The following is a 144,179-nucleotide window of genomic DNA, read 5'->3' as shown; positions in this document are numbered from 1 at the left end:
GGGAAGGTGATACATGAGCTCCTTATGTTGGAGACCTATATATTTCAAAGCCGCTTCTGGAAATTGCTAAACAGTCTGAAATCCTCTTGGATGTAATTAACATTCTCTGCTAAACTAAGGGATATCTGAAACCACTCTCTGTTGATAGTGCTACATTCACTGACACTGAATCTTTTCAGCTGATGCATCTCAGACCGAGAAATGTTGTTTTTCTATTTCGCACTGCCCTGTTATGAGACAAAACACAAGGTAAAGCTGTTTTAAGTAGCTCCATTTAGAAGCTCTAGTCAACCACACCATGTGAACCCGACAGTTAATTAAAGGCTCATTTCCATATTTCAGTCCCTTTTGAACTTGAAGTAAAGACTCATATTTCTTTCCCAAACCAAAGGGACTACTGGATCGCTGCAGGGCTGTGTGTGCCAAATACAGGCTGTTGCCAGCGACTGACTTCCTTTTGAAAGCCACAGTGTGAGCAGCTGCAGAAGTGAGTCACAGGGGGAAAAATGCAGTGGATAGTTAGAATGCCACTGATAGTTCTGCATAATTAAATATAGAATACCATAAAAAACCACACCATTAACTTAACATCCTGTTCTTACACTGTATCTGTAGAAAATCAATGATAAGCATCTTTAAAAACACTGATGACTATAAATGTACACGACTACCGAGTGCAACGTAGCAAGTCAGATTTAATAGTTAGCAGAAAAGTCATTAGAGTCAAAGACATGAACAGGTTATCGTGTACTTGTGTAAAAATGTACTGAAAGAAATCTACTTTGCTGGCTGCTGCTTTTATCGTGGTATCGAAGATAAATATATTTTTTTTTTTACATGACAACGACAGTGTAGTGGTGACGCATCAGTTTAGACCAGACTTCCTTCTTTAACTACTTTTGGCCTAAATTTGCCTAAATTTGGCCTAAAGTGCTCATCACAAAACAAAATATAGCCGAGGCTGATGGAAACGTCACTAGTTTTCCAGTTGTTCACAAGTATTTGGTCAAAAACCAAACCTGCATGCCCCAACATTACACTGCTCCAAATGTATCCACCACTCTTATGTGTGTTTGCACATGGATGAGTAAGAAAGTTGTATTTAAAGCCTAAGGACAATAAAGCTTCTTCTTTTTCTTCTAAACTAGAACTCTGATCTGATGGTGTCACTAGATAAGGAGTGAAAGTATCACCCAAGTTGTAATCTCTATGAACATATATCAGCACATGATTGGGCAGAATCTGTAGGCGAGGAACTAGATGCTGGCACTGGATTTTGTTTTTAACTGAGCAGGATTTGGTTGCGTGCAGGTAAACATTTAAAGTGAAGAGCAGAAGAGTTAAAACGTACGGTCATACCCTGTCAGTGTGTTCATAAAAGTAAATACTTTAAACAAATCTGCTCTGATGGTTTAAAACTCCTGTAAACTGTCTATTTGTAGATGTTGCCTCTCAAATCCAACAACATTCTTGCATCTCAAGTTTCTCATTGGACTAAAAACAACGATCTGTGTACACAACAGCGCGTCTTAACTGGGTATTTGTTTCCTGGACACCTGATGGATGCACCTGAACGCATCAAAGATTGGCTGCTAACCCCTCAGAGGCTATGTCATCAATCCCAGACTGACAAAACTACTGCAATTCATACAAATGTGTCAACCATACAGATGCATTACAGGCAGATTCATGAAATGTCTGCCCAGGCTTACAGGTACTGCCCACTATGTGTAAGATATTTCACTGTTTTAGCACGTTGTTAAACTGCTGGTAGTATTTACACTCTGAGAGCAAACCATCCAACATCAGTTTTTTCCAACAAATCCTGGGGAAGAGCTACACCATCAATCTACTGTCATGAGAAGTCGAGACTCGAGAAGATTTGACCTTGTCAAGTCCTTAACAGCTGAACGGCAGAAAGATATAAGCTTGTATTTCCACTTTTTCTAACACATTCAGAAAAACAGAAATCCTGCAGCGCAGTGATTTAAATTCCTAACCGTTCCATAAGTGGAATAAATCTTTGCGCCGCTAACATACAGTTTTCATTCATTTCCTCCACCTATTTTCCAGTAGATTAGTGGTTACAGTATACAGGTCTTTAATCCAATAAGCAGGATGAATGGGTTAACAGTTTGTGCTGATGGAACCATGAGAGAAGGCCAGCCACATTCCCCTCAAGCTCCAGTTAAGGCCCATGTTTATTTGTTCACTCCTACTCTAGCTCACATTGAGTCATTGGGCACCCAGCGTGCTGTAAGTCTTCTTGCCTTAGATGGCCAGATCCCAGGAGAGATGTAGGAATGTGGTCTAGACACAACACATGAACAGTGAGCTGTAGACTCTCTCAGCCCTGCTCCCTAGTCTTCTCCTGTTATTTCTTTCAATGGTGCATTTTACACCAACATGGTGAATAGCATTCCAGGAGTGTAATGGCTGTAAAGTTTTAATATTAATGGGGTGGACTCTGCAGACTGAGTTGTAAGAAATACACTCATCTTTTGCAGATATGTTAAATTACTAAGTGGCTTAGTCACTGCTTATCTTAAATTTGTGATCTACTATCAGTGACAGGGTTTTACCGTTTTCCAGCTATATTAAGAAATGACAAAACAATCTTAAGGCAATGCATCAGTCACAGAAAGCATGTGGACCTGCAGGACAAGGTACAGCAAAGGAGTCAGTATGGGAAAATAGCCCGACAATCCTTTAATTGAAATGCAACATTAAGCCTGCCAAGGCGTCTTAAGTTTGGACCTGGCTGCTACTTGTCAAACTGAGTGTACTCTACGCTGGGGCTGCTTCTAATTGAGTTTATGTTCAAGTTCACTGGAGCGTCTGCTCATTTCAGCTTGTGTTATTATGAGACAGTGCCCCGAAAGATTCACTTCATCCTCCAGAGGAATAGAAAGTAGTTTGCTTAGAGCAAATTGGACAAAGCCGGAGGAATATTAGCTTTAGACAAACAGCTTTGCCCATTTCAAACGGATTTCTGTTTAGTCTAATAGTCTACTGACTTTAATTTACAAGAAAGTGCTCCCATTGACTGATGTTGTTGTCATATCCTTAAGCAGATTATCTGCAACCAGACACTGTGAAGCATACATCACCAGTCAAGGTTTGGACACACCTTCTCATTCAGCTCAATGGGAAGGTGTGTCCAAACTTTTGACTGGTAGTGTAAGTGCACACCAAAACTGTACTGCTTCCTGTGATAAATGTAACTGAGATGGTGCACCCAATATCTGCATCAGCTCTCCTCACAAAAAGCTACCTGGGTATACATACGCTTGGAAATTTGCTATTTCTGTTATCAAACTGCCATTGCTATTGTGTTGCATGAGTGATGATCAGACAGCAAGTTTGTCTGGTATGAGGTCTTCAATGCATGCATGCATTATTTTCTGTCAATACCAAAAACAAATGTTAAATATTGCTTCTATGGACTTTCATTTCAACTATGAAAGTCGTGAGTAAAAGTGAGCATGACCCATTGAGCCACAATAGCCAGATTAAAGGGGAAGTACACCAGGATGAAATAAGGTAGGGCTTATTTGGCCATTTTCGATTAACAGTTTGTCACTTCTCAATTCCAAAATTTGCAAAAACGTCCAAAGAATCACTTTCTAACTATGTTACAGGCTCTGATGTTGGATACCTTCAGGGCTTCAATGATGAGGTCCCGGGCCTCCAGCTCTCCTTCCAGGATGCTGAAAAGCATCAGCAAATCTGTCTTGGTCAAACTGTCCATGTTCAGTTTGGACTGTGAAGGCAAAAGACAGAAAGAGACAACTTATTCATGTTATCAGACTTACACACTTAGTAGTTAATAATTTACTAACCTGTATTGTCATTTAATTTACCAGATAGTGCTACAACTACAACTAATAATCATTGCTTCTTCTTTTCTCTAAACTACGCAACGATTTCTCAGTTGTTGCATTTCATCTTGAAACAAATCCCCATGTTTTCCGATTTCACCCAAATCAGACACACGTCTCTGGTCTAGTCCACTGATATATGAGCTTCCTGTGTATATGTGGGTATTATCTTGGGGTGGTGTAATCTTGCTAAGCACTGAAGTATTAAAGGGAACCAGACTGGTTAGTTTTGGAATAATTCAGAGGTACAACGAGTATCTCTTTAAAGACATGATGAATATTTGCCAAATGAAGTGTGAGGACAACATTTTGCCTTTGAGTTCCTCGCTAACATGGAGATGGCACATGCTGACATGTCTACAGACCGTATACCAAAAAGGACACTGTTCATCTTCCAGCATCTTAACTGCTCCAGCTGCATTAAAGCTGTCTGATTGATAATGCGCATGTAACTTTAGAATTTAAAATATAATACCACTTTGTTTTGTTTTCCCCGCTGCGTGCTCTGTTCATAATGGGCGACAGTTACTCGTTTCGTGTTGGAAATGTGATGTGGTTTCTTTGTAGTGTCTCTGCGCTCTAATCTCACAGCTGTGTGGGTCCTCCTGACAAGCCCTGCGGTGTCCACAGCTCAAACATCCAACCACACTGAACATATGCGGGCCTCTCTTTGAAATGTGATCAAAGCTGTTGATGTTATTACATTAAGCATCCTTTTCAGAGGATTGTCGTGTGGGACATGTAGAGGAGATGAATGCAACGCTGACTTACTACTTTATGATCTAAGAAAAAAAAAAGCTCTGCCATGACTACAATGCAATCCACACCTGAACAAGCAATCATTCAACAGGCTCTGCTCTGAGCACTCTGCGGTCACCGCAACTTTCCACATCGTGAAGTCATCAGGAGAGGGTGGGCTGATCTCTTTAAGCAGCATAATGAGGGACGGGAGCCCCTGGACCTTTAACATCTGAGCAAGGAAGCTACAATATTGACTATTCATCTTCAGTAGCATGAGTAACAAGAAGCCTGAAAACACATGGTGCTGTGACAAATGTGCATTTACGCGACACTTCTGTGGAGCAGTAAGCAGAAGTAAGAAGAGGAATGAGCTGTAACCCTGGTGAACTACGCCAGCAGCCTACAGCAGCGTCTTCTCACAAAGAGGGCACAGAATTTTAGCTGTGCCTCCAGCAGCACTCATGGTCTGTGGCTTAACCACAAGGGTAAGATGCTAATTAAACTACAGCATATACACCTCCCTTGGTTTTGGTTTACAGGCTTGCTCGCTAATTTCACAGGCCACCATAATCACTGTGAGAAGAGTGCGCGCGCTGCGTTATGAGAAATGTCTGGACCAGCGGCAGTGTGTCGTCGTGCTTGTTTAGATCCTCATCATTTTGAACTGATTCCACCTAATCCCCCGAGTTACAGTCGGCGATCATGGGGCTACGCGAGCAAAGAGTTATAGCATGAGAAAAACAAATATTCCCACACGTTCTCCTGGCTTCACTTCCGAGAGCCCTGCGTTCGTAATCCTTTTATCCGTGTTTGTTTTAAGCCTGGTCGGCCATGTGCCTCGTCTGCGACACAGAAAACTTCTTAAAAACACAGAGCAGCTCTTTAACGCAAAAACGTTTGCGTCGCTTCGGAGCAAAGAGGCACTCAGTTTGTGAGGAGCCCTGTCTGTGTACTGTGTAAGGGTAAAAAATAAAAACACTCCTTCGCCCTAATCCTACCAAAGTCCATTAAGAATGCCCCCTGTTTTAGCTTCCTGAGGATAATATCTTGAGCTTAGTATATCTAAGATCAAGATGAATCTCAGCGAGGGTCATACTGAGAATATTCATAACAATATTGAATACAGTGAATTGTTATGCAGTGAATTAAGTCACCGCATTGTATGTAAACTAGTACTTTAGTACTAGTCCTTTGGCTGATATACATACATCGTTTGGAATGTGTGCTCTTTTTAAATAGTGGTTGTACCTTTTATTTAAAGCTACAATGTGTAACTATTCATTTTCTGGCAGTAATTACACTAACTGTCAACACATGGCATATCCCGAAGAGTCTTCAGTGTTTTCCAACAAGTAAAAAGCCACACCTGTGTGTGCCGTGTGTTTGTCCTCACCAGTGATCGCCGTAATCCTTCCTCTGAATTTGTTTCTCACAAGGACCATCTCAACATTTTTTTTAAATATTTCTTTGTAACTCCCGCTCACCATACTTTGATATGCTGTAGGCTACTTTTTTGAACCCTTCATGAGGGGCAAGAAGAAACCTTGAAAGGTTAATGGAAGCGAGCAATGTAGTGTTGTAATGACTGATGGAAATTTTAAGGTGACGCGATTGAGGCAGAGAACAACAGAGCGACTGACATGACAAAGAGTTCCCCAAATGTTTACTGCAAGGACACACTGTCCACAACTTTGGCTCCTACCACCAAATCGGCCATGCTCGTAGTAGGCTGGGGTGAACCCAAACAGGGCGACAGCTTTGCCGATGATAGTTTCTTTAAAGAAAGAAAAGCTACCTAAATCCGTACACAAGCAATAATTATTATTTTTCTGATCTTCTTATTTCACTTTATTATTTTCACATACAGAGGATTTCGCTATTTAATTTACACCAATTTACCAGTGCACATTAGCTTGGTCAGGGCTTACATTTAATCACAGATCGAGACAATTGTTTTACTTCAATCTGTGTTATTTGGACAGCTCTAAAGTCATTTCAAAACAAGGAATTAAGACAGCACAGTAGTTTTCTGTAACTCACTAAACCCAAAAGTGTCACTTTCTTTTTCAAAAACAACAAAAACAGTTACCAAAAAAAGAAAATAAAGAGGATAAAAATACAATATGAGAAGTGGGTCAGGTGATGGGAAGCCAGTCTGAGAGGTCTGCTGAACTTCCTCGCTGTGTGAGGCAGGGTGGCTTGACCAGATGCAGCATGTCTGGATACTAAATTGGATTTGTGAGCCAACCTAATTTCTGCACAGGCCACTTGCATGCTTTTCCACTCGGCTTCCAACTTGTGACTTCTGCAGCCCAGTCCTAAAGCGACCTCAATAAAGTAGTTTGGTGGTGCAAACTGTTCTGTTTTTGGGTTAATTAACGGTTTCCTAACACATGGATCCGCTGCATGTGAAAACAAGGAGCTCTATCACGACGTCAACTGAGTGAAGTAGTTGACTGAAAGTAGTTTGAGAAGGCTAAAATGTTTAGTCTTTTGCGCGAACTCAACGCATCTTAAGGTATTTGGCCAAACGGTTCGGCCTGTAGCCTTGACTACTTTAGCTACATCTCTTTTTTTCTTAGTTTAACACTAAACAACACGGCAAAACACTGTGAATTATCCTACCCGGCTTCACGGCGACAACACGAAAGCGTTGTCAGTGGCTCTTTCTTACCTTCATGAGGCCGTCGGAGCGCTTTGAAAACTCCAGCATGAACTTTTTCTCCTGTCACAAGATTTGTTTCACTTGATTTGCGTCCTCTCTGATCCCGACGCGTCGGAACGGTGGACGGCCGAGTGAACTGCCGCAAGCGACAGCAGAGCCAGCCAATAGGAGGCAAGGGTCCCAGAGCGCTGACCAATCAGCGACGGGTTTATGGGGAAATGGGCCGGGCCAATGGCGGCCCGCCTCCTGGATTTTGCCTGGATTTCTTTGTTTAGTATTTCTTGGGGTTCCTCCTGCCTCTTCTTTAAGAGTCTCTTAAAGGCACGCAAGCTATTCTATTGACTATACGTTTTGAGGTTGTATTGATTAAAAAACATCCTTAAAAAATATATAAATTTCTCTGGAAGAAAAGAAGCACGTTCTCTTACTTAACACAATGTCCTGCATTCACTATTACACCGAAAAGCTTTAGAGCTGCAGAATACTACGAATTTTGATCTGTTTTGCGTCGTCATTTTATGTTTCATGACTATGCACTTTATATTATTGTATTATTAATGTAGCATTAAAGTTTAAGCAGGATTTTGGTGTTGCTTGTTTACTGGTTAAATCTAACTGCTTGACATACCATTGGGTTCGATTTGATCCAGATTTTAGTCAGAAATTGTTGTTAAAAGTGTATAATGAGGTATCAACGTAACATAATAATATTACTGTTACAAATAAGGGCAGCAGCAGTAGCAGGAGCCATATAGTGCAAAAAGTAGACAGACCAAAACACAGTGCATAGCGAGTTCAAAGTTATTGAACGGCAATATTAAAGTTATTGCACAAGGTTTATTTCCCAGCAGCCCTTGTAAGGTGTGTGTTAGGTAGATGTGTGGTGGGGACTGTAGCTCTGGGGAAGAAGCTGTTCCTCAGTCTGTTAATTCGTGTTCTGATGGTCGTGTATCTGTTCCCTGATGACACCGCAGGGGAACCCAAATGTGGACTGGATGGATTGGGTCGTTACTGAGTTAAAATATTATTCACATTTATTTAACAAGTCATTATGCCAGCTTTTTTTTTTTTTTTTTTTTTTAATCCTGCCAAAACATCTTTATTGATTGTTGGATTACAGTGTAGTTATAGTTGACCTCCATCTGATGGCAACAGTCTCCGAGGCGGCAGAGCTGCAGTGAGTCTGTGTGATCTTTGGAGCAGGCGGCAGAAGTGTCCCTGGGTTCCTGAGGTCACCTGGGAAATCAAAAGGTTTCCAGAGTGTGGGTGAACTAATATAACAGCCAGCAAATTGAAAGCTCTCGAATAAGAAGCAATTTGCGCTATTACACTAGCGCACCCTCCATTTTTCTGTGAGATGTCTCCCATCTCCTGTATCCCATTAAGCTGGACTCATGAACAAAGCTGACTGTATGGAGGTCAAACGTGGCGGCCAAATTTTAAAGGTGGGATGCAGCTGCGTTGTTGTTTTTTTGTAACTGATGTCAGCTGAGAGGTGCAGAGCTTCAGATGTGACAAAAATAAATAAATAAAAAAACAGTTCATTGTGCTGCTGACCTGAAAATGAATTGTTGTGTCATCTGAAAGCTGGATCCCTTCCTGCAATACACAACAGCTGCCAGTAGAGTGCAATGCTCACACAACACAGATATCACCCAATATACAAGTGGGAAATAGTGAAAAAAGAGAGGCTTTTAACTATAACTGTGGAAGTGTATAGATGACAAACACTTTTACTATTACTGGTTTCATGTTTCATAAAGGTCATTCTGATGCATTCCTGCTCCCGATCAGCCACATACTCAGGACTGTGATTAGCACTGCAGTCTAATGCTGGAAGAGAACAAAACACATATATACTCCAGTAAAGCAGTTTGACTTGAAGTTTTAGGACGTGTCTAAAAGCTCCAAAATGGCACCACAGACACACAAACGAGCTTGCCGTCTATGACTATGCAGCATCTTTGTGCTATGTGATAATTGGCGTCCCTTTTTTTTTTTCCCTCACTCTACTGTCTTGAGGATATATAGAGAGCAATGTAAGAGAATTGTCGCTCCTGATAGGCCGCTGGTGCTGGGAGTCTCTCCAGCCCTAATAGAGAGTCTCTATTTCAGGCTCTTCAATTAAGCTGCTCTGCTCAGCCTGCTGAGTGGCTGCAGTGGAGAATCTGTGTCCTAAGACCCGTTGTCCCGTGTCCTCGTCGCTCTTTTGCAAACAACCGAACGTGCAAAGTTTTGTGTAGGTAAGTTTGGTTTTTGGTGAGATGATGGACCATTTATTTATTAACATTTATTGATATCAAGCCATGAGTTTACCAAGACATTATTATTTGGTGGATGTATGTATGCAATGCTTTTTGTATAGTTCATGTTTCTGCTAAAAAAAATAAATAAATAAATAAAAAACCAACTGGCTACAAGTCAGTTCCAGTGAAAGGCTGTGATTAAGCTACAAATTGCTGCTCAGTCGTCACCTAACCCCAACCCATCTTAACCAACTATCATTTCGCTGCCCTCAGTTTTTTTTTCAGAGCTCCAACTAAGCTGTGAGGCGTCAACCCAATCACATGTGTTCCTGCTCTCTCACCCCCCTAAAAGTTTCCATTTCTTATGTCTGAAAAATGGAAGACACTCCTGTCTTCTTCTGCGTTAACCATTTCCCAGTGCCATTTACTGTTCAGCCATTACCTTGGAAAAAAAAAGAATGCAGTTTGACAGAAGCTACACACAACGTCCACAAACATTTGAACACTTGAACAGTGGCGTGGCCATTTTGTAACTGTGTCCCTCACAGTGTGAAATAGCGTAAGTCATCCAAAGCGAAAAAAGGTACCAAACCATTAATCTAAAAGACGTTTTTAAAAAGCAGCTGTAGAGGTTTCTTGATTTCCATTTTTTTTTCAACTGAGTTTCAACTACTATTACTTACGTAGAAATTGTACATTTACCTTTTTTAAAGCAACAATTTCAGTCCTGAATGTTCATTTGTAACACAGTATTTTCAATTCACCCACTCTAAGTAAACAGTCCTTTTTCTGTTTTGTTTATTTTTCATAGTTTATATCTACAGCTAAAAAAAAAAAAATATATATCTCACAAAATACTTCTTGCTTAACCCCTCCAGCTTATTTTCAAAAAGAAGACCCCTGAGTAAAAAATTTAGTTGCATCAGCACAAAGGGTTTTTGCTCTTTTGTACTTTTTCACACCAGTCCACTCCCACAGCGCCTTTCTTGTCTTGTCTGACATAATTGCTAACTCAGGTGTTTTTGTCAAGTCCAGAGCTCATCCTTTCAAAGGTGTCCTGGCTTTCAGTGAGTTTCCGAATGCAAGTCCTAATAGAACATTGACATTTGAGTCAGCCGTGAAGGAACATCGTGGAAAAAAAGTACACTTTAACTTTCACAATAGCTGCTGGACTCATAAGGAATATTTTGACTTAAGGTTATTGCTGCCTCAGCTGTGATAGCTCCAGATTCATTCCAGGTATCATCGTAAAAAAAAGAAAAAAAAAACATTTAAAAAGTTCCCTGCAAAACTGCAATTTAACGCCCAACATCTGAGGCCGCAGTCTGAATCTCTCTTACTCCTCCAGTATTATTCCCTACTTAAGTGAAAGCGTTCTGGTATTCAAAATGAATATTTCATCTCCTTTTCACACCTGGCACTCTATCATAGATGCCAGACATAACGTGGAGATGACACACCGTGGTGGCATCCGATCATAGGAGGGATGGAAAAGGCGGGGTTGTAAATATAGCATGAGAGTCTTGGCGGGAGCCAGCGACAATCTAGGACCTAATCTGAGGCAGTTATCAGCATCTGTTGCCTGGCACCCAGTTCTGTGGGGGCTTTAGTTATTCATCTATTGCTCCATATCTGTCCTTTTTCTTTTTTTTTCTTTTTTTGCCTCTGATTCCCCATACAGAGGATGTCTTCAAGAGTGTGGGAGGCTTTAGCCTCTCAATACCCCCCCGAGTGAGTAGTCGGGGATACAGACATCTCCTCTTTGCTCAGCTCACCTGATTGCATGAAGAGGTTAAGGTTTGGAAATTGATTTGTTTTGCCAGCGGCCATGGTAAATGTAAATTGCCAGAGTGCCTGACCTTGAAGCGGTGCTGATTAATCATTTGCATAACTCCAGAGTGTCTTCAAGCAGTAGACTCCTGTCACTGTTAGCATTTTTTTTTCTTTTCTTTTTTTTTTTGCAATCATGTGGCAGCATCTCAGTGTGAAATTTAATATCTGAAAACTGCTTTCTTATTTATGTATTCACAGAACGGCGACACGTCATCCAGCGCAGGCCCCCATCGGCATGCCTCGACAGGGAACAGAAACCTGACACTTTAAGCGCATCAGTTTATATTAATAACACTTTGCAAAGAGTTGCTGTGTAGTCGGTTCCCCCAACACTGAATCCAGAAGCGCTGATCCCAGATGAGCGTTTCTTTGTGGACATAGTTCATGAAGTTGTTGACTAGTGTGCACTCATCAAAGGTCGCCTGCTGCACCAGTCGCTTGCCACTTGTGCTATTTCAGCCTATGAACTTGACTAAACTTAAGTGGGCGTAGGTTAGTTGTCAAAGCACAGTCTAGCTGCTATATAAGTGATGTTTTATACAGTCAATTACCTTTATGATCCAATACAAAGTAAAATACAGGCTGGTACCGGCGATACTGATCGCGAGATCGAGTACTTTGTGTCTAATGTGTCCGGTAAACCTAAAAGAAAGTAGTGTATTTCAAATCATAGGTCCATAAACAATACAAGACATCAGAGTAATTTAATAGAGTAATGTTGAGGTAGCGACTTCATTTACTATATAGCCGAGCTAATAAAACAAAAGAAAAACCAAATAGAGGACACTGTCATATAAAATATGTGAAAATGCTGTTTCATACACTAAAAATATAAATAAGTAAAATAATAGGACCATTAAAATAAATTAGTCTTTAACTATTAACAACTTCTGTAAAATGAAAACTTACATCTTGATTCTGACCCTGTGCTCTCCTCTTCTGTCCTCCTCATCATAAATGCCTCGTATTGCGTGTTGTGGTTTAACCTGAGGCGTCTCACAAGGTTTGTTCTGCTGCCAAAACTCTATAGTTTAGTTACTTTCAACTGTGTTCCTACATTACCTTGAATAACCAAAGTACAGAAAGTATCACTATGCTGATTTGAGAATCAATTTTAGAGCATAAAGACCTGTTATCGGAAGTATCAATATTTCAGAATCGATCTGCGCCTCACTAGTAGCTATCATACTATTTGTAGGGCAGAACTGAAATGCTGAATCATTTACAGGAAATTTCTTCATCCAGAACCTCAGCATGGGGCAATAACAGACCTCTTGTGTAGGCTGGTGGTGTGTTTGGATAGATGGATGGATGGATGGATGGATGGATGGATGGATGGATGGATGGGTGTGCTGGTGTGTATAGCTAAGCTGCTTACCTACAATGATATAAAGATTAACTAACCTATGAAGTCTACCCAGCGAACAACGTGTTCCCTATTAGCTCAGTCGTTCAAGTTTGTGTACACTCCATGAAAATGTGTGTTGTGTGGGCAGGATAAACTGAAACCGACACAACGGATCTAATTTATAGCTGAGACAACAAGGAGTCTCTGAGCTTAGACAAACTATAGCCCACTTGGGTACGAGGTGACAGCAGTAGAGCCCACCACAAATCACAGGCTTACAAGAGAAGAGAAACAAATGGCGACTTGGCATGTTAGATGGGATTTATCAGCGGCTCGCAAGGTTTGAACCAACTTTTTGACAAAGGTCTTTTAAGTTCACAGAAGAAAACCCACCTCATCAATTTGGATGTCCACTGCAGTCTTTGTTATCAAGGCTTGTGAGTTATAAACCGAGAGTATGTTGATCAGCACGGGGTTTGTTTTATGACCCTGTCTGAGCTGAATACACCTCGGCTCATTTTCTTGAAGGTTGCGCTCAGTTTGAGACTGTGAGGCGACTGTGGGGCCGAAAAAAAAAGAAAAAAAAAAAGAAGTTTGATTTAATATGTCACTATAACGAGAAATGATTGCCACGTTAACCTCAAATACTCCTCAGTCCAAGTAGCTCTGAAGCCTTGAAATGTGACTTATTGTGTCCTTTATGATATATAAAAAGAAATTTAAAGGGCCTTTGCTTCCCCTCAAGAAAACTCAGTGCTTCACTTCAGGGCATGATCCAATGTCTCTCACTCAAAGGTCTGATCTTACAGGCAGCGAAGGAAGAATAGTTTATTCTCTGCAGGTGACAACATAATGGTCAATAGTAAGACCGCACTTGCCAACAACTGCTGAAACTGTCAAAGGCTTTACTATGAAAGGGAAATGTGTCAGTCTGTAGATATCATGTGTGTCCTGATCCCAAAAGACTCCTGAAAGTTGGTCTAAAAAATGTAATTTGAATAAATAATGGCACAATATAAAACACACATCTCCGTCGTAAGAGGCGGCCTGTTTATCCAGGCAACCGTCCAGGCTAAAAGCACAAGATAGCAAAATTATGAATGGTAATTTAATCACATAATGGCTCCTACACTCTCCAGAAGTCTAATTCCTCGTGTCTGCTCCTCTGTAACAAGTATGCAGCGTGAATTTTAATGACGGGTATCGAGGACAGTTGTTTTATTCCATTTTAGACGACTCTGTTCGCGAATGATGGGAAATGATCTTCAACACGTTCAGTGGAATAACTCAAAGGAGAGCACGTATATATACACATCTAATATGAACACTTTTATAGAAGTGAATTACTACTTAGTGGGGGAAAAAAATCAATGCTATGAGACAGAATAAAGGCTCTTTATTCCCTCTTCTCCTATACTTCTCTTTCAGTATTTACAGATGGAGGTAGAGAGTATTCATGATGACAGTTGATAAGAATTAGTTATATGTATATATGCTGTATTATCTCGATGAGGTGCTGTAAAGACCTTTGAAATAACTGATGTGACTTTTTAAAGGCACCGCTGTTTGTTGATTTAAAGCTTAATAAGAATTCAGTCCATCTCCTGGGCTCATAACTCCCTAGCTGTGTGCATGGAAATCAAAACGAACTTTGACATTTATATAAACTTGGTGCCTGGCAAAAACTTTATTCACGGACAAACCTGGAACACCCTGAATCGTGACAATAATAAAAAATAATATCAATAATAATCATTAACTGGGCGAGTGCTAAGACCAGTTCTCCTCAATTGCCGCTGCTGTTCCTGTCAATCTTCCAATTCTTCCACAGCAGGTATGTACTTTACAACAAAGAAGAACATTAATTCCATTCCATTAAATTCTTGGTAATTATTTAAACAAGGGATATTTATAAGAGAACATTTGACGTACAAAAGGGCTTTCACACACAGCGCAGTGTAAGATTATGAGTTTTTTTTAACACCAGGGCCTGCTCCCTGACCTGGCAAGGAACGTTCTGTCACATTCTCACAACTCTTTGCTTCAACCGCTGCTGTCCATCAAACAGTTCAGACCAAGAGAGCTTCAGGACAAGAACAAACAGAAATCAACAACACAAGCAAGGGCTGGACTACCAGCACTCTAACACATATGGTGGCATTCGATCCTACTACAGCCTTTACACTGTTCATCATGTTGCCACCACTACTCTACTCATTCACGTATTTATTAGGACTTGCTTATTCTACTTTTATTTTAACGAATCGAACAATGTAGTTCATACAGAGGCATTTAATTATTTACATTTCTTATGAGCTGAACAGGAATAACACAAGGGAATTTCTTCATGTTATGCACATGATATGATGGGATGGCGCACGAATAACATGTCATTTAAAGCAATTTGTTTGCATTTTACAGATCTACACATATCCCACTTGAGTTGACTACATGAGTGAACTACGCTCATGTGTCTGCATCATTCTGCAGAACAAATTCTCGTCGGCAGGGTCAGCTGTGTCGAGTTTGTGCTTGAACCGAGCGGCTCATGTTGAAACTAATGAATGGATTCAAGCACTTACTTTTGCTGAAGTCACTACAACGCACTAAAGAGGGACGACGCCTGAGCCAGAACGAGGGTGAAATTTCACCGCTTCTCTTGTCCGGCCACTGACAGAGATGGGCGAGAAAATGCATTTCAGACCAATCGCAGCGGTTGCAGCGGCATTCGTGGAGACGCACATTTGGCTACGCCACAGGGTTTGGAGCTACAGCATATACTTACATCTAGCTTCACTCCGACATTGTTAGACGATATCTGGCTGAAATTGGTCAGAAACCTTCACTTTGGCTCGGGCATCTTAATGTTCTGTTAAACATATATAATAAAACTGTCTGGAGAGACAAATGTACACTACAACTGGACCTGTTGGCAGAGGCAAACAACCATGAGGTGATAATTCTAGTTGTTAATCCGTCACTTTAGATGAGATGTTCTTTTTAATGTGTAGAGTCATCACTCAGGTCAGCATGAAATACATATAGTGGGCTTTTCTGCGTTCACTCCCAGATTTTGGCAGTAATCAATAGCCAAAGGATATGTTGCTTGTTTGTTTATTTATTTTTTTTTTATTTTGAGCAGGTGAAAGTATCCCTCAGGACAAAGCATTGCGGGGTGTTATTCAGCTGGCGCGGCTCTGAAAGCCAGCCACTTTTTACTTTCATGTTGAAACGGTGGCGCTATTGATTCAGCGCACAAACGGTGAGGGTTTTCAAAGCATCTCTCTGCTCCCCTCTGTATCAAAGATCTGTTTGAGGGGACTTTGCGGGTGTATTCCTTCAAGAAAACCAAAATCTGAACAGATACTCCAAGAAATCAATGAATGTGAAACATGTTTCTTTTTTTTTTCTTTTTTTTTTGGTCTGTAAATGGCTAAAAGATGAGCAGCAGGTAGCAAACACGGTTGGAATTAAATTTTCACAAAGACAATGCCAGCGTGTCCAAAAGCAATGTGTATGTTACCTCTGTATCAATTTCATGACCAGATAGTCTGAACTCATCAAAGTCTGCGTGCTAAACACAATCAAGCTGGTCTGTGGCTGGACTCGAGTAAACACAGCTTGACTTTTCAGGTGAGTAAAGCAATTCTCCCTCTGATGTGAAATGGCAGGCTGTGACTGCTCATATAGTGCGGTGTTTACCTCCAGCTTTGTCATTATCGCTCACCAGACAGATTGGCTCAAAGGCACAATCAGACCAGCTGAAGTAGATTGTTTGTTTTTACCAGCTTTGGGTATTTTTGTGCGGTGCCCTCTAACAGTCTTGGAAAGGGGCCACAGTTTGACTGTTCGCTACATCAAGGATCCTAAAAATGATCTCCATAGTCTGCCATTCTCATCAGTAAACAAAGAGCTCAGTGGAAACACTCAGAGGCCAAATTGCAGAATTTGGAAGACTCTTGACGAATGGGAAGAAAACATTTTTTGTTTTTTTTTGTTAGCCAATTTGAAATAAATTCTAGCGTCACGGAGACGGACGGGTATCACAAGGCTCTGAAGAAATCAGTTTTAAACAGAAATGCCAAATGGGTGAAGGTATTTAGATAAGGTTCTTCCCCACTCGTATCACACACACACACACACCATGCCGGGGAGGAAATTGGACACAGCCAGAAATGAATTCTGCTGCCCAAAAATTTTAAGTATTCAGTCATACTTCACTCTAATCTAATTGAGTTGGAAATTAAAGCTCCAGAATAAGGTTAGTGACAGTGCTTTTATAAATGAGGTATAATAATAGCCGAAGAAAATTGGATATAATGTCATCAAGTCAGTTTTAGGATTATGAAGTTGAAGAAGGTGAAATACCCCTCGACACAGTAACGTAAAGTGTACGTGTAATTCTTTTTGTTTGTAGATGCCGGCTGCAAACTACAGTATCAAAGCTGTGTTTGAGGCTCATGAGCGTATACATTCATCCTCAAATGTGAACGAAAGCCTTCAAAGCATCATTATGCGTATGCCATTAAAGCTGCGAAGGAACAAAGCCTGATAATGTGTCGAACAAATGAGTCTGTAAATGGCGGTGAGTGCTCACGCTGTTTTCTGAATAGAGAATAACGTGTGAAAATGACACTCTGGGTAACAGATTCAAGTGGTTTTTGGGTTTGACTTTTGAAGCCCATTAGGTTGGGAACATGCGTGTATAGCTTTCAGGCTAAAGTTAGCTCAGTATCACTGAAAATATCATCTAAATGTCAACATCATACCTTGCATCTCTTTGTAAGTGTATGGCCACTGACCCGGAACCGATTGGCTGCACTGTTTACACGCCGCTACTAGCGCATCCAGTTTCTTTGATTTCGGTGTTCTTTCATTCTTACGTCTCTACTGTGTACATCTCACGAACTTTGCTATTTCAGCCCTCGGCATCCCACCCCTTCTGATGTGAAACCTCTATTAAAAACGAGAAAGTAAACACTGCTGGTGTGTTTTTTGCTATAACAATTCAGATTTTATATCTCATTTGTTTCTGTCTATACATCACCTTAAGCGGAATAGGAAATACAGGTTAGAATGACAAACGCATACATTTTTAGTGTAAAATAATCTGTGAGAAACACTGTTTAATTCATAAATCATTCGTTTAATCTATAAAAGGTCAAATAACCCGAAAAACACTTTGTGAAAGCTTTCCCATTACTCAACGTAACATGCAAATAACGAGTAAATGATTGAAAGAAAACAACAACAACATGAAACTTTTCATCAGACGGAGAACCTGGCATTTAGCCACAGTAGCTCTAGGGGTGGCGTTGTTGGATCAAGACTTAAATATCTCAACGACTGATGATGCAGCATGGCATTCATGAGATTCGGAGATCCTCTGATATCACATTTCATGCAGACGTTCATTGTTCCCGGAAGATCCATGCTAACAGAATTTTGTGTTCCCCTCACTTTCGCTGTAGTTGCACCTTGAAACTACCAGGGGTTTTAAGTGACATGTTTAAAACGAATGGATTGCTCTAACATTCGACACATTTCTCACAGGATCAGCCGTCATGCACTGTGTGACTGGTTCTCATCTCCCCTAACTATTATTGTATCAAACTTTCCCACTATATCAGCTCATGTCTTAATGAAGCTGACAGGAGTTCGGTTCATTAATTTTTTTTTTCTTCATTTTCATGTAGAAAGTCAAAGTGAATGAAATTGACTGTGATCAATGAAGTTCCTTTCCCTTGAGTGGTAAACAAATGTGAACATCTATTTAGACCAGTAGGACATAAATTTTGAACGAGGAACTTGTCAACACACAAATTACCACATTAGACAACATTAGATCTCTTCTTCTTTGTACCTACTGAAGGAGTTATTCATGCAGAGGTAGACCTTGGAGATCATATTTTACCTGACAATGTTTCCTTTATCTCTGTTGAATGTCTGGGTGACAACCACATCCTCCGACCTCACTGAGAGGAGCAAGGGTGCAATTTGAAATGTGTGCTGAAGTTACCGATAATGATTCCACACCCCATAAAGGGTTAATATACTTTCTTCAATTGTTGCGCAGCCTGCCTCCCTCCTAGGACAATCTAGTGTCTGCTGCATGTGCTCAATGCTTTGATGTCTCTGAACGAGCAAACAAATACATAAAGCTAAAGAAAAAAAGAAGGAATAGTTGCACATAATGATGCAAATAATTACATTGTAACTAGGTCAGTACGAGAGAGAGAGAAAGACAGTTGGGCTTTTACATCTATCAAAACAAATATGTGTGCTGGGTTTGATTCATTCGGCACAGCGTACATGCAAGTGTAAATAATGTTTAGAGATTAAAACATGTTTGACTCCCATGTGAGTTCCAGGATAAGGTGTGCAGAATGAAGTTTGTGTCATTTGAACCCACCGAGGCTCAGGGTTTTGTCAGCCAGGACTTCTATAATTGAACATATTCATTACTCTGTGTAATTTATTACTTTGTCACAAATCAGCCTTGGAGTCCTTGAACCATTAACTGTGCCCATTAGACTTTTAATTAAAACACTGAACTACAATGTTGCAGTTTTTCTGAAGGGCAGCGAAACGCTTCCCCTCTTCAATTTTGGAGTTGAGGAGTACAGGGTGCTACCGCATTTGATACGGCATCTTCACACATTTACGCCTTCATTTTTCCATCTGCACATTTAACGTTATCTTTTAAGTGATGGAACGGATTCATTTACGTGACATTACAGCTCAGTCAGCCAGGATGAAATTCAATGTAGCAGATTAAGTAGGTACCCCCTACCGACTATACATGTTCTATATTAAACTCAGCCTAGTGCCATTTATAAATCACTATTATCATTTTGCAGTATTAAGTTATAATACACAGGATCACACAGGCTTTTTTATTATTATTATTTCAAAATGTGCAACAGTAGGGTGGCCAACTGCCATAAACATAAACATACCTGATATAAATGTAGAAGAGTGCTTCTAGATTTCACCTGGGGACTGAATAGTATCTCGGCCAATTGCGGGGAACCTGACAGATTCAACGTATATTGTGGCTCAATATGGGAGGTTTAGATTGACAGATCTATGCTCAGTGTGAAACAGTGCGCTGTTGAAGCAGCTGCTGTATCGCTGAATGAGTGATGCGCTGACTGAAAGATAACGTCATTTATTGGGATGAGCAAGTACAGCATTATCTGTATCTATTAACCATATGAATTATCCGTATCTGTACTCGGAGTGGGCGGGGCCTAAACCAGAAATGGGTGGGATTTAACCCGGAGGTTGATCGGGTTTTGTGTGTGGGCGGGGCTTTAACCGGTATATTATTTTAAGCATGCAATGGAAGGGGGGTAATTTCACCACTGCTACCTTTATTTTTTAATGAAATGCAACAAGAAAGTGTCAGACATTCTGAGTGAAGTCAAAAAAACACAAAAAAGAATAAGAAAAGAATTTCCGACAGGCAGAGACACAACGCGAGTCGCATTAATCTGTACCACGTCCTAACGAACCCACGTTTACCAGAACTCAACTGGTTGATAAGTAAGTACAAACCGGAGTGAAAACAAACCTAAAGCTGAAGAAACTCTGAACGTTAATGGAAAAGACCGCGAACCTGAGAGACAAAGAGCTGTTGTGTGTCAGATTGAGCAGAGTGGGACACAGTAACACATGCGTAGGGGGCTGCGCGGCGCCTATCACAGAACGCAGACACAGTCAGATAACCAATGAGAATTTTCATTCAATCCGAGCACAGATATTGACTCGTATTACTCGCATAATACTCGTATTATAGTCATTTATCACTTCATTTAAATATGTTGGATTTATGTTAATGTGTATTTAAACAAATTTGCACTGGGAAATAAAAAAAATATCTGACCAACTAAAGATTTTGCGACCCCCCTGCAGCACGGTCGTGGACCCCCTGTTGAAGACCCATGATTTAGAGTATATCTCTGTTACTCTGTGGTCCGAGGGACAAATGACCTCCTCAATCTGTCCGTGGAGCAGGACAGAGACAACAGCCTGTCACTGAATGACGGAGGATGTGTAGAGGATCGACATTGTTCATGATGGACCAGAGTTTGTTCAAGATCCTTGCCTCTGCCTCTGCCTCTGCCTCTGTCCCTACCATAGAGTCCACCTTCTGTATCAGTTTGTCCAGCTGTGAGGTGTCCTTCTTCTTAATGCTGCCTCCCCACAACACCACAGTGTACAAGACAACGTTAGTCTGATAGAACATGTCCAGCAGCTTCTGGCAGATATTAAATCCTTAGCCTCCCGAAGAAATAGAGACGGCTCTGACCTTTTTTTGTATATGGAGTTAGCTGACCAATGCAGTTTGTGATCCGGCTACTAGACCCGGGTACTTATAGGTCTGAACCACCTCTGAACAAACTGCTACGAACTAACTTTCATTTACATTAGAGTGCAGTTACATCACCCGTTCTAATGTATAAATGCTTTAATTTCCCATCACTTTAACACACCTGTGTTTTCTGGTTCCATAGTGTACATTTCAACTAATGCTTTTTGATTTGAATGTGCTTGGTGCGTTCGCTCTCGCATCCTCTTGTGAATTTCATATAGGATTTAGTGTGGTGTTTATTTGTTCTGCTGCTCAAAGCTTGAGAGGTTCCCTGAGTCAAAATCATTTCTCTCTAAGTGGTGGGCTTTCACGGGCAGCTGCTACACAACATCCATCCTGGTGATGCTGGTCAACGCTGCAGCCTGTTTTCTGTCTGATTTTGTTCATGTCCCCCGCAACCCTACAACAGCGTCGGATGAGCGGGACTCACATGTGTGTGTTTTATGTTTTGGATAATGAAGGCTGGGCTTGGATCTTTCAGAAGTGAATCATAAGATGAGCACTCGAACACAATCAATGCCACTGGCTTTCATGTGAACTCGTTTATCCACACCCACACCGTCTCTCAGGCTGCCGTCGGACTGATGGTCTGACTCGCTTTCTCTCGTCAGAATGCATAATCTGGATGTTTCATACTCATGTTCAGGACTCAACCACCTTTCTGAAATCTCTGTCCTTCTTTTTTTCTATTTTCTAGTTCGTCTCAGCTTTACTGCCGGTCCAGCTGTTCATGCTCCGTAATTGTTCCAGTGACACCTGTGGCCCATATCCACCTCATTACCTTTACTTCCTTTCCTTGCCTGCACTGTTCCATTTTCTTTATCAAGCTACACTTTTTTTTTTTTTCTTTCCAGGTACCTGTGAAAAATGGAGGCTGTACATGTCTGTCTTCATTCCCCATTGAAGCACCACTTTATCTGTTTTGTAGCGTAGTGTCATAGCTTGCTTTCGTAATGAATGCGCGACAGATAATGGATGCAGACAGATTCTTAACGAATAAAGGAGCACATCAAACCCTCAATATTTACATCATTCCTCCTTATGATGAATATTCAGCAGGCTGGGGCTCAGCTGAGATTGCATTAAAATCCTTTGCAATCATCACGGGTCGTATAGTGAGGGATGTTTTATATATGAGTTATGCAGTGTGGGCTGATGCAGAGTAAATAATGGAAAACAGAGGGTGTTTTTGTTTTGTTTTTATCTTGGCCTGATAGAGATTTGCCTCAATGTGTTAAGAGTTAGTTTAGAGCACGTAAACAGCAGTTGAAGTTAAAAGCAGCATCGCTGCTATGAGGAGTGAAGGTTCAGGGCTTTAGTTAATTGTTAAATAGAATGAATAAATCAGCGAAAGAAATATTTACACAATAGCTGCCAAAGTAAAATAAAGTAAGATATTGAATTTTCTTTTTGTATTTTTACAGCCAAGAGTGAATTATTAATATCTTTTAGTTTGTATCTTATTGTTCTTTCAGCCTTTGGATCCTGTGTGTTGAGGGGAGGGGCCTCTGTGGATCATCCTACAGATACTTAATCAGTTTGGGATTGAATTTGGATGTGGAATGTTTTTGTTGTTGTTGTTGTTGTTGTTGTTTTTAGTTGTTCCTAAACCGTTTGTGTGTGTGTGTGTGTGTGTGTGTGTGTGTGTGTGTGTGTGTGTGTGTGTCTATGTCATGCTGCATCCTGCTGAGGTGGCTGATGTAGGACGTCATTGTTATGGGGTGGGGGTGTCTGGTCTGGTCTAGACAGGTTGTACATGTCTATGTAACATCCACATGAATGCAAAGTCCAAAGTTCTCTCAGCAGAACATTGAATGGTCACAAGATAAAAGCAACAGATAGAAGTTGTGAGCTGCACAAGCAAAACAAGGACCTAAGGGCACCTTCACAGTCTGGTCAAATCTGTGACACATTTTCACATACTGTGATTTCATTCAATGTGAAGGTAAAAAAAAAAAAAGTTGCTTCAAACATTTGGTTTGTTTCTGATTAATACAGGAAATGATCCAACCCTTCAGTGCAAACTTGACCAAGACGGGATCAATAACCATTCACATAAGATTCATTTAGACTGTGCACGTGGAGCAAAGAGGATGGCACATGAGGGTTGTACATTAAATCAGTACAAGTAGTTAATTCAAGGTACATTCTCATTCACTGCCACTTCAGCACATGAACCATTTTTTTTTTCGCTTTCCAAACCTTGCAGATATTTTCCCAGTAGACTGAATGTTGCAAACCAAGTGTAGAGAAAAAGAAATGTGTGTTCATGTGGGACAGTAATGGAGGGATAATCCTGAATCGCATTTTGTCACATAATAATGATGAAAAAAACTAAGACTGTAACTGTCATTTGAAATTCAAAAGCTTCACTCGAAATGAGGGCGAGGTCTGACGACGGCGGCAGATGAAGGCCGTGTCAGATACTTTAGAGGAGCCGGTGTGCGCGAAGGGCACATTAATTCGAAACATTTCATTGTCGTTCACAGGTGGCACAGCGAGTTGAAAAACTCCTTAAATTCACAGCTCCTTTTGCTTTGATCGATGGAAATTGGAAGATAAGCATTTACAGGGCTTACTAGCTTACAAATTACATGTTGCCAGTCACGGTTGCTTATTTGAATACATGCACAACGGTGACTGATTACACCCGCACTTGGCAAAGGACTACAAAGAGGAAATTTAACCACTGATGTTTAAACTTTATGCGCCGTTGCTTTTTACGGGCGGAAATTGGAGCAGAGTAAGTCTCAGCAATAAAATGTTCTCCACACAATATATTATGACATCATTGTTGGGTTTAAGCCACTTGTGCATACGTTCCCCTCTCCGGATAGTATATTGTTCTGTCTTCACTTTTCTTCTCTTTTTCTCTTCAGATATCCCTCTTTTTTTTTTTTTTTTTGAATATTTGAAAGCCTGCTGTCACCATCTCATGCAAAATACTGTGAAAAATTGCAAGTAAATGTTCTTCGCTAAAGTTCAACTGCCACCCCAGAGGTTTGAGCATGTCATAGAAAGGAGCGAGAGTGGGAAAAATGATCCACAGCGCAGACGGTGGTATATAGGCATTTGGCAGATTGAGGTGATATGTTTTGAATTACTCTGCGGTAGACGGTGATGTCAGCGTCAGACATTCAAGCTTTATTGTTTGATCTTGGGTTGTCTTTTGTCTTTTTCTTTCAAATCTGTGTAAATTAGGGAAATTAGGGATGTAACCACGACCTAATTCTGCTTTAATGGTATATTGCCAGTGTGAGTCTGTGAACTGGGTGACAGAGTTGTTCTGCTACAGATTTTAAGGAAGAGAATAGACATAAAAATATTTGAATTTTTCATCTCCGCTGTGTAAAACACAAGATGAAACAAAAGTAATTAATATTTTACTCGATGTGCCAGAACTAAGTCTGAATATCTGAATTTACTGGAGTCCATCAATAGCCTATCTGTCTTAACACTGAAGCCACACAGCCTCCCCCCCCCCCTCTTCCCCCAGCTCTCCCCCTTTAACGGCTGCACACAAGGCCATCCATTCAAAGGCCGGCCTCATCCAGCCACAGAGTCCCCTGAGGTGTCTATGTACAGGCCACGCTGCCTGGGATTGAAGTATGAGATGGAAGGAAGCAGTGGGGCTCGTTGCTTCTTCCTCACTGATGACGAGGCTCTATAGGGCTCCCTTTGACACCCACTCTCAGCTTTGCTCGTGGTTTGATGATGAAGGCTTATTTGAGAGGGGGGGAAAAAAAGATGGTGGATGGAGTTTTTAGTATTGGTTCACACTAAAGCTTTTGTATAAAAGAACAAAGTGAAAACAAAATGCTGTGGGATGACTAAAACTTTGGCGATGGCTGGCCTGGAAGTCATCTCATATCACTTGTGTTAAATAATCTATAATGAGAGACGTCCTGCTGTTCACTCAGTATACACTGCACACACTTCTAATTCAGTGAACTTGTACCCTGAACAATCTTGTCTAGGAGTGTGCTAAAACTAGAGCTTAGTTTTTAGTGCATGTTTTAAATAAAATCAATACCCCATGACTTGAATGACAATGGTGAGGGATTTCGGGGCCAGAAATTGAATATGGTATTCATGATTTGTTGTGTGTTTATTAGCTTCCACAGACAAATCGAACACTGGCTCCTGGCAGCGTCTTTTCATGACTGTGGGCTAAAGTGGCGGCCACTGTACGTATTCCTTCACAATGAGAAAAGGAGGAGTGAGGGAGGAGTATTCCTATGGTGGCCTTGAAAGCTGAATGCCTGAAAGATTAACACACAAACAGACAAACACACTATAAATATAGATAACTGAACCAAACGCACATAAAACCAAACCAAATACAACGTTTTTGGGGGTTGTAAAATTTGAAAACACGGATAACGGTGATTGCTTATACCTGCACTTTCGTATGCCGACTGCACAGTGGAAATTTTGATTCAAATACTGTGCTTAGATATAAATGCAATACATTCATAAATTTCATAAATTGAAATGGAAGCAATTCACTTCTCATTCAGTGAATGTCAAAATCCCTTTGGTGGATGTTTTAAATGACGACTGTGCGGGAGTTAGGGGAATTAATAAACAAATTGAATAGACAGATGGATAGATGAATAGATAGATGGATAGATAGACAGATAGCTGGATTCAAAATAGATAGAGAGATTAAAAAAAGTCCAGTGTCATCTGTGACATACAGATGAGGAGTTGAACAGGCAGATGGCTTGAGGCAGGAAAAATATTTCCTGTAGCGTTTTTTGAGGCAACGGAGTTGTCTGAGTCTGTGTCTATTGTGCGGTGGAGAGTGTGGACAGGGTCAGGGTTATCCATGATTGAACAGTTTGTTTAGTGTCCTCCTCTCCACCGCCGCTTCTAAAGTTTTCTGTCTGCACCCAGTGACGGAGCCAGCCTGTTGGCCTGCAGCGCCAGCTGTGTGGATATGGTATTCATATTTTCCACAAAATAGTCAAATGCCAACCGAAAAACTGAACAACTTTGTGAACTTTGTGTGTTAGACGAGTATCCAATTGTCTTCGTCTTTTCTTACAAGTTCCCTGCACTTGTAACCCTAACCCTAATCCTTTCCCGTTTTCTGAATTTTGTATCAACTTGGTGCTGAGTATTACTGGTATTCTACTAACGTCCCTAAAGCGGCAGGTGAGCAACCTCACTTAGCTTAACCTCAAAATGTTAAGGCAGCTACTGCTGGTGGATCATGTAACATTTCAGCCATGTAAGTTGATTAAAGTTGAGTTCTTCGCCATGTTTCACCTTTCAGACAGAAGCCTCAGCTCAGGACTCTTAATCTGACACACCAGAGGGTTCGTCTGGTAAGTCGTCAATGGAAACAGTTTTGAAAAGAAAAAAAAAAACACCATCTGTGAACCATCTGTGTATCACCGTCTATCACACGACAACTTCAACCAGTAAATAAACTGTGTAACAGCAACACAGTTGCAACAAGACCAGGCTCTGAAAAAACATCAAACCGCGGATTTTGCACAACACAGAAACGCTCAGGTAAAACATTTGCACATGGACAAACAGGACACGACAGACTTGAGCAGCTTTTTAAGCCCGTCCGGGTACCTCATGATTCTTGCCAGACTCCACCTGTCTTGCAGGGTAAGAGTGACAGATTCTGTGTGAATTCCCAAAAACGTGTTTTGTAGCCTACCTGAGAAATACAGAACATATTGAACACAGTGGGGAGATGGGGGTAAACGGGTGGAACCACAGCCCCTTGATCACACTGGAAGTTCAGTCCTGCCACATTTAAATGTGGGACCACATTTACAGGTTCGCACCCCCCCATGTCCCTGACTATAGCGCCTTTCGAAACCAAACTACCTCCAAGTAGCAGCCCACTGCTGTGAGTGTACACACTGCTGTGTGAACAAAATGAAGGGATTGAACGCAGGAAAATAATTTCCGATGAATAATGTATTTTTATTTTTATCATTAATATCCTTTCTATACATTCATTGGTTTGAAAAGGGAAGTTATTCTTCAACTCATACTCGGTGTCAGTGCTTTACTGTGAGTTCATACAGTCAAGACAAGACCAGTTTTCCCGTATTGTATTATCTCAATTTAGCATTTTCTTCTTTAGCAACCAGACCAGCACCACGATATTAGATTTAGCCGAAGTGACAGCTGATTGTCAGAAACGATGGTAAAGGGAGGCAGAGGGGAGGAGGGCTGATGACACGGAGCTGGCACAGTGAGCGAGACGCACATTGTACTTGGTGCTGGAATAAAAAAAGGAAGCGCGCAGCTCCTCTCCGTCACATTTCACTTTCCAAACACTGACGGGAAAACAAAGGAGGCAGGATGTAGAATCTGTCAAACGGCCTGCAGCGGACCGTTTCTTTCCAGCTCTGTTGTTCCTTATTGGGGTTAATTGTGCCGCTCCACTCGCGTTTTGGTGCTCGGCTCTGTGCGGGGAGTCTGTCGATCGACCCGAGGAGGAGAGGTGCTGCTCGACTCGCTGCCTCATCTCGCTGGATGGATCTGAGCTCTCCTTCCCTGTTGTAACTGAGGAATCGGTCTTCGTAGAAACTCCCCTGTTTCTGTTAGGAAGAGTTGGGATTTTATTCCCTCCTCCATCTCTTCTTCGGTGAGTAGGTCTGCGCCCGCGCCGCCACTTTAACTCAATTTCTGACATTGAAAATGTTGAGATGGGGTTTGAAATGAGCGCGTTGGGTCGGAAGAAAACCACTGGCTCTTACAGAAGTTGGAATTTGTCTGCTGCGTGTGTAGAAAAGTGCTTTCAGTGTACTAAACGTGCAGCCTACTTCAGTCACGTTTTAACGTAACAGGCATGGACCTAAGCCATTGACTTCCGATGGCAAATTGACCAAGTGATATACGTTATTTTAAACACATTATCACATGTAACTACAAATGAAAATAAAGAGAATCTTTAAAACAATTCCCTTGTATATAAATGTGACACCTGGTAACTCTGCGTTTTATTCAACAGGTTTTTTTTTAATGTCTGTCAGTGTTGATGGAGATAGAGTGGGTTGTGCATAAATGCTGATGAGTTTGTTAGATTAAATGATTAATTACATTGTAATAATGCACATCATCCAACTGTTCATAGCACACGTGGGTTTGGACAAAATGTTCAGAAATGCCGCCCAGCAAATTGATTTTGGGCGTTCAGTCCGCTGCAGCCTCTAGATTTCAGTACAAATCAGCGACTTCAAATTTCACACAAACTTGTCATCGGCACTCTTGTCAAGGCTGATCAGCTCGTGTGCCTTTGTCAGGTTTTCGCCCTGAAATTGGGTGACATTTTTGGCAGATTCTTTTGGATATTAAACAGACGCTGCAAAGAGTGACAGGGAATTTAATAGAGAGCAAAACTGATTTGTGGCTTAAAATATAATAAGTTTCACGCTGCTTTGTCTCCAGTACAGAAGAATAATGAGAAACATTGATGATTTGAAACTAAAGTGATCTAAAGTGCAGTTGTTAATATTCAGCTTTATGTCTCCCCCCCCCCCTTTTTTTTTTTATTGATGCGTGTCCTTTAGATGCCAGTTCATTTTGAGGACAGTCGAGTCTGAGGTGAGGAAGACTTTTTCCCAGGATCTGCTTCACAATGGCGACAGGAGTGGCAGCTTGGCTCCCTTTTGCCAGGGCTGCAGCCATTGGCTGGATGCCTGTGGCCAACTGCCCCATGCCTGTTGCACCAAGAGACAACAGCAAGAGACAAGATGAACTTATCATCCTCAATGTGAGCGGCCGACGTTTTCAGACCTGGAGAACCACTCTGGACCGATACCCAGATACACTGCTTGGCAGCTCTGAGAAAGATTTCTTTTACAATGAGGAAACCAAGGAGTACTTCTTTGATCGGGACCCTGATGCCTTCAGGAGCATCCTCAACTTCTACCGGACAGGGAAGCTCCACTACCCCCGTCATGAGTGCATCTCAGCCTACGATGAAGAGCTGACGTTCTTTGGCATCATCCCCGAGATCATTGGTGACTGCTGCTACGAAGAGTACAAGGACAGAAAGAGGGAGAACTTGGAGCGGCTGCAGGATGACCAGGAGGAGAACAAGGACCAGAAGATGCCCAACATGAATTTCAGAGAGACCATGTGGCGAGCCTTCGAGAACCCCCACACCTCCACCATGGCCCTGGTCTTCTACTACGTCACTGGTTTCTTTATCGCCATCTCAGTCATCACTAACGTGGTGGAGACGGTGCCCTGTGGTTCCACCGCCAACCAGAAAGACATGCCGTGTGGCGAGCGCTACACGGTGGCGTTTTTCTGCATGGACACCGCCTGCGTCATGATATTCACGGTGGAGTATCTGATGCGCTTGTTCGCTGCACCGAGTCGCTACCGTTTCATGCGCTCCGTGATGAGCATCATCGACGTTGTGGCCATCTTGCCGTACTACATCGGCCTGGTGATGACCAACAATGAGGACGTGAGCGGCGCCTTCGTGACACTGCGCGTGTTTCGAGTGTTTCGCATCTTCAAGTTCTCCCGGCACTCGCAGGGCCTGCGGATCCTGGGTTATACACTCAAGAGTTGCGCTTCAGAGCTGGGCTTCCTCCTCTTCTCGCTCACTATGGCCATCATCATCTTTGCCACGGTCATGTTCTACGCAGAGAAGGGCTCCAGCTCCAGCAAGTTCACCAGCATCCCAGCTTCCTTCTGGTACACTATTGTCACCATGACGACGCTGGGGTGAGTAATAGACATTTTACAGATTGTAAAGTTTGTATGCGCTACATCTGTATTTGTATCTGTTGAAGAACAAAAACAATAGTTTATAAGTTCAATAAACACACTCCTGTGGATTCCTTTAATATACTGAATAATTTATGAAAACAACTTAGAATTGCAAATGAGCATTAAGACAGCCTGCCCCCACACTTCAGTACGCTACAGCTTATTTGGGGCTGCCAGTGTGAGTAATGGCGGGGAGTGTAGCATTTATCTATCAGCACGAACACTCTCTGTATTTTGCTTGACTCACTTAGCGCTGGTCAAATGAGGAGACATTGGGTGAATACATACAGTACAATACATGGGAGTTCTGAATGGATGCTCGTAGTTTTGTGTGCTCCAAGGATTTTACTGAAGCTGAGCTGGGAGTTTTCCTCTTTTTTTTCTGTGTTGTCTTTTTCATTTCAACTCATTCCTTGACACAAGATACATGGTAATGTATGTAAATAATGTTGACATTGGAAGCAAAGAGTGAAGATTGGTCAACCAGTTCACCATTATCCAATTAACTAAAAGAAATGAAATCAGAGATTCAGTTTTCACTGAAGAAAAAAAAAAAAAAAAAAATCTGTTTCTGAAAGATTTCCTTTCTGCTAATTGGGGCCACACAGAGAGCACCACGTTTATGGCCGAGGCATTCAGAGTAAAAACTGCTTTGTGAGGAAATAATTTAACTGCATTATAAAGTGAGATGTCTCCTCTGTATGCCTGGAGGCAAGGTGTCCCGTGAGACTTTCTCTGTCACCTTTATTATGATTCCGCTCCGCTCTTAATCTTTCCTCCGAGCTTGCTGAGATTTGGTGCCATGAATGGCAAGGTGAACTTGAAAGTGTTGCCAAAGTTAGGCTGAGTGGAGGGCTCCACTAAGGAGGAATTGAAGAATAATTATGAGTTCCTAAAAACCACTACTTCGCTCAGGCGCTCTCTGTAGAGAAAGCTGTGAATGAAATGGTTTGAAAACACGTGTGACACAAAAATAATTGTGCGATTCAGTGAAACAAATGACTATCAAAACAGGAAGGAAAATATCTCATCTACGACTCTCATCGTTTCAAGCTGGAAACAACAGACAAATCCCGTTTGTATTAAAAACACCTTTGCCCGGTGTAATTCTCCATCAGTCTCTGTAATGGCTGTAGCTTTCCATTCATTTCCAACATGATTTAAATTCAAGGAAGGGAGGTCAAAATGTGTAGTTCTCCTCTTGTAAAGTGCACATGAGAGTCCTCTAGTCATGAAATGAGTCCAAATTAATTAAATCATCTAATTAAATTAAATATTCTAAACATTATCAACGGATCTCACAGTTGAATTTACATTCAGCTGCATGCTGGACAGACAATAGCTTAAATATCATCACTTTTTCGTGATGGTATGCAGTTTGTTTTTGTTTGATCGAAACACAAAAAGATTTTCAATTTCTAATTCCATAAAAGAATTTGAAGCCTACCTGTGAATATTTGTTGATTTTCAGTGATAAAAGGTCCTAGATGATTCATCAATACGTTAGTGTATTAAGATGCATGTGGGAAAAAAACTAATTATTCCGCGTAAGTGCATGTAAATATGTTACTCCGACTAAAATATAACTTCTTATTTAATTAAGACACCCAGATAATGTGATTGAAAATGGATTCTCTCTGGCATGTATACGCTTAATCAGACTTTAACTAGACAACGCATATGTGCATGCTCCATGATTGCTGTGCTGGCGTATGATCCCAGAACAATAACATCCAAGAAAGCCGGTCGTACTAGAACCACCTGAGGAGGAGCACGCATCTTATCTGCACCATAAGTAGCGCGCACATTACATACAAGATTAAAAAAGCTTTACTATTATCCATCTGGTTGTTGTTTGCCAGTCTGCTGCATGAATGACTCTTGTTTATTATATGATGTATTCGGTCATCTGAGAAGGGGGCTGTATTAACCTGCTTAAAAGACACATATCGCCACCTAGTGTGGAGGAGGAGGACATGTTCCCATCAGTTATTCGATTTTCTCTGTTGCATGTAAACTGGGACAAGGAAGGAATACATTCTGTCATTCAGAAAGCATAGCTCAATTTAGCAGTATAAAGAGATTAAATACTATTCCGATTTTTCTGTTACCATTTTATCCACCCAACTCAAAGAATTTAAACTAAAGTAATTAACTTTGGAATATAATTGCTCGATTTGTCTTCTTGTCTTTGAATTACGTTTATGCACAGGATGAGGTCTTGTTTTCCTCATAACTTGTTCTGATTGCTTTGGGTCTGAATGGGCAGGTGGAGATACTACCACAGTACTAAGTTGTAAGGGATGTAACAGTGCAGTTAATTATTCTGAACCGTCCAGTATGCAGCTTTCAGTGCATGACATTTTCACACTTTTTCAATTTGCCCACTGGGCAAAACAAGTGTTTCTACCTACTAAGCCTAGAGTACTCTGACAGCGCACCAGTTGCTGTTGATCAGTGATAACCTTGATACTTTGGCAGACAGTGTGCCAGTTGTATTAGACATGTGTTAAGTGAGTTTTAATTTTAATCAAGCAGCAACTGCCAATACTGGAAGAGTAAAGCCAGTGAATGAGTGTCAAAAACTGCAGTTGCTTAAATGGCTTGAGGCTGGCTGAGCAAGTCCCAAAGACTTAAGTGTTAACATGCAAAAACTGGTACAAAATCCTTTTGGACCCTTTAACTAACTTATACATCCATCATAAATACACAGAAGTTGACTTTATATGCAGTTCACCTGCTCTGCATAATTAGGGCGTGGTCATTTCAGGTGGGTGACACAGGTGTGAAGTGTCCACACAGATTGCTCACTGTCTCCTAGACTTCAGCTTACTCACTCAACTCTCCTCAGACTCTCACACGGACGGTAAATAAAGGTAGATGACAGAACAGCTCCTCAAAAGTGAAGCCAAAACAAGTAGAGCTCCCCCTGTTGTCTGGCTGCAGTGTCGGTCATAAGCTCCACCTCCTCCATGGTAGTCCAAAGTACATGTCAAATAATTTTATTTCAAGGATAGTTTCTCCCATTTTAGGTAGTAAAATGCTGATGCATACTCAATTGCCAATTCAATGTCAATTCTTCTGATTAAACATATGGTTTTAGTTAGTTATTTGAATCTATAGAAATGTGACCTCATGATGACTACTAGCTGCCATGTTAGCCGGCCCATGAAGCGGTCCTGTAGGACTGTGAGAGCAAGAACAAAATGAATGAGAAAGTGCAGTGTATAATCCAATGTTTCTTTGTAAATGATGGAGGTAGAGCAGAGAGCAATATTAATCAGGCTAAATGCAAGTGAGTCTGGCAGAAGTGTGGGTGGGTCATCGATAACAGGGAAATAATGCTCCTCGGCATGGCTCCACTTTCGGACCATACATTGTAAACTCTGGCTCTGAACATGCAAGATGCCACTGCCCGTATCCTCGGGAAAGTAGAGTCAGTTTGGCCAATGCAAGAGAGTGGGGACATATTTATGTACAGTCTATGCTCACACTCCACGCCTTTGCCTATATTTGCATTAGATGGGAGTTAGGAGGAGTCAGGCACTGCTGACAAAGCCGACACCAAGTATCAAATTGTGGACGATTTGTCTGTCTTTAGATACAGTCAGTGATTAAAACTGGCCTTCCTGCATGGCCAGGATGTAAAACATTTAATAAAATAACCTAAAGAACTGTGGTCTTTCTGTTTGTGACAGGCCTTAAAATCTATTCTTATGAAAAACTGTGAACCTTTTAATTATGGGAACTTTAGAAAAAAACATAATTACAAATAAAATATAATTTAAGATATTTCTTTACAGATACACCTCTTCAAACAGAAACACAGGCTGAAATTATTTATAACATTCATCATCTACAGTGATCTGCTCAGATCAGCTGCTTTACCTCATTTTACTTCACTCCTAACAAGATGCTTGAAAATGTTGCCTCGCACGTCATTTTTCCAACCAAGCATGTTCAGCTGTTAAAGGGTGACTTATGGGTGCAGACATAAAACGTTCTGTCATCTGTCATTTAAGGTGACATTGCCATATTTATTTTAGCATTTTGATTGCTTTCATTCCTCAGATTATGGTCAGTGCATTAGAGACTGGCTCAAATAAGAAAATGGAAACCCAATAAAAAAGGCAAGTAAGGATGTCAGGACCAGAATAGCTCTATTTATTTCGTGTGCTGCATAAGCACTCAACAGTGTGCATTTACCTTCGAACTGAGTTTGTGTACGTGTGTACCTACGTGTGTGTTATCCTTTGTATCATTTATACAAAAGGATAGAAATGCCAAGGTGAAATCATTATGTAGATGGTAAGCCTGAGCAATGTGTGTGAGCGTGGAACTATTATGTCCAACACACAAAAGAAGGCAACAATGAGAGCCTCTGACAATAGTAGTCCTCATCTCTAACCAAGGACAGCCATTTGCAATCTGGAAAACTATTAATTGATGTGTGTACAAAGTGCACACGATCACTTTGTGAGTTCTGATATGTGAGATGTTTTCTCTTTGGGTAACAGCGCTTCAGGTTTATTAGAATTAATATAATGCCAGATAGTGCTTTAGATCTTTCTGCAACAGGTCACAGTGCAGAATCATTTTACAACAGATGTTTTTCTGAATTACATCGTCATGTTTAGAGTTGGTTTTTGGAAGACAAATTTGTCCGTTTTCTCATAAATGAGGATAGAGATGTAAAATCCAAAGGAAAGCTTGATTTTGTATGATATTGTAAAAGCAATTTAAATTCACACATTTTTTTTTTATTATTTTTATTTTTTTTTTTTTTACTATTATTCCCTGATCTATTCATGGCCTCCATAAATCTAAATTGGATATGCATGTCATTCTACAGTTTGCATCACACTCAGCTGTAACCTCCTTTGACAAAAACAATCAAAACAGATGGATTTTCCCGTAACGTGCGGTTCAGTCCAATCATCAGTACACACAAATACAACGCAAACTAGCGGTTGCTAACGAAATTGTTCGATTGCTTTTGCTGCTGCAGTATGTGCCCCGACGCTCCCTCCGGCTTCTTAAGTGAGCAGTAAAAAGGGCCGATGTATGTGTAATTACAACTGCAAGCGAACAGGCAGCAGCCTTTCGCGAGGCTCAGCGTTTCACTCCTGCCTGTCGCATGTCGATCTGTTCACCTGCTGAAGGAACATATGCTGAGGTGATGAGGTCGCCAGTAACCCGTCTGTCAAAGCGCATAAAAAGCCACATGGGAAACATTTAATCTTATGCTGTGATGGTTATGTTTTTGTTTTTAATTCTCTCTCATTGAGCTCTTGTGTTTGGATTCTTAACGTGATAGCTCTTAATTAAAAACGCACTCTGCACCAGTTTAACTCAACAGTTTTGTGTGTATGTGTGTGTGTGTGGGAAAGTGTTTGTGTGTTTGTAATCAGCGCAGATTAAAATGACATTCTTCGAACATTCACCGTGCTCATTTCCAAATCAGTTTCCTATTTCATCAGAAGGTATGTTGGCGCTAATGAGGTGTCGTAATGACTCTTCGACCCAGCATTTGGTAAGAAACACCCATTCAGATACATCCTGATACGTCCTGTTTAAAATTCTCACCTCAGTTGTGGATGATACCAAACCTTGGCACTAGCCGAAAGTGGTTCTCTATGAAGCTTGCAAAGGATGCATTAACAAAGTAGCACCATCCCACCCAAAAAATAAATATGGATTTTACATCTCAAGGCTGAACTCTCTGGAGCCCACACTTTTCTTTTGTTAGACACAACTTGCCTTGTAAGTTCTTTCAAACTCCCCATTCAGCCCTTTCAGACATTGACCATTTGATTTAATTCGCAATAACATAACGTGGTTACTCCTTTAAAGTCCAATGAAATCTAATTAACCGTGTCCCCATTAAAATGTTGTGAAATCCCCACAAAAATACACAAGCCAACTAATAGCTAGTGACATTGTCGTCTCTGGGGTAATACGTCGGATGTGAAAATAATGAACGTAGTTTACAGTTTGCAGTTAAAGAAAACCACTAAAGTTTTAGCGGCGACACTCGAGCCTGCCACTCTTTGTTAGATGAATTTGAGTTATAACCTCAAAAGATGAACATGAGCTATAACCCATGCACGCATTTACATGCTGATTCATCTGCGCACGCACGCACACACAGTTATTGCCTTTGATCTTGTCTCGGTTCTGTGACCTGCCTCCTTGCGTCCTCTCTGTGTCTGCGTGAGTCCAGACAGCTCAGCGCAGCAGTTCTGGGTAATGGGTTGGAGCTGAGGGAGATGAGGAGGAGGGGGGGGGAGGACTGACTGGCTGTATAATCAGCCGCTCTCACTGTCCAGGAACAGGGGTGTTAAATCAACCTCAGGTGGCTGATAAAAGGATCTGGATTGAATCTCAGCGAGGTCCGCTCCCCGCGGCTGCCTGCCGACGCTGGCGCTGTTGGAGCCGGGCGAGTACGTGGCCGCTGGCATCAGTGGGACAGGATCCAAAAGATTGATGGGGAAGGAGAAAGCCCTATCTCTCCCCCGCTCTCTCTTTCTCCCTCCGACTGTCTCCCCCTTTCCTCCCCTCATCCCCCGCGAGTGTCCCAAGGGGAAGAGCTATTTTGAGAACACAGGCACTCTGTGTGAAAGGGAGTTTGCAGTTTTAAGAATAATCTGATACATGATCCAGACACAAAGGATGAGAGCCGAGCTGCTCTACCTGCTTGACAGGTGCAAAGGTTCTCTGGCACGGCACCAGCGCTCCCAGTCCTCCCAAGCCTCCAAAAAAAACATTATTAACCCAATAATGAGAGAAATATTAATGAGCTGTGCATTGAAATCCATCTCTGGCGTTATAATTAGAGTGAGTCTCCCAGTTGTAGAGTCCTGGTCCTGGACGGAGGCTTGTTCTGTAGCAGAAAGTGAGAAAAAATGTTGTTATGCATGTAGGTCATGTTCCCATCTCTGCCTTAATCAGTGGCTATATATAATCTGCTTCTTTCTTCAGAGAGACTTTTAGCTCGCCTCCCCTCTGTGTTCTCCGCTCAACATCTCTATTAGACGGAGTGGACTGGGCCTACAGGGCCAAAGGCAGGACGGGAGAGGTCAGACGAGCTGCGCTCTGGGTTCGCATGGGCCCTCCGGTGCAGATCAATAAAAAGAAACCTGGGTTTCCTGTGGTTCGCTTCAGTTTTGTCCATAAGCCACACGTTCAAATGGTTACTTGAGAATGAATTATTATTTTTACTTAAACTATATCCTTTTTTTTCTTTTTTTCTTTTTGAGAATCTTTAAGCTCACATTGTATTGCAACAGTGTGTTCAGCCATGAATGTCTTTTCAGCAAATGTTTACCAGGGCCATACAAACCAACATATTCTATATCTGCTGTCTATACCAAGAAAAACTTAAGTGCTTTCAACAATAATGACATGTATTATTACTCAAATAGTGCTCACCTAGTTATGATTCTTCCCCGTTGCTGGCACAGTGTCGTAATGATGTTACAGAGCTGCAAAGTCCCCAGAGCAAGGACGATGAGGTGGACGATTGGTTCGACATAACGCTGGAGCAGAACCGCTGTTCACATCCCTTTTCCCTTTTCCTTCTTTGAGTCATGACCATGAATGTTCTCTAACCTTTACCAGGATTATATTGTGCTGTAACCATGGTGACAGAGGTCCCACTAACGTTTCTTCCGAGTTGTCTCTGTACCTGAAACCCCCAACACCAGTTCTGGTAGGCGCCAGCGAATCGGCAGATAAGGGGGTCCCCGACCATGAAGTGACTCTTTCAGGAAGGCTTCGATTGATATTTTCACATTTAACTTGAAGGTCTGTCAAATTTATTAAACCGAGAGCATGAAAGGCCATCAAGAGTTCTCACAAGTAACTTAATCAGGTGGCTTGTTTGATCCAAACGTACTTAGCTGAGAGGAATATTAAACTTCACTTTTGACAAGTTGGAACCAGCAAACGTTCAGCCCTTGTTGGAGCATCAGTCATAAAAGGAATTTAGTTCTCTGTCAATTTGCAAACCATTTCAGCTCGACACAGGTGCTGCCATGCATTCTAAACGTTAAGAGGCTCCTTTAAAATACTAATTTCTACCATACCCATACAGAGACAAATGTGCGTGCAGACTCTCGATTGTGTGCATCGATCTTGCTGTTGTGTTAATGTTGATCTTTTGGAAGCTGGCGCCTTTTTGCTGAATCTGTCATTTCTTTGTTGTGAAGTTTGTGCTCCCTGCGACTAATTTAAAATGTAAATGAGGTTAATACTCTACTTGACCACTGTTCCCCGCGGTACTGTGGGACTGCAGCGAGCGTGTTTGCAGCAGTGAATTCGGTGGCAATAAAAAAAGCCATAATCTCAGGGCTGGTTTTGATGAAAAGTATTCTTAGCTACATTCTCAGCTCCGCACCCGATTATGCATAATGGGATTAATTAACACTGGGTAGAACAATGCCTTTCACACTGGGACTGAAACACAGTATTTTATTAAAGCATACATGTTTTATTTAAATGTTATTATATCAAAACATTGTATCTCTTTGTGCAAGAAATGGGATTAGCATACCATTTCCGAAGTAGTTGTGCGCTGGATGCATTGTGTTTACAGTTAATAATGGATAAATACTAAGAGAAGTCAGGAGTTGGATGGCGCGCGAGGAAGTCATAAATGCCAATTAATTCTGGAAAGACGTACATTGTTTGCTTAATAATTCACAATGTCTGTGCCAAGCTGAAACAGAGCTGGGATGTAGTGCTCCCTACTTTGTAAGCGGGAATGTTCCTTCGCACAAATCATCAGAGGTTACAGATTGTGGTGGTTTTCTATGGCAGCCTGCTTTCAGATAGAATTAATGGGCTATTTTGCTGCCTTGCCGAACCCCTGGGGTCAAAACGAGTGCAGCTTGTAGGAAATTAGAAATATTCCTACCTTTATCGGGCCAAGATGCTCTTGGAGCCAATTTCCCAACACAGGCTTCTTTAATAGAAACCTTTCTAATGATAGCTGTGAAATTTAATTTAGTTCCAACATGGGTTCATTTAACACCTAAACTCATTTAAAAGGAATTAAACTTGCAAAGGATAGTGGTGTCTGGCAAGCTTAACCACCTCTGCACTCTCTGGCTATTTCTCTTACTGGTGTGGTACACTGACCAAAGCCTTATTCCGGTGTACCACACGTTCAGCACACACACACACACAAACACACACATTATTCCACACATGCACACTCACATGCTGACCTCTATTTGGTGGCAGTAAACAAGAGAAATTGGCTGATAACACTGAGGTGCAGTGTTTTCACTCACACTGCGTTTAACCTACATCGATACTTCTATCCATTTGTTTTTCCAGGGTAGAACAGCAAAGCAGCGTGTGTGCAAAATAATAAACCAATAAGTAAAAATCCCCAGGCAAATCATCAAATTGTGTTGCTTTAGCATGAACCGTAGTGTGTGCAGAGGAGCGGCGATCACAGCAAAAGAAATTGTCCCTCATAACATGTCTTCAGATTTTATTCTAATGCTGCTCAGCAAAGCAGCTAAGCTAGTGCACAGCTGAGGTGAGAGTTCTGCCGTTTGCATTCATGACCATTCAGATACCACACACAGGAATACTAGAATTAAATTACGTTGCTACAAGAGCTTTTCTATGTACAAAGTCAAATTATAGAAATACCGTTTATAATTCACTTTGTCAGAACTACTGTACTTGTCTGACGTCACATTAGGAGGTTTGTGTCTGTCATTTGTGTAACTTTCCAAAAGCAGATTTTTTTTGTATGGACTTCATGCCATGATTGGCAAGAAGAATTAGAAGAAGGTACGTTTTACCCAAAACCCAATACGTGAGCTTTGGGCTTGCACACTTACTAGTCTGGATTTGACAAGCTTGGCTGTGGAGTAGTGCTGGGTTTTAAAAAATAAACAGATTTTCCTTTTTAAATCAAACTTGATTTGAAAGATGCGATGTCGAATCGCCAAAATCCTCTGATCGATTTTTTAAAATAAACGCCATCTCCTGCATCCTCTCCTTGGAAATCTTGCTGCGGCCAAAATCTGGCGACGAGATTTGAGAATGATTCTAAACACAACAGGAGTTTCAACCAAGATTAGACAACTAGAGGTGAAATATTGTAAAATATCAAAACTCATTGAATGGAACAGGGACTTTGTGAAACAGGATTCAAATGGATTCAGGGTGTGAGTAGTGCTGCACAGCTCTACCGTGAACTACAAACTCTGTAAGACGAGAGGAGGGTAATTCAGTAATTTGGAATCGCAGTATACTTGATTACGCTTGTGAATATCATTACGGGACACCAGACTGTCCACACTAGTGATGTGTCCTTGATAAATCTGGACATTTGGACTACTTGGTCAGATGTGTACTCTGAATTGGAACAGTGTTTAGGCAAGTAATGACGTTTAACACAAACACAAAAAGAAACATACACGGATATTGAAAAACGCCCAAGGAGACAAAGGAGAAGTGAAGGAACACAAAGTAGAAGAAGAGGGAGGGTGAGTAGAAGAAGTTTAAAAGAGAAGACAAAAGAACAGCAAAACAAGACAAGGAAAAACATCAAATCAACTAAGAAGTTAAAAGAAGTCATTCCTGTTTACATTTGCACTTTAATCATCCAGTCATGTTTACACCCTCCACAGACGATTTTGATAGTTAAACATTTATGGCATAGTTACTTGTACATACTTTGTGTGGTTCTATTTTTTTACTTTTTAAAAGTTCCTTACTTAGTACTACTTAGTTCTTGCATGTCTTGCTGCTCACTGCCTTAAATTGCCCTCTGGGGACAATTTTTTTGAATCTGAATCTGAATACTCATAATTATGAGACGACCAACACCAGATAAAAGCAGAATCTCTGATATTCCATAGATGAGGCCAAATGACACAAAATGTGCAGTAACTGACCACCACGGGTCTTAGATCATGATCCGGAGAACTCACAGGAAACCAGAGGTTGCTTTCTTTTATATAGAGAGTGAATAAATGAAGTGAATTTCCTAAATTAGGGATTTTGCAGCTGATATTTCACATCGCCCGCACACTGCATCTGTACTAACTTTTGAAGTTTCGTCATTCATGTTGTTAATTCTTTCGTGACACCATTCGTCTGAAAACAGGCAATTTAGGCATCACTGAACAGTCCTTTATTCATCTTCAGAGCAATCCAGCTTGAAAAGACCGAACTAACTGTTCACTATTTTTCTCCTGTCGTCGCTGGTCCCCAATTTTTTTTTTTTTTTTTTTTGTGCTTTCATCTTCTTTTCTTTTATCTCCATTTCTCCTTCCAGCCCTAATTGTCTGGGGCTCTCCCGTTGCCAGTAAGGTATAATGGCTGACTGTCAATAACAAAGCCCTGAATTCACTACCGACTGCACTGTAAACACCAGCACGCTGTGCACAGATCCACTCTATTATAGCAGTGAACGTGACGTGGGCTCAGACAGTGGGCAATTTTTTATTTTTTTTTGCAAGCAAACACTTATTATGAAGGTCTTAATTGCCATTGTGTCAATGAAAACAGCAGCAGTGGTGTTTTTTTTTTTTGTTTTTTTTTCATAACAAGGATAAATTGAATGAAAAATCCTCCTGAACCAACAAACTGCGGCCAGCGTCTCAGATATTAGCTCACATCCTCCACATCAAATACAGCGACGGCTGCTGTGTAATATTATTTGGGGATGTTGCTCTTTCGCGATGAAATATAAAAGGGAATTAAGTTACCTGTGAGCACGTTAAGGTTGTCTTCTTTGTCGAAGTTGTACTTTTTTCTTTTTTCTTTTTTTTTTTGCTTAACGAATGGAAAAAGTCCATGACACGTCTTTGCCATTTGTTTCCTGTGCTATCTCAGCCTTTCAGAGAGTAGCAGCAGACTGTTGCCTGCCTCAGTTCGTCAAGTGGCCTTGGAGTGGCATCATGAAGAACTGAAATGAGTGGGCATGTGTGGGATTGAATTAGGCACGCTGGGGGCAACCGAGTGAGTGGAAGTGGAGAAGGATGATCAGGAACGGGGTTAAGGAAAAGTCAAGAGGTACAAAGGCGTAAAAGAGGAATGTAAATCCGTGAAATCGGTGAGATGAAAACATCCTGACTATGCGAGCGCGGAAGGAAATGGTGAGAGAACGGATCAAAGGACGAAAGGGTAGTAGGAGGGTGGCATAAAGGAAATGAGTGCACGTCAAATTCCAAAGTGTGCGGAGAAAGGCAAGTGTGATGCTATCGAGTACAGTTTTCAACGTCCTATCTGGAGATGTTTGTATCGGGGCATAAAGACGAACTTTGAATGACACGGCGTGCTCTGTACCCAGAACGAGGGGGTTATTTTTAGATGCTCGGCCCTTATCTCACTACACAGCTGGCAAGGGTTTGGCTCGGAGAAAAGGTAAAGAAAATGTGATAATAACCTTGAACGTGCTGCGAAGGAGGATACAGGCAGGCGGAACGGGAGTGGTACAGTTAGAGAGTGTGAGAGGACAGTCAAGGTTAATGAAGCGTACCTGGAAAATAAAATGAAGCCGAAAAGAGAACCAAAGAAACTTCTGATTGTTTTTCCAATTTAAAAGAAATGACATGTAAGTCAGGGCTTCACGGCCTGGGTGTGTGTGTGTGTGTCGTCTATCTGAGCCCATGGTGCGTATATATTATAAATGATACCGGCATGTTTATTTATGTTTTCCATTACTGACTTAAAATGCAGCTCTAGGACACAGTCTCATGCCTCCCGTTTCATTTCACCCTTAAATGTCAAACATGCAGCGACATGTTAAACTTAAAGTAGATTTCCTTTTTCAATTCTGTTTTTTTTTTCTTCATTACAAAAATTGATAGTTGGTTGTGATTCATTCTGAAAATAAGATACGAGCTTCCTCACCCACAAGAAGCGTTCACGTTGGACGGCAGAAGCAATCAACATGTTATTTTTATAATGAACACACACTGTACATTCATGCTAAAGAGGAGTGTTTCATTTATATTGTGTCATCAGGGACGGAAACGTTGCTGTGTTTCCTTATTTAAGTGGCAATTTGTAGCGACAAGCATTTATTAGTACAACTGTGCATTAGAGTGGCCTCATTAACGCAAAAATAACCTAAAGTTAATATGTAATGAGACATTTTTGCTGTTCATTTGAATGGTTTTTCATTTGGTTTGTGGTTTGATAAATAGAGGGAAATGATTTGTCGAGTCCAGCTGTGATTCGGTTTTTAAAAGGATCTTCATTCTGTCCAAGTTGTTTTGTTGTTTTCTGCTTTCTGGAATAAAACTCACAATCACAGTAAATCAAATACAACACATAATTAAGTGTCATTTACTGCAGAGAGCAGTATCTTCCTCTCTCTGTCCCCCAGGCTTATAAAGAGAGTCATTTCAATATCAAACAGACCGTTCCCTTCACCAACAGCTGCATGTAGGTTTAAAGATGGGAAACACTTGCAAATTGTTCCGTTTTATATTTGCAGTTGCAGAAGTGTGTTGTTTTACAGCTGCTAATAAAAGTTGAAAAAAAAAAAAACTCCAGCAACAGTGACTGAAATGTTTTTTGCCTTCAATCCAAGAAAGAAATCCAACTAAGATGTCTGCGTGGCTAATGAAAATGAAGAATCCACTTACATTCCAGTTCACATACAGCTGTGCAGACTCTAATTAACATATACTTAAATAACCTTCTGGAAAACCTGTGGAGGCCTTTCATAATGCTCGTAAACATACATGCATTCACAAAGTCGACCGATATCAAATTCCAAATATTGTCATATTTGGAATAATACTGGAACATTAGTGTGCACATAAGAAACTGAGTGAGTGACTCAGAACGTCCTTAGACTGTAAAAATATTAAAACCATATCCAGCGAGTACTTCCTTCAGTGTGAATGTAGATGTGGTTTGCAAAAACCATGAAAATCTAACTGGCCGCCGTTAATTCACTGAACAGCAGTTGACTTTTTCAACTATCCCACTGTCAATTTACCTTTTTCATTATGTGAAGCACCAAAATGCGTGAATGTCACGTGGCAGAGCAGTGGTACAATAATGGGTGCTGAAAACTGACAGCTCTCCCCCAGTAGCCTATTACTGTACCTATTACGCTACCGTTTTGTGAGAGAATTTAAACTCTTGGCAGAGCTGAAGCTGGAGCTGGACAGTCCATGAGGCCGTGCTGATGTAACAATTAACGTTGAAAAGCTGCACTGGTTGAAAGCTGTCATGAGAGGTATGTAAAAATGTCAGTCTCGCTGCCTGACCTGAATTTGCTGCTTTGGGTCTCTGCAAGGCAAAAATGGAACGAACAGCGACCAAGGTACCGAAGAATGAAACTGATGTGTCTAAGAATGAATATTGATGAAGATCCCAGTTTGACCTTAACACATCTTTGGACCAGTTAATACATTAGCATCTGTAGACATGGTTTTAGGTAAACGTATTTATTTATTTTTGTTTCCAGTTTCATTAGATTTGTCTTACGCCCTGACTCGTGTTTCTCACAATCCAAAGTCTCCATCGCTGTGACGCAATTCCACTTATAAATAAACAGATAAACAAGCGTTGCTGGCGTTTTTTGATGACAATTCTAAGAGCCTCAAAACCTCGATGAAAGGCTCCATTCAAGATCGTTATCCTCTGTCAGCCAGGAATGCGTCTCCGTTCATAGCCCCGTCAACATGACACGTCCCTCTTGAAGTGAGTCAACTGCTCTGGATGCCAATTATACTGACACCTCGGAGCTAAGGCGACCTCTCGGTGCCCTTGCGGCATGAGAAGCTTCTTGGTTGGCTTATTATTCTCACACGAGCAAAGTTACTTTCTTCACAAATTGTGTTTTGAATGAAGGTGCTGGTGAATTGAAATGCGCCGCCGCTGTTAATGAATAGAGAAGAGGCGTCTCTCTCGGGTTGGCTCTTTGTGTCAAGTCTTCATTTGGCTTTGAGTTTTTTTGTGAGGATGTTTGAGGTTTGTCAGAATGATGGTATGAATAACGTAAAGTAGTAATACCGCGTTCTGCTGTCTCACTCCCTCCATTGTCTGCCATCAATATTTTGCATATGCATTTGATGTAATTGTGTAGTTTGACAAAAGTTACAATAATTTATGACCAAATTATGTGTATAGTGTGAAAGGAATTACTAATGGAAATACATTGTTTATTATTTCAACAACTTTATTTAAATCCTCATTGAACTGCTGCAAAAAAGGTCGGTCACCAGAACCTGGAATCTTCTTCTTGTGAGGCATCAATTGCTAATTTCCCCAATGGGGATCAATAAAGTATTATCTTATCTTAGCCACCACCCTACCAGGTCACAAATTTAAATTTAAATGTGTCCAGACTCTGTTTTCTTCCTCTCACTTTCCCTCACCCTTTCTAACACAGGTAGTTTCTGTCTCCCTCCCTCCGGTTTGTGTGCTACGTTCGGCTTTAACAGAAAGAAAAGACTAATCGGCTCCCCGTGACGTGAGCCGGCTCCGGTCGTTCACTTCAAAGAGCCAGCTCTTACAGTCGACACGTCATTAAGAAACTCATGTGTTAATACATTTATCCCGCTGCACATTCGTTCACAGGTTCTTTGTTTTCGATTCCTAGCACCAACCATCCCTCAACTTCTTTCCTCATGCTATGCTTCTACTCTGTCTAACCTATAATGAATATAATGAACTGATGAAGGACACATTTGAAACAGCTTCAGCTGTTTTTCATTGGCAGTTGCACACTGAGCAGAGTTTTGTTGTGGGTCTCCACTGCCACCACCATGAAGTACAGAGAGTCAAACATGTTGCCACCGGCTTAAATTCCAAGCAAACATGTGGATTCTGCCTGGAGGGTTTATTTAATCCATTTTGATGGTTGGAAATGTCAAGTTGAAAAGCCCGTTGGGTATAGAATCCCCCACGGGCAGTCAAAGCAGTGCCCCAGCGTGGCCCACCGGTGAGACCAAATGGTGTACGTTAGGAGCGGCACCGAACAGCATCAAGCGATTTTCAGGAGTGCACATCAGCTGAGCGTCTTTTTTCACCGTTGTTCCTTGACTGTGCTGAATTCTCTCACTGGGTTGGACCTAGTTATCAACCCTCAAACCTGCGCGGAGGAAGTGTGTCGGCTCAGAGAGGTGAAGTGGAGAACACGGGGAGCGTGTGCTTCACGCAGTTTCTGCATATTTGAGCAATACTGGCACACATTACAATTGAACCGTCAAGGCTGGCGATAAAATTCACATTCAGTGGATTTTTGAAAAAATACAATCCCATGACAGCTGTTCACTTCCCCTTACAACCACAGCAAAGATTACTTTCCTCTACTGATTCCTGTTTGGGTTGCCAGTTTAAGGAACACTTTTTTTCTTTTTTCACACTTTCACCCATAAACATGAAACATAAATAAAGTTAAGTTTTGAATAAAATAAAATAAAATTAGGTAACCTGCATAAATTAAGACAACCATTTCAAAGCCACTGAAATATAATTTATGTTCAACACTGTATAATCACAGACTGGAACCAAATTCAGGAGTAAATTAACCAAGTAAATCGCATATCAGATTTGGATTTCCAGGAGCTGACTCCGTTCCTGAATGCACCATAATAAATCAAGCAGCTTGGATCGGCAGATTGGCTCTCCTTTGAGCAGCAGAATAATGATGTGCCATGCGCTATATTAAATTGAATATCAGATGCCAACATTAAAACACAGCAGGTTGTGACAAATCACATGCGACGGATGGACGTCTGTTAGGGCTCACAGAGCAGGAGGACCATGATGGATAAGGAACCGAGTGCCTGACGGATTATTCATTCTTATTAAATGTTAAACGCATGATAGCAAGAGATATCAAATAACATGTTGGTGGCTGATCATCAAACTTTCTTTAAGTGCTATCGCTAAAACTGAGATATTATAAAATAGCTTCACACCTTCACACCATATCAGAACATAGTGGTGTCACAGTTATAGTGGGCTAATAAATACTATTCTACAGTCTGAACTGACCAGTGGCCAAAGTAGCTGGTTCTTTGGTCCTGTTGTGGTTGCTTTGATCATAAATACTGCCTGTGTCACTGACAGGTGAAGTAAATAACATTGACCATCTTGTGACAATTCAATTTTCTGCTGGGAGACTTTTGGGAGACCTGACATTTTACTTAGACATGTAGCACCCACCAAGACCAGACCAGACACCCCCACTCCATAGCAATGACGCTCCTTGGCGACAGCAGGATGCGGCCTGACACAGACACACACATACAAAACATTGTTTAGGAACAACTAAAAAATATATGAAAAACAGCACAAGGTGTTGACCTGGCCTCCAAATTCACTAGATATCAAACTGATCAAGTATCTGTGGGATGATCCACAGAGGCCCCTCCCCTCAACCCACAGGACCCAAAGGCCCCCACTAACAATATTCTGTTACCAGACACCACGGGACACCCTCAGAAGAACCATGTCCATTTTTTAATGAGTCACAGCTACTTTGGAGGCACAAGGACCTACACAATATTAGGAAGGTGGTCATAATGTTATGCCTGGTCAGTGTATTCTTATTAGTAAATAAACATCACTGTAGTCTTCATGATATGCCATGTTCACGTCTGGTGTTAACATGTGTCTCGGCTGATCCCATCACAAGTTGACAGCTCCTGTTTGTGAGGTCAGACCTGGCTTTAGAACGCAGCTCCACATTCACGATGAGCGACCACTTGTAATCAGATACTTCTCTGCTCTGTATGCAAATAAACACCTCCTGCTTATGAACTGGTGGGAGGCACTGCTTCAGTGCGGCCAAGGACACGTTCGCATTTAGGTTGTTATCCTCAATGTGTGAACAGGGTCACAGTCACCTGACCACCACCAAGGTTGCCATGGAAACATTTACCTGGCAGTTGACAATAATAATCATAAATGTTTTCTTCTGCATGAAATAGTTTTTCATGTCAATTTTTCAGTAGCTGTACACCTAGCTTAATAGTTCAGTTCAAACTCTGAAGTAATATATTATTACTTTTGCATACAATAATCTACTGTACATGAAAAACAAATCACAGCATAGCAATTTTACATACTCATGGTCAGTCAGCTGTTTCCCTATAGCTCATAGAGAGCAGCTGTAGCAATTTGAAACACTCTGATATAGTAGGTGGCGGCACGACAATAAACTCAAAAAAAGTGCACTCTGCCATCTGGGTATATTTGGCATACTGTGAACCTTCACATTCATGACTTCCTACTTTTAGTCAGAATCAGCATTCCAGTCATAGATGTTATACCGTTTCCAACACAGCCACTGTTACTACCAGACACTCTTTTCTCACAAAGATCTCATGTTAGATTTTTATATTGTAAAAAGAGTGTAACCCGAAGGTCCAGTGTCTCAACCAGTTGTGAATCTGATCTTCTACTTCTGCTTGACTGAGCTGTCAGTGATGCTGATGCCAGGTCAGCACTTTTTCACTGTAGCTTCACTTCAGGTTCATCTGTTTCTTTTCAACTGGATGTGGTTGCATAACACTTAAAGCACAGATTTATTCTTTTCCGCAGCAGTGGAAACCAGCAGCAAAATGGCCTTGGTTTCATTGGGTTCACAGTCGCTGTTCAACAGACGTACCTAACACCTAAAAGCTTTAAGAGTCCACTGTCTTTGACTGCACACCTCTGTCTTGTCAAAATGTAGAAATTCTGCATTGAACTGGAATTTAGTGCAGAGATGATGTGACTCCCATATTAGTCTGGCTTTTGCTTTCCGGACCATTACACCTAATATTGGTCTCATTATGTTATGGTGTGTACTCGATTGGCTTGTTTGGACACCGCTGTGGTTCCTGAATGTTTCTAAGTGGCTCATAATGATGCACCAATGTCACTTGCACTTTTGGCTTAATTTGATGGCACTTCTTAGTGGCAAAGGGTCAAATATAAAGATTGCCCTGCTGCTCCCGCTGCTGTGGCTGCCGCTCATGGCTTTCTGCATGTGCCAAACAAGCCCATTTCGCTTCAATTTATTCCACACACTTGTGAATTATTGTATGTCAATTCTTCATGAAACTCTTCAGGAGATTGCATAGATTTGTTTTCACACAGAGCTGTCACCTCACATCTAACAGTGATTGCCGCTATTGATTTTTTTTTTTTTTTTTTTGTATTTCCTGGCTCAGGAGAACTCGATGTATCTGAGCCTGTTTTTGTTTTAATAATTTAAAACAGGATTTATAAAATGTAGTCGAGGCTTACTGAAGACTAACAGTCGTAGTCCTTGGCAGATGACACTCAGGGATGTTTGAGGATATCAAATAGGTTTTTGGTGTCTACATTTGTAAACCTTCAGACGGCCATGTGCTGTGTGTGTGTGTGTTGTACCCTTTCCGGTCACCAACTACTTACTCAGACGTGAATGTAAATAATTAGTGTTAATAGTTGTGTGGATGAGTTCAGAAAGCTGAAGTCAACACATATAACTGTGTAACAGCTTAGCGGTGAGTATGTCAGGTTGATCGTCTGCTACTTGGTTTCACTGTAAATAAGGAAGAGCGGTTTTGAAGCTCAGTGTGGCGGCTCCAGCCGTCACCATCTTTGCAGTGGCTGACTCTATCCAATTTCTGATTAATTCAAAAGTGCGAGAGTTGAGGCGGGTAGCTGAACTCTGGTTTTAGGGATCTTTGATGGCGCTCATTATCACTCAAAATGCTGTTCCTTTAATTATGCAGAACTTAAAAACTTTATTTTAAACTGGTGTGTCGCATAAAAATCCACCCCTTATAATGAATGTTGATGTTAAGGTTCAATAGCTACATTGACTAAAGCTGTTTTTTTTTTTTTTTTTTGTTCCATACTTTAAATATGCTCATCTCCACTGTAAAGTTAGGCATTTTAACAAACTGACCTAAATAGATTGACTCACTCAGTCTCAAGTGGCCATTTGAGGAACTGCAGTCAGTCAGTGATGGCTCGATTTGGCCATTTCAAAACCAGTAATCAGATTAAAGTTACTTATACAAGTTACTGTGCCTTACTATTTTTCCCCTTTTATATATATATATTTTTGGGGTTAGGGTTGGGGTCTCAGGGAATAACCTCATGTATATGACATTTTCAGTGTGAGGATAACTCAGGGGTAATACCATGCAGCAACACAAATGTAAACAACAATGGAGGGAGGAGAGAGATGAGCATTTTCAGGGTGGAAATACCACCACTATAGTAGCAGTTAGAGGCCGCAGCTTGAAAGCCAAAGGGTCAAAGGTTTGCCTCCATGGAAAAAAAAAGAAAAAGAGAGAGACTTAAAAGTCTGTAAGTCACGACTTTGGAGCAAAACCAGTAAGTTGGGGAGAGTTGAAGCAGTTGGTCGGGCAGTATGTTGTACAGGAAATGCTGCATTTTTCATAAAAACATGTATTCTATTTTATTTATTTATTTCATTTCAGCAGCTGCAAAATGTAACCGATGAAGTAACTTGTAATCTAACCTAGTTACTTTTCAAAACACCGTTGCAACACTTCTTGCATCTTGGTTCAGAATAAAGAGTGTCAAACGGATCATTTGTCTTGAGTTTTGTACAAATATTCAGTCTTCCCACAGAAATCCTGTCGAGGCATAGTGGAACATCTCAAAAGCTACTGAACAGATGGCCATGAACTCAGTTACAGATATTTATGTTCCACTGAGGATTGTAACAACCTTGGAAAATCCTACACTTTTCATGTAGCACCATGTGTGATAAATAATACACCTAAAGATGAGGATGTTAGCATTATATACACAAACCTATTTATTTGATAGATTTTTCATAGAAAACTGAAATGAGTTATATTCTCATGTGCATTTTGTCCCTGTTATATTTTGTCCCTGTTATTCGTACGGTGATCTCAGGGTGAGATCAGGGTAATTCATTCATAGTGAACCATGGACGTCATGCTGGTGTGTGTGTTTAGATAAATAACACTCTTAGACAATCTGGCCTTCACTGGGTGAAACCACACGCCCTGTTAGAAAGTGAAGGATCCTTTACCTAGTTTTATTAATGACATATTTCAATAATAATTCTGATTTGAATTTAATCAACCAAAAATAATTTCTGAGATAGGTCAGTGCTAGTGGGATGAGAACCACGTTTGTACAGCGCGCTGTCTAAACAGTCTTTGTTCATTTAAAGGGTACCACATGTTGAAACGTCGCCTTGTGAAGATTTCTTTTTCTATTCTCTGGAAATCCACCTTTTTTTTTTTACTTATTCTCTTCTCACCAGCTTTGCTCCTTCATCCTTGAAATCCTTGACATCCTTTATAGGAGGTTACACGAGAGCTCCCTCACGACTATATTTAGTTAAAGCTACAATGACAAATCTGTTCGGCTGACAGAATTCAATCACATCAACGTAGCATATTCAGGAGCAGCGCTCTCTCTTGAGTGAGTTCTCCAGCTGTGTGGACGTAAAGTGCTTACTACTGATGAGTGAGGACTCTTTGTATTAAACGTTTTCGGTGCCAGCACTTCAGTGAGTCTGTTTACAGGATCATAAAGTCATAAAGTATGGTTCTCAATTAAGTTTGCCCTTTTCTTGAAGCAGCATCTACTCAACTGCCAACTATTGTTTGTTTAGAAACGTTGACTTTAAAATCACTCTCCGTACATGTGTTAATGCTACTTTTTTTCACGACATTTAAAAATGGCTATATGTTGATAGTAGTAGCTTCTCAAGTGTTTGAACCCAAGTCCACTTAGTCTCATGTCTTTGAGCGGCGAGACTGCATTTACTTTCATAAGCACTATTCTTAAACTTTCAGTATTTTTTAAGAATGAAAATAGAAAGTTCACATTGTGTTGTGTGTCACTCATTTGTGTCAAGTTGCTAGACCCATCTCTCAGGTTATTGTATATATGTATTAGCACTAAGGCAAAGTCACTGGATTTGCTTGGATTCTTGAGGATACTTCACTTCCTATCTAAAAAACGTCCTCAGTTCAAACAGTGGGTTCCAACTACTAACACAAAACAGGATACAAGTAATTTTCAGATAATAGTTGAACTTTTCCGAGCGCTCCTGTGACACGATCAAACATCAACCAGTGGCATATGTCATTATATGCGTTTTAGTTGTGCATTTTAAATGGATGACTACTTTACAATGAGCATTTGAGCGTCACTTCAGCAGTGACTCTACACTACACTGCAGCTTACCACCCCCTGGACATAGCATAGGTCTGGCGGGGCTGTCAAGAGTTTTTTGTGTTCACATGTGACTCATCTTTTCAGTGCATGTCATCAAATAATATAAAGTAATTACAGCTGAGACTGATGTTATGCCATTCGTTCTGCAGGTACTTCGTTAACCAGCATTTTGCCAAGTTTTTGATAGATGGAAATGTTTTATTTAAAAAAAACACATATATTTTCTTCATGCTGTTGACATTAATCTGTCCAATTTTGGTTGAGACATTTCAGTAAAAGCTAAAACTGTGAACCATCATTATAGTGAGGAGGAAAGCGATCAGCCACAACGTTAAAAAACAAACAAAAAAAAAAAACACTGACGGGAGAAGTGAATAAATGTGAATGATAAAGTGAACTGACCAACTCATGACAATTCAACGTTCTTCTGGGAAATGACTTGGTCGGACATTCATGTGGATGTTACTTAGACATGAACGTTCCACCTAGACCAGACCGTACACCCCCACCCCAAAGTAATGACTCCTTGATGGCAGCAAAAACGGTTTAGGGTAAACAGCACGTGGTGTTGACCTGGCCTTCACATTGACTACATCCCAAACTGAACTGGTATCCATGGGATGTACTGGAACAAGCCTGATCCCCAGAGGCCCCTCCCCTCAACCCACAGGACCCAAGACCCCCTCTAATAACATTTCAACGGCCAAAACCCTGGTCTGATGTAAACCCAAATTAAACTATACTGCAAACTCCACAACCCACCAAGACTCGGCTGTCTTATGTAACCTCAATGTGCATGATGTTGTTACAAAGGACAGAGAGGTTGTATGCAGGTGTAAATGAATGGTGGTAGCTTTCACAGTGTCAGCACCGAGCCCTTTCTTTCACTGGAACACTGGAACGTATTAATTTATTAAATGTTTTATTTCCCTCCCAAGGTCGTTCCATTCAAGGTGTTGTACATTGAGCAAAAACACCTGCTGCGCACAGACAAAAGTTTTATCTTGGTGTAAGAGTGCGCTGGTCTCCAAGAACGGGCCCCTCAAATCTATTCTTAAATAGTGTTTTCTCTCTATTTCCACATGCCCACAAAGTTACCTATGAAAGCATGGCATGTTTCACGAAAAGAATACAGTGAAAGAATGCCTTAACAGCAGCCATTACTCAAGCCTTGGTGCTACTGTGACATTTGAAACACAGTGACATTTGACTGTGAGCGCACATGCTTGCTGTATGTGTTGTAGATGTCAGTCTTCTGTCTTAAACAGCTGTGGAAATTCCCTTCACAACTGTAATGTCAACACTGACACCAATGACATGATGTGTCCTACTATTTCTGCGTAGTGTGTGAAAGTCATGGCAGAGATGGGCCCTTCGATGTCTTTTAGGGTGATGTCAAAATGAAATTACCACGAGTACCCGATTAACTGATCAAGTTCAATTCAGCTTGCGAGATACACATAAAATGTAGATGCTGACTCCAAAATCTTAAGGTGGATTCTGCCTCACAATGACTGAGACACTGTCCCTTATCCACTTCTTATACTTTATTGTTTATTTCAGAGAAAATGAAACGCTTTTAGCTTGTAGTGTGAGGGTTAAAAACACCTCAACTATGGATTCACTTAGTATTCTGTATTTTCAGTCTTTCCTCTGCTTCAAAGATCTGTTTGTTTGGAAGGAATTTATCCATATGAGTAATAAGGCTGATCAAATGAAATGAACTAGATCACTGGTAAAAACAAATTAACATCGTACACTTCACACTTAATGTGACATGAGCTCAAAGTATGCGTCTAATTTGGTTATGATCAGTTGACCATGAAAATTTTAGATATTTATTTGATGATGATTTAAAAGTTAAATCAGTCAAATGTCAGTAGTGTAGAAAAAAACCTGTTAGTTACTGTCATTACTGATTTGATCATTTGTTCAGGCCTATTTATTTAATAATTGTACATGTTTAGAGAGCGTATGAAATAGGCTCAAGCTCAGTTAGAATGAGTTGATCTGCTTTAAGTTTAATCATGACCTATATTATATATATATATACAAAAACAAAGTTACACACAACTACACACTTTTATTTGACACCACGTTACAAGGTTGTAACATTAATAATAATAAATAACAAGAAGAAGAATCCATTTCATTTTAGATGCCTTTCTGGCACTCAAGTTCGCCATACATTAATAACAAGCAGCAAAAACACAACAAAAAGCACATGAATAAACTATATTAGGATGATACCTGGTTAGCTGCAATAATCGTAATCACCATTACGTCCAATGCCAAACTTTCTACGTATCATTCATTTGTTAATGACGTTTAAAGGGAGCAGCTTCTTTTTTCATGTAACATTAAAACTGTTAACAAAGTATTAATATGACTATAGCAAACATCTGAAAAGCATTGTTTTAGAAAGAAAATATCACACTTCAGTTTAAATGTTAATTATATGGCAGCCAGTCACAGAGTCTCCTTTTTCATTTCAGCCACCAATGTCAATGGACAATTAAAAATCAGAAGCGTGAAGTCAAATATTAACAACCTCCCGTTTAAAAAAAAACACTTTTGAGTCAGTTGTATGAATTGAAAAGCAAAGAATTAGGGAGATATGAGTCAGTGTGTTGTCTGAGCGATGAACACTTTTAAAGTTCCAACACGTCGCAGTGATCCCAATACGACCTCATCATCGTGAGGCGTTGTCTGTGTTTGGACAGAGGTAGCGACGGCGCGTTAGCACCACGTCAGGCTGGAGGAACGAGGGCAGCTCTTGAAAGCGGCAAGTCACCATGGAGACGCAGCGACTCCATTTAAATAGTCTCCTGTGGCCTTTTCTTTTCTGTCATTGTCTCTTCAGACGAAGCAGCAGCACAATGCTTCATTCCCTTGAGCTGTCAGGAACGTATTCCTCTACTGTCCTCAAGACAAACACAAAAGACAGACTGTCTTGCCTGGTGCTCTTCCTGGAAAGCATTGTGAATGTGTGAGCTCTGGCTCAGATACAGTTTCACCGCTGCCGGAAGAAGGATAGCTCTTTTCTACACATCCATTTTTAACACAGAAATTGCCAATCGCCTGGTAAATTTGAAAGCAGGCGACCTATCTAGACTTGTTGAGTCTGTATTTTACTGTAAGACCATGGCTGGGTCTAACAATTGCTCCTGCTGCGCATGTGTCAAGAGAATAGTTCTGAGAGTACCTCATGCTGCACCTTTCCACCATAATATATTCATGCTGGTATCACTTTGAAAAGTTTTGTTGCTCTGAATGCCATTAATCTGTGGTGGATGTTAGGTTTATCTGCTGCATATTGCGCTGGGCAGTATATTAACTTTTTGCGGTATATTGATTGATTTCTAAACTAGATATACTGGAAATCGTTCACAGCAGTGTTGTAGTCTGACGTTACGTTACCCTCGTGTTCCATTCAGCCTGCCTCTGTTGCATCTACCCTTTCTCACACTCTCAAAACTCCACTCAGTATCAGCTTAACCAAAAATAATTAAATAAATAAGCTATTGAATAGTTGGTCAAAAATCAATGCGGGAGGGTTTTTGGTGAAACTAAAACTAGTTCGAAAAACGTACCACAACAATAAATGCAGAGGAGCACTGAACAAAATAGCAAGTGAAAACCTGAGGTGTGGTAGAAACTTCATACGATTACTCAAATTTGCTGCAATATTGATTTCTGCTGTGAATGTTTTTTGTTGCCTGATAGGACTTCATTTCTATCGCTGCTTGTTTATGTCTCATCGCTTCAACCAGGCTGGATTAAACCTCCGTTCCCTCTGCTGCAGTGATCCTCTAGTAGAGAAATGACAGTAACCTCAACCAGTTTTAAACATAATGCAGTAGAAAACAGAAATACTGTATTCTGCATAATAAATGTTTCCCAAGTTAAATGCTGTAGTAGAGTAATATTAGGGAAATTAGTTAATGCAGTTAAGGCCACCAAGTTAAAGAACAATATATACATTGCATCGCTAGGTTTTTAATACACAGAGGAAGCAGCACCTTACTGTGCTGTTGTCGTACGATTCATTGAACAGAAGCAATAGATCATTCTGAGATGATTCATGGGAACAGAATCAAAGAAGAAAATCAGTCTCTGACACACCAATATGTTTGTTGGAACAATGTGAGAAGTCTAAAATCTCTCTTTGTCGAAGCTGTCAGAACGTCGCCTGAAATATACAATATGTGAAAGAATGGGAAATCTTATTATCCCTAGCAATGTGTCGTATTTTAAAAACTTATTATATTATACATGAAGCAAAATCTCCATCTCAAAAGTAAACAAAACAGTCCAATAACTCCTTTGGCCTCTTTTGGCCAAATGTCTTTTTTCTACTCTAAGTTTTGTCCTGAAAGTTGTAAATGAATCAATTTATTTGGTTTAAAGAATTTCTCCCTCATCAGATTAATATACTAAACATTATCTTCAAACACACTACGATTGCTCCTTTGGGCCAAGAAATGGCAATGGGTCATGTTATGGAAGCACATGGAGCATGTGAATCGAACTTATTTTGTATATTGGCCCTTTGTTGGGGCAGCACAGTATATCTGTGGTTAACACTGATGCCTCCCAGTGAAAAGGTCCAGATTCAAGTCCAGCTCGGGACTTTCTGCATGGCGTTTTTATGTTCTCCCTGCATCCCACCTCCAAAGACTGATTCTAAATTGGCCATGGTTGTTTCTCTGGTGTACCCCGCCTCTAGCCCAGTGACTATAAAATCTACTGTTCCTGAAACCTCATTATCAGGTTGTCAAAAATAGTATTTTGGAAAATGATACGTTTCTAAGTGGATGTGCCTTAAATTTAAGTTGTAAACTGTTCATTTCAAAGCACTCAAATTATTAACTGTATCTGACTTAAATCAGTTGTGTTAATCTAACTTGCAAACCTAAGTTGTTTAACTTAAGATGTGTTACTAATTGAAGTCATTTTTTAAGGTTGATCCAACAAATTCCTTTTTTCAGTGTAGAAAGTGCAAAATATTGAGTGAAGTAAAGCAGAAAGAAACATACAATGAAAATACTCAGGAAAATGCACCGCACAATTATACAGTTCCATTCAGAGGACTTCCTGGTTCCCCTTTATCAGAGCTGCATTGTATGCTTGTTAGCAGAGTAGGATTTTAAACTTCCTGGTGCTTAGTCTGCCTCTGATTTCGATCCCTCCTACAGCATCTGATGCTCGAGTGGTCCAACCAAACCATCTAGTGCTGCTGATTAGACCTTCTTTCCTCTGAACATTTCGCAGTCACACACTGCAAAACATCAGCAAACAGAAATGAGACACTGCTTTGTGTTAACGGTGGAGTGGCTAAGGATGAATGCTTGGCCCTTTTATAAATGAGCCACGAAATGACCACTCGAGCACAATGAATGTTCCGGGCTTTCAAATGAACTTATTGAGCCCACCGACCAAAACTCTTTGCACGTCTTAGTCTGCCTCTCTTCCTCCCTCTCGATTCCTTCTGCCCTTCTTGTACAACGAGACCCAATTTACTCCATCAAATAATATGTCATCCCTTAAGTATACACACAGCGTGATGAGTCAGTGGTGCAACAGGCTCTCGTGGCAAACGGGCGAAAAGATAAAGCAGCTGTTGTTCAGAGACACATTAACTCTGACATTTAGCTTTTCATGAAACTACAGAGGAACTGTTTCAAAGAACAAACAAATAACACTGACGTTAACCGACACGAGGGCTTCTATAATCCCTCCATAGATTAAAGTGATATCTGCTGTGGTTTCTTCCTCACCAGACTATTGACTATGAGGTGCAATGATAAGACAAAGAGCTCTGATAGAGTATGTAAGCACTCCATGTCTGGAATTATTTCGGCCGTTGTTGTCGCTGTTCATCGTGTTCATTGAATTAATTCAGTGGTGTCTGTAAAGTTGGGCAAAAATTCTTCTTCTTCTGTTATATTTCCAACGTGGTGTATAGATCGCTCCACACTGAGCAGAACCTTGGGTCCTATGGGTTGAGGGGAGGGGCCTCTGTGGATCATCCCACAGATACTTGATCAATTTTGGCTCTAGTGAATTTGGAGGCCAAGTCCACACCTTGTGCATCCTGCTGGGGATGGCTGCTGCCTTCAAGGAGTGTCATTGCTATGTGGTGGGGGTGTCTGGTCTAGTCTAGGTGGGTGCTGCATGTCTAAGTAACATCCACACAAATGCCAGGTCCAAAAGTTTCCCCAGTGGAACACTGACTTTTCACAAGATGTATTAAATGTTATTCGCTTCTCCTGTCAGTGGTTTTAATGTTGGGGCAGATCGGTTTGTATCTTATCAGATTCATTTTGATCCTGAAAAATGGTGAATGGTAAATGGAGCCAATGATGGATGTCTGCCGGCATCCTAACAGGTGGCATCCTGCAGGCACAGCGATCAAAACCTCATCAACAACATGTTTGCTAACTAATAATATTCTGTCAGCATTCAAGGCTGTCTGTTGCTAAAAAAAAAAAATAAAAAATACATCTCTTTGAATTCAGATGCACTGAAAAATGGATAGGTGTGCGTGTGTGTATTTTAGTCATGAATCAACAGCACAGCCATTAACTTAGATGATAACACATCTTAATATGCAGGCTGAGGTCCTACATCACAAATCATTAACTCCAACAGAAGACAACATTCGAGGCTAGGTGTGCGTGCTCTACTGTTTGATTTGATTTCAAAGTGATTACTTTAAAGTTTGCCTCGGGGCATTTGGAGCATCGACTGTGTGAGTGGTTCTAGCCTCGAGGTTCACATTTCTGCGTAGTCACCCAGAGGTCCACAGAGACAAAAGTGACACTCATTCAGCTTTATTTCACAAACTGAAAGGAAAAAAATTAACGATGCAAATAAACTATGCCGGGGCTTAAAACATAATGAAACACAACAAGAAATAAAGTGCAGTCGGGGATTTAAACTAATGACGGTAAAAGCACTGCAACAGCAATTTGAGCTAATTCAGTCTTATTCAGGTCTCAAAACACAACAGAACAAGTTAATAGGCCCAATAAAAACAATTATAGGGTAAATAAAACAGTTACTTTGCTGAAATGGATAAAGAGCAGGAAGTGTTGAGTTCAAGCCAGGCTGCATTCTTTTGTTTGGTGTCTGTCGGTACAAGGAAATGAAAACGTGGTTGATATAGTCCAGCTATTACTTGTTTTTGAAACAGGTGGAGCAGGTGGACACTTCCTTATCATGACACAGCCAGAGGCCCCCGGTTTCCTGCCAAGGCACAGCAAAGATAGGAGGTATTCCTGCGTGGCCTCGGGAGAAGAGTTGGGCAATTAGACGAATATATCAGCTATTTGCAACTGGCTGAAACAAACAGCCGTTAATTGTTTCAGGGTGATTTTCGTCGCTTTATGTTGCTAATATAGTGGCCTGCCTCCATGAGGATTCAACTCGGCAAGTGATTAACCTGCAAAGTGCAATTCAAAGCACGCGGGAATAGGCAATTCAAGTTGGGCAAGTTTTTGCTTTTTACCTTTTAAGTATTTCTATCTTTCTGAAAACAGTGAGATGAAACCATGCTCAGTAGTCTATGGCCAGTTGGTTGCTGCTAAAAAAAACACAGCTGTCACAGCTTCCTGCTGCTTATGACAGATCACTATATGGTTTATTATATTAAACTGGAGAAGATCAGATAATAAATCAAAAATATATTTGACCTATTGCTGAAATTATTTTGGACAGACAATAATAACTTTGTTTCAGCTGTGGGTAAAATTGTAAAATGAGTTGTTTTATGAGTGACGTGTATGGCCAGTTAGAAAATCTTATCATCATCATCTACGTCACAGGACTTCAACAGCTATGAGGCAGAGCCTTCTCTGCTGATGCGAACTTTTTAAGATTGCTTTTAACGTTTAACTGTTTCACATTGTTCCTTATCGCTGCATCCTACACATTTTATCCAGCGTGTCATTCATTGTGTTCTTCTATTTTTAGTTTGTGTCTGAAAAGTGTCTTTGACAAGTGCTATATAAATAAAATGCATTACTTCTTATTATTTTACCACATGACAGTTTTCCGTGCTCACAGTGTTCTGGACCGCTTTGTTTTTAGTACACTGTAGTCGTAACGCATAATGAAATTACCTGGAAGCCACGCAGCAGAGAGCACCAGCAGCCAAGGTGAGCTGTCCATAGCGCCTGATTTTTTTTATTTATTTATTTATTTTTTTTAACAGCATGAAAGATGAATGCTAATTTAATTGTGAGAGCTAAAAATACTCACAGTTGGCACCTGGGAGTATTTAGGTGATAGCAAGAGATGGATGACCGCGTGTGTTTTTACTGTATGTCCCTCTGCACAGTTGCCAAGGGAAATTTAAAGTCAGACATATTTCAACACTGTCACCACATGAATTGGCCCTTTGTGGTTCCGCAGACTTTATCAGTTCGGCTACTTGATGAGCAGTTTAAGGGCGGCTGCAGTAATGTGGAATGTCCAAGGCTTTGAACAGAAAATTAAAAATCAGCGACTTGCTAATATAGATATTATTACAGATGTAGCGAAAATGCAGTCGTTATAATCCTTTTTTTCCCCAAATGTGTTGGAAAATAATCTCAGATCATGCAAAATGCTGCCATATACACAGCAGGAGACTGCATACATATGTTTTCAGGGAAAAAAAAATAGCTTTTTTTGGTAAATGATAATGGGTAATGGGTTTTTGTACACAATGAAACCTATGTGGCATAATACACTGATACTGCTCCTCTGCCCTGTTCCATGTAGTAAGAGATGAAATCTTGACACAAATTAATTCCAGATCAAAGACGGAGCTTATTTGGAATTAGACATAAACAGCTGCAAGACAACACACAAAAGTACAGTTCACACATTTGATGACTGAACCTAGAACTCAGTGGATGCTTAAATCCTCGTTTGTGTTAATTAAAGTGCCGGAGGCCATCTGTTAAAGTGAGTTTAACTCTGTGGTTGTGCAGTGTACATACGGTATCACACCGTTAGCACAAGGCTTCGGTCCCCTGGGCTGCAGGCAAGGGCTGAGCCAGATGAGTGCCTGATCACACTGCTCAGTATCCTCCAGGGGCCTCCGTGAACACTGAGTTCAGTGTGATCTGAGTTTCAATATGCATTCATCCTTGACTGCTTAGACTACTTACAAGCTCCATGCGAATTCCATATTCGCACAGACATAAAATTACTTTTCTAATCATGTGTCCGCACACTTGTGCTTTCACACAGCTTGCACATCCCGTAAATGAAACCAATGCTGAGGAGTATGTGCACGCACTCAGCCTAATAGATAAGACTGAATACGAAAACAGATACTATAACAGACTCGAAAATGCCGTGTAATCTGATGTAGAAAAAAACTCTAGTGGAAGTTAGCCCAGCTTCTGAATAATAAATATGCCAGACTCCAACTCCAACTTTTAAAATCACTCTTGTTGCCCCAATTGTGAGCAGCCGGCAGACTGCATTGTAAATTGTCCAGCTGCTTCGATCAGTATTCAAGTGAAAACCCTGCAATAACAACTAAAAGGCAATATTGCGCTCAAGCTGACTTGGTTAACTGCGCTTTGTTAAGACAGTAGACCAAATGATGTGGTTGTGTATTGAATATATGCTGAAATCAAACACTGCAAAATGACTACTAAAGACAAATGTCTGAGGAGGAAGCACAACATCTGATCTAAAGTTGCTTTCTGTAGAATACTGTCAATCGATATTTGAGGAAAACTTGCCGAGGAATGTACGGAAACTCGCAGCCAGTAGTACTTGCGGTAACTCTGACATACTGTGAATCCAAATCCCTCTTTTTTTTAATGAATATATCCACTGCAGCTTGTTATCTGATTCCCAAGCTACCATGTAAGGGGATTTTCATTATGTTGCTGAAAATGGACTGTGGTTATAAAGTACTACACTTTTGTTTTAGAAGCTCGCGACTTCTGGATGGATGCGAGCCATCGGACACAATGCGTCGTTTGAAGACAAAGCAGATCTGCAAGTGGAAATTTTCTAGTCATGACGTGTTTACTGATGTTTTCTGAAATGTTAATATACTGTGAGGTTTTAATACATTTTATATGTTTATATACACTCACCGGCCACTTTATTAGGTACACCTTGTTGGGGTCCAACCTTTTACTAGCAAGGTGTACCTATTAGATGATCAGCTAATCACAATCACATGGCTTGTCAGCTATTTGTGTTAACAAGCAATTGAACAGGTGTACCTAACAAAGTGGCAAGTGAATGTATATACTCATATGTTGATACATAATGTTAACGTAAAACTTTATATTCATCTATTTGTTTTGGTGTCATCTTGTTGAACGCCAAGGGAGAGCTTAATTTTCACTCACTGTGTCCGTCCTGCAGCCTTGAAGCTTTCTCAACATATAGCACGTCATTCAATTTGAAAGCTATTGTGCCGTTGTACTTTAAGATGCGGAATTAGCAGTTTTAGAAGAGTATATGGTCACGGTGACCTTTTGCACACATACACTGTACAAACTTTTAACACCGGAAAGTAGAGATAGTGGAAAATAGTTTCTGTTAGAAAGTTAATCATTCTGACCACCGAAATCCACGGGGGCATGTCTTGTATTAAAAGAAAGAATGACTTGAATTCTGAAACGAGGCAGGTTGAAAAAATACTGAAAAGATTATTTCCCTTCTGACTTTGCCTGTACAGTGTGTCCTGAGATTAATTTCTGTTTCCCTGTGTATACAGCAGAAAATAAGTTCATCTCCTGTGCTCTGCATCCGCTGGAGCCTTGATCTCAGTGCACTGTGTTGCGGGGATTTTTTTTTTTTTCCCTCATTTTTATTTTCTCACTGGAGGAAGAGGTACAGCTATGGCTGGATGTAATGTGTGGAATCTGCAGCGCCTCTGTTCACTCTGTTTGATTGCGATAAACAAGCGTCTCTTTCAGCCACTGACAGCTGGACACTACAGACGCCCCCAGACAGGAAAAACAGAGTTGATTTGTAAAGTACAGGGCCTTGTTCTAGGTGAATTGCACTCAGTGCCCGTGAGTGGTGGCAAAGGTTGAATGAGTTCTTTGATTTCAGTTGTAGCTGTGTTCAATAGACGACAATTGAACAAACTTAAAGTTCAAAGGCTTTTATGTCTGTGTGGATGTTGAAACAATGCTGAGTCATTGTGTTCTGTCAGTAACACTGACTGAAATGGTCTTTAGAAAAGCAAATTTTCCACTTAAAAACTAAAACTGCAATTAACAAAAACTGCTATTAATTTATCAGGAGAATCGTTCAAGTGTTATAAGGAGGAAGCAACATTTTGAGTGGAGGTCCTGAAAACAAATACCTTTTTTATATTATATAGTATCATCTTGAAAATATCAATTTAAATAAATCTCTGTCTAGTCACTATGACTGAACATTGATTACATACACTGCCAGGCCAAAAATAAAGTCACCACCAAAAAAATGGTCACACACTCCTTTAACTTTGACTACAAAACACATTCACCGTGGCGCTGTTTTGATGAGAAGCTTCTGTAATGTCACGTGATTTATTTCCATCCAGTTGTGCGTTTTTTCACCAAGATCTTGTATTGATGATGGAAGAGTCTAACCACTGAGCAAAGCCTTCTCCAGCACATCCCAAAGTTTCTCAATGGTGTTCAGGTCTGGACTCTGTGGTGGTCAATCCATGTGTGACAATGATGTCTCATGCTCCCTGAACCACCACTGTTAATCAGTTTGAGCCCCATGAATCCCGATTTGTCATCTTGGAATATGGACTGTGTCATCAGGGAAGAAAAATAACCTGGTCGTTGAATATATTCAGGTAGTCAGCTGACCTCATTCTTTGGACATAATGTTGCTGAACCAAGACCTGAACAACTGCACCAACCCCAGATCATAGCACTGACCCCACAGGCTGGTACAGTAGACACTAGGCATGATGGGAGCATCACTTCATCTGCCTCTCTTCTTACCCTGATGCCCCATCACTCTGGAACAGAGCACATGACCTTCTTCCATTGCCCCAGAGTCCAATCTTTGTGCTACCCAGCAAATTAAAGCCTTTTTGGGGGTTGATTAGTGTTTTTCTTAAGGCTACACAGCTGTTCAGTCCCCTGAGTTCCCTTCACAGTGTATGTGTGTAAATCATCTTACTTTTACTATTAAACATGACTCTGAGTTCTACTGATGTTTTTCTTTGACTTGATTTCACCAAATATTAAGTGATCACCATCAATCAGACCACATTTCTAACTCCCCACTTCCCTTCCAGTTTTTAATAGTTTGTTGTACAGCTCTCAACCAAATGTTAGTAGTTTTAGTTTGTGCTTCAACATCCTTAGATGTTTTCTCCGTCTGATGCATGTCAATGATATGACCCTTCTCAGCGAGACTAATATCTTTTCTACAACCACGGGATGTGTCTTTCTACATGGTTGTTTAGGAAATGAGAAGCTACTCATTGCATCAGGTGGGATTAAATAACTTGACTAGACAAACATAATCACCTATGCAGTAGTTAATTCCATTTTTATTTGTTTATTTATTTATATTTTTTTTGGCCAGGCAGCCTATTTATATATTTAGATTATTATGAACTAAGTGTCTGGAGACATTAGCGGAAAATGATCTGCATTACATTTCTGCTAATGTAATTTATATAAACAGATTCCTGAATATGAATGCAGAATTTTCAATCATCCACCGACAATAGACATTGTTTCGCTGCTAATGCAAACCCTTTCCTATTGCTCATCAAAAAGACACAAGTCATTGTTGGCACTTTACTCAGTGGGTCGGTTTGGGATATTACGGGAGGTAATGGGACACGAAGGAGCAGCCACAGTGATGTTAGATGAAGAGCTGCAGACAACAAGCTACACACCTTCAGCTTCTCCGTGGGGTGACAAACTCCATTCACTGTGCTCTGCTGCATGGAATCTGATAACCAGGGATTCAGTCAAAAATATTCTGCATGCTGACTTGTATTACCTGACTTTCCTGAATTTGTGAAATGTTGTATTACGGTCAAAGGTTAAAGTGGTTTTTATAGTCATTTCAACCACATATAGCAGGTGCAGTACATAGAGAGATGAAAGGATGTTCCTCTTACAAGTAACTCAGCGTAAAGTGTGTGTGCAGACAATACAAAACAGGGCAAACAGTTTGAACACTGCAGACAAACATTGCAAGAACGAGGCACAGTGCAAAGTCAATTAGGCGTTACAACACCTAGCTGTGAGTGAATGTGTGTGGTGCGTTGTGTACGTTCAGTCCAGTTTCAGAGTTCAAGAGTCTTGTGGGAGGAAACTGTTGCAGTCTTGTTGTGTGGGCCTGAATGCTCCTACCTTTTCCTGTAGGAAAGGACGGAGAAGCGTGTGTGAGGGATGTGCGTTGTCATCCACGCGTGTGGCATAAATGTTTGTTGTGGAGGGTAAAGCGATGCTAATGATCTCCTCGGCTGCCCTCACTATCCACCGCAGGGTCCTGCGATGGTGCCAGATGGTGCAGTTCCCAGGTTAACTGAATTTGCTGTGATTACAGGTGTAGGTGACTGTGTCGGTTCTGCCAGTTGGTTTGTTGTTTGATTGTGTTTAGATCTTCTCTCGGTCATTCACCACCTTGCGTCAACAACATCTGATCAATATGGTATTTTTTTACTTTTTAGTGTCCAGGTATTTGCACCACTCTACTAATTACAGTCCAAATCAGTTTCCACCGCATTTTACTTTTCCACTTCTACATGATATTAAGCAATTGCATGTAAACGGCAAACCACATTTCACGTGTCATGAGTGCACTGTTAAGCCATGTCACTTTATGGTGTTTGAATTATATGTTAGAAGGTCAGAGTTGAGAGTTATTTTAGTTAAGAGGCTTAGCTCAGGAGACTCAGGAGAATACACAATAGTGAGCACCTACTGTGTGACTCATACGCCATCAGACAACATTTCTGATTCTTCTCATTTGTGGTTCATCTCATACGCCGGTTAGATCTCGTTATTTCTTTTCTAAGTTAAGGTTTCATTTCTTTAACTCTAATATATGCAGCCCGAATACACAGCATCAGTCATCACCGCTGACAGATACTTTTAGTGACTGTGCTCAAAGTGTTTCAATGACTGAAGCCTGTTTGAAAAAATGGAATGAGATACAGAGAGCTGGTCTCCTCGCGGCTTTCTGCTGACTGCTAAAGGTCGAGGTCAGCCCGAAAGGGCACCAAATGAGGCCTCAAAGCCGGAGTGGGAGGGGTTCGCCGGTCTGTGGACTCCCCTGCTGAGGACCACAGTGGGCAGAGAGCGCCGGATAGCAGGAGCACGTTCTGTTCTCCTTTTCACCAACCCCAGCCTCTACGAGATGAAAGCAGGGGGATGATGGAAGAGATGTGGTGCGAGGGGGAGTGTGGAGCTTCAGAGGAATCAATAACAGTATATTTCTGACTGTTGTGCTATGCCTTTTGTTTTATTTTCGGCAGTGGGGCAGGGCCACACACGTGCAACCTTTACTTTCTTCTGTTCTGCAGTGAAGCACGTATATGTTTCCTTTATCGCTTCTCACATCACGTCGCTTGTCATTTGTATAACCCGATTTCCTCATGCCTCCAGCTATTCCCGAAATGATCTGATCAGATTCAGTCTTCTTTTTTTTATTTCATTTCCCCTCCGTCCTTTCATTAAGCATAACATGCATTACTTTCCACTTCCCACATTGTCAAAGAGTTACGACTGATCTCAGAAAGATGAGAATGAACACTTTATTTCCTGTCACACTTGTGACAAATAAACTGAAAAAAAAGAAAGAAAGAAAAAAAAACACTTTTGAATTATAGAGCAAGCCTCCAGGCTGTCCTCCAGGGGTCTGAACTATCCGTGGTTTTATAGTCATATAAATGACCTGGTGCCAGCTATGGAGAGAAGAGCTTTTTCTTTGAAGTACCACATCCTGAATACATATACCGAGGACCAGCTTTATCAGGTAAAGTTCGACATTCAAAAGAAGGAGTGATTTATAATAACTTTCCGTCATTGTTCGTGAAACGGTTCGGTCCGTGTCCTGATCAAAATTTCAGGCCTGAAGTCCCAGCACAGCTCAGACGGCAGTAGAGAAGATTGGACCAGCGTCTTGTTAGAAACTACTTTAACAAACTTTGCTGCACTCTGCGCCGGCCTCGGAGCAGCAATCAGAAATTAGCGGTGCTGCGTTATCCCCAACCCTCTCTATGTCGATAACAGTTTGTTTTGCAGTGAGGTCAAACCAAGCCTGCGAAGTATTTATGGCCTGCTATGCCGCTATCCTGCTTTGCTCTGTGTAAAATGGCACCGCTATGAACACCACCTAGAATAAAGCAGAGGCCTCTTGACTGATGATGCGTATCATCAAAGCTTAGGGAACAGCCTTGATGCATACTGAAGTAGCTTTTGTACATAGATTTTCCACACTCATAAATATAACATTAAGTCGTTCTTCTCTCTTTTCTTGTATTGAGTGGAAGTTTAAATTAACATCTCAGTTCAGCCCCACCGCGAGCATCTGGCCGGCCTTGTCCACCCTCATGCTCTTCATCATTTATAGATCTCACTCCATTCCCCCTGCTTGTATCTAGCCGCCCTTGCCCGCATGTCTCAAGGTGCCCGGACTTTAACAGCAGCCTCCAAACACATCGTGATATATGACCTCTAACTGATGACATTATTGGATATAATCAGCGTGAGGCACAGGTGCACAGACACACAGAGTATATCTCCTTCAGGGTTTAAAGATAAAGCTGTACTGGCTTGTGGGCGTGAGCTCAAAATCCACAAGGGTTTGTTGTATGATGAAGCTCATTTGTCCTGTTTATGTCACATACTGCACTTGTCATGCTTTGTAATTATGTTTTCGTGTCGCACAGTAAGCAATAACTAATAAGCAGTAACTAATGAGCGGTTTGAGACACACATGGCATCGTGTTCTGGCCTGATGCAATGAGGAATGCAAGTTATCAAAGTCCACTGCAGTGCCAGCTGCAGTGTTGTTGTGCTTCGCAGTGATGTTTGAAAGGCAGGTCTAATTGGGTTTCTTTTAGGTCAGGAGAAGCAAGGCATGATATGACAACCACTTTATTTAAGATTCACTTCATTTTGATGACATTCAGTCAGACATTCAGCTACAGCTCGACTCGCCAACATTGTCCCTGTGGAATTTCCCAAGCTCATATACTACATCATTATGGCTCTTGCTTAGAGGAAAAAATATATAGCAGTAACAGCAAAAAATTCAGCAACCTATTTCCAGATATATTTGGCTGACAGAAAAAAAAAAAGAAGAAGAGTAAAGCGAAGCTAATATAATGGGCCCTATTAGTTTAATCCTCTGAGCACATCTAATGTATAACTGCAACCAGCTAGGGTTCAGCTTTTATCTGCATTACTTTTCAAAGTGATTTATGTCTTCTTTTTACTCCTGTAGCTGCTGTTTCATTGAATTAGCTTTCATCAGTCTGAAGATGGGCAGACAGCAGTTACATATTTATCTTTAACACATTTTACAGAAAAAAAAAAAACATCTAATCCTCTGGGAACCGAATACTCCACCATCCAGTCTGTTTTTGTGGATCCCACTTTTGTCCAAATTTTAAAATTAGTTTGGATGTAAAGTCATTATCTGGACCAGTGTGAAAGTATCAAAAAGTTTAGTTTCTTGAATGGACACTTGAGGCTGACTCTAATAGCAAGTCAATCCCCATAGGCGTCCATGTAAAAGGGCTCCACTTTACGGCCGGTTTAAGATCCATCCCTGCGCTTGTGAAGCAGAACTCGTCAGCTGCTCTCTCTTCCTCAATCACCAAGGCTCGCGATTTTGGTTTGAGACTCCCTCTTGCCCATGAAATGAGTTTCTCAGGCCCTTGCAAATATCCACCCACTTACAGAAATAAACACGGTTAAGGTTTTCGTTCTATTTAGATCATTCTTCTATTCACTGTGCGTTTTTATGTAACCCACTCACTTAAATTACACGAGGTTAAAGTTAGCGTTCAAATTCAACGTTAATTCAGGTCATGGCTGATCTGCGTCATAGTCGAGTCACTTTGCTGCCTCCCCAGGTGTCACCGACCCACCCCAGCTCCACTTAGGCTCCACCTGTTTCACCACTTTTGGTTTGCCTGGGACACGAAATACAACATACACACATTTAAGATGTACAATTAACAACAGTAACAACAGAAATAATGTTGGTTATAGCCGAAAGAAGAGCCTAAAAATCCATTAAAAGGGCGACAGTCCAGTGAAACTAGGCAGGCTGGAAACCATCTTTATTCTACACATGTATCAGATCTACATCTTCTCTCCCTGTTGGGTAGCTCATATTTCCATGCTGTTACATATTGCTCACACTTCTGCTTGCAGTTGGAGGGACTCATAGGGAGCGAGTGATTGAGAGATGAGATGGGAAGATGAAGAGACTGAAATGAAATACAAGGTGAGGGACAAAGTCGAGGAATATGGTAAAAATCACAAACAGGAAACCCACAGGCCTGTGTTCATACGCCGTGTCCCTCTGTTGACAACCGAGTTGTAAGACATACACATTAAGTACAGCTGAGAAAAACAAGGAAATAGACCACTATGTAAATAACACAAGAATATAAACATTTTTTTTTTTCCAGTGGCAAAGAACTGCTGCATAATCACCCTCATGGAAAATGTCAAGTATAATTTATTCCACGACTGCCAGGTAGCCTGGGGATGCTTTGCTGCCTAATATTTAAAACCTATCGCAGTCGAGCAGATGTTTGCTCTGGGAAACAGCAGAGTAAATAGTGTTTGTTTAAAAGCCTAGTACATGGAGCGACAAGTACAAACAGATGGTAATAGTTTTGGAATTACATAAATGTACGTCTAAAATTGACATCATAATAAAGTCCTTGTGGCTTCAGTGAGGGGTTTTTCTTTGTCCCAATTTAGCTGGCTAATGCCTTTGTCACAGATTTGAACCGTCCACTGACTGACCTCAGCTACCGAGGCAGGTTCAGCTGACTCCTTTCATCTCTGCTACTCAAGGACAACATGCTCTATGTAACTCAGACACAGGACCTTCAGGCCCTCCTGCTCTGACAGGCCGGCTGGTTTGACCTTGTGTACTGGCCTCGTTAGAGCTACACTTTGTCAAACACGGTTTTCCAAAATGATAAAATGTTTTTTTTATTTTTTTTTATTGATCACTGAGATACTGCTTAAACGAAAAATAAAACTCCACTTCCTCTCATTTTATACCATTACTGTTATATAAGGTTATTTAAATCGGTAATGAAACATTAACTTGTACAATGAATAAAAATAGAATAGAAACATAAATTGTCTACTGCGAGTGTTATACCTTAAATAGGAGAAATAATATTAGAGACACACGAATGAAACCTCAAATTACATCCACCGCTACCAGGGTCCAACATCATGAATGTGTCTTAAAAACTGTTCCTAATTTAGAAAAAATAAATCAAAGGGGTTTTTGTTTTGTTTTTTGGAAAAACTTGGTTTGGCTACTAGATTAATATTAGGGATTCAGATTTAGATTAAAATGAATCTGACCATCATTATGGTTACTAAACTAAACACAGTTGCAGTTAAGGAAGGATTAGGGTCGTACTTTGAGAGTATAAAATAAATATAAAAATAAATTAATGATGCTTCAGTTTTTTCCTTTTCTGTTGTTTCTTTGCAGGACATCCTCATAATAGTGTAAAACCCACTTTCAACACTGCAACAAACAACAGTCAACCAAATGATGATAAAGCTGGACCAAAGTAGTTTCTACAAACACCCAAATATTAGAATAAATTGTATCGAGGTTGGATTCATTGCAGGTCAAGTTATAGCCAGGTATTAAACTGGCAGCTGGGTTGTTGTCCAGCTCCTAATTGAGCCAACATTAGTTGGCACTGTAGTTTTCTTCCTAATCTCATCCAATTGCCACACGTGCCCACAGCCAGAATCTCAGACCACTTGTCATCATATTCACCTTTATACCCAGTTGCATGGGAACCACTCCCACCCGAACCCTCATCTATAGCCCACTTGAAACCAAAGGGTGGACACCCATGGGAGTCACACAGCATTTCCAAGGCACTGTGCCTCTTGTTGTATCATTTATAGCAACTAGATATGAGAAGCAGGTAAGGCTGCGGTCCTGATGGTCTACGTAGTCTTAATTATCAGTATAAACTATTATTCATGTCATCCAAGAAGAGCAAAGATTGTTTTCATGTCTCTGTCGGCTTCTTTCCAATCCAGCAGTTTTGTCTTCTATCAGTATAATTACTGTCACATTATATATTTATATATATTATTAATATACTGCAACTTGTAGTTACATATGTACACATGCATCCAATAGTAACAATCATTTGGAGTCAATTCAATATTTCCTCAACACCAGCTACAGCAGGACTTTGTGTCCGTCTGCAAGTTGGTGCTGAGGAAGTAAAATGTTTTTGTTTGTTTGTTTGTTTTAAAGCATTAGAAACAAACTGCAGAAAAATGTTGATTGGTGAGAAGTAGAAGTAAAATGAACAAGGGCACAGCAAAATAATCTCCTGAAGTCTGTTCACGTGGCCATTTTCTGTTTGTTGATCACATCATCTCCTTTTAATGTGTTTTCCAGTGTGGTTTTATACATTATTCAAGTGCCAGTCTTTAAGATTTCAGGCCTTGTGGATTTACTGGCATGTTTCTGAAGTGGTTGTGGTTTAATTCTGGTCACAAAGTTCTGAGTTCAGCAAAATAAGTACGTGTTAATATTATTTATAAAGAGCGTGCAGCTCTTCAACTAACAGCTCACTGCAGCTGCTCCTTGTTCATTCACTTCCATACAATACTCGTCTACTTCCAAAAAAGCAAAAGCATTTTGTGCTTGCATTTTTGATGACGAGCAGCAGTAAGCGCAGTAAGCTCCCTGAAAAAGCACATTACATATCCTGTGACTTCATAATAAAATCAGACTTATGTTTATTGCAGTTAAATGGTTTTAATGTGAAGCTGTAAAGCAGCAGTAAGAAGTGTTGAGATGACACTTTAGCACAGTGAATTTATTAGACCTTATATTTGCCCTAACTTTAATGCAGCAGTTCTTTCTGTGAATGTCAGTGCAGAAACCCAGTTCTTAATAATGCAAATATATCAATATTGAAGTACTTTCATCAGTGCGCCTCAGGCTCAGTTGCCGTTGCGTTACCTCACTCTGCAATGATTTAATTGGCTCTGTATTTATTTGAATTGCGTTGCCACCTTAAAGCTGATGATGGTAGTTGCTTTAGAGTCTCTAAATTTAAAGAAAAAAAATGTCACCAGTATCATATACAGCGTCTCAAAGAAATAATGTACTTACTACATCTGTTGCTGGTACTGAATCTGTTGCCAATTTTTTGCTCTGTGTTCTATTATGCAAGAAAGGGAGCCCTGTGTTGTTGTTCCTTTTTTTCATCTTCGCATGGATTCAGTCAGCCCTAAGGCACGGTTTACTCAACCAACAAGGGAAAACAAAGTGCCTGTAGCTCAGATTCCTTAATTAGGTACATCAGAGGAAAGACAGTCATTGCTGTTATGAATGAGCTGTACGGATGGCTGTGGGTGATGTATATGTTTTGATTAAGGCACAGTGATGATGGGGGGACGTGGGTTGGGGGGGGCATCACAATATTGAGTTTTTCAAATATTAAATCAAAAAGCACTGAAATCCGACATAACTTGGAAAGGATCCTCAAGGATGACTCTATGATGAAATTTTCAGAAATTACTTTTTATATATAATTTAACCTCTGCAGAGAAACTCAACTCACCATCACTCCAAAACACTTCTGGGCCAGCTGTGATTTTTTTTTATTTTTTATCACATTTATGTGTTTGCCAATCAGCTTTATTAAACGTCAGCAGAGCGGTGCATGAGTTAGTGTTTCATGAGGTAAAGCTACTGTTGTTCGTGCAGCTCAAGCTCTCATTCCTTTGTGTACATGTAGTTCTTTTCTCTCATTAGTTTTGTCCCTCATAAAAAAAAAAACAATAATAATAACCAAACAACTTGTACTGGTATCATTTAATTAGATTCTATCTTTGTATCCGGCTTTAATTAAGGTTCCTCATTAAAGAAACCATTTTCTGTTTTGCTGAATTTTGTTAGGGTTGCTTTTGGAGTGAAACTGAGGTGTCCTGTTGATAAAGCCTCAGCTTTTAGTGCTTCATTTATTCCTGTACTTGTGTCTCCAACATTTTCTCTTAGATTTCCCAGTGTGATTTTACTGGAGCTATAGCTATGACTGATCGTTGTACCCTCCTGATAGTTTTCTCCCAAATTAAAATGATTTGTCTTGCCATGCCTCACATTTATACCACATAGGCATAGCAGTGATGACACACACACAGCGATTACACAGTTTCCCTTTCCCGCTGTGCCGCTTCTGGTACCTTCAGTCAGTGATGAGCTCAGAAATAAATACAAATGAAATGTGCGAGTTTAATCTCTTTCAGTGAGTCACTGTTTTCGTACATTTACCCGCATTGTTTAAGGAAGTAATGAGTGCTACCAAGGCAATGTCGTGTGCATTTCATTTGGATCATTTAATAGCCTATTTCCACATTTACACAACAATAATAACAACAACAACAGAAAGGCCCATAGTGCTTTACTGTCTTCAAAATGATGGATTTGCGTCAGTCAGCCGGGTTCAAACAACCTAGAGACTTCATTAACATGTGCTGGTTCATTTATAATCCAAGTTTTTATTTTCATTTGCATTAGGAGTAAGCAGCAGCCTTCAGACCTAAATAATTAAGACAGAGCTAAAGCCTCCATTTCTTCAGATGTCCACATGAGGCAGGCTACAAAGCTCAACCTCCCAACCCAGTCAGCCTCCATAGGCCTTCATGTTGAAGTAATCGACTTTACAGTCTGATACCAAAAAATGTTTTTGGTATCAATAACTAATTTTGCTGTTCATGAGAACTGTACAGGAGGATATTTAAAAAACTAATAATAATAAAAAAAAATACACAAAAAAAAGAAAAACTCACCACAATTAAGTTAGTTTCTTAAGTTAGTTTTTGAGTTGAATTTCTTTAAGATGGAAGTCAGTTCATTTACAGTTTGATCTCAGCTGGACCAGTTATGTAACAGCATAACAACCTATGAACTCATTTTATGTAAAATCAGAAATTTCTTACAGAAAATAAATGTAACTTTTTCTAAAACTGTGCCACTCTAGGTGGACAACACAGGATTAGCATTTACTAGCAGTTACAGGAAAATGAATGCACTAAGACCGTATTTTAAGACTTAAAAACCAGAAGTCATAAATCTGTGCCAGTTTCATTTCAGTAAGGAAAGCCTCGTTGCATGTCCACCCTCTTTTTCTCTTTCTTAACTGTATTCGTCTGTATCTCTGCTGTCACTATTGAATGAAGATAAAAGAACTTTTCTTTACATCCTTGCGGGATAACGTTCAAACAGGCTTTGGGTTAATGATGCTGAGTAAAATTACCCTTTTCATTCAGCCCAGCTTATTAACAGCACGCATTCACTGCCCCACGCAGAAACATAATTGTTGACTACAAATTTCATGCTTGGTTATAATTTAATTAGTGAGGATTAAATGTTTTTATATAATACATGGACTTGGCTAGATTTAATTAGCCGCAGTGACAAAGAAATGTGATAAACTTAAAACTGAAGGGTTGTGACAAATGCAGAACACACAGACGGCTTCATCCGGTCTAACTGTGGATCACTATTTGGTAGAAAGTGACTTTTGACAAGCAATTGAATAAGATAACTGAAATAGTTACAGATTTAAAGCTGTTAAAAGTTACTTTTTAATCTTGGGTAAGTGATTATGGTAGGTGTTGGAGGTGCTCAAGTTTCATTAGTTTGTCCATACGGGTAAAGTCTAGAAATGACTCAATTAAGGCAGTGCCTTTACCATCACCTAACCCCGACTGATTCTTGTGCTCCAGGACACATTTGAGGCCAATTATACTGAACCTGCTGCATCGCTAATACCACATCCTCCGTCTCTTTATGTGGACTCCTGAAATGGGATGCCACTCCTCTTGAGTGATACTACAGTAGCTCCTTTGGTCTCTTGAGCCTCTCTCGCAGCCTACTTTTTCGTGTAACCTACTTAGGAGGCTTTTTAAAAAGATCCCAAAGAAAGCTTTTTCATTTCTGTTCTCATCTCACGCTCTCTAATGGAGCCAGATGGAGAGACTCCTGATTGGACGTTGAACCTGAGAAGGGATAGACCGTAAGTACAGATGGACACATGGGAAGGCGCTTAAATGGAAGAGTGTGACCGGAGAGTAGAAAAGCTAATGCAAGTGGCAGCGGCTCGTCAGAGCATCAACCATAAGTAAAATGAGGTGTGAAGTAAATAGCGCTTTGCGAGTATTTGCTTTGTGTGACTAGAAGGGAGTGCAGATGTTACCTGATTCAAGTAATCAGTAATGCTGGTAGTAATTTGCACTTCCGCAGCAAACCTTTGTGATGGTGGTCAAAACCAAATGCCTGTCCTGTGAAGCCACACGTGATCTACATCTCCCCAGTTAAACTTGTTTTTGTCTGCACACAGATCGTCTGATATTAGGCTCTGGTTGATAGCGCTGCAGCATGTCACGCATTCCAGCTCTCCAGATTGAACTATCATCATATTCTGCACCCCTTGACATTGCATTTGCGATACTGCATACTGTGCTGCTCACCTACACACTTTACTTTACATTTTACTGTGGTGTATATTAAACCTGCTGTGTTTTTGCTCTTTTGCTTTTAGGTTTGTTGCAGTGTTACCTTAAAGTGACAGCCTCGTGGTTTCAGTAAGACTGATCTGCCGCCGCATGTAGTTACTGGTCGATACAGCAAATGGGATTCAATTAGTAGCTACGATTTCTGTAATGTGGAAACAGTTGTCTTTTAATAAAGAAGTCAAACAATAATTGGCCTTTTTCCATCATCCAGCCTGTGCTGCATTTTCATTGTGCTGCATACGGCGTGAGTCTGTGAAGAGCAGGCCACAGTGAAGGAGTTGGTTACCTCACTGAGACGTTAACGGCGTGCTGCTCTGCATCCACCAGATCACTGCGGCTGAGTTCTCTCTGTAATATGTCTAAATGATATGCTTTAAAACATGGTAGGCGTCTCGTTTCCTAGACATATGTTTGGAAAAGACAAGCAGTGAGTGCTGGGCTCACTGACAGAACGCACTACACCTTTTCTGTGACTACTTCATAACAGAAATCAACTTGTGTTTTGCCAGATAAAAGCTTTTAAAGTGAAGCTGCCTCAAAAGGAACATTTTGCATTGGCAGTAATCTCAGAGTCCATTTGCAATTGTCTCACAATGACTTAGTATTCTGTATTCATATCCAGATAACTGTTTATAGAGATTACATTAGCATTTTTACATTAATGTTGCCACGGACTCCTCGTTTATAGTGATGGATATGCATAAATATTACGATGCTCTCATCAGTGGACCTCAGTGTTTCCCCATTTAATGACACACAGCAACTTAACGGACATTTTTATGTGACAATCTTTGAGATTGCCACTTCTATCATGAATTCTGTGTTTTGAAGATGAAATGCGCTCCACAGCTGTTTGGAGAGCCTCGTCCAGAAGGTGGCTGTAATCCAGTAAACCACTTTGCATCTGGTCGAGCATCTGGGTGGATAACAGGTTCCTCATGTATGACGAGGTTTTCCTGCCAATGCTTTCCTTGCTCTCTAAGTTGTCCGCGCCATGCCAATCTTGCTGTTACGCAGCTGTCTGGAAGCAGTTGGAAAAGAAGGGCCATAACAAAGTCACATAACATTTATGTTACGAGTACTGCAGCTTAGACAGTAGCTTGCGAAGAGGTAGTGATATATCCGCTTCCTTCACTTGAGAGGTACTCCATATAAGTGCCCTTGTGTTGCTGGTCATGGCCAATAGCACAGGAACACCAAACTCTTTACTAATAAACTGGTATATACATAGTCACTCATCTCTAGCGCACCTACATGTTTACTGTGTAGATGTTGTGATTAAAGGGACCCTGATTAAAGGCTGACAAGATTAAGTAGGGTCCCTGTTATATATATTCCATATTAAACCCAGCCCAATGCTACTTATAGCTATACATTATTATTCTTATTATCATGTTGCATTCAATATCAAGCTATTCAAGTAATACACAGGTTCAAATATTGATTTCCTTATTTCAAACATGTGCAGCAGTAGGGGGGGCCGTGCAACTGCCGTTAACATAAACATACCTAACTGGTATATTGGCAGATAAAGAAAATAATTGACAGATTCAAGTTTTATCTTTAAACATAGCTGAATGTAGTAGGGACAGTGAATCACCAAACCATTTTGGTCTCAGTAGTTGGCTGATGTGAGCGAGCTGCACAGTTAGCTTCTCATCTACTGATATCGCAGGATTTGTCTGGGATTTCACTGGATTCCTGTTAATGTGTATTTAAAGAAATTGAAATTTGTGATGGACAAATTGTGGGGGAAAATAAATAAATATATATACGTATATAAAACATGTGTAATCAACCACAGATTTCATGAACCCCCTGCAGTATCTCAGCAGCCCCCCTGGGGGTTGTGGACCCCCTGGCGAAGACCTGTGCTGTATTGTTTTCCATGCAAATACATTCTGTTCCACTAACAATCCACCTGCATAGAGACTTGTGTATGTTTTTTATGTTTTTGTTTTTTTATTAGTTTTTTATCCAAACTACGCATGTGGCTTTTAGGATGGATACTGATCTTGTGACTTTTCATCTGAGACGCCATGATATTAAAATGTTGTCTTATCTTATCTACTGGGTTGCCAACCTTTAGGATGAATAGAGATTATTTCAGTGAAACCTCAGTATTTATTTGTTTTATTTATTATATATATGATTATACTGTAAATATTTTATGACCAATTACCTGAAAAGTTAATGATGCCTCAGCCTTTTTTCTGAGCACATAGTAGAAGTGTAGCATTTTGCTTGAGTTACAGAGCTAGAGTTATGTCTCTTTTTCTTTTTCTTTACTACACATTCTAGGATTGTGAATGAAAAGTGTAAAGGGAATGTTTTTCTTTTCCTTTTTTTCACAACCTGAACTGAATTAAAGTTAGTGCTTTTCCAATATATATTTTCCACAATAATTCTTGATACTGCAAAAATTATTATTTCAAATTCTTTTCCGATTTCTACGATATTCTACAAAAAGTGTTATTGTTCCACATGGTGTTATTCTTACCACCACCATGTGCTGGATAGAAGCCATTAGTATGTTTATTGTCTAATTCAGCAGCCTGTTTGTTTTGTCATGTTTGGTGAGTGTACACTTCAAGGTTCATTTTGAACAACGCTACATTGTCAAAATTCATACACTATGTAAGTGAATACACACCGTACTACATAGAGTTGTACTAATGGAAGTATGCAATTTGAGACACATCACCAGAGTTGTTTGATCCTGTGTCACACTTCTTCCTGCGCCTAATACTGTTTTGCAAAATTTTCAGTATTGTTTCTGAATGGCATCACATTTCCTTACTGAAGCCATTGCAAATTGCAGGCTTCTTGCAAATGAAAGTCATTTGTGAGGACGTGGCTTTGTATGTCATATCCAGCTGTCCTTTGATATTACATCAATTTATTCTGGTTCATGCACAGTCAGTGCAGAATTCGTAATAGCTTCGGTGAAGGAGCTCAGTCACAGAATTACCAGATTGGTCCGTTAGGGAGGGAATGACAGGACGGTCCTTCTTACTGCTTATTAATTGCCACATTTTCATTTCCTCGTCCCTGATACGACACAGGAGGCAAGTTCCCCAGGTCCGCTGCTAATTGTGTGGCATTCCATCACATCGTGTTGGAGGAAATTCAAGTGTCATTGATCAGGAACTATGGCTCCTTCCACTGGATACACCCCTGGCAGTGGTGATTAAGGCCAGGAGGAGGAGATGCAGAACTCAAGCAGAGATGAGAAACTAATTGGTTGTGGGTTAAATCATTGCCAGCAATTATGACTCTTCTTGTCCAATATTAGACTCGCCAGATGCCATGTTGGAAAGTTCACAGTGAACATCAAGTAGAGGGTAGTCCGTCATAATTTAAACAAAGGAACGTGTCCTGACTGAAGGGACACATAAAGGTGGACAGGTGAAAAGAGTGTACACGGGTCAGAGTATGCACAGTCTACAACATGATCAGTGGGTTCCCAAACTCCTTCCTAAAATTCAGTTTTAGTTGTTAGTTTTATGGTGCATTTATTAAAGGATTAATCCTCTACTTTGTTTCCTACAGACACAAAGATACACTATTGTACAGACCCATAACAGACGATCAAGGCCAGGATCAACAATTGGGCCAAATAAGATGACTCTAAGCTGTAATTCTTTTGAGGCTGATTCTGTCTTTAAAAGGAATGTGGCGGTACAAAAGAGACCACTGACAATGGTTCTGATTCATCAAGCAAGGTGAATTAGGTTTTTTTTGTAGAAAGGATTTGAAGTATTCACATTCAGATGCACCAGTCCCTAATTAAAATACTCGCAGAGTATTTGCCAACATTCGGCTGGATTTTGCCCAATATTTCATCATTTTGAAACATTCCAAACATGCTGACGTTTTAATTATTCATCCCCGATAAGTATGCCCGCCATTCACTGCAGTCACGCCGTTCGCCACGAGTAAGACGGCGTTCGCGAATGAATCCGGCACATATCTGTTATTATCCGTTTCGGCGGGCTTACCGCTGTTTCCGTGTAGTGTTTTCATCACCGATGAACACCACCGATGTCCTGAAGGATTATCCTTGCTCAAGCTCCTGTATGAGCTGCAAACACCGCCACGTATCTGCAGCAGAGTGAAAGATAAATATGAATTTCCTGTCACATCTATGCTTCATTACTTCTGATGATTGTGTAGCTGAAATTGTCAATGAAACCATCAAACAGCATAGAGGAAAACCCTACCACGACGCCTGTGCAGCCTTGACAAACACGAGGCAAAGAACAGAGTTATAATCCATCAGGGTGGAGGAGAAACTTGGAATGTACGCTACACTATACTCATTTAAAGTTGTGGCGCTAACTTAGTGATTGATTACCAGACACTGGACCTTTTATAGATTAAGTTTTTGTATTCTTATCCCGAACCTCTTGCTTTTGCCTTAGAGACTCGCTTGAATGAGTGCCAAATATGTGCAAAAAAGTTTTGAGTAATGCTACCAATTTTTTAGCTGGGGCCAGATGCATAAACGTTGCGTGTTCACTCAAAACTCATGCATATTTTGTGTAGATTTTCTTCACATATACTGCCAGTTCCACAATTGCTGGCATTGCAGCATAGATTTGCATAAATTTATCTTTAACTGCAAAGCAATTTGGAAATTCTGTTTCAGGATTGCTACAAATGAGGCATCAGTATGAAAGATGATCAATGATGGAGTTGTTACTGTGTCGTTCATGCAGAGAGACAGCTGTTCTGCTGTTGGAGATATTTCCTTGTGCTTGGAAAAATTTGCCAGAATTGTACATTATGCTTCAGAAAACATCTGTGGTGACTCGTATTTATCCTTCGTACAATATATGAACAACAACATTCACTATTCTGAACAGGACATTGGAGCCACAAACAATAATGCCACTTCAGTACATAATAGCAGTGGAAACTTAAAAACGTTAAAGTGAGCTGACATGGTTTATTATTACAAACTAGCAAGTCACCAGCTTTGCAAAACATCTTGCAAAAACACGAGACATAGCAAGAATGCTAAAATTATTAACCTGTCTAACAGCAAGATGGCCAGCTCAGTCTTTAATTTTGTGAGGCTCTCACCAACGACCAAAGACCAATCTGAGATCTGGACTCTTGTTGCGTCACTCTCTTCCTTCGTAATCCTCCCATTTTGGTCTCCGCCTCTCTCTGCCATGGTGTCCGTATTGACAATAGAGAGCCAGCCTCCTCCTGTCGCTAACTTAAAATCTGTGCTATGCATTGTGTGACTTGTTGACCCAAGTTAGAAGCCAGAATAAGCATTCACGGCGGTGGAAGGTGGAATAAAAGAAGCACGATTCACTTTATTGTCAGTGTCAGTGTGCCATGAAACCGAAGCTGTAATTTTAAGGTAAAATGGGTTTAGCTAAGCAATGATTGATTTTAACCTGTCTGTCAAAGTCTGTTTTTCTTTGATAGAGCTACTGGATATGTGAAAACGGTACGTATGCTCTCGTGGCTCCAGATGGAGCCATGCAAAGCCTGAAATAATATCACTTGAGGCAGCGTCAGTCCGGGCAGTGTAATGCTAAACAGACGGCATATTCTTTCATTAAACTCGCTCTAACTGAAAACCAGAGGACAAGAGTGGCGTTACTGGGCAGCACATGTACACTATAGGGCTATGAATATTAAGCAGGGAGATGAAAAGGACAGTGGATACATAGAGAGTTTCCCTTGTGTAAATAAAGGTTAAGAAAAATGGCCCAATTCACCGTTTTAATTTTCAGCTATTTCCACTCTTGGTCTCTCATACATCACCCTCTAACCGACACTGGACCTCAGTTCAACCTGCTTTATTTGCACTTTTGAATAAACTCACTCACCACTAAGGTGATTTTCGTCAGGCCTCTGTGTCGGGCTACTTTGCCCTTGATGTTAACTCTCCCATGTGGAGACTGACCAGCCTCTAATTTAAAAAGGAGCTCACACGGGTCATGATGGATGGCACTTTCTTTCCAGTGGCAGCAGGTCACACGAACTAACATCCCACATCCCTCACATGTCTGTGTGTGTAATAACAGACTTGTTTGGGCTGTTTCTTTTCCTACTGTTTAATCCCATCTCCTCCCCATCTTTCGTCCCTCCTCCTGTTGTTTCCACTGTTATCACCCGGCCTCCTGCTTCCCTTCAGAAGAAAACAGAAAGGTGAGATTGTGTGTGAATATCAATACAGCAAGTCGCGTACCCTTGCAGTCCCCGCGGATACATGGTCAAGTCAGCCATTTTTCATGCTCACTTTCTTGAGATTTAGTAGAGCAGATTGGTTTCAGAGTTGGCTCTGCACTGATGAGGGGGAAAGAGAGGGTGGTAAATGTGCCCCGAGATGTGAAAAGGGAGTAACAAACAGGACGACTGTGGTGCTGCAGGGAGGTGTTTGACCTGTGAAAACTGCGGGGAAATGTATGAAGTAATGTTAAATTTTGCTCCCATTCAAAAAGAGGCAACAGCTTTCAGCAGAGTTTTATTTGACTTATTTATTGTACCAACCCTGGGGTGAAGGAAAGGAAAGGGTATAAAATATCTGAGGGTAAAATGTGCAGTCCTTAAACAGTCTTGATATTTTCTTTCTTTTCTTTCTTTTTTCTTTTTTTAAATATGAGTGTGTGTCTTGTATGTCTGTTGCATATTTTTCATGTTACAGTGCGTTACAATTACACTAGAAACTATAAGCTAAAAAACATAACTATATTAGATATGTCTGTAAGCATTTGGTCGATGCAGTGTTATTTACAGTGGTGTTTTTCACACCTAAATGATGCAGATCATCAAACAAATTTAAATATAAGACAAAGATAAGACAAGTAAATGCAAAATGCAGTTTTTAAACTAAAGTTTTTTATCATTAAGGGGGAAAAAATCACAACCCATATGGCCCTGTGTAAAAAAGTGTTTGTTGCTCCTTAAAACATAACTTAACTGTGGTTTATCCCACCCGAGTTCAATTTCTCTAATCACACCTAGGCCTGATTACTGCCAGGCCTCTTCTCAATCAAGAAACCGCTTTAATAACACCTGACTGACAAGTAGACAGTAGACCAAAAGATCTCAAAAGCTAGACATCATGTCGAGATCCAAAGGAATTCAGGAACAAATGAGAAAGAAAGTAACTGAGATCTATCAGTCTGGGAGAGGTTATAAAGCCGTGCTCAGCGACGACTCATCCAAGAAGTCACAAAAGACCCCACAACAACATCCAAAGAAATGCAGACCTCATTTGCCTCAGTTAAAGTCAGTGTTTATGACTCTACCAAAAGAAAGAAACTGGGCTAACGTGGCCTCATGGCAGAGTTCAAGACCAAAACCACTGCTGAGCAAAAAGAACATAAAGGCTCAGTTTTGCCAGAAAACATCTTGATGATCCCCAAGACTTTTGGGAAAATACTCTGTGGACGGATGAGACTAAAGTTGAACTGTTTGGAAGGGGTTTGGAAGGTAAAAGTAATGTAGCATTTCAGAAAAAGAAAGTAAAAGTAAAATCTGGTGGTGGAGGCAGTGTGATGGTCTGGTTGCTGCTTCAGGACCTGGAAGACTTGCTGTGATGAATGGAACCATGAATTATGGTGTCGACCAAAAAACCCTGAAGGACAATGTCCAGACATCTGTTGGTGACCTCAGGACCGCAGGACAATGATCCAAAACACACCAGTAAGTCCATTTCTGAATGGTTGAACAAAAACTAAATGAAGACTTTGGAGTGACTTAGTCAAAGTCCTGACCTGAATCCTATTGAGATGCTGCAGCGTGACCTTAAAGTGGTGGTTCATACTGGAAAACGCTCCAATGTGGCTGAATTACAACAAAATTAAAAGTAAAAGATTTATTGCAAGTTACTGCCAACACTTGATTGGAGTTGTTGCTGCATAGGGTGGCTCAACCAGTTATTAGGCAATCACTTTTTTTCTCACAGGGCCATGTAGGTTTAGATTTAGTTTTCCCTTAATAATGAAGATTTTCATTTAAAACCTGCATTTTGCATTAACTTGTATTATCTTTGACTAATATTTAAATTTGTTTGATGATCTGAAACATTTAGGTGTGAAAAACATGCAAAAACATAAGAAATCAGGAAGAGAGCACAAACTTTTCCACAACGCTGTAGATGAAAGTCAGTTGTTGCTGCATGTTTTCATTTATTTTATTGTGAAGTTTGTCTTCCCCATAGAGCTCAGGGTTGTTTGTTTTGGCCTTGCAGTTTTGCAGCTGCTTGACAAAACAAAACAAAAATATAAATGTGACTGGATAAAGTACTATAAAAACTAGTCCAGGGCTGAAAAGGGTCCAAACTTTAAGCTTTCTTTTAAATCCTGTGGGTGTGATTTATATCCTAGAATTCAGTGCACACTATTTGTTGGAATTCTACGAAAGTACAGGGCAGCCATGCAAGTTGTTAATAGACGTTGTGGTTTCATTGTGCCGATGCCCTTTTCATGAATCCCATTTCAAGTAGGAATGTTGAATTACAAGGATAATTTAAGGGTGACCAAATGAAGTCAATCTGGATCCAGCACAGGATTAGGATACTCTCATCAAAATATAAAGGAAGGCTTCTACAGAAAGCTAAATAAGTGCCACTACATTATATGTCAACGTCTTGCTAAAATACTGGTCATGGTAACAGACAAGAGTTTCATGAAATTAATTTTACAGTATAGGACAATGTGGTAAAAAAGCTAAAATAAGCCACAACGTCAGAAAGAAATCCTTCTGTCGAATCTGAGTTTTAGATCTTGTCATGAATTTAAAACGGTGCTCGTTCACTGTGTTTGTGTTCAGTTGATTGTTTGAGTGGCTGACAGAGTGGAATGGCATTCTCCAAATTCTGCACTTGATTACGTACGATGGGATTATCCAGTATCTACCAGAGATCTTCTGTTCACCTGCACTGTCACTGCAACTGTGTCTCTTACAAAAAACAATCAGGACTGAGCAGCTTAGCAAATTTGAAGAAGATGTATATAAATGTGTTATAGTTAATCCTTTACAGACATGAGGGGATGATGTGTTATTGCTCAGGAAACGGTAGTTTTCCATTATTAGTAAATCTCTGGCAGTCTGCAGTGACCCTTTATTTTCAGCTAAAGCACCTGCTGTGCAGCTTTGTCCTCTGCTCGTTTCTGTTACCCAGCTGTTTTTGTTTTGTTTTGAGAGGACCTCAGACCCATCCATAATTAACCTGATTTCTTAATTTAGACATTTTGGTTTGTCCTCACTTTCTGATACACCTTCAAAGCTCTGATTAAGGCTTAAGAATTGGTTTTAGTTGTAGTTACGCATTTAGCTGTGACGGCTAAGGTTAGGATAAGGTCCTCACAAAGACAGAAATACCCGTGAGTGTGCATGTGTGCCTGTCTGTGTTGATTGATGGCCACTAGCAATGGTCATTTTATGGGTTTTCAGGGTATTTTCAGATACTCTCGTATAGGTGATCAATCCTCGTGAAATAAATAAAATGACAAATTACAGCGTGAGCTCACAAACACCTGTCAACCCGAGCAACAGCCGGCCCTGTTTGATTAAAAAGTAGCTTTTCACCTGCGGTTGCTAACGGTTTAAAATGTTCCCCATCACTGCTGTAACAAAGTTTGACTTCCAATTCAGCCTCCCATACGCAGTAATCATTCAGCCAGATTGATTGCTTTGGCTTCATGGTGCCTTTATTGATGCGGCACATCCAATCCACTTGTGTTTTATTTGATACCCACCACAGATCTATCAGGAGCACGCAGCTTCTTCTGCGTGTTCCGTGGAACGAGCGCCTGAGCTCCTTTTAATGAAGAGCAAAACAAGCAAGAGGTTGCGAAGGATAAAACACATGAGTGAATAAATGATTTTTTCCACTTGCTTGGTCTCTGTTTTAAAATGTGGCTGATGGAAAAAGCAAAGTAATGAATGTCTGTAGAAGTCCATTTACCAGCGAAATGGCTCCACCGCTGCGCTTTGTGCCTCGTTGCTTCGTTTAAATGCTCCTCTAACCTTTCCCTGAGAAATTCACTGTCTGACCCGTTTGTCACCGTGTATCAGTATATCGATTTGAAAAGGTTAAAGACTGACGGGCAAGTCATCAACATTCACAATGTGTGTTTAATCGGAAGACAAGCACCTGCCTGACCTACAGCGCTCTGCAGTATTTATACACAAGTATTTATATTTCTGATTGTCAGTGGCTTATTGACTCCATAATTAATCACAGTTGAGATTTCTTACTCATGGCATTTCAAAACGCAGCTGTCACTTTTCCTCCAAGTCTCCACTGCTGCGTGGAACAGATGCAAATTTATTTATTAGTTAAGTTAAGTTCCAGCCATGGGATTTGGTAAACATCCTCACAAATATGGAATACTGCCAAACTAAAACATTTATCATGCATCGTACTGGCAGAAGTGCTTCTTGGAATAACTTTAATGCAAGCACATTTTTACCGCGGTAAATTTTTGGAGAAAACTTATTACATGTACTCTTTACATCAAGTAGTCATAACACCTCACGACACGTTCAAGACAGAACAGAGGCACAAGGGAGACTATATATATATATATACAGTCACAAATACCCACACAATATTAGGAAGGGGGTTTCAAAGTGTGTGGCTGATCGGTGTACTATGGTACTATGGGATTCTGCCAAACTAAAACATGTACCACTTCTCGGAATAGCTTTAATACAGACTAAGTTTTACTTGAGTGTGCTCCACCTATCTATCATGGTTGTACAGTTCACATTAAGCAGCCGCAGCACCTCTTGACTTCATTCATGACAGAAAGCTTGAAGCTATGGTGATAGACCCACATGAAAGGCTTCACTTTTCTTGATAAATATGCTCTATAACAGCACCTGAATTTTCAGTGACTGCGTCGGAGGAGGCACGTCGCTTCAGGAACCTGCGAGAAAATGAAAAATGATCCGGTCCACTTTGAGTAACAGAGCAGTGAGTCTGAAGGCTTATCGGATGTCAGGAGTTTTTTTTTTTTTTTTTTTTTTTTAAGTATTGATATATTGATGCAGAATGTTTTATTGTGGTTGTTTTATATTTAGCCCTGGCAGTCGAAAGGGCACAAAGAACGCATTCACTTTGCACTTACCTATCATGTCTTTGATTAATTTAACTTCTAATCTGTACTGACACGTCCCCCTGATTCAGGACAATAGCTTCATTCAAATTATTGTCGAAGAGATTTTAACCACCGGCCAAAGTGTTTTGGTGACATGTGCTATAAATCAGAATCAGAATAAGCTTCGGGTAGTGTTCCCTTTTCAGCCCCAAAATCTGTAATCCTGTCAAATCAACAACATTTATTTAAAAAAAGTCAAAGAATAAACAGAGCTGTAGAAATCCAGAAGAAGACCTTTCCATTACAAAGTAGATTTCTGTTTAACACAGCAGGTCGACACCACTGTGATTGAAGAGATGGCTCCAGACTGAAAGACAGGTCAAAAATCATTTGACCTCATCACTGAAGTTTTTTGCCACCTGGTTCCCTTTGACATATATGACACTGTTCTGTGAAATAACTCAATGCAACGAGCAAAGTGTTGAACCTTCCGCTGTATCGCAGTTAATGATGTTTGACATCATGGTGGGTGTGAGGTGTCAGACGCCATTACAACAAAGCCGTCAGAGCCACAACCGCGAGAATGTCATCTCTCATAGGCCGACAGACAGCGAGCGGAGCGAACTGTGAAATCATTTGTCTGATCGTCTGGCAGCCCGGAGCAGGGCTCAGCAACAATAACAACAAGCCCCGTGGTCAGATCTCCATCGCCCATTAATAACCCTTCATATTGACTGTTCTCTGCTCGCAGTGCCTCGGATTGCTTGAGTCAAAGCAACGTGAGAAGAAGTTTTACGTAAAGACAGAAAAAATTTCTTGAGACTCACTTTGGTGCGGATAGAGCAACGAGAGCCTATCGTTTCTTTCACTGTGGACATGAATATTAACTCTGAGATCCGTCATAATTGATGGCAGCTGACCCTGTGAAGTTTTATGTTCTCACAGTAATGGATAACACACACACTACACATTGGTTGTAATTTAAAAGAAATGGGAGTTTGATTCTTGACAGAGATACAGCGAGTTGTTAACTGTGCAATGCAAATTTATTCATATAGCATCAGTAACAATCCAAATCGTCTCCACATGCTTTACATATCCCAGAGCCCCAAACCTCCAGAACAGGAATTAAGAAAAGAGAAGTGAAGCAAATGAATTCATCCATGCCACTGGGTGCGTAAATGTATTACTGTCAGTTTTGCCGGATGATATGACATCTGCTGGCATATTTTATCCTAGCTAGCTAACTAGCTGAGCATTAGTTAGTGAGTGGGATAAAAGGTTCACATCCATCTGAATGAGCCATGTACGGTGTAAGACAGCATGGAAATAATGAATGCACTCCGTGGTGAAGATTGTTATCCCTGGTGTGACGGGGAAATGTCCTATTTGGAATCTAATCTTATTAAAAAAAAAAGATTTTGAGGAAGTTATCCACTTTTTTTCACAGCAGACATTTGCCACAGTAGGGAAAGCACTGGTGTTTTAATGATGGCTGGATTCCACTTAGGGAAGGTCCTGCTTTTGTTCATGCAGGTTAGTGGCTTACAGGGACATTATAGGGAACGGTGCCATCATTTACCCACAGTTACACGTCCAACTAAATACTGTGGTGTAACCCTAACCCTACAGTTATTGTCAGTGAGCTACTACTGGGCACTCCTTTGACAGTCTCATTGGGAAGTTGTTGATGTCCATCGTCAGTATGTCCCGGTGCTTTATCTGGAGACAACATTCGCAAACAAGATGTTCCAAGCATTTAAACATATTGACAGGTGGTTTCAGTTTGTTTGTGAAACCAAAAAAGACGTTAATTTGAAATGTGTGAAATGTTAATCATAGAAATCTGTATTTTCTGTATAGTATTCGGTGCTTTGTGTGAGATGGACATGCAGCTTTTCAGTGACGAAAACTACACTTCTTTCTATCTCTTTTCTGTGTGTTTAGCTTTGGAGGCTCTAAGACGCCAACAATTGCTGGTCACTTGGGTTTCTCACAACTCACTCCTTAGAGGAGTGTGCAGGATTTAAAGTGTTTTTTTCTACTTTATTATGTAAGAAAAAAATATGAAAAAGTCACTTTAAAATAGTATTTGAGCAACATCATATTCTTCCCTCTCACATGTATTTTACTCAAGCACGCTGCATTTGTGATAATCCCTCAACTCGTCAATCAGGCAAGCGATTACAGTCCTTTCCAGTCAGAGAGAGTGGGACTTTGGGCCAAAGAACAACAGTCAGAAAAGTGGAAAACTTGAACGCACCCACACCTGGGCAAAGAGCTGTCCTCGAGAGGCACACTGGTCAACAGTGCATGGGTCTTTCCTGTCAAGAGTCTCAATTTGACAAGAACGCAGCAGAGAGGAAACTCAGAGGAGGCAAAAAGGGCAAACAGTCAGAGAGGAAAAGTGCAAGTGCAAATGTTCCAGTGAGTCCTGGAGGATTAAGATCAATCCCCCATGCTCAATCAGGATTTTTAAAGTTGCTCACTGAAAAAACACAGAAGGCAAATTAAGGACTTTGGTCACAAGAACAACACAATATTCAGGTTATGTTTTCTAATTGCACAGTATAGTCTCACAACTAGAGTGGCCATTGAGCACTTGAAGAGATTGTTTCCAATCGCTTCACGTCGTAACCTGCTACCCGTGTGCTCTCCTGGAGATGCTGCCTTTTGCCACCAGCTAAAAACCCCGTCCCAGAAGACTCTTTTGAATCAATTAGTTCCACTACACGCCATGAAGGCCCACAGCTTTCGCCAGTGGGTCAACCTTGTCTTCACGTTGGCCCTGAGTCCCACTGGCAAGGCTTTGTTATGACCAGTCTGAGTCACACAGATAGCATTGGCCCTATCTCGCTGCCTCTGTCCACCTGCTGTGGCAAACATTCACTTGGCTAATCAAGTGATCAGAGGCCCCAGGGAGGCAGAGAGCAACAGCGGGGGAGAAAAGGAAACCAGCAAAGATGTGTGTGAAATCACTTATTTACTGATTCACTTACCAACGTATGAGCTGTCTTAACGAATCCTTCATGTTAAAATAGACTGCAGCTCTACTGAGCGTTTTAATATGTTTCAGCTTAATGTTCCGGTCATAAAGCTCAAACTTCACATTGCAAATTACTTCTGTTCAACAAAGAAAACTTCTAAACTTACTTTAAGCTACGTGACAGTTAGCAACCACCAAATGAACATTATGGGAGGATGCTGTGTTTCCTCTCATGACTATAAGTAGAAAATGGAACAAAACTGTGGCTCCATAAATATAACATTTCCTGTAACTGTGAGATGTGAACCTGAGCGGGTGTTTGTTAATAGAAAAACCATATTAATTTGAAAGATGATCTGTGGTCTTTCAAGCTTCTTTCCCTCAAACCGCCAAAAAAAAGAAAAGAAAAAGCTGTTAACGCGTTTATCTTTGTAGCGAGAAGCAAATTGAAACTGACCATTCTGCATCGCGTTGACAAGTGTAGTGTCTCACGATTATAATTTTAAATTATACTTTAATTAAGGAGTGCATTCATACAAAGCCGAAGCAGGATAAGAGAAATTCTTCTAAGACTTGAGAGAAATGCAACCTTGGTGCATATGAATGGCAATGTGGAGCCAGTAATTATGTTTCCATTAAAAGTGAACAATGACATGATTCAAGCGAATTTCTCAAATTTTGTTATCAAGTTCTCTGATAAAAAATATCCCAGCGCCGCTACTTTTGATGTCTTGATACACGATAATGGTTCATTTATTATTTTATGGATGTGTGTACCTGTCTGGAGTTGAAATGGGGCCCTGTTCTGTAACCACTGTGGTTTTTAATTTATTATTTCTTTTACCTTTCTGATGAGTGGCAGCCAGCATGAATGACTTCTTTGTCTACAGTCGCAGAGGCAGGTCCCTCGATGTCAAGGTGTATTCAAAAACTGTCCTCTTTCTTTCATAACGCCAGGTTTATTCCTCGGGCTACACTTGCTAGAATGTATTTTTGTGACATTTCCCCTCATGTTTCAAGCTGACAGAAAGTTATAAATAAAATGAAACTGAATACGTGGATGATGGATGGAAGCATACCGCTGTATGTGAAATCCCGAATCTGTGTCATCGCTGACTCATCTTACCTGTCCCCCCCCCCCTCCTCTATAGATACGGGGATATGGTACCAAAGACGATTGCTGGAAAGATCTTCGGCTCCATCTGCTCCCTGAGTGGCGTGCTTGTGATCGCCCTGCCCGTCCCCGTCATCGTCTCCAATTTCAGCCGCATCTACCACCAGAACCAGAGGGCAGACAAGCGGCGTGCTCAGAAGGTAAATGTCAGTGTCTTTATCAACTAATTTTTTTGTGCGTGTTAAATGAGTCGGTGTTTGTGTGCATGTTGGAGTTTGTTCACACACAAAGTATATTACCTGACCATTAGGCAAATTTCAAAAGGCCACGATGGGCTGTGATTCTGAGATGTTATTGAGTTAATGAGAATAAATGGGAAGATGAAAGGCTGCGTAAAAACGATGGGTGGGTGGTTACACCTAAAGTAAAAAAAAATAAATAAATAAAAGTCCTTTTAGATCTTTATAACAATGGAAATGGGTTAAAAGGTCTCGATGACAAATGAGTTCTATTATATGAAAAGCAGAGGAGCCATTTTACGAACTTGAAAAAAAGAAGGCGATGGTGGAAGGGATTGACCCCAATTAGAAATTGTACGACTGAACTGCAGATCACTGTCCTTCAGCCTCCTTCATCCCACTTTTTTCAGCACTGTCACACACACATGAAATTTGTTGCCCCTCCGATGCACATTAATTTAACGTCCTCTTACACATGCACACACACACTCCCTATCTTTTGCAGACACGCGGACCGACACACACTTCTGATCCGAGCACAAAACGTTAGCCAGCCACTCACTACAGTCCCCCAGTGGCTTGACCTTTCCACGGGGCGAGATAAGAGCGCTATTAAGTTAGAGAGCAGCTGCTGATAGCTAATTGAGTAGGGAAAATTCTGATTTGAATCCACAGTGATATAAGAATCCTAGGTGGGTGGTTTTCTAATTAATATACTGAATTAAATTTGTTCAAACACAATGGAGTGAGCTCCCTTATACCTTCGAGCTGTCTTTGGCTCCCATTAGGTTCAGCTCTGAGTGTTTGGCCAGTAAGCAGTAAAAGAGTGAATGAACGAACGAGTCCATATCTTCCCTGTTAGTTTAAATATCAACAAGTCACTAACAAGCCTCTCTACGCACAGTTTGAGGGAGAAAACTAATGTGCGTCAATTTAGATTTGTTTATTGACATGACGCCATCAAGAAAAAGTTAATCTGTCCTAATGTCTACAGATGGTTTGGGAATGCACAGCTGCATGTTATTTGTGGAAAGTAATGGACGAAGACAATTTTACTAAACCAACAGCCAAAGGCAAATATGTTTCCTGCTAATGAAGTAGTTTAAGTTGTTATTATTGTTAAACTCATTCAGATAATCACATCACAGGTATTGAACACATTTACTCACAAGACTAAAATGAATCCAAATGGGCAGCTTGGTCATTGACGAATACTGTTTGATCTTGACGTGTTTATGTGGGAATAAATGAATTGTTGCCTGGCAACAGCTGGAGACAGCAGGGGAGAGCAAAAGTGCTTTGAGGGTACACGTTATTCAAATTTGTAGTAAGAACCAGCAAGGCTCTGTGTACTGTATATCACACCTTACTGTATGTGAAATACAAATGTATATGAAATACAAGGTTTTACTTTAACAAAGCAATTTTTATCAATGGGACACAAGTTTATTTCATAGTTAAACTGTTGCTTTTGTGTTTGAAAACACTAAATATAAGTGACTCTGGATAAAAAAAAAAATGATTTTGATGATTAATTCTGCAAATAAGTCGTGTAAACTGCAAAACCATATTGTGTGCTACACGAGAATTGTGAGGATAACGGAGGAATCTCATGGTCACAAATCTTTTTTTTTTTTTGCACTGATTTTAGACTTTAATTGTGCAGAGTAACTAGTTGTGTTATTACTTTAAACTGCAAAGGACTCATAATAGAACTCTTATTGTAATATTTGTTTACCTAGTTTCTGGTAGTGTATGGGTTACAAATTGTTGGTGACATGGTAAGATGCATTTTCATTGACAGACTGTATTTTAAGGTTGGAAATGGGGCTGTTTTTCTTTACGGTTTCTCACAACATACCAAGTAAATCTCTGAATCTTTATGTTAATTAAAATATAGATACAAAAGTAACTACTTTTGTGGCCAATGTTCAACTAAAACAATGCCAACTTCACATAAGATGAGATGGTTTGTTATACTCTTAAAACTCTTTAAGCTATTTGTTTATATTGGGTTCGCTGGAAGGAAAATTTTAATTGTCCTCTTTCATAGGAGTGGTGGTAAGGCATGTCTCAGACCACACAGGGACAGTAAAACTTCTACTAATCAAGTTCAATCAGCATTAGCGGCCACTCAGGCTTACTCATCTCATTAAAGCAGTAAGACGAGGAAACTCTGGGACACATAACCCACCTTAAATGAGAAATTAATTTACGAAAACATTACTGAACCATTAGAAGAAAATTAAAAAGAAATCATATTTTCTTTTATTTTTATTTATTTATTTATTTTTGTGCTGTGGTCACGAAGGATCCGCTCATACTAGAAATGCATGATGCTGAAAATATTAGAGTTTTGAAAGACCCAAACAAGTGACCTTATTGTTTAGGTTTTCTTTAAGGTTTTGGGGGAATTTTTGACCATTCTTCTTGAAGCACATTTGTGTGATCAGACACTGACGTTGAACGAGAAGGCCTGGCTCGCAGCGTCCGCTCTAATTCATCCAAGAGGTGTTCTGTCAGGTTGAGGTCAGGACTTTGCAGGTCAATCAAGTCCTTCCACACCCAACTCGCTCATCCATGTCTTTATGGGCCTTGTTTTGTCATGTTGGAACAGGAAGGGGTCATCCCCAAACTGTTCTCACAAAGTTGGGAGCATGGACTTGTCCAAAATCTCTTGGTATGCTGAAGCATTCAGAGTTCCTTCCACTGGAACTAAGGGGCCAAGTCAAGCTCCTGAAAAACAACCCCACACCACAATCCACCCTCCACCAAACTTCACACTTGGCACAAGGCAATCAGACAAGTATGATTATCCTGACAACCAAACCCAGATTAGTCCATCAGATTGCCAGAAGGAGACGCGTCTCCACTGCTCTGGGGTTCAGTGGTGGCACTTTATAAACGACTACACTCGATGCCTTACATTGCGCTTGATGTATGGCTTGGTGCAGCTGTTCAGCCATGGAAACCATCCATGACGCCCTCTACACTCTGTTCTTGAGCTAATCTGAAGGCCACATGAAGTTTGGAGGTCTGTAGGGACTGACTCTGCAGAAAGTAGGCAACCTCTGTGCTCTACGAAGCTCAGCATCCGCTGACCCTGCTCTGTCATTTTACGTGTCCTGCCACTTTGTGGCTGAGTTGCTGTCGTTCCCAATCGTTTCCACTTTTTCATAATACCACTGACAGCAGGGCCGTGCAGAGACTTCTGGAGGGGCAGGTGCTCGAAGTTAAACATCAGCACATGGAGCACGCATTTGAAGCACCATACAGAAAAATACCATACCTTAATATAACTGGTTGAATTGTAGCAACCCATATTCATAAAGAATGTAGATACCATATTATTGTCCATTCCTCATGTCCTCATGTTAGAGAGCAGCGCAAAGCTAAAGTCTTTCGCAGCCTCACACAGCTCCTTTTGTTTTTCTTTCAACCTCTCCTTATGAGGCATCTCTGCAGAGTGAAATATGACTGATAAACCACAATCTGATGCACATAATACACACACAGACACGCACACACAGTGACATTTCATACCTTTCTCAAGAATTACACCGTATAGCCACAAATTTGTTCCATTGTGCTGATTCATAATCTGCCCTTTATTATTCCTAATACCAATAATAAAGTTTAAAAAAAATAATGAAATCATATATAAATAATGTATTTAAATGTATTTGCTTTTATTCAGTTTGACTATCCACTTTGCACAAGATGGGAAGGTTATATATTTGTGCATATAATATTTGATTTGTGTGTGTGTATACATATACAAATATTATGAGCAAGTATTGATATGTTTAATGAGAGGTTGAGAAAATCACTCTTCTATTTATTATTGTTGTTATCTTTGTACTGTAATAGTCCACAATTATGTGAATATGCATGTACTCTGCAGCACCCATCATTTATTTGGATGGATGAGCTTCTACTACTTTTTGCAACAAGGTGTATTTTCCAGTAAATGCAGACAACTGCAGAATGTTTCCAAGTCATCATTACATTTACAGTGAACCTGAGAGATATTTTTATACACCAACGGACAGAAATGACCTTCTATAGCCACAAGTGTTGTGTGTTTTTCCTACAGTATGAGTTTGAAACAAGGAGATCTGTTTTATATTAACCCTGTTCTTCCGTACTTTCTCCATCCATTACTGCATCTCTCCTGGCCTCCCGTTCCTCATTCGTCTTCATTCTTCCGTAACAACACACTGCTCCAGGCTCCCATTACAATTATGTAGTCATCTTGGGATTTGACTTGACAAAAAGGTCTTCTCACGTACCCATTGTAGCTTCTCAGTCAGAAAATAGAAAGAAGAGAATCCAAATTGGATTTAATGATAGTCATTGCCTAGTAAGTACTGTAGTGTGCGCCTCAGCGTAAAGTGCAGTGTCTTTCCTTCAGGTCCAATAACCCACAGAGACATAACTAGCCACGGAAGCAACCCCTGATACCCGCGCTCCTAATTCCCTGATAAGTTTAAAAGAGGACTTGCAGAAGAAGACAGGTTTCCTTTTCATTCCGGCAAAAATCAGCAGTGCAGCACAGTTGCTCTCTGAGTGCAGGTGAGTGTCGAGGCAGTAAATGGACTGAGGTCACACCAGTAATGGGACAGCAAAGTCAAGTGGAGCCACACTGAGAGATGGCAGGTTGTCGAGAGGGGGGAGGGAAAAAAAAAAAAAAAGACCTGGGACTGGAGACGTGAGGGCAAAACAAGACGACAGGAGCGAGAGAGGAGAAGAGAGGAGGAGGTCGGACAAGAGGAAGAGGAGAGGAAGAGGACACAAAGGAGACAGTTAGAGAAAGTAGTAGGAGAACGCCTGATGGAGAGAGGCTTGATTGGGGGTAACATAAAGAAAAAGGAAAGAGGAAGAGGTCTCTATATCGCAGCAGTTTCAAGGCTTGCTTATCTTAGCGGTGAACATTTCGAGGTTTTTTTCTGCTGTAGTCCAGCTGCCTTGACTGTCGGATAGTGGGTGGTAATGTTGGAGCATAGAGGCCTGATTTGTGCAGTCAACCAAGACCACCAACCAAGTAAAATTACCAAAATGTCTCATCGTGAGGTTTTAGGCAGCGCTGACGAGGCCCGGGCTGCAACTTTAGTGCAAGTAACCTCAAAAAACCTCTCCAGCAGTAAAATACTTCCTCCTCATCCTCTAGGAGGCTTTTACTTTAAGAGATGAGTTTGCTTTTACTTTAAGACATGAGTTTGGTGAACTTGCAGCTCTGCTCGTCTGCATGAAATAGTGTTTTGTTACTATTAACATCAGTCCACATGTCTTAAGGGTAGAATGAGCTGTTTATAGTGTAACACATCTGCTGTCTGTTGCTACAGTGTAACAGAGAATTACTCGATAGTGATTTCCGCTCAGTTTTTCAGCTAATTGCCGTCACGGTAATAAAAAGGTGCCCAACAGCGCCTGTACAGGGCACAGCAGTGTAGTGGTTAGCACTGACGTATCTACTGACGTGTGGAGTCTGCATGTTCTCCCTGTCTCTGGATGGACACAGTTGTCCACAGAGAAAGGTGTTGCAGTTTTTAAAGGACCACCGCTCAAGTACATTATAGGGTCTGTATGTGTTACAAAGAGAACATGTTACCGACCAGATGCAGAAGTTGAAACAGAGGTTCATTTTTCAACAGGATGATGATCCACAGCACCAACAAACTCCTAAAAAATAAATAAATAAATAAAAAATAGTAGGTTAGGAAACGACAGGACTCAATGGACAACATTTGACATTTGTTGAAACTGGAACAAAGCCTTTCTTTTTTAGAAAATACTGTCAAAATTTGATTTAAATAGGCAATAGACATAACCAGCCACAGAAGCAACCCCTGATACTAGTAATAATTGCCAAATTACGTTGCGCAAGAAACATCATCAACAGTGAACAATCAACATTGCACTTCCAATGAAAGAACAGCACAGTTATTTTTCTGGTTAATACACAGTGAGTAATACAGTTACCAGAAAAGCAGTTCCATGTAACTTGAATGCGTCAGCAACTTCTACGTCACCTCGTGGCTTAGCAGCAAACTGAGCCTTGAAAAACAAACCCAAGCACAAACCAACAACACAAATCAGCTGTGAAATCTATCTACAGTCAATGTTCCAAGAAGACCATTTGGGAAGAAGTTAAAATAACATTGGGACGTCCACAATCTTATCACATCTGTGATCAGAAAAAAAAAACAAAACATCTTGTTGCTGGTAGCAACCACTGCTGGTGGGCCACCATCATTTTTAAATTATGTTGCTTTTTTTTTTCTTATGAAGTTATGAATTCAAAGGTCAAACCTGTAGTGTAGCCTTTCAAATACCATCCCTCTGTTCTAGGAGGCTTTGGCTACAAAAAGAACAGAGGGAACAAAAGCCTGCGCCTCAGTGCCCTTGAACTCCACTGGCATTCAAAATCAAGAAGCACAAGTCAGCCACAATGAAGGTTGCAGTTGTTTATTACGCTGAACATCCACTGCAGTTTATTCTCAGTCAATCACACAAATAATGGCAGTTTGAACATATATTAGTATACCTAATGCACGGTATCACCATCTGTTTTAAAAATGATTTTTATAACATACTGATATTTTGGTTTAAGACTTTTTTTTTTTTCATTAAGTTTGAGTTTTGTAGGACAGTTCTAATAACCAAGCATTCATAATGATTAATTCCACTGATGGAACAGAGCAGGAGTGAGAAAGCATCATTTATGCCTCTTTGGCATTTAAACAATCCATAAAGTAAAATTAATGTATTAAGATCTGAATGCCATCCAAACAGGACCAACCTGGGAAAAGCCTGCGGTTAGCAGCCAGTGACATACAAGATGGCATTATAGCAGGAAAATGGACACTGCAGTTCTCAGCTGGAAAATAAATCATTTTTACTGCAAGGAGACACATATTGATCCTGTGACGCCTCCATCAACCGCCAGATTTGAAACAGTTTCAGTTCAGATCTGTCTCCATTCTTCAGGTGGCCCTTCACTTTGAACTAAGGGTGACCTCTTAATATTCGAATGCATCAGTTGAGAACGTGCTTACAATAGAAGTTTCTGTTTGGGCTCCGAGGACCACAGAGACGACGCAATGCTCAGCAGGACGGTCTCCAATTGCAAAGCTCCTGCTTACAGACGGATAAGAGTTAGTTATTATTTAATATTTTCCCTTTCTCGTGTCAAGCGGTGCCTTTGATCAATAAGAAAAGAAGGAGCACACGACAGTTATTTCACGTCCCAAACTCGCTCACTACGAAGAAAGATGCAGTTTGTCTTCTTTTCCTGCATTTCTCACCCTGCACACGTACGCACACAACCATTATTATTGCAGCTCAGATTCCAGCTTCCCCCCTCCACACCTTCACGTGTATCTACAGTCTGACGGACAATTTCGGAAGCATCCAAACTAATTCCATTACTTTTGATTCCCCGAAGATATTGCTTTGTCTGTCTCCCGCTTGTGAAATGCACTTATAGGGGAAATAGAGAATGGCAGGACAAGGTTAAAGATATCACTCGCCGTATGTGTCCACGAGCAGCTGACGCATAGCTGTACGGTCGTTCTAATATTCTCTTCAATTTTAAAAATTCCCTTTACAAATTGCCTGTCTCTTTTCCTTTGTTCTGCCATAGGTCCTATTTTTAAAAGGATTAGATTTTTTTTCATAGAGAGGTGGATGTAGGGGTAACATCACGAAGCTGATCTTTAACATATCCCTTTCAGACTAAAGTAAATTGATTAACTGTTTTTAAATTTGGAATGACATTGAGTTGATATTAAGTCATTAGATGTACTGTTGGACTCCTCAGCCTTTCATGGGTTAAATAGGCAATAATGCAGCCAGCCACCCATTAGAGTGGTGTCTCAGTCATGGTCTTACGTGAGCAGCTGCCCTTGGCATCATGTGGCGCTGTTATTTTTCACTGATCTGGCTTAATTTTTGACCGTGAGTTGGATGATACTTTTTCCCCTGGGGTGTATGGTTTAAACCGTAAACTACCTTAAAGAATCGATCTGAATTGAAATCAGTCCGAATGAAAAGTCCTACAACTTGCTGCATTATTTATTTGGCTCCTGATTGTGTTTGCTCATCTTCCACGGTAAAAGCAAACTGAAATTGCAGATAATACAGTATCGGTGTGCAAAAAAGTATGCAAAAAGACTTGAGTCACACATAAACATTGGAAAAATATAAGGTTTTTGCAAGTGAATGATTAAACAATAGAAAATGTTAGTTGAAAAAAAAAAGGTCAAAAAATGTACAGATGAAACTCCTCTGACCCAGTTCATGTAGAAAAGTATGCGGACATCCATTTATCCAATTAGCTATGACAAGAACTTTCATGATTTCCCTTATTAAACGTGAAAGAAAAAAAAAGTTTGTGGCCTCGAAGATGTTTCACACACACACACATCAGCTTCTTCAGAGTTCAGTGACCGTTGGAGAGTTTAGAGAGAGTCAAAAATCCTAAAATCTTGCTCTTACATGTAAAAGAAGCACATCGTCACACTAGAAAAGCTTTAGCAGAGAACATATTGGTATAATTGCTTCATTTTAGACAGTTGTGCATGTCTTAATTTGTGGCAGCGGGGTTGGAAAGACTCCACCATGAGACAGCCTGCAAACACAAACCGAAGTACGCAAAGAGGAAGCAGCGATTCAGTCCTAAATTCTGGGGGTCCCAAGGCAAAGACATTAATCTGCTACCCCCAACCCCCAAATCCAACCTATCGCAGTCCGTTTTAGGGACAATACAAAAGGAACCCACATGGACACTGTAACTCCAACATGTGTATCTGTATATCTTGGAGTCTGTTATATTGGTTGTATTTATATTAACTTTTGGCCGTGTGCAGTGGTGCATGCAGTAAAATGTGAAACTGTGCACAATAGCAGCTGTATAGGTTACTACAGAGATTGTGTGATGAGCTAGCTAACCATTAAATAATGCGTTACTCATCTTCTTTGACCTCCCGCCCACCCTGTCTGACGCTACGGCCTCTTCTTTTCCCACCCCCAGAAAGCCAGGCTGGCCAGGATAAGAATAGCCAAGTCCGGCAGTGCCAACGCCTTCATCCAGAGCAAACGCAACGGCCTGCTCAACGAACTGCTGGAGCTGACGGTGAGAAAGACCTCCGACCCTCTGAACGTTAAGCACCACCAACAGCAAAGTGGGTGTGATCATTTCTGGGAATTTGTTCCAAATGGGTTCATTAGAAATGGCAGCGCCGACTGACTGTAATGTAGATATTACTCCTACTGTTCCTTATCAAACGTCTTTCTGCTAATTATTTCAGTTCAGTAGCTTGGAAACAACAACTTTACATCTGCAGTACACAAACGCAAAATAACAATTACCTACATAATCAGCCAATGGACAATTTAAAAGTAATTTAGAGACCCTAGAGCAGGAGAAGATGGAGTAGTACATTCTTGTCGTTAAACAGGGCAGGGGTGATAGGGATGGAGTTATCCATAATCTTGTGTGTGCATAGCTGTGAAACCGCCCAGCCCAGACAACAGAGAGTCTCTTTACTTGCTTGTTGAGTAGCTGTTGGTGATAATTAGATAGTTAGACCATCTAATGAATCTGGAGTAGACTTCAAAACAGAACTGTGCCGCTGAACAATGAGACAGCGGAGACGGTAAAGATTAACTTTGGAGTAGCTATGAACTTTGGACGGAGTCAGGCACTCTCCTGTTTTTCTGCTAAACTAATCGTCTCCTGGCCGTGGCTCCTTACTTAACAAAGACAGATAAATAGCGTCGACCTTTCTATCGGTTCTCCCCAAGAATAGAAATTATAGTTTTTAAAATGTTAGCGTGTTTCAGTTTTTAAAGCAAGCAGTCACGACAGTGCCAAGCTCCACTTTTCCTCATCTATCTCTTTTTAATTTGTCACAACTATGGAAATATGTGTTTGGTAATGCACGAGCAAATTGCCTATATCCTTCCCATCCAGTCCATCACTCTGGGCTTTCAGCAACACACTCCCGTCCTTGCAGATGGTTACTAAAATCCATTTGGATCTAATCGAGTCCAGTGTGAAACCTCATGGGTGTCTGGAAGTGGTTAGAATTATCATATAAATGCCATCTGTGAGTGCTGAGCGACCCCCATCTCTCTGCGTGTCTGTGATGAGGCTGCCAGAGTCCTGGTGCATCAAATTATGGCGGTGTCACTGCTGACAGTCAGTGAGTGGTGCTGCGTGGGTATGGGGTGGGAGAGAGTGGGGATATATGACAAACTGACTGGTTCTCCCAGCCTATAGTTAGATTAGAAGTTCACTGCCACTGTGTTTGCCTTTTTTTTTTTTTTTAAAGTTTTTGACAGCCATTTATTTGTTATCCCACATCCGCCTCATTGGGGGGATTGATTGATAAGACTGTCAAGTTGTGTGAGAAGTGTCCTTAAGAAGTCATTACAGCTTCATCGCTTTGGATGCCGTTTACTTAATTTTCAGTTTTCACATCAGAGTGGCACGACTGACTCTGTAGCTTCACAGTAAATGTTTTTTTAGTCCGGGTTGCCGACGTCTGAATGTCTTCCTATATCTCCTGTGTCTGTATTAAATGGGTCTGATGCTCTCTGACAGGTTGGAGACACAACCAGATCAATCAGATCTGAGATTGGCTGAGGGGGCGTGACGCTCAAAAATAATAGTGACTAACACATGCAGATAAGAATAGAAGACAAAGATGGTTCTGACTTTTTGTAAGAGCAGCATTTCTCTTTAACATAAGAGCTAGGGGAGGGATACACGATGGCCATTTGCTGCTTTTACATAGACGCCATTATTCCACTAACTATTTGAATAATGGCCCACATGAATGATCCCCTTAGTCAGAACGGTCTGTTCTGACTAAGGGGATTTTAAGTTGGATCTAGAGGGGTGGTGTAAACCATGATAATCTGTTAGGAAAATACTGTTGCCTGATAACACGTCGTTAGCCTAATAGCATAATAGCATTAGTCTTAATTGGAACATTTTTGGAAAACAAGAAAAAGCACAATTTTTAGCAGCGCATTGGTATTTTTATTGATATTGTAACAGTCAGTCAGTCAGTCAAAAAATGACTTGTGCCTTTATACTATTAGGCTAACGATATGTAAACCACTGATCCGATCATTTCTTTCTGATTGGAAGAAATAAATTATTTCTGCACATTTATTCCATGTGTGTTGAACATCATGTGACAGGATGATGAAGTTGGTCAAACAAGAGTCTAAAAAGCTGAACGGAGTTGGAATCGAGGCGAGCAGTGTTGTTGAAAATGTGCGTCTATCTTGGTCATCCTCTTCTATTGATGAATTCAATGTTGCCAGTAGAGTTGAGAAATACTTCTTCTTCTGCTGTGTATCAGGAGATCTGACCGTCCATTGCAAACATAACACGTTGTGCAAGATGGTTTGCTGGACGCACATCTTTTCGGATGTCGGAAATGTTGCAACAGGAGAAATCAGTTATTCAGTGGAAGCTTAATGTGCATCCAACACGCTGTAAATATAACAACCATGGTATGAAAGAAAAACAAGCTGCATGTAAGCTTTTGATCGGCAACAAAAGTACACGTGCAAGTGAAGTTAAATGTCACCATCATCCAACGTTCTACACTCACACTGAATTGTTTGCACTCAGCATGTGAAGAGATCCACTTACAGGCAAGCAGTTAACCGAGCCATGTGAGTGCACACAGGCCTGACAGTTCATGTCCATCCCAAACTAAGAAGGTGGACCATGCGGACCGTTCAAACTGTCTGCAGAAACACACAAATATTACCAATCAAATTTCCATGAGGAGTGGACGAGCCCGCTCCACAAAAGTAAAAGTGTGAGAATGGGTAACTTTAATGTCATTTCATATTGCTATGATTCACTGGCTGATTTGTAGAGTCATTTATGGCTGGATGGGGTTTTACAGTGCCGATGAATCACGGTCCTGTGTGACATCTCCAAGAACTTGACATTTGGGCCACAGATCGGATCGTAAAAATTGTCCTGAGAAGGATGTTGGAAATGCTTACTCCCTGGATGGTATGAAAAAAAATACGTGCGCCAGCTAAACTATAAGGTAACAAGAAACATGATTTATCATTTACAATAAGGGTGATGAGACTGAAATGCTCTGGCTCTGAATATGTCCCTGGACACAAGCCGTCTGAATTGAATAATTTAAATAATGAATTTATATCTATAATTATGTCTACTGTGTTTTTAATTACACTAGCTGATTAACGGAAATTAAGGAGTTATTTTCCATCAACCTCTTCCATCGATAAAATGTTAAGAATTTGTACTCGACAGTGGCCTTTACAAGATCCTGGTAACATTTCCAATGTAGCCTAGAAAATGAGCTTCTTTCTTTTGATGAAAGACCCTCAGACCTTCACGTAGGTTTCAGCGTGTAGCTCTGAGGTGCTCATACGTCCCCTGCCAGAGGGCGAATCCACGCATCGAGAAATCAGATAGCTTGCTGCGATCGTGCCCACATCACTGTATTGTTCATGTTCCTGGAATGTGGATGAGAGCTGTCGGGCTCGATCGCCTCCTACCCGAATCCCCGTGAGTAACAATGTGCGCCGTGGGGAAAGAATTAATTTGTTTTCAGTTTTCTTGTTATTTGGCAATTCTGATTACTTTGAGACTAATCTATATTGGAGGCTGAGCGCTGAAACAAAGTCCTGTTTGGAGAAATACCAACAAATGGCTCCATAAGTTTCTGTTTTTCTTTTTTTCCCCCCTCTTCCTGAAGCTTCAAACATCAATAACTCTTCAGCTGCCTGGTGAATCACTTAGATAATTAATTAAGAGAGCTGGCAGCAACACAGTTTTCAGATTCAAATGCTACTTTCATTCGATAAACTGAAAGGGGAAGTTATTTTGCTTGCTTGCTTGCTTGCACACCAAAGGGAATGACAGTACCAGTGAAAGGAAATAAAAATAAAAAAAAGCAAAAACAGCACAACAATGGAAAATAAATTAAAGGCAAACCTATTGACAAGGCAGAACCTTAGGCTGGGGGATCAATGCACACCCGGCAGAAATGCGGTACATTATGTAACTAACTGGCTAGTAAACTATTTGACGGCAAAAGCAGGAACTGTTGGCTTCCTGCTCGGAACAGAAAGTGGAATCAGCAAAGCGTGAACAGTTCGCTTCTCCAATAGGTGAGACAAAGCCGAGCCGCTGGTTACTTTTCATTCAGCCTGTAGCGGAGCACCTCTCTGTGCGGAGTGATCCACGTCCAGGGCTACGACAGAAACGTCTTGAATCATTTGACAACACAGACCAATTTTCTTTGTGTGTGTGTGCGCGTGTGTGTTGTTGCCCAGGGCACAGAAGAGGATGAGCACAAGCTGACAAAGTCCACCTCTCTGTTAGAGAGCCAACACCACCACCTACTGCACTGTCTGGAGAAAACCACTGTGAGTGCAAACTTCTCACTTTTAATTTTAAACACTCGCTACCCGTAAATGTATTCGCATGCACATATATTTACCTATAAACACGTGTATTCACTCTTAACGGATCCAAGTACCTGAACACATACAGTGCCTGACATTTTACAGCGCTCCTCAATCACCACTGACGATGAACCCAGCTGTCAGGAGCTTGTACCTGACAGCAATTTACCCTGTAGCTACCAAATCCCCCAAAACGGATCTAAAAAAAAAAAAAAGAGTCTGGAGGGAGTTTTATTGCTGTCAGACATGTCTATCCGTGTGACAGTAAGGTTTTCCTTCTTGTCGAATCTCTGCTTCAAAATCAGACGGAAGGAAGAAACAAATTCTTGGCAAAAAAAAAGAAATCCTTCGCTCCTTTACAAAATGTTTGCATGTCAGTTTGACAGTTTCTATGAGACACTACGAGGCTGTGATTCAACATCTAACAAGCTGTAAAACACAGCTGCTCCCTAAAATAAAAAAAAAAGAGCCGTGCCAAATCCAACCAGCAAATACAGGGGCAGGGGCTGCTCTGCTGTCACCGTTTTGTCTGCGTTGTTGTAAGCTGGTTTTATTGAAATGTGTCCCATGTTTTTACGCCTGTTGGTATTCGTTTAGTCACCCTGAGTGAACGTGAACGCGCCACAGGTAATGGTAATGGTGCACAATTATTCAGATCACGCCGATTTGATCATTTGCTTCAACACCGATAATGAATTTTAAAGACAAACTGTCTCCCAAGTCCGTGCTTACTCTTTTCCGGTGTTTGTGTTCTTGTACCTGTTAAGATTAATTATCGCTGTTGATATTTCAGTCTAGTGGACGTCTCATCAAAGCACACTCACCCTTGTGTTCCTGTCTTTCCTGTCTGTGAATTAAGAATGATGGGACGTCAGTAGTAATTCCACAGCTAAGCAAAAGAACATAGTGTAAAATGTTTGTGTTTGTGTACACATTTTGTCCTTACTAGATGAATTTTAAGACCTTTTAAAACCTAAGATTTATTTAAAATTTCTGCTGTGCTGACCTCTCCAGAAGATTTTTTTTACATGACACAGCAAACACATTCACAATAAACCACAAGTGCAGTTTAAGCTCCAGCATTTGTGGACACACACAAACGGGGTCTATGTATGCGATGACCCAGTAACAGCAAAAGACAGACCTGTTTTAAAACAGTGACGCTGGATGGATTCATCCAGAAACGAGCCATGTGCTCGCGTTTGTGAATGAGTTATAGTATTTGTTTATGTTCCTCTAATTACTTCTGATCATATTTGATTGAGGAATGATTCATCGGTCCTGGCGTCAAGTCCCGTGATGTGATTTCTGTGATGTGTGTTTTCTTCTCTCCTCCTCTGCTTCCTTTAACCATCTTCTTCCAAGCAGGCTCATGAGTTTGTGGACGAGCAGCTGTACGAGCAGAACTGTTTAGAAACAACGCTGCAGAACTACCCCACGCGCAGCCCCTCGGTGTCCAGTCACGACAGCCCTGTGGGTACCTGCTGCGGCCGGAGGGGGAAGAGGAACGCTCCTCTGCCCAATGCCAGCCTGCCGCCGGCCCACTCTGCCCCGACTCACCAGGGCCCCCTGCAGGAGCTCAGTGCCATACACATCCAGTGTGGTGACCCACTGTCACACACTGCCAGGTGAAACTTAACAGCAGAAGTGTGTAGATGTGACTACAATGCCTGTTCTTGTTACAGTCAGACTGTTTTATTTAGCTAAATAAAGGATCATCATCTAGTGAAACACGGCTTTAATTAAATAATTACTTTCTAACAAGTACAGGACAGTACTATTTAAGATGTCCTCAGTCTGTATTATTTGTGTGTGAACGAACTCTATGTCCCACAATTAAATACTAAATATAGTTGCTAAAGTAGGAGAGTCTTAAAAAGATGTATATAAAAAAAAGTCTGTCTTAACATCAAGTATGTGGACAGATTTGAAGCATCAGTTTGACAGAATCTGACACTTTAAAACATAACAGATTTTCTCCAGAAGCAGGTAGAGAGCATGTGATGAGGGGGGTCATTTCCTCCTGCCTTGGGCCAAACAACACTACAGCAAAGACTGTATAATATGTGTATAATAGCTGAGAAGTCACTAGAGGGCACTGTAGAATCATTATCACGTAACAAAACAACACACAAAGAAAAAATGATCCCTTCCACCAAGAAAATTATGAAACATTTGTTTATGAAGTAATGTAGTTTTTCTTTATTAGTGCAGATTCAAATTGGCTGTGGAAACATTAGAGGAAAATTCACTTATTGCCTATGCAATAAAACCTGTAATGGTCGTTTTTACGATGCTCTCGGGAAAGATAAAGAGATGCACATTTGTTACGTACTAGGTGCACACCACACAACGTACATAAATAGCTGTGGTCACACATACGCGGCAACGTTAATGCGCACACACACGTACATTAAAGGCCTCATGAAATCTGATTTAATGTTTAAGAGTTTTTGTATGATTTGCAGTATATTCTGTAAAATGGAGGATAAACAGTTATTCCTTGTGGTATTTTAGAATTTTTAATTTTCTGGAAATGCTTTAAAGTATTGAATGATTTATCCTGTAATCAGGGTTGTGTACTAAACTTATGTCCAATTAGAGCAAACTGGTCTTTTTGTAGCTCTTGTCTTTCCCATGAAAACAAATCACATTATTTCATCAGGACTTTAAACGTTACAGGTGTGAAGTTAGCAGCCATTTTTAGCTGGAAATGTAGAAACATTCATCGGTACACAGCAGACATCCTCTGTATGTTATGATACCAAGGGTCTCCCCCCACCCCACCCCCCTCTCTCTCTCATAGCAGCCGTTCAAACCTCAACTTGAAAACCCACGAAAGCAGCAGGATCAACTGCAAAAGTGGCCGCATCACCACAGCGATCATCAGCCTCCCAACACCTCCCGCTTTAACTCCGGACGGCGACGGCCTCCATGGGCCCCCGCAGCGGAGGCCGCCGCCGCCCCCAGGTCACCCGGGAACCCCGAGCATCCAGACCACAGCAAGCTCAGCTGGCACCAACATCGTCAAAGTCTCGGCTCTGTGACTCTCTGACCGACGTATGTAACTCAGCTTAACAGGAGGAGAGAAGAGATGAAGAAGAGGAGGAGGAGGAGGAGGAGACAGGTAACAATATATTGATGGACGCACCGTGTTCCCTCTCACAGGGTCACAGAGACGAGAGCTGCACTCCAGAGGAGTCACAAGATCTGGAAACATTACAGAGGCAGAGGACTGTAGATATGTGAACTGAGAGTCACACACTTGTCACGTTGTGTATGTGCTGTAGATACGGAGAGGACGACGAACAGATTCTAACAGCAGTACAGATGTTTTACACCAGGGACTTTGACGGACATCGTGCAGTTAGCATCAACATGGGCCGAGGACATACCAGAAATCCACAGAGAGAAGGATATGTGTTGACTTTAAATATTGAAGAAAGATGTTAACTGGATTTGGTTGGTCTTGTTTGTGTCATGTGTTGTTTGTCTTAAGTATTTTGAGGAACAAAAAAAAAAAAATTAAACTTTAGTTTCTTCTACGGCATCTGTTGAAAACTCATGATACCAGATGCTGCTAATATCATCGCGGAAACGTGCAAGAGTGTTTTTTGTTTTGTTTTGTTTTTTCTTAATACTCTGTATGTCCAAGACTGTGATTTTTAGTTGCTTCACACTTTAGGAGATGACTTCAGAGGCTTTCATGCCAGGGTGAAACTGAACAGCGGTTCAGAACCTGATGGTAAAAAGATATCCGAGTAAAGGATCGAAGGCTGAGGCTACAGTTGTTCTGTATGCATCTTTTTGTGCGCCTTGAATAGACCACTTCACACTGTTTTAATATAATGTCACTCAAATGCAACAAAAAAAAAGTTTGTTTTGTTTGGGACAGTTTTCTACCACAGATGAACCCATAACTACCAAAACGTACTTACAGCAGCAGTACAGTGTATAATAAATTACAATGGTTATTTTAATGTATATTAATATTAACTTATCACCCAGTGGAAAAGAAAATGGATCTATTACATGGAGGAATAAGAGGCCAGGACTGACTATATCACAACCAACAAAGGTATATTTGAATCAGTATCCTTAAGCAAACGTGACATTTTTGTTTAATACATAGAGCCTCCATTGTGGCCTACGGCATTACAACGCCTGCCAGAGTTTATAAATATTTGAGTTACTTTCCCTGAAATCGCTGTGACACAGAAAAAAGAGAGGACATCTGATTCAATGGTGTGTGGGATCCAGAAGGAGCTAGAATCGAGACAGTGAAATGCGTTGCCATGACCTGTAGTTGTATTTCTGAGGAGATGTAGTTCAGGCTGCGCTGTACGTTCGGTAAATATCTGTTGCAGAAGCAAAAAAAATAAATCTTGTTCAATGCCAGACTTCTCCTTTCGATGTAAAAGTCAAACTACAGTATTTTCACAAAAATTAGTGTAAAAGTGGAGAAAACTCTTCTGGGTCGTCGTCACGTTAGGTGTTCAGCACCAGGAAGGTTGAGCACCACTGTAACATTTAACGACCACCTGAATCCACGCCCACACTGAAATTCAAAAGCTGCTTCAAAACCAGATTATTTGAAGAGACTTTAATGGGGAGAAAATCTTTACATATGCAAATGTGATAATTCTTTTGGGTCATTCAGTCACTCTGTGTTGCCTAGAAATCTTCAATGGTCTTCTCACCATCATAGAAACATGAGGAAAACAAGCCAGTTTAACCACACGGTCCTGCCTGTCAGATGTTTTTATACCTCTGTGTCATTATAAGTTTTTTATTATAAGACATTCACCGATCAGGCATAACATTATGACCATCTTCCTAATATTGTGTAGGTCTCCCTTGTGCCTCCAAAACAGTTATGACTCATCAGAGAATAGACATGGGTCCTGTGGTGTCTGGCAACATGATGTTGTTAATGAGGGGATCAATGGGTTGAGGGGAGGGGCCTCTGTGGGTCATCCCATAGATACTTGATCTGTTTGGAGGCCAGGTCAACACTCGTGTGCTGTTGTGCTGTTTTTCATGTTTGTTTGTTTTTTTAGTTGCTCCTGAACCTTTTTCTTGTTTGTCTGTGTCAGGCTGCATGCTGCTGTGGATGGCTGCTGCCATCAAGGAGTGTCATTGCTATGGGGTGGGGGTGTCTGGTCTGGTGTAGGTGGGTGCTACATGTCTAAGTAACATTCACATGAATACCAGATCCAAAACGTTCCCAGCAGAACACTGAATTGTCACAAGATGATCAATGATATTTACTTCACCTGGTCATAATGTTGTGGCTGATGTAACACGTTTGGTTTGCATGTCCTTGGTGCCGGAATCTCATCTCTTTTTTGTCTTGTTAAATTAACTGTTATGGAAAAGATCAGATTTGGTTCTGACTTTAAATGATCTGGAGCTTTATATGAAACTGACTAAAAACAGGTTTTACATTTATAAATATTTTTCAACGTTTATATCGGATACAGAAGCCAGTTTAACAGAATGATCCTAACTCAAGTTCCACTCGCTACCTTTTTGATTCGGACACCGGTTTTCCTTTGAATCGCAAGAGGTGACAGTTTGGAGTTTGGTGTGTTTTGAAGCCGTATTTCCAAGCTCAATAATGAACTAATGCTTAACATTTAGCCTGTTCGAGGAAAGACGGATCGGCCGCGACAGTATTTATTGCGCAGTCTCAGAGATGCCCACCAGATGGCAGCAAAGATGCATTGTGACACTGAAACAAAACACGATGGACTGAGCCTCGGTCTGGTGTCTGGCCTTACTCCTGCCTGAATGTATGATTTCTAGACCTACCTGCTGCTCACTGTCGCTCATTTGAACTCGGTAGACGCCTCTTGTTTCGAATACTTTGTGACTACTTGGCAAGTGTGCTATAGTTATCTGTGTCAAATGAAAACAATGTGTTTGTCTTTTGGTTTGGTTGCTTGGTTGTGTAAACTGATGATTTAACTTCACGTGTGTTTTTTTTTTAATCACGAAGTACAAGGTGAAGTTGTTTTTGTTGTATTGATATATTTTGTGTTGCAATTTGTCGCGTTTTAAAACCCAGTTGAAAGTATTGTGCCAAAACAGTGACTTCTCCACCCCCCCGAGAGAGCAACGAAGTAGTGGTACTTTTAATGCTTCTTCACAAAAATTATAAGCCCTTTAGATATTTTTTTTTTCTTCACACAGCTCTTGTTGAACATATCGAGCATCTGCTGAGTCGTGGTGTTCTTAATCTGAGATCCACTGAAACAGTATCGACATATTATTATAGACAACTGTCACGCTTCAACGTTTTCTTTGTTTTTTAGGGACAGCTCTTCTCTCACACTGGAGTGACTGATGTATTATGGTACATGTTGTCAGTATGCGATGGAACCGAAGACATTGTCGGGGTCACTTTTTTAATAGTCTTGGCATTGCTGTTTGTGTTGTTTCTGATCTTTTTCTCCTTCCGACCTGAGCTTTTTTCTGTCTGTTTGCTGTGTATACAGTATTCTGTCAATTTGTTTGTTATAACAACAGGAAGTGTCAGATGAAAATTAAAATCTGCCACAACAGCTGCGTCCTCCTTCTCTGTTCTGTCACCTGTTGTGGAGTATCTTTGTTTATTTTCTATTTTTTTATTTATAACTTTAAAACTGATTTTCAGAGTCGGGCCTTGAAGTCGAAATCGTCACTGGTGGTTATCTGACTATCGTCTCTTGACAGTCTGAAGGTTGAGTGCTACAGCTGCCCACTTTAGTCACTTATTGATAAATATTTGCAGAGCATCAAGTACAACTCTATGTTAAATATCTCACCTCCATCACCAACAACGTTCAAAGAAAAGATGTGTGCATCTGTGTGAAACGCTGCAAAAAAAAAGGAAGAACGGCTCACGACTGTGACTCAGTTCCCATCATCCTCTGTAAAAATCAATAGACGTAGTTCGTTGCTGAAAGATACATCTCTACTGGGAACTGAATAAGAACCTGAATAAAATAAGATGGTCCGAGATAAGCTTCTGATGCTCTAGATAATAAAAGGAACTCAACGTTCAGACGAAGGATTACTGTCTAAAAAGAAAGCAATCAGCTGAGAGCAAACACAGATTACTGGTGTGGCTTTTCCTCCTTGGTAACCACTGAAGGAAGAGAAGGGACTGAGGTACAGTCTCACTCACCGGAGCTGTTTGTGTAATCATCTCTCATGGCCAGAGGGGGCAGACACAAGCTCCACACTGTAGTTTTAAATCGGTGATCATCACCAAACAAACATGATCTACAAAGTAACGGCACAGTTTTACTTTACTAATCCCTTGTTGTATGTACGTAGGACACTTTATGCTCCCAATGATTGCCAACACATTTATAGTTTGCTTTTAAAATATTCTTCTGGTTTGATTCATTCCTCTTACAGCTGGAGTGTCACTATTTTATGAATGACACCTGTCTGTGAGACAGCGCAGATGATTCATCAGGATCAAAAAAGAAAGTAAGAAAGAGTTACCTTAACTTTGGTTTTACTGAAGGGCAGGACCAAACATGGCACCTGAAAGAGACAGAGATGGATGACTTACATATTATCCTGTAACGTAATAGGATGAACAAAGTCAAGGCCTCTTTCATGTGTTTGGCCAGGTGTTCTTCTGTCAGCTCACTCGTGATCCCGATGATCTTTTACAGCTTAAAACCCGTCATTAGCGGCTGTCTGGCTGACGTCATGTCACAGAAGGACTGGATGACTCAAAGCACACTGCGACCAACACCGCCTGGAGATACACACCCACAGATCCAACCGCTTTACAAATCAGCTTCACTGTCTGGACGAAGTGCGTCAAACTAAATGAGCTCTGAGGTAAAAGCTAGTACAGTAATATGCACTTCGTCAAATCTGTTTACTATTATTTTTCTTTCCATTCATGAAAGGATAATGTTACACCTAGTCTGACAATTATTTAAATATAGTCTTGGACAAAACCTGATTATGTCCACAATATTATAAAAAATGATTATACCAAAAATGAAGCAAAATAAGAAGGAAAATCAATTTTTTTATGCCTCAATTGGAAAAGTTACAATGGAAATGTGACTGGACATAAGTAAGATAGGACTAACCGAGACAGATAATCAGATTTCAAAGAGATACTTTGAAGTTAATGGTAGGAAACATTTGTTTTAATGCTGGTTACAGGGTGTTGTAGTAACACATTCAAACCTGTAGATGGCAGCACACTAACAACTTTGGTAGATAATGACCACAAGCACATAATGTACCAAAGCTCAATAATGAATATAATGTGCATGTTGACTGCTTTTAAATGCTTAATTTATGGCACTGCAAAATTAATGGCCAAAATTCATATTGTGAAAACACTAAAAAAACACAGACAAAATGACTAAAAGAAAAAAAATCTAAAGTGGAATTTTTATTAGTCATTGTAGCACGTGTACCATCTTCTGAATCATAGTACGTATTAATCTGTAAGTTAATTAAGGAGATCAAATTACTACTTTATCTAAGCCACAACAAACATTGAGAAGATGACATTTCAGAAGATGAACGCACTTTTAAGCAGCACATTTCAACTGTTCCAACTGTCTAATAATCACCAATGAATATAATGCAAAGGGTAAATCTGTAACAGCTCGTTATATTGGCTGCTAGAATTTGCTGTTTTTTACTTTTTCTCCACGTCATCTTTGTCTTATATCAGTTCATTTGTGTAAAGTAACAGTTGCTTGTTTGTTATAATGTTTGTGGCATAAAATCAACAATTTGCTCGAAATCCAGTGCACTGATGTGGTTTTTTTGCATATTTACTATTCTGATATGACAGGATTGAACTTCTAGTAGATGTCTGACTGTGGGGTGCATCACATCATTGCCGTGCCCGGTCTTGTTTCTGCTGAACCTTAAACATGAAAGCATGACGTTATGTTCAATTACTCTCACCGCTCCAGTAAAGAGCTGAGACAGGACACAAGGAAACAACCTCTCACACACGCACAATGTGACCATTAATAGGCCTGATGTATAATTTATTTGAACCGTGAGGAACTCTGACTAGCCCTCTCAGCTCACGCTGATCAAATTCTTTTCCACCCAGACTTCATACTAGCGAAGTGATTCACTGGATTATCTGAGCAGAGATAAATGGAAATGTAATCTGCTGCATCACATCTAATCTCAGGGATCTTTTCATTTTCTGTTCACAACCAAAACACAGACAGTAGGTGTGTAGAATGGTAACTATGATAATCAGTCATAATACACTGACGTTTCACCACAGGAATAAATACGTTCAGTCTTTTCTTTCTTCTTCTTTCACCTGGACACTCTCACATTAAGGATTGTAAAAGTCTCTGTCCGCGGTAACATATTCTTCATTCTACATAGTTTCTGCTGCTGCTGCATGTGCTGCCTGCCTTTTTAGTGATGACTGATGCGAGGAGACGTTTCCTTGTCCAGTGTGCGCTCACGCTGACAGCTGGGAGGAAGTGGGCTCACGGATAAGAAGCAGCTGTAGGTCGAGGTCACGTTTAGGACAAAACTGTAACATCTGAATCATGAAGCAGCCCGCTGAGCGTTAAACGGACTCATGTGCCATCGCCCCACTCTTTTAACTTCCAGAGCCACAGACACAACAGTCACTCTCAGACAGAGGTGAGTCTGATGCTCCTCTTATCTTAGAAGCATTTGTGCCTGCAGGCGTGTGGAGTAAATTCAATTTCTCAAGTCGTTTTCGGTGTGAGAGCCACAGCATATGACGGTTAGTGCTGAGAATAAGTCCTGTTTAATCAGATTTTGGAATTGGGTAAAAGTGACTATGCCTACCGGGCGTGGTTTGACCAGATCTGAATGAGAATAAATTTTGACAACCTGACAGCTGCAAGAAAGGGAGGTTCATGCAGAAACTCGCTGCCAAGAAACTTCTGGAGAAAATAGGTTTACATTACATTTGCAACAGCCCTAATGCCAATTCATTTTTTTCTTTGTTCAATGAATGACAGCATCTTTTAGTTTAGCTCTTTTATTAAGAAAAACACCTTAAAACGTGAGGATTTGTTTCTTTTTTTCAATCGTTTAGAAAACAAGTGGTTTAAAATAACAGGCATTTGTAGAGACGTCTCCTCGCTCTCTGAATAAGTGTGACGGGCACGTATCTATGACTTCATGACATTTTATTGACTCAAATAATCAAAACAAATGCTTAAAAGATGTATCAGTGGTGAAACCACACAATTGAAGAAGCAGCCACGTAAATTTGTATAGTTAGATCATAAAAGCGGTTTTAAATTTAGTCAACTAGGGCACTAGATGTCAATCAGAAGAAGAAGAACCTGTGTAGTATCATAAAGATGTCGTGCTTTCAGTACATTTTACATTGGACTACACTCCGTTGACAGCTCTAACTTATAGCGTCCCCTTGAGGATAAAACTTCAAAGTAAGAGCATAAAGATCACTTCCTGTATTTGAAAAAGTTTTGCTCTTTTTTTTTATGGAACATCTGAAGCTGTAAAAGACGTTGCTGTCGACGTGACATTGAACAGAAATAGAGTCGTATGTCAGCTGTGAGAACGCAGGAGGTGGCTGCTATCATTTCCAGACTGGCCGTTTATGAAGGATAAGAGAACAAAACATACGAGCCAGTTGAAGATTTGCTCTGTCAGAGGCTGAGTCACGCTCGGATGATTTATTCATTCTGGAGCTGGATCTGCTTCCTCCTCTCTTTTTTTTCTCTTTGCATCCATCTGGGACACATCACACAACATGAGGCCTGTTATTGAAATAGATGATAAAAAGCAGGTCAGAGGGCACAGAGTTTCCTGACTAAAGCTTAAGATCTTCCCAGGACAGACAATGGTAAAGGATGAACAGACCTCGTTCCCTGCTCCATACAATACGATAACTGGGGTTAAGAATCCAAAGCCAATGATTATCAAAGTAGCCATGCCTTTCACAAAAATATCAAATAAGAAAATGGCAGCACGACGATTCTGATTTAAGACAGACCCTCTATAGTTTCACTGACACTGACTGGCTGGACATGCAGTGGAGTCTCCAAAGTGGAGTACATGCTTCACCTTTCACAGAAGTCGAATCTTTACTGTGAAGGAGGAAGAGATAAACAATGTCAACACTTGCCGCCTTGTATATGCAATTCTTCCTTCCTTTATGCTAATGAGAAAGTCATATCCGAGCCAGGCAACAAAAGCCCGTGGCTCAGGTGTTTCCTCTCTGACTACAGTGAAGGTGGCCAGGAAATCGTCCCTGTGGCTGTTTCGTGACACATATGGTTTCTTTCAGACACATCCTCCTTTAACTTCCTCCTTCAGTCCAGCGTGTTGCCAAAGTGGCTGCAGAATCTATTAGTCTGCGTTATGGGGATAGAGACATTCGCTTTTCATGCAGCGGTCTAAACTATCTTATCTTCCAGGAGCGGTTTGATTGCTTCCAGATGTTGGAGGCTGGTGTGATTTCTCTGTGATATAATCATAAGCTGCTGTTGACGAATCTACTCGTCGTGTAAAAATGAATGACGTTTTATTCCAGTTTGAATGAGATGTAGTGCGCTGCCCTGACAGGCTCACTCATTGGAGGAAATTGGATGGGCAACGTAAGCGCTCCTCTTGAATGGGAAAATAGCAGAGGAGGAAAAACAGGCTGAGCAACACGCACTCTGTGTAAGAGCAGCCAAGCAGCGTCCACTCACAGAGACAGAGAGGGACTGAGCCTCTAGATGCAGCCACTAGAAGGAACTCATTGTCATTTTTTGGAGTAAACACATATTCGCCATCGGGGGTTTCCTTTTTCTTTCTTTCTTTCCTTCTCATTTTCTTTTCTTTTTTTAAAAAAATCACAGGATTCACGTCATTAGGAGCCGTGCGCGCATTCCTCGGCAGGATTTGCGCATCTCCAACAGCAAATTGTTTTCATGCTTTACGCGCTGTTTTAATTGACCATCCGGGGAGAAAACAACAGTCATGCTCCAGCGGCGGCTGGCGAAGCGTTTCATCTGAAATTTTTGTTATTTAAAAAAGAGGAAAAATGGAACAACAGCAGCAGCTCTCCAAACCAGAATGCAGAAACATGGACTCGTGTCTCAGACGTCTGAAGCAAGAGCTGGTAGGTTTTGGTCTCTACTTCTGATAATCAAGGTATCACTGAAGAACGGTTCCACTCTTCTTAAAACTGGCACGACTCTAGAGGTCAAAATTACATTATGGATTTATTTACTCATATATATAATTATATAAACTATATTTGGCTTGATTGCACACCAAGCACTCTGGCACGTTTATGTATTTCTAACTCTCATATTGAGGCTTTTAGTTTTCAGCTGAGGGGACATGTGTATGTTTTTAAATCGCATTAATCTGTGTGGGCTTAATGCTGCCTGCACACCAGAGGCATGTCTACACATCCCTCTTCTCTGTCCACGCATCTGGGACAGATGTTTTGGGCTTAATGAGCTCAAGACGGGGTTTTCCTTCTCCCCCTGCAAGCAGGATTGTCCTTACTCCGGGGTGGGTTGTTGGTTATTAAGAAGAAATAGATTCACACTGTTCTTGGAGTGTTGGAGTACATTTAATCATGTGTTGCAACAGACTGCTGAGAGCTCTTCCAGTCACAGGGGAGTGAGCGAAAATTGGCAGTCACATTGGGTTTCATCACATTTCCGTGGCCTAAATGAATTTGTTAGAATCCATTATTTAATATCTTCACATTTTTCCTCTAATAACTGAATGTGTTTGATGGCGCCAAATCTGCAGGGCCATTTCTTTCCTCTCCTTTGAAATGAGAATCTGTGAGATGCACCTCAAAGCCATCTGACACCGCCACGCTGTAGACCGCTTTTCAATGGAGCCTTAACTGGCACAGATTTCATTTGGAATCGTCTTCAAAGTGGACAATGCTTTTTCTTTCTTTCTTTCTGTCCAGCCACTGTCCTGCAGAAAGCCCCTTGCACGGTTGTGTGTTGTGCAACATAATCCCTTCTGTGACTTCTTGACTTGCTGCTCCAAATTAGCCACACGTCTGTGAAGTGGCACTTGAAATTTTGGGGAGGGGGTGGGGGTTGATGCCAGAGGGACGTGTTGTGTTATAGATGCTGTATCGCGGTTTGGTAACACAACAGAAAAAAAAAAAAAAAGTGTCACGCCATGAGGAGGATCAAACATGGGGACGGGGGAGCAGATGCCGGTTTAAAAGGCGAGGCGGTCTCCCCCTGCACAGGACCATGTGGGATCCAATCTGTTGTTCAGAAAAAGAGTGGCATATATGCCAAGGTTGTCACTTTTCTCTCCAATCTGACTGATTTTTATCCAGTGCTCACTGGAGAGTGGCAAACCGGCTCCATCTGCAACACAGAGCTCACAAACGCCTAACAGCCGACTTACAGCTGCGATGCTGAACGTGGTAGCTCTTCAGAATCACTTGAAACTTTGGAGACTTTGGTGCATTTACTGAAAATCATATACATCTTGAATCGCCACTTCTCAAAGCGCTCTGCTGATTAACGATTAATAATTGCTGGACCTCCATGATTCATCACATTCAGCATCATTTTTTTGACCTTAGGTCGTTTTAATATTTTAATTTCAGACTGCATTGCGTCATTACTACATAGTGTATTATAGGGCAGACTCCTTGGTAAATCAGGTGATTGCACAACTTAAGCAGATTGAGGAGCCTGCAAATCAGACAGAGTCAATAATGAAGTGAAAGTAAATGGCTGTCCAGTGTTTATATAGCAGATTTCTACTGGGAGGGGCTGTTATTTTGCCCTAACCGATCCACAGTGAGACAACGCATGCATCCGGCAAACATCCAGTCCAGTCAGCAGAGAAACTGCTGTAGTAAGGTCCAGGTTTAGATTTAGAAAATATTTTTTAAAGGGTTAAGAGCGCACTCAGTGTATGTCAGACTGTAAGAAAATGAATGGAAATAGTCAAAGGTGGGTGGAAAACGCACCTACTGTTTAAATAGCACCACATGCATGATGACTAGAGAAGCAGCAAAACACTTGGATGTCCCTATAAATCTTCACCATAACACCCTCTGATACTTAAGTGTCATTACAAAACTGGAAAAGCTACATATTTACGTTTGCAGGGTCTGTAGAACCCTGAGTGCGGCATTCAGCGTTGGCATGAAAGCCTTGCTTAAACCCAAGACCTGACGCCCTGTCAGCTCTAAAAGGAGAAGGGTGTCGTACGAAAGTGTGAACACTGTGTCAGGGGTGTCAGTCTGTGTGAGGGCACGCCACTGTGGACATTTGACCCTCAACCCAACAAGATCTGGGGCCGTCTCTTCTCCTAACTGCTGACCACATCCAACAGACCGAAGACATCAAAACTCCAACCTGACGGGTCGGTTTTCAAGTCAGGAATGCATTATCCTTTCTCATCTTTCTCCTTACGTTACAGTAACTAAAAACAGTCTGTCAACAGTCTGTCATCATCGATTTGTTATTTTAAAAAGGCGCTCCGAGGCTCCATTGAAATGCAGAGGATATAATGGCAACAATGAAATATTTTTAAGCTCATGCGTGACTCATTATTCGTGCAGCAGACAGACAAAGAGTCATGAAAAGAGAAAACGTAAGCCCTTCCTGCCTACTTGGAGCTGAAAATACAGACACCGACATGCCTTTGACTCATGCCAACTAAATGCAGGGTTCACACCTGCTTAACGCTGTTAGGATTCAGACGGACGAAAGATAAATAAGAGCTTTTGATAACATCCCCACCGAAGCTAATTTCACATGCATCATGCTCCTTTATCACTTTCACACCTGAGGCGAATTTCAAACACGAGTGTCACCTTGGAATTCAACTCCAGAGCCAGCAGCAAACATGAAGTCATGACATCTAAGAGAAATGCCAAAGCTACCATGGAAAGTTTCACATGGCTTTTTCGAGCGTTACATCAGAAACCTGTGCACAAAACAGGGTAACGGTTAAACATTAAACTCGTTTGTTCGGTGCTTCCCTCGTGGCTCCTGTTCTCCTTACTGCCCTTCCTTCCCCTCAGCTAAAATTGGCCCAACTCTTGGAGGCAGCTGTGAGGTTTGCGTGGGTGATCATTGTGTTTGAGATCGAACCATGGACTTTCAACAAAGCCTGTTTATCGTTATGGCTCCGTGAACCTGACCTGCTTTTTTGTGGTTCACGGGATGGAAAATGAACCCACCGCCCAGGATATCAGATTTATTTAGGAGTTTTTGTTTCCTGAAACAGCTTATTGTTTAATTAGGCTGCTGCTGTGACCACACATACAGCCCTTGCTGTGTAAGATCAATTCCCTCCTCTCCTCTGTTTGCTTTCACTGGGAGAAAAATATGTGGATTATTTCTCTTGGGCACTGCTCTCATTGAGGCCAGTATTCTCCCTGCTCCCTTGTGTTGTTATGTCAGTGTGGCCTTTGTCTTACATTGTGACTAACAGAAACAATATTCATGAACTTGTGCTGCTACTAAAAAAGAAATAAGATTATGTAAAGAGACAACAATTGATTTATTTAGGTCACTTAGGAGTGGAAAAACAAGCTGATATAATTCCAGCAAATATTCGCTCCTCTTTTAGCTCTGCTTTGATCTCCACCATCTCGTGAAATTATCGGCCTCTTTAGCTGCTAAATGCTTTTCTATGTTCCCAGCTAATCAGTAACTTTGTCAGCAGTGTGATACGGTACAAATGTCCGAGCATATTTGATGAAAACAGCTGCCTACTATGAGAGTGATCAGTACAGTTTTTGCTCAAACCAAAACAATATGCTAAAAGACACAAAAATCTGAAGATTGGAGCTACATTCTCGGCACATTATTAAGTTGACATTACAGAGTTAACGGTGGACTACCTCCATACAGTGCACATTTCCAACTGGCCAAGTTTTCATAGGCTGCAAACAACTTGAGCTTCCATTGACTTCCAATAAAAAACGGACTTAATCCGTTTTGAAATGCTTCTAATGCTCCAACAAAAAAACAAGCCATTTATTCTTACCGCTCCCAGCAATCACATTCCCTTTTCTTCAGGAAATGCTTGTGTGATTTTACTTTTCCTTTGATGTTAGAGAGGGCCGGGAAATTGGACGAGCACTTTCACTGCCCACACACACACAAGGTGCTGACGTCAACCGATGTGCTATCAAGCATCTATGTAGCGATTACTGCCTCCACTGAAGATTTCCATCCAGGAAGACAACAGATTGGGTCCCATGCTGTCTTCAAATATCATCTGCCAAAGAGGATGATACGATTCTCCCACAGCAGCAGCAGCAGCAGCAGCAACGTCTGTGATGGCGTAAATTAGCTCAAGCAGGAAACAAGCTATTAAAACCCCCTCCCACCTCTGGAAAGGTCATGAGGGAGTCTTTGCTGGGCGGCAGGTCTTAGAAACAGTGATAAATTCATCGTAAATGGACTCAGTGTTACTTCAGTGCAAATCAGTAGAGATATTTCTGCTGCTACCTGTGGAGGAAATTTCGGTGTGTTTAATCCAACATCTGCAGATGGGCTCACAGCACGGATAAAGCATGAAGCACTGAGGGTGGCAAATGAGCAAAGAATAGTTAGCATAGATCTTTTTTCTTCTTCTTATCAACCGAAGGTCACGTTATCCCCTCCTTTCAGCTGTCTGTCTGGCGCTGCAGGAGCACAAGAATCCTACAGAACAAATGACAAATACCTCAATAGACTTTTAGGTTAAAGTGGCATCTTAACCGCGTACGTTGATCGTGTGAAAAATTTCCATCAAACCGGCCCATACAGAGTGGGGGGTGAATGAAACATTCTGTGACGCTCGCAAAAGCGAAATGCTTTAAAAATGCATCAGTGTGATCTTGTTTGTGTGCAGCAATTACTCAGGGTACGCCCCAGAACAGCCTGTCACGGCTTATCAGCAGAGAGCAGCTCCCACAAAGTGAACTACATCCAATGTATTACTGTTGATTTTGTTGTGGGTGCAGAAATATCTCAAATTCATGAGAGGACCCGAGGACTTAAAACCTCAAGATTTAATTACAATGTCAAAGAAGCAGCGTGCCCCAGTGTGGATGGATGCTACAGTTTATTTGCCATACCAAAAAAATCTTTCTTTGACCTTATAAATGTCAGGGCCATGTGCTAACTCTAAATAAGCATGAATTTTATAGATTTAGAGGCAATAAATGTAACCCAGTATTTGGCAGAATCATAAAACGCAATGTGCTTCTCCAAATTTTTCTCCTGAAATGAGAAAATTCTAGTTCAAACATTTATTTTTAGAGACCAGAAGAGTCATTTGTGTCCCATATTCTTTTGTTGAACATTACTCATGCATGTTCCTCTCGTGAACATGTCCCTGAGGACATGTGGACCAAAACGGAGTCGCGACGTAGCGTTTGCTTGTCAAAGGGGCATTCATCGCCATGTGCACAGTAATTTATTTCTTTCAGCGAACGTTGCACAGCTTTACTGCTCTCTTGATCATGACCTCAGGGCTGTCCACAGCAGTTTGGCCACAGAGACCCTCTGTAGCCCCCGGACAGAGACCCCATTGCTGCCCTTGACCCACACAGCCCACCATTCACTTTTAATTGGGGGGGGTGGGGGGTGTGTGTGTGTGTGTGGGGGGGGGGGGGTGGAGAGGGTGGGTGGTGAGTATTAAAGCTGCTGCTGCTGCTGCCGGCGAGCTCCTTCCAAACAGGAAGACCTTTTGGGTCTGATAACCTTGGCCTCGCTGTTTCCTCCACCCTCCCAGCCACTAACAAACAAACAACAGTGAATAGCCTGCTTTTTGTGTTTTGTTTTTTTAGAGCCAGAATAGGGGAATCATTTGTGGTTAAGTTGTCGTGTGTGTGCTTATTTATCACCTAATAATGTAGCTCATGTACGTCAGCGGACACAACATACAGCCATGAACGTGCCACGAAAAAAAAAAAAGACACTGAATTCATTCAAGTGAGGCAGGTGTGGACGTGTTTGGGCTCAGTGTGTTTTCACGGTGGATTTACTTTCCCCTCCGCAACTGACAGAGGCAAAATCAAGGTCACGATGAACACAGAGAACTCTTTACAGACAGCAGAGGCAGAGCATTTATTTATTCATACTTTGTCGTATTTTATTCACTTGCATGCATATTGGATGCACATAAGAGAGATCTCAAATAAAAAGGTCACCTATCGACTTTTTCCTTTTTTAATTAAAACGCCCAGAACTTTTAATAATAGTTCTAATAAGCCCTCCATTCAATGTTAATTCGAGACTGCCAGCTTTTGTTCTTAAACTTTGAAGCATTCAGCCCTTGATTGGCAATTATATCTGGTTGGCTGGCATCACTGCTGGCAGAAAAACCGTGTGTGTGGGGGGGGTGAGGACAGTGGAGGCTCTGGACTGTCCCTGATTGTCTTTGATTCATTCAGTAGATTTTCACTTGGATCGCTTCTCGTCATGATCATTTTATAGAAATGCACGCTTGGTGGATTAAATGGCTAAAACACTTGGAGGCTTTGGTTCAAAAAGAAGATTTATCCAAACTTCACAAGACTGTGTTAATGATGCTAGCGTTTCGGGGCAGTACAGCAATTCCCCGCAGCCACGGTTTTATCCCAGCGCTCTTATTAAATTAGATTAGACGGACGTTTTTCTTCATCTCCATTTTTTTTTTAGCTCAATACCTTAATGTGCTGGTGCCGAGCTTTTGTGTTCTGTGTCTTTGGCCTGACGAGGCCCTTGGCTGATTCTCACGTTGTACAAGTGAGACATCTCAAGATTTCTGCAACATCTGCGTCCAAACTGCCGTGAGACATTATTTTAAAGTCCCTTTTAGCATCTTGAGCAAATGCCAGAATGATGCTTGTGAAGGCTGACGTATTTGGGTCACAAAGTTCAACCGTGAAGTGCCAGCTTTGGAGCACATGGGGTTAGCTGGCATGATAATGGTAGAGTAATAGGGTTAAGTTTGCTACTGTTGCTCTGTTTGTTCCCCAGAAAACAATATGAATTATTAATGCAGCCTTAGAATAGAAACACCCGTAAACAGCTCTGCGCTTTTAAATAACTGCGTGGAGCGCCTGCATTTTTGGGATAATGGAAAAGTTGGATGCGAGTGTGAAACTATGGTGCGTTTTTGGTTAGCATGTGCGAACAGGTGCAGCTCTTTTGGCCTACATGAGAATCCTCTCGGATGGAGATAATATTTCAAAAACAAATTTAATACATTTAAAGTGGTCCAGACATCGCTAGCAGCTCAGAGTACAGTAATCCCTCAGATGATCCCTGCATAAACTTCACCAAAGCCACATGTCGGCCTTGAAGTTGCAACAACAATACATAAGCCAGCACGTCATCTCGTCTTCGGTCTCATTGACCTTTGATGTGGAGGAAAGTAAACCATAATTAGGTGCTCTTTCCCAGCCTCCGCCGGTCCACAGGCAATTACGGCTAATGAACTCAGCCATATGTTGAAGGCACGAAGGCAAGAGACAACCTGACGGTGCTAATTACACGTACCTTTGCTGCCTAATTTAGCGAACCAGCATGAAGCTCTGAGGCTTTTGTTTCCAGCATGTGCATTGATAGGCTTATTATCTGATCTAAGCGAGTCTTCACGCCCCCATGCTCCTATTTAGCCATATGTTAGAGATAAGTGTTTTAACCCAGGGGTTTAAAGTTTAATGTTATTGTGAAGTATAAGTGCAATTGTTAAGTGGAAGACCTCTGAGAGTATATCACAGTCCTTAAAGGACTTAGTTGGCACCAGCTTCTCTAATGCATTTATGTATTTACTAATGTTTTTATTATTAGTATTATTTTCCCATCTTGGGTCACAAAAATAAACTGCTATAAAAAAAACATAAAAGTAGTTGCAGCTAACTTGATTAAAATTCCTGTACCACAAAAGTTTTGGGGCCAAGGATGTGGTAAACAGTATAATGAGCAAACAATCAATGGGCTTTGTTTGCGGCATGAAAATTTTTTTTTTCTAACACAGCACATGCTGTGAACAGACTTGGGCCGATGACATAATACAGCCTGTACCTACGTTAAGGCTTGTTTGCACGTTTCCTCCCTCGGTCGCTCGAAACAAAGCAAAAGAATCATTTCATGGCGCCTGAGTATCGTTGAGATATTAGAGTCAGAAAAGCCACTAAGAAAAGTCACCCTTTGACTTCTGAATTCACATTGCGTTAAACATATAGATGAACCTAAGAACCCCAAGGTACTGATACTCTGCCATTCAAGAATGCAGTCATCTTTTTTCACATTTGTCCATTTTCCCATGAAACCCACATTCTGTAACATCGATCTCTTCTCTCACGGTGCTTATAAGTCTCTTTGTTTATGGGGCTGTACTGTCAGTTGTGCTACGCAGCTACTTTTCCCACCCGGGGTCAACACAATCACCGCTACCCCAGGATTAAGCATCAGGGCCTTGTGTTGTTGCACCTACATCCTCCAGTCCCCCCCTCCTGTGTTCTTATGGTGTCATCCATAATTGAATCCATCAACAGTTTTCTCTCCGACATCTAAACATATGGCGGCGAATCCCTCCCCATCACCCCCTCCTCCCCCTCCTCCTCCTTCCCCCTCCTTCCCTCTACATCCCTGCTCATGCGGCTGGCTCTTCCTCACTCGCTGTCTCCCCACTCATTGTCATCCCGTTTCCGCCTGAGTGACCCCATCCCCTCTTTGCCATGTGGGGGGATTACAGTCTAGATGGACAGCGCTGATTGGCTGTCACGCCCAGCGGTGTCCCTTTATTGGAGGGGGACACATATAGGGACAGTCAGACTGCTCCGTTTGAAAGGTGAGAGACAGTGACAGGCTGCCAGAGGTGCAGACGAACAACAACACAGGGACAGACAGTGATATCTATACCTGCTGCTGTGTGACAGTTCATAGGAGGTAAGGCTGTAGAGACTTTATTGCTGAAGATGTATAATGTTTGTTTTGTAGACTGAGCTGCGAGTTTGGCATTAGAAAGAAGCTATTTAATGCTAAAGAACGGATATCAACTAGCAATTTGTTCACACTGTGGCATTTTGTTTGCTTTAAAACGATCCCATTGACAATTTCTGTGGCAAAGTGATCATAGTCTCTGACAGGTGCGGTCCAGCGTTTCCCACACACGCTGTCGCATTTTTCAAACTTCTTTTCTTGCTTACTCTTCCCACAGGTGTCTTATTTAAAAAAAACAACAGAAAAATGGGTGGAGGTTGCTCCCAACCAGTTAATCAATCAGTCATTTGTTACCGTTGCCAATGTGTACATATTTTTAAAGGAAAGAAGATAAACTTGTACCATCTACAGTAGGAGCGTGATTAAGTGTCTGGGTCAAGTTGTGCAATGACTGGAGTCTGCAAGTTAAGACACAGGTCAGGATGCTGCCTCTGGGCTTTCTGTCTGCCTTCAGGAGATGACGGTTAGTCCAGATCACGTGCCACGGGCTCTTAAACTGATGAGAACAGAAAGAGAGAGTAGGAGGAGGAGGAGGAGTAGGAGGATAAAAGCGGAGTGTGTGATTACTGCTGCATAGAGGGAAGTACGGGTGAAGACAAAAAGCTCAAAAGAGAAAGAATATATACATTATATATATATGAACGTTATCACAAAACAAGAAAAAAACACAATTTTTAGCAAACACGTTGGTATTTTTTATTGATATTGGAAGTTAATGACTTATTAATAATTATGCTATTAGGCTCATGATATGAGATGAATCTAAACGAATGAAGCAAAATAAAAGGAATGTATAAATAGAGCAGAGGGAGAGTAAGAGGGTAAAAAAAAAAAAAAAAAACTTGTCTGTTTTACAGCTGTCACTGTTTGGATCCGCTCTCATACGCAGGCCATATGGGACCCTGGCTCTGTCATCCAAAACTAGGTCACATGACCGCATAATTAAACAAGGTGCACAGCCTGAAACACACAAGAGCACAGAGTCTAACCAAGAGAGGCAAAACATGGGCCTGTTAGTATGAGCTTCATTATTATGTCAGTGTCAGCTGGTGGTGTGCAATTAGATCTATAATAGATGAAATGTGTCCTGCAGGAGGCTGAAGAGTCAAACGATTGAACTCTCTCATCTTCATCTCGTTATTTCTCTCTCTGTTTCTCCTGCAGGTGTCTATGAAAGAAGCTGGTGATGGCCTCCACGCTCAGATGAATACGATGATGGGAGCCCTCCAGGAACTCAAGCTCCTTCAGGTCCAGACCGCCCTAGAAAGCCTCGACATTTCGGGGCGCCCCGTTAACCGAGGAATCCCGCATCCAGCTTCGGTGGCTCCTCCTGACCCGTCACCTGCAGCAGCTTCAGCCTCAGGAAAGGATCACGTGTCCTGCTTTAGACAAAGTATGCACGTGGAGCAAAGCCCAAGTCCGATGCCAAGTCCGAGGGCGTCTTTGGAAAGCAGAAACTCCTTCAGTCGAGATGATCGGAGTCCATCGCAAAACAGAAGCAGCCTGGGTACGTCATCTTCCTCTGCCTCCAGCTTGCAGAGTGAGAGTGAAGCGAGTGAAAGAAGTGCAAGAAGCACAAGGAGCAGGAACGACCTTGAGTCTATACCTAAGAGGTGGTCAGGATACGCTGCCCCTCAGGTGGATTTCTATGGACCAGTGGTGGGAAACCCTCCCCCAGAACCCTACCCCCATCCACAGGCTCCCTGTCGAGCACAAGCGGTGGACCTGCCTGGGATCTTGTACAGCCTCTCCAGAGAGGGCCCTTCGCTGGATAGTGACTACTCCCAAGACAGCGCGGACGATGCCAGCGACTGGACTTCTTCGCTCATGAGCCGCAGCCGCAACCGTCAGCCCTTAGTGCTGGGTGACAACGTATTCGCAGACCTCGTAGGCAACTGGCTGGACCTGCCTGAGGTTGAGAGGGAGGAAGGAGAAGAGGAGGAAAGGAGGAGGACGAGGAGGGAGGAGAGCATGGTGGACGGTGGGGAGGACAGACCTGACACCCCAGCCCATCCTCTCCGCCTCAGTCGCTCGCAGGAGATATGCAGAAAGTTCTCGCTCACCACGAACATCTTCAAGAAGTTCTTGCGCAGCGTCCGGCCCGACAGGGACAAGCTGCTCAAGGAGAGGCCGGGCTGGATGGCTCCAGAGCTGCCAGAGGGAGACCTCTTCAAAAGGCCCAAGAAAGTGGCTCCCAAAAGTTCAAAAGGCAGCTTTTATCTGCCTTTCTGGGCGAGCGGACAGCAGGGCAAAGGCAGACAGTGTCTGCATCTAGCTGAGGCGGAGAGGAGCCACCATCAACATCAACACTTCCCCCAGTTCCACCAGCAGCCATTTGCAGGGATTTATTTAGACAGGAGGCAGCCAGAGACCGGCCGGGAGAAAATGCAGCACTTGTTTGACTACAACACAGCTGTGTGGGTCTGACAGCGAGGCTCGGCCAACAGACTGCCAGCGATGCCAGACTGAGCGTATGACAGGTGTTGGGGGGGTTGCGGCTGTGATGGCAGAGAGTGAGTGGATGAATGGCAGGCGTGGATACGATTATCTTCCAAAAATGAACTGATAAACTTCACATTCTCACGTGTGTCCTCTGACAGAGATTCTCATTATTTTGTCTGACAATCCAAAAAAAAAAAAAACTGAACCTCGTTTGGTGTGCGTGTGCTGGATGGAGAGTGTCTGAGACAGAGATCTTTTTCAGGATTTATGCTACAGGTTTTTGTATGATTCAAATTTCTACACGTGTGCATGTTTGACTGGATGCTCTAGTTGTCTTCAAAGATGGTACATTGAAATGGACATCTTTCTCAGAATGTCACCACCAGTGCAGATCTTTATAAAAAAAAAAATAATAAAAGAGGAGTTTTTCACTTCTATTCTATGCTACAGGACACAGTCTCTCCTGTCAAACACATGTGCATCTATGAATAGGAACGCACAACTGTTGAATTGCATGGTTACCCTTTTTATAAGTGACGCCACAAACAGCTGTTACTGAACGCACTGCCACTAAACAAGCTCCCTTTCGTTTCCAAACACCTTGGAAACTCAGGTTTGACTGAACACGTCTCATTCAACTTTCTCAGGGAATGAATGCCAGACAGGAGAAAAAACAAATGAGACACTGTCACATTAAAATACATCTTATCTATGACATAACAGCAATATGATGCATGACTAGATCAGAGACACGGTGAACTTTGTCTCCCGTAATTAGCAACGTTGTGCTTGCTGTCGTGTTCGAAACAATCACTTTTCTTCTCGGCCGTGTAGAATTGGCAAATGTTGAGTCAACTGAAAAGTCCTCTCGGGTTTTTACGCAGAGAGAGGAGGGGGCAAGAATGGCAGCGCCAACAATGAGTACAGACTAACTGACAGCCATCTGGTACCCGGACGTTATGTAAAGCATGTTCGCCACGAGCTCGAAGAACAGAACGGGCTCATTTAATCCCAAAGCTTTGTCATTGAACCGAAAGATGACGACAGTGTTGCCTACTGTACATATCCAAGGGTGAATGCATTACAGGGCTGTAACGGAGACAGGTCATTTGAGGTAAACACCCACAGTCTGTGTCAGGCAGGACTAAATGTACAGGACATTGTACATATGTCATCAACCGAACAGCAGCAATACGACGCATTCATTGTAATTTCCCACAGCATGATTTTTATTATTCTTCACAGATAAGCAGCAATGTAAACAACACTTTAACTAGTTAAACCACAAACTCATAACTTCATCTTTGTCCTACAGTATTTATTCTCTTGTAAACTGCTTCATTGTTTTGCATCTCTTAACAGTTGAAATCAAACTACAGCTTCGGTCACAAATTCCCTCAGGATTACGGATGACACTGCCCACTTTTATCTTTTTGAGGACCACTGTTATGCAAGGACAATCTGATGAATTGTTATGAAAAGAAAAGAAAAAAAAAACATTTCACTCAGTTTTGAAACGTAATACCAGACCAATCAACTCAGTCAGCAGGGATTAGGCCAGAGGTCTTTTGAGTGTCTTGGCCAGTCGATCCATATGGTGCAGTCTCAGTATTCAGGTCAATACGTACAGCACATTCAGATGGTCCAACACACAAACAAGCAGTTTCTGCTCCTGAGACGGCCGCGCCATAAGGCGCAGTCTGCGATGTCGTATCACACAGTATGTTAGCGTGACATTCGTTTCTTCCTGTTAAAAAGTGTAAATTTTCAGCACTGTTGTTGATATTTTTCACCAGGATTCTGCGAACCTTCAGTCGTGAATACGTGTCATGTGCACTGTAAAATTGTCACTGACTCTTTGTAAATTAAATCTGTTTTCAGAAAGAAATGCCTCTCTGTGTCTTGACTTTGAGTTTTGTGCATAAATGTGGAAAGTCCGTTTATTTTTATTCGACAAATGTGTTCAAAACTGTAGACCTTAAACGTTTCATCAGACAAGTAACATCCTTCGCAGATTATTGTCAGAATTCTGTGGACTGTAGCATCTGTCTTCGCACCGCGGGGTCACTGGTTCAACTTCCTTGACTATCAGAAAGAAAAGCATATAAGAAGAGTGAGTAAGTGGTGGTTTCCACTCAACATTTGCTCCAAACTGCTCCCTGGGTGCTGCACATGGGGCTGTCCACTGCTTCATGCCTCATTACACATTGTGTGTACAAATGGATGGATTAAGCATATATATGTAAAAACATATATATGTAATAAAGTATCCCCCTATTTTTTACAAATGTACACATTTCTATTTTTCATTTAATTTGAAGACATTCGTGTTTTTGTAATCTGTCAGATAAAAAGTGAAAATTCCCCGGCACCAAAACAGAAAATATCAAGTATTAGCATTGAAGGTTTTGCTTTGAGCTGAAGCTCTTAGTCTGATTTGTTTCTGCTCCGCTCTGCAACCTCTCTACGGCAAAGTGCTGCTGCGTGACTAACAGGTTCACTGAGGGCAAAGTCAGCAACTCACTCACAGCCTGAGCATCAACAGCGCACTAAACTGATTCTAAATCTGTACCGCCGCCCCATCGCTGTCTTCAATAAATAAACAAAAGCAACCTGAACTCCGCAGCCCTGTAGTTAATCGCAGGCACTCCATGACACTCAATCCCTGAGACGCTTCATATAGATACACATCAAACAACATCAAGCAGTTCATCTTTCTGTCCCCGAGCACTCAGTCCATTAAAAGCAAGTAATACCTCATGCGGAGGTCTTGAGCTCTTATAAAATATCTGCAATTCATGCGCTACAAATATTTCTTTGACATGATATCCTGTGGCTGAAATCGAATAAATGAATAATAAAAAAACACATCTATTTTCATGATAAGTCAATTATTCAAGCCATGGGCAAAAAAAATAAAAATAAAAATCTAATATTGCATATTTTAGCTCCATTTACCGAGCTGCAAGAACCTTAGAGTTTCCAGTTGCTCAAATGTGGATGTAAATGTAATAGTTAGACTAATGAACCCTTTTCTCTCTGAGTTGAAGTGTTTGACACTCCATTAAAGTGAATAAACAACAAATCAGTTTAGGTTCACAGGAAACTGAAAATTGTAAAGTTTAAGTTTAAATCAGTCAGCTGTTAAACCAAGTTTAAACAGTTTTACTGTTTTTACATGACTTATGTTTACTTTGAGACATCTGCACAAAAACAACCACTTTAATTCATTTGATTTGTCTCTGGGAAAAAATTGTATCCCCCCCTCCCCCTCCGTCCTCTGTTTAATTTTCTCATGTCATACTTACTTAATGAGGTGAGTAAACTTTCTGTCTGCCCACAACTTCCTCCTGATGTAAAGATGTTATCCTGAAACCTAGAAAACTGAGGTCTCACATCACCCCACACTGAAGACTAAAACACGGTTTTCTGGTGCCAATATGTTTTTAGCTTTAATACCATCTTCCAAAAAACTTTCCAGCTTTGCATAACACTCAGCGAACAGGTCAGTGAGCAGAAGACACACACACACACACACACACACACACACACACAAACACACACACACACCGGGGTTGAGTTGAAATAGGATAAGAATAATCTGGGTGTGTATGTGTGTGGGTTTGCATGCAACAGCTGCAACTGTAGCCACTTCTCTTGTGGCTCAGTTTCCCCAGGGATCTCAGCAGTGGACGCTGAGTGTCTAACCACCTCCTCCTCTTCCCTCCCTGATAGTCAGCTGTCGCTCTCCCACAGCCTCGCCACACAACTCCCAGCCCAAATCTGGGGCATGCAATGCCTAAGTGCAGCAGAGTTGCACAACTTTTACGAGTCAGACAGTCTGCAGGTTCGTACAAAGCCAGAGCACAAAGACACAGTCTTATGATTCAGCAGACAGCGGTGACTTATTGCCTGGGTGCTGCATAATGATGTGATGATGATATTAAGAAAGGGATCATTTCATGAGTAGGGAGAGGTGATTAAGGAATGCAGTGTATCAGTGTGCACGATGCAGTGTGTGTGTGTGTGTGTGTGTGTGTGTGTGTGTGTGTGTGCGTGTGTGTGTATGTGTGTGCGTGTGTGCACGTTTCTGTGACCCCTGAGGATCCTACTGTAGCCTAATTTCCTGCTAAGCGCTCATCTTTCAATAAGCCTTCAGCTGTGCAGCCACACAGCTCTGTCTCGGCCCTCAGGAATGCGCTCACGTTTCACTTTTTATAATCATCAGCAACTAAAAGTCCAGAATCGTCACTCTGTGCAGCTTTCTGCAGGTTCCCACAAGAAACACGAGCCCTCCTCATACAAGCACTCACACATGCAAAAGCCAGCGGAGCCCATAGATCATGTGTAGTAGCACACGAACACCCCCACGTTGGGAAATGAAAGACTACATCTTAAAGCCACAAAGCAGAGCCAGATTTGGCAGAGAGATAAATGCAAGAGTTAAATCCAGGGTGAATTATTTGGGATTTAACATCTGGCCGCTTTGCAGCGCGACGCTTATCGTGCAAGATAAGTCTCACACCCTCTTGTTCTGCTAATGCGTGCAAAGTGGAACTTCACAGCGACGATATGACGTTGTATTAAATGTTATCACTGTGAGTGTAATAAGGTGAAAGGGGCACTTTCAAGTGCTTTGTGTGCAATACAGATCTTAGTTACACATGGCACTGATGAGATTAATGAAGACGTTCAGTTTAAAATACAGCAGGTTGATGTGCAGGTGTCGACTTTAGATAAGGAGACTATACTTTATTTGAGGTGTTACATGCAGAATAATGCAACCAAGTTGCTACTGTTTGCTTGCAAGAACACCACTGACTTTAAGGTGGTCAAAAAAATTTAAAATACATCTGAGAGAAATCTGTATTAATAACACAGAAGCCGCTTAGCAAAAATCTGATGTTTTATCCGTTGCTCAACCTAAAATTTAAAGCGTTCGCAGGTTGAAGCTTTTTTTTTTTTAAGTGAAATTAGCTTCATTAAAAATGTATATACGCACACACATCTGACATCTGAGTGAATATATTCAGGTGAAAATATTCAGGTTTTTCACAGTTGCTTGAATAAAATAATCACATTGGGCTGGAGGGAGTTAAAATATCATATAAATAAATGATAAATAAATAATCATTAACTATAGTCCTAATTTTAAGAATAAAACACTGATTGTACTTCATGTGAGATTTGTGGAGATGTATCATTGTAACATTTAATTCTCAGCTGTACGACTACTACTGCTTAAATTTAATGACTCGTGCTAATTGTCTAAATTTTGCACTTTTTAAATTAGCATCGGCAACAATGTGAGTAGTATCTCACCTCTTAGTATTTCTGCTAAACTGTTGATCTCAGGTGTTCTGAATATTTCAACCAGATCCAACGCAGCACTGATTTCTTTTTTTTTTTTTGAGACACAGACAGCGACACGAAGCTCCCCGCAGACCACCCTCGCCTAAGGCCATGATTGATGCCTTTAGGTGCTCCGACAGGTGAACCTAATACACAGGAATGTTTCCATTCTTTTGATCTACCTGCCGCCTGCCAGTATTTTCTGAATCTGAGGAATTCGGCGTGTACTCGTACAAATGCAGCCTGATGTCAGGCTGGCAGAAGTGCCGTCTGTTGTGTTGTTTCAGGGCTCATGGATCTATGGCTCCTGCTGTGACCTGCCGATGTCATCTACTTGGGGGGTGAAATCAGACAAACATGGATGGTTTGATGCTGCTGAATGTGATTTATTCCAGAGCTGAAACTCCAAGGAAATGTCAGTCAAACATATATATTTAGAACTACGCAAAAAATAGCTGTTGTTTCAGAAATCACAAAGAAATGATAATCACTGGTTACAGCTGGTAGAATATATAGTGACAATATATTTTATGTTAAATTAAATACTGGAGTATTGGAAAACCAGTAGATTAATCAGGGTCATAAATAATGATGAGTTGCTGCCATCCTCGATCTCTCGACTCATTCATGCATGTCATCTAGTTTCATGTTCATACGTTTCATGCATACAGTGCATATTTCCCAAGTGTAGGATCAATAAATGAGGATCTTATCCTAAAAGCATTGAAATAACTTGTCCAGTCTAAGTTAAACATCACGTGATAATAGAAAATGTGTGTTTACACAGAGCTCCAAAGATTAGATTATACATATTAAAAGATCAGTTGATGCATCAGTCAATGATAATAGCTTTTTGAAAGCCCTTCCTCTTGCATTGCAGTTAAGTATATATTGTATTACAATTATTATTGTCAAGATTCTCAGTCATCCAGATCATGTTAATCGAAGTCTGATATGAGTCTGGCTTGATTGGTATTGGGATCTCATTTATAGGGAGTGTTTATCTGATACAGAGAGAAAAAATATACCCCTGTACACATTAACATTGTCCTAGAGCCAATCAGAGCCACGAGTCATAGGACTGCATCGCTGTTACTCTTCTGTCCATCAAGTTAAATCCAAATAACAAAGATGAAACAAAGGCAGCTACACTTATTGAGTTTCCTTGAAGATGTATCACCACTCATCCAAGTGGCTCCTTCAGTTCTCATCGCCCGCCCAGGTGGTCGACTGGTGAGAAACTCCCCACCAGTTCTCTGGCTAATCAAAGAAATTATTAACTTTATTCTCTCAACAAAAAAAGCACCTGCCAACCACCAACTCCACGTGAGCCGCAGCACCATTGTGAGTAAAGACGGATTAATTTGTTCTGTTGTTTGTTCTGTTTGAGTCAACACAAGCAGCAGGAAGCCTGCAGCATCCCACACTGACAACATCACAACATATCATTAAGCGATGTCTCTCTTTGCTCTTTCTTCTCAGCAGTAATTTAGGAGTTCATCTCACAGCAGCAGCAGCAGCAGCTTCAGATCTGAGCACCTGCCGAGCCGCAGCACGCAGCTATTTTCCCTTCAAGAGCTTCAGATGATTCGTCGTCATTAAACGGGAGCTGGTTTCCTGCCAGTCGTGGCAGCCGCTCCCAGTCAGAGGGAAAGACTCCTCCGCCGCCAAGCTGACCAATATACGCTCAGATTAGATGTGAGCTCTGCTAATGGCTCAGCGGCCGCCATTTAAACTTCACCACCCCCTTAACTACAAAAGCATCAATTTTCATGAAGCCCCTCAAATCCCCTGCAATTCCCTGAAACCCCTCAAACAGGGGAATAATTGAGCCTTGTACTTAGCCGGTCTTATCTCTGCAGGGTGTTGCTCTTATGAAGTGGCTATTTGCGCACAAACGCCAACACACAGACTGCACACACACACAGTTCCTCCTTCCTCCACCCTTTGCACTGTTAATTTCTTCTGTCATTCCTGCACACACACATACACACACACAGATAACACACACATCACCCTAGGGGGTCGTGCTTTCATCAGGTCATAAAGTGAAGACCAATGGGGGCTGTTTGTCATCATTAATCCAGATTAAATACAAATCTCCGGGTTTGACTCACTGACAGTTATTTAAGGCCACATCCCGTTATTCAGTGTAAGTCATCATCTGTTATCGGGACATCTTTAAAAAAAAAAAAAAAAAAAAATGTTATTTTTTATTGTTAAATCGGTTCTTTTCTGCCATTTCCTCTGAAGTTGATCTGACATTTTAAAACCTCTGAACCCGACCAACTGGACTGTACCTGCTGTCTCTCCGCGTTTTCTTCCATGTCTGCCTCATTGCCAGAAAACATTTTCCAAGAAAGCGACGTGCACAGTGTTTTTAGGAGACAGAGACACCTACTCTTCCAGTTCACGTATTTCCCAAATGAAGTGAATGACAAGGAGGATGTGGAGCACAGACCATGTGACGAGGATGTGCCATCTCCTTGGGTGTACCAATGGAAACAATCTGCCTCATGGATTCTTTATAAGCTTGTCGCATTGTAGTTCACAAAAAAAAGACAGAGGAATATGAATATTAAATGGCAGTTCTCCAAAAAAACACTTTCAGTCATCACAATAGATACTCATGATCTCTTTAGTTCAAGCAGAAAAGACACAAAGATACAAAATACTTGAGTATTTCCATTTTATGTTTATTCTCTTCGGCTATAGTTTCATTACTTCAGAGGGAGTGTAGGTACCATTATACTTTGAACATCACTAAATGTTGTGATAGATATAGAGTTTAGTTACAGATTAGAGGTTTACATGTGATTAATATATAAAATACTGATACGGATTAAACCAGCATGAGTAGATAAACTGGATCAAAATCAACCAGCTACAATGGCAAAGAGGTAAAATATATATTTACATGATCATATAAATACTTAAACTCATGCTTTAACTTTAATTCCTGCATTCAAAACCCAAAATGTATTTTATATGTCGCCTCTGACAGCTCAGGTCAGTGAGTGTGGAATGAGCCCTGTGACATTTTTACTGAGTTTGTAGCTTTTGTTCAAAAAAAGCTACAAAATTCACATTTGAAGAGTCTTGAAGAGAGTCTTGAAATCAGGGAAATGATACAGAGAAAAAGAGCCATTTGGTTTTGAGCAAATTTATCTCCACTGCGCTGAAACATAATCTGTTTACCACAGTGTGACCCCAGTCCAACCTTCTGCCCTAAAAACTTTATGGGCGGGAGAAGTCAGGTTGCCTTCCAGATCATGTACCTGTGTTTGTGACAGAAATATGATGTTTAACCCCCAGAAACCCCGCGTCCTCACATGGGGACATTAGGTTTTAGGTTTGTGGCAGCTTATTCTGCTTCATTTAAACTTTTATCCTCATAACTAGATACTAGTTGGTGTAAAAACATGATAGCTTATATTTCATTCTAGAGCCGATCACGTAACAAAAGTGGACATGGTACAAAACCTCATCAGATTTTACAGATTAAACTTGTTAATTGATGCTTATTAACTTTTCTAGTTTAATGTGACATACACGTTCTATCAATAGTAACAAGCTGTCCACACATGTGGACATTTTTTTCCCCCAAAACTTCTTCCTGTTCAAAGACAAGGCATATTTTTTGTAGTTCTTAGGTCCTACAAATCCCAAATAAAGAGAAATGGAGAAAATAAACATGCATAAAAGAAATAAACAAAAGCTCAGGTCTCATAAGATTAATTAATTTGTGCATTTATTTCTAATTATGTTTTGTTTATTGTTTATATTTGCAGTGGATCATTTTTTATATTGATCATTACCACAGTATTCCTACAACAGCTCTCAAGCATTTATATAAATCATATATTGTCACATACCCTGATTCACATTATGAGGCTCAAGGTAAAGCTGCACACGCAATGTGGAATTGTTGCACATGAACATAATTTGTTTAGATCAGAGATGAATGAGGAAAAACGTTTTCTTCTTAGTGCTTAGTCATTTCCTCCCGTCCTCTCTTCCTCATCCGGCCCGTAGCCTCGAGGGACGTACGCACTAAACACAACCCCAGTTCTCTCTGGTATCAAAGCCGCCTCCTTATTCCTCGTCATGTGTGGCCCACAAAAAATCCAAAGTCCTCCTCATCACGCATGCTGGAACATTGGTTCTGCATCACTGAGCCTCCGCAGAGAGATGGAGGGATGATGAACGGAGAGGAGAGGAGACAGAGGAGCAGGAGGAGATGTTCTGGATGGGTTCATTTGTGATCCCATGTTTTGTATTGTATTTTTAAAAAAAATCTGTCTATGTGAACATGATGCTTGGCTGCACACGTGGCTTCTGAAAACCTGTAAAATAGCTGCAGATACACTGTATAAAAAGCAACTTGTCAAAGCAACGTACGTTTACAAAAATACTGAGCTGTGATTCATGTAGGTCCTAATATTTAGTGTGTTTGCTATGTTTGCATCGATGTGATCAGCTTTATTCTTTCTCCCTGGCCTCCAGTCCAGGAGCGACCACGATGTTGGGTTAATTATTAATAGAGGAGGAAGAATGAATGAGAGTTTTAAAGTTTTATCTTTCACCCGGATAAATAACCAAAGGGTGGCCTAATTTTAGCAGGCACCCTGAGACAACATTTCCCACTCTTCTCCACCTTTTTTCATGCCCTTTTCCTGCTCTTAGGCCCCTCAGCTGACCCATTTCCACTTCTAATTTTCTTCACCACCCCTCTTAGGCTTCATCTTCTTTTTCAAGATCTTATCCCCTCAATTTCCTTCTGAATTCTGTTGTTGCCTTCTGTTTTCCTTCGCTATCCCCTCTGTTCTTCTTCCCTCTGACGAACCACTGAGAACACTAACACAGTCGCCTCAAGTCAAAACAAAACATGCGAAACGTCTCTGCCGTCGTCTGATCACCACTGATAGTCACAGCTGAAATGTCACGGGGAGCGTGCTGCTAACTCTGAGCAAGCCCATTCCTCCGCACTTGACTGTGAATAAAAAATTAAACTGGGCTGAGAGGATCAGCTCTGCTCACAGCTAAGTGCAAGTGCTGCCGTGTCAAGTTCTGGATCCGTTACGTCCAAGTGTTTTTACATAAATGAAGGTGTGCAAAATTAGACAGCTTACTGGAGACTGCAACGTTTGATAAGATAGTTTTATGTTCTTAAACATTTCCACATGATGAAGAATAGTCTTAAATCGTTTTAAAATAGAAAGTTTCAGTGAGTCTCACTGAGCTTCACATCATTTTACAGCACCAAGCCACTACTGGCAGCTGCTTAGCTTAGCTTAGGTTAGCTTAGCATAATAACAGATTACTGACATACAGCTGCATGGAGCATGAAAGTGGAGAAGTTGCCATCCAATATGTCCAATAAAACAAAGAAATGTCTCAGATGAGAGAGTTAAGGAGTCAAACATTTCCTCTGCATGTTCATATTTAGTCAACAATCTAGTGGGTATCGCCTATAAAATGTCACAATCTCTTAATATCCCAAATGGGAAAAAAAACTCCTTTGGATTGCTCAGACATATATTTCACTACAATAATCTAAGTGATTAATTGTGCACTGTATGAAGGTGAACAACAGAGTCTCCAGGCAGCTGGGACAGTCCTCTGCCCTCAAAAAGTATAAATGATGAGCTGCAGTCTGTGCAGACGATTTGGGCATGCTAAACGCATTGCAAGCACAGCCCTTGTGTTGCATCAGTTGAGAAATCATCTGCATTAAAGTCTTGAAACTTACATGTGACTATCACTTGAAATGATAGCCTGCGTGTTATTTTAGCGAGGAGCCTGAGCAGAACAAAGGGGGGAGGAAATAAGGAGGAGGAGGAGAGAGGAGGGTGATGGGATGAGAGGAGACATCCACCACGGCCCCTAAAGAGGAACAGGAGTACGTTGGGAAGAGAACGTGTGTGTATAAAACCCTACCCTGTAATGACGTTAATGACTCTAAGTAATACATTTTATGCGTGCACATGTGATTTCAAACACGTGAGTACCTACAGTATGCCAAGTTAATACTGTATTCATGTATGCAAATACAGTATGTGTGTGTTCACTGTGTGCACGGAGACCGGGGTAATGAATGGCCCTCAGTTTACCTCAGTTTTCCACAGCTCTGTGATTAACTCCCGCACTCATAGCTCAAATTAAAGATGCGGTTTCAACTTTAACCCTTGTGGAAGCAGCTCGGCACGGTACGACCCAGGGCCAGTGCAGCTGCTGCGGCCTGGCGATTAGAGGGCACTTCACTTCAGTCCAGAAGGAACCCGGTGTGGTGAAGCTGAGAGTAAACTCAGAGAAGGATGCAGCTGCAGAGGACCCCCAAACATCACCACAGCGGAGCTGCCTCTTCACACTGAGCTTCTGGTCTGTGCTGTTATGACCAGAGCAGCTATAAAATATGATGTGGTCAAAATACTATTTCAAAGACTTCCAAGACATGAAATAAACCTTTGTGGAATTAAATACAAGTCTTTTGAAGTATGCTGTAACAAAGTATGCTGAACTGGTGGGAAATGTGCAGTCAGACAAACATCTGTAATAAATTAAAACCAGCTTTACCCAAATATGACACGAGGCTGAGTGATTGTTTGTTTCTGTTTGTAAAACTCACAACAGGATTTGGTTTAAATCGGCTGGATGTCGCACTTGATCCTGACATAAGATTTCTGGCATTTTTTAGAGTTTGAGTTAAGGAACGTAATTATCAAAAGTTACAACTTTATTTGGTCAGATTTGCCAAAGTGATCAGTCATAACATTATGACCACCTTCCTAATACTGGGTAGATCTTCCTTGTGCCTCCAAAACAGTTATGACTCATCAGAAAACAGACATGGGTCTTCTGATGGTGTCCTGTGGTTTCTGACAAGAGGATGTTGTTAGTGGATGGCCTTTGGGTCCTTTGGGTGAAAGGTGGGGCCTCTATGGATCAGGCTTATTCTGGTGCATCTCACAGATACAGATACAGTTTGGGATCTAGTGAATTTAGAGGCCAGGTCAACACACTGAGCTGTTCTTCATGTTTTTTAAGGTGTTCCTAAACTGTTTGTGTGTGTCTGTGTCAGGCTGTGGCCATCACGGAGTGTCATGGCTATGGAGTGGGTGGGTGGGGAGGTCTGGTCTGTTTTAAGTTGGTGGTGCATACTGAAGTAACATCCACACAAATGTCAGGACCAAAAGTTTTCCAACCAAACACTGAATTGTCCCAAGATGATCAATGTTATTCACCTGTCAGTGGTTTTAAAGTTGTGCCTGATCTGAGCCCACTATTAACTAATGTAACAGATATTGGATATCCTTCTATATGTACATTGGCTTTTCTTAACACAATACATATACAGGTAAAAAGGGCCAACATTTCTTTAAAGAGTTTTTCTGTTTCAATGCTATACTGTTTGGGGCACTATGATGTCAGTTTTCACCCCCACAATCACTAATGAATGTCGACTGTCATAACTGCCCCAGCTGCTCAGTTAAGACAGCCCACATGACCCATTCACACTGAACAACTGAAGCAATGTTTATTTATATGGTCTAAGAGCACAAGGGGGTTTACAACACAATGAAGAAGATATTTCTACATAAAAAATCCACTAAACTTCTTCCAGGAAACTTTGCACTTTGCCAGCCGCAACTTGTACATAACTTTGAATCTTAAAATGTTTGATGGGCTTCCCAGAAATAATGTAACACTGCATCAGGAACAAGCTCAGTTCTCCTGAATGTGCCTGAAACAAGCAGCTGTGGTTCAGCGGCTTAACCTTACCACTTCCTGTGGTCTATTTCCGGCCCGTTGCCTCCCTCAAACCTCAGCGTCTTATTTCAGGCACCTGTGTTCATTTGTGATGCATCATAGGAATAGGAATAACCACTTCCATGTTTTAAATGTTTGGATTAAAAATGATGTGGCTTCTTATTTTTACATAATGATGTTTGTATGCTGTATCTTACAAAGACTTTAAAAAGACCATTTGTTTCATATCCCCCAGAGTATCATCTGTACGTCTTCTGCAGCGTCTCCCATCCATGACTTCGTCTCCTCACCCTTCATCCTAAAAGTTCAGCACAGCAGCAGCCATTAAATATTCAACACCTGACTTTTACTATGTTCTCAGTGCAACAAAATCCTTTTCCCTCAGCACATGAATATGCAAGAAGACTCTGTGACTGTGTGAGCAATATGAAAGCAGACCAGGACACGATTACACTGCTGGCTGAAAGCCGCTGTTGTGTAGCCTTACATCACATCATCTCCTGGTGCAGAAAGGCACACTGGAACACTAACCCATTAGGCTACAATCTCAGCTGTTTTTTTTTTTTTGTTTTTTTTCTGTGTCACGGCTTTCTTTTCTGTGTCATTGCAGCTGGAATACGTACTGTGCTCCCCAGATTGGTGAGTCTTTTGCTTTGGGCCTATAGGTGTTCATCTATGTGTCAGTGCTGTTGCTGCAGGACTCTGAAGACGTCCAACGCTCTGCAACAGAGACTGGATTTTCCAAACAGCTCCTCTATGTGGGTTAAGAAGCAATGACCACTAGCAGTCTTTTTCCATTTCTATTTCAACATCTGCTGTTGGCCTTATGTCCAATATGCACAATGCAATCCCACAGAGCAAGCAGAGACACCCTCAAATATTTCACTTTTAATCTTTACACAGCTTTATTTTAACCCACACGTCTACGACCATTTATATCTGCTTTAAATAGTTAATCTGCATTGCTCAGCAGGGGGTGAAGTAAAGACTCGGTGGGGATTTATTTAGGGAACAGGGGCTTGGAGCTGAACGCTAACATTAGCATGCTTGTATGCACCCGCTGACAGTGCCAACGTGCACATTACAAGCATGTTTCATATTATTTATTTAATTGTTTGTTTGTTTGTGAGGGACACGTACAGAAAAAGGGGCATTGACAGTAGCAGAGGTAGTGCAGCTGAAACAAATTTCAAACCCCGAAAAAAAACCCAATACAAAACAATTTTTAAACATATTTACCATAAACTTGTATATGCAAGAAATGAACAGTTGATGTTGTGGTTGCAGTTCTGCTTTGACTTAAACTCAGATAATTGCTGCTGTAGAGTGGTTTGGTTAATAGTGGTTTCCAGAGGGTTGGAAATGCATATTGTGCAAAAGTAGTGTTGCAGCATCTAATTGTGGAGTTGGTGAGAGAGACTTAAAAGTAAGCATATGTGTGGAGTGTCTGAGTACATTTTCATTTCATTTTAAATCACAGTGGTTTATTAGTGAATAATGTTGATAGCTTGACTATTGAAACTATTGAATAAAATAAATAAATAAAAAAACAACAACAGGAGGACAGCAAAAAAGAGACTTGAAACGCAGATAATTTACAGGGAAAAAAACTCGACAGAGCAGAAACACAGGTGAAACTAATGAGGGTGTAGCATACAAGGAGGAACTAATCAAACAATCAAAACAAGCAGAAACACGGGAAGTAAAATAAGACAAAACACATCAAGGATGAGGCTTACAAAATAAAAACAGGAAACACAAGAAAAAGCAAACAGTGTAAAAAAAGAGTGTTTTTTCTTCATTTATTATGTTGGACAGTGTAGAGAAAACAAGGAGGAGTATGGTGTAACAACAAACTGATTTTGAATCATTGAAGTGTGAGTCAGCTTTCAGGATGCTCCAAACCACTAATGTTTAACTATGTGGTTTGTCTTGTGAACCAAGAATGATTGTATTTTATTTTGTTTCTGTTCATCCAGTTGTTGTTGAGGTATTTTAGTCTGGATCAGTTTGATTGGACAGACCCACAGACCTGCAGCTAGCCTAGCTAAAAACACACAAACCGTGCGGTCTGACGTACTTGAGTACGGTGATTAATGCTTTTTATCTCTGACATCCACACAGTGAAAACACTATACTGAATGGTGTGAAAAGCCCAGTCAATAAGTTTACCATACCACAGAGCCTCATGATCGATATCTTGACTAATGGTGCTTTGCAGACATCAGCCATAATTCTCTGCACCACGACCGTCCAACGAGCTCCATTAGGACAAAGATGGTGATGAACAGCAATGACACAGAAACGCACTGAAGAATCTAAAGGTCATTTACAAACACTGAACAAACAAAGCTGCTCAACAGCATCATAAATCTGCACTGCTATGTCACTTGCTCAAAGTATAGCACAGCGCTCATCTCTGTGAGTGTTACTCATCCGTACATTCAGCCAGTGTTTGTCAGAGTGTATATACATCACTGTTACACACACACGTTTGTCTGACCTGTAGGCTCCCACTGGCCTACTTGAGTCAGGAAATCTGTGTTCTTGCTCGAAGCTGAATTTAATTAAATATGTTGAATGTAAAATGTTGCCACCAAGCATATAGCAGCAAGCTCAATGCTCAGTGCTACCAATAAATGTTTAAATGAACTAAAAACTGTACATAGGCTACAGTATTTATCACCTCTTACCCAACAAGCTGGAACCAAGACTCCTTTTGCTTTCTGCTTAGTATTAATCAGCAAATGTTTAAATGCTAACACATAAAAGTCACAATCTTTCACTGATGAGATACCACAATGGCCACCAAGCTTAGAATCCACTTACTTACATGGATTACAGTTTGTCTATAGTTTGATTCATGTACACATGCTGGATTCAGTTACTGCTAAGATGATCGCTAAAACAGATATCAATGCATAAAGTTGAACTGTCATCAGAGATTGCTACTGCAAACTGAATATTTTGTGTCTGACTTTTATTACG

General features: G+C 41.0%; 3 protein-coding genes across 8 annotated transcripts in view; 2 read left to right on the top strand and 1 right to left on the bottom strand.

The window, feature by feature from the left end:
• LOC125006355 (CTTNBP2 N-terminal-like protein) overlaps positions 1–7,423 on the bottom strand; it is a 13,971-nt gene extending 6,548 nt beyond the window's left edge. Inside the window, exons 1-2 of the mRNA XM_047582312.1 lie at positions 7,297–7,423; positions 3,659–3,763 (exon numbers count right to left, since the gene is read on the bottom strand). Of these exons, the coding sequence (XP_047438268.1) occupies positions 3,659–3,763; positions 7,297–7,335 (144 nt within the window). The 5' untranslated portion in view covers positions 7,336–7,423. The remainder of the gene's footprint in view (positions 1–3,658; positions 3,764–7,296) is intronic.
• A 19,832-nt stretch (positions 7,424–27,255) lies between these two features.
• LOC125006143 (potassium voltage-gated channel subfamily D member 3-like) lies at positions 27,256–109,745 on the top strand. 5 transcript variants are annotated; one of them, XM_047581909.1, is made up of 7 exons: positions 27,256–27,713; positions 28,639–29,809; positions 91,011–91,173; positions 100,247–100,348; positions 104,560–104,652; positions 106,060–106,319; positions 107,501–109,745. In XM_047581909.1, exons 2-7 carry the CDS (start codon positions 28,707–28,709, stop codon positions 107,736–107,738), a joined length of 1,959 nt encoding a protein of 652 aa, XP_047437865.1. In that variant the 5' UTR covers positions 27,256–27,713; positions 28,639–28,706; the 3' UTR covers positions 107,739–109,745. The 5 variants fall into 5 exon arrangements, with proteins under 5 accessions (XP_047437865.1, XP_047437864.1, XP_047437863.1 ...); XM_047581908.1 differs by having other exon boundaries at positions 107,498–109,745; XM_047581907.1 differs by having other exon boundaries at positions 91,011–91,179.
• Positions 109,746–115,453: 5,708 nt separating this feature from the next.
• On the top strand, positions 115,454–129,957 carry inka2 (inka box actin regulator 2). 2 transcript variants are annotated; one of them, XM_047583947.1, is made up of 2 exons: positions 115,454–116,809; positions 126,792–129,957. In XM_047583947.1, the coding sequence occupies exons 1-2, from the start codon at positions 116,732–116,734 to the stop codon at positions 128,052–128,054; spliced, it is 1,341 nt and encodes a 446-aa protein (XP_047439903.1). In that variant the 5' UTR covers positions 115,454–116,731; the 3' UTR covers positions 128,055–129,957. The 2 variants fall into 2 exon arrangements, with proteins under 2 accessions (XP_047439903.1, XP_047439904.1); XM_047583948.1 differs by lacking the exon at positions 115,454–116,809 and adding an exon at positions 125,476–125,573.
• Positions 129,958–144,179: the final 14,222 nt, after the last annotated feature.

This window comes from Mugil cephalus, chromosome 4, assembly GCF_022458985.1.
Source record: "Mugil cephalus isolate CIBA_MC_2020 chromosome 4, CIBA_Mcephalus_1.1, whole genome shotgun sequence".
Taxonomy (NCBI): Eukaryota; Metazoa; Chordata; class Actinopteri; order Mugiliformes; family Mugilidae; genus Mugil; species Mugil cephalus.
Note: the sequence above shows the minus strand (reverse complement) of the source record. Positions and strands in the feature narration are given on the sequence as shown.

What these genes read in the sequence shown, in the direction of transcription:
- LOC125006143 (XM_047581906.1), top strand. Translation starts at nt 28,707, where the DNA reads ATGGCGACAGGAGTGGCAGCTTGGCTCCCTTTTGCCAGGGCTGCAGCC. An exon ending in GGCGTGCTCAGAAGGTAAAT is followed by an intron (nt 91,180 to 100,246) that starts GTCAGTGTCTTT and finishes TCCCACCCCCAG; the next exon opens with AAAGCCAGGCTGGCCAGGAT. An exon ending in ACGAACTGCTGGAGCTGACG is followed by an intron (nt 100,349 to 104,559) that starts GTGAGAAAGACC and finishes GTTGTTGCCCAG; the next exon opens with GGCACAGAAGAGGATGAGCA.
- inka2 (XM_047583947.1), top strand. Translation starts at nt 116,732, where the DNA reads ATGGAACAACAGCAGCAGCTCTCCAAACCAGAATGCAGAAACATGGAC. An exon ending in GACGTCTGAAGCAAGAGCTG is followed by an intron (nt 116,810 to 126,791) that starts GTAGGTTTTGGT and finishes TTTCTCCTGCAG; the next exon opens with GTGTCTATGAAAGAAGCTGG.